Genomic DNA, 144,179 nt, shown 5'->3' with positions numbered 1-144,179 from the left:
CTTAGCCCGCGACCGGGGACCCCTGATTTATGCATAACTTTAGGCTTATGGCATATAAGGCAAATGTGTCCTTCTTCAGTCCCAAATGTGAAGTAACAGGAACTTGCAACAAATTTAATTTCACCCATTTTGCAGCGAAACTTGGCGAAAAATACTAAATACAAGCTATGTTTTTTTTATTATCCCAATATAAATGTACAGTTCCTGGTGAAATGTAATTTATTTGCTTCTTTCTGTCTCTCTCTCTCGCTCTGAAAAGATCCTACCAACATCCTATTTAATAAAAACTTTTAAAAAGAGTACTTGGTAAACTCACATCTTAAACTTTAAATTCTTTGATGCTTTACAAACCTTTTTAGTAAACCATGAAGGATACCCTTTATTTAACTGGAACACATCAAATGGGGTTATTTACTAAGCTCCAAATACCCGAAATTCCCCGAAATCTGAAAAATTTGTGATTTTTTTTTTTATAAAATCTGACTTTTAAAAAAATCACAAATTTTTCAGAATTTATTAAACCCCGAGGGCTTAAAAGCATGAATATAAAAACAGGGCATCTCAAACCTGTAGAGTTTGCATAAAAGTTAATGGGAGCATTCGGGTGAAAACTCCGAAAAATTTGGCGATTTCGGGAGAAATTCACGAAAAAATCGTGAAAATCGGAGCTTTACCCGCAAAGCAAATTTTCCAGAAAATGTAATAATAAATAAGCGTTAAAAACCTGAGTGAGTTAGATCGGAGTTTGTAGCAGCCAATATTGAGATAAATTCGGACCTTGATAAATAACCCCCTAAGTGTAAACTGCTGTAGATTACAGCAAAACAATAATTGTCCAGCCTGCTTATAGACACTGCAGATGTTGCCAATGCTTGGAGCCTTGGATTGCTTATAGATCTGGAGAGGATGACCTTTTGGATGACTTGAACTCTTTTTTTCCTCTCTCTACCTTTCTGGAAGGGTATTCCCCAATTTACAATATTCATTAACTTCACTTTTTTATTTAATTTACTTACTACAATGTAAAATGTATCAATCTGTAACACTGCAGTCGATACATTTGCAAAGCTGGCACAATTTATAAATACTTATTTTGTCAATAAAAAATTGAAACCGAAACATCCTATTTAATAAAAAAAAGAGAGTTAATATTCCAACCACTGATCTGTTGCTGTGCTATCCATCCACAGAAACTGAGGGCTAATTGCTTTCCCTCATATTAACACTCACACACTATAATAGCATGTATTTTGCATACTGAGACTAATTGTAAGTTTTGTTCTCACTGACTATAATAGGGCTTGGCTGCTCAAAGGGGGCATACATTTTTTTAATTGCTTGTGAATTTTATTTCAATGAGTCATTATGAAGCCTCATAAATAGGGTAACTGTTTATGATGAATGGTGTTGTTCTTTAATGCTTCTGATATGCACAAAAATGGACTCATTAGGGAAGTAAAGTGAAATCTCATAAATTACTCTGAAAAAGATGAAAGAGCCTGAAAAACAAGCAATGCAACACAAATATTTGGGGAAAACACTCCTTTTGAACATTTATTTGAATCCTTAATAAATATTTCCCTGATTTCTAGGGCCACAAAGAGCCATGTATTAAAAGGGCTTAATATAGAGTGGTTTCTATCTGAAATATATCTGTGGTTATTGGAAATATTATGTAAGCTGCAAATGAAAACATTTGCATTTCACAATGATATATTCTTCATTAAAAATTTTATTATATTGTAGATCTTAATAGCACATTTTTCATACTCACCATATATTTTTTGTTCAATAATTACTTTTTATAATATGAGTTGTGTGAGTGATATCCATGAGTAATCTAGTCATTGATTTCTGATATGGAATCTATTATCCAGAAATCCATTCTCCAGAAAGTTTTGAAATGCTTCAATAAAATTAACCAAAGATCCTTTTCATCTGTCATAATCAAACCGTACCTTGTACTTGATGGCTGCCATAAATCCACATTGACATCAAAACAATCTTTTGGGGCCGTGTTGAAATGTTGTTATACGCCTTTAGGCCTGGCACTCAATGTTATTGAAAAATCCCTTTTCAAATAAAACCCAGATCCCAGACATCATAATAAATCACAGATCTCATACCTGTACATTGCAAGCCATTCCTAATAAATACTTGATACAAGTCTATTGAAAAAGAAACATAGAAGTATCAGTTCCAATAGTATGGCTAACAGCAAAGCCCTTAAATAAGACATAAGTGTAGAGTATTCCAGCCTGCATCCAAATTGCTTGTGAATTTATATATATATGTGCAGCTGCGTTAAGTAGTAACCCATATGTCGGCATGGTTTTACATTCAAAGACAGTCTTGCAGTTCTAGCAAGTCTTCAACAGATTCCTTGACTTTCATATGTGGTTGTAGCTTCTGCTATTTATTCCTAGAATTTAAAGTGCTAATCTCCTTCCATGTACTGAAATCGCACTAGGATCTCATTAATTCCAGTTCTTTTGGAGGCAGGATTAAAACTTTTATACCACTGCACAGTTTGCAGACTTCTATAACCCCTGCTGCAATGTTGGTAGCAATATTTTAGATGGGTCATGAGTCTTGAAGTGTGTGAGGTTGACCTTCTTTCTCAACCCATGACAGTAAAGTTGGAGTAAAGAGGTCACATAGTACTGTTTATTAAAACTAAAATGGACATTGGAAAATACTAAGGCTTATTTACGACAACGAAAGTGTGGGTGCACTAAAATGGATGCAAGCTTGTGCACATATTGATACTATTCATTGCTGGACAGAAAGCTGGAAATTGAGGTTCAATGCTGATAAATGCAGGGTTATGCACATTGGTAGAAATAAAATAAATAGCCGTGTTTTGGGAATTTCCTTAATTGAGGGGGATTTTTGTAGATTCCGGGTAATGCCATTCTGTGGCTATTAAAGCAAATAAAGTACTGTCTTGTATTATAGGTCCCAGGTAAGGCCTCACCTGGAGTATTGTGCAGTTTTGGACTCCAGTTCTTAAGAGCTGGAGAGCGTATAGAGACGTGCAACAAAACTGGTTAGAGGGATGGAGTTATGAGGGTCAAGCTTTGGGTTGTTTGGCAAAAAATGCGAACGTTCGCGAATAGTTCGCGAACTTCGAACACCCGCTAAAATCGTTCGATTCGAACGATCGAAGGATTTTAATCGTTCGATCGAAGGATTTTCATTTGAATCGAACGATCGAAGCCATTCGATCGAATGCTTTTCATTCGATCGAATGCTTACAATCGTTCGAACGAATGGAAATCGTTCGATTTTTAGCGGTCGAAGGAATTCGAATGGTCGAATGGTCGAATGGTCGAACGCGAACTCAAAATGCGAACGTTCCCAAACGTTCGCGAACATTCGGCGGACGCGAACGGTCGAAGTTCGCGCGAACTAGTTCGCGGGCGAACAGTTCGCTACATCCCTAGTGAGGGGACATGATTATTCGTTACAAGTACATTAGATTACACTTTGCACACTGCACCTATTAAATAAGATATTCAGTGAAATGCATAGGGGAAGCATTGTGGGTTTTTTTCTGGGTAAGGTTGCTACCTGATCCACTGTAATTAATTGAATTACTTTCTGAATGGCTGCACAGGATCCAGTTCTTTCTGTGGCATGCTTTTATTAAACTGCTTGTTAGGCATGCTGCCTGGTGTCTACTCAAAAAAAGTAAGTTGGCAGCTCTATAGTCATGACTATTTGTATTTGACTATATGTATTTAGCTCTATAGTCATAGTAAGGTTTATGTCTGGTCACTTTAGCTAAGAGAAATGTTCTAACAATTCCAGACTCTGTTCTTTGCAAGAAATAGATAGCCTCCAGCTTTCTACAGATAAATAAATCTAATGGGTTAAGGGAGGTTTCCAATCAATCAGCTACAACACTAAGGGACCGATTCATCAAGCTCGAGTGAAGGATTCGAAGTAAAAAAACTTCGAATTTCGAAGTGTTTTTTGGGCTACTTCGACCATCGAATGGGCTACTTCGACCTTCGACTACGACTACGACTTAGAATCGAAGGATTCGAACTAAAAATCGTTCGACTATTCGACCATTCGATAGTCGAAGTACTGCCTCTTTAAAAAAAACTTCGACCCCCTACTTCGGCAGCTAAAAGCCACCGAAGTCAATGTTAGCCTATGGGCAAGGTCCCCATAGGCTTGCCTAAGTTTTTTTGATCGAAGGATATTCCTTCGATCGTTGGATTTAAATCCTTCGAATCGTTCGATCGTAGCATTTGCGCTAAATCCTTCGACTTCGATATTCGAAGTCGAAGGATTTTAGTTCCTAGTCGAATATCGAGGGTTAATTAACCCTCGATATTCGACCCTTGATGAATCGGCCCCTAATTGTTTCCAATCGTTTTAAGAGACTTAAGCAACACAACGATTGAGAACATAATTATGAAATGTGGTTGCAACCAACCATGGATATTTATAAAATGATCTGTATATTAGTTGAACAGATATTCCATCTAAGTCATTAAAACCAAGCAAGCTTTCTACCACAATTGGCTATTCTACAATCTTGTCACTGGATGTCATTGTTTTTTTGGTATCTATAAAAGCATCTGGCTAATACAAAAATGGTACAGTGCAAGTGCAACTGTTCCTCTTCCCTATTGCTAAACACAATTGTGCAGATATAAGCTTTCCCTGGCTGCTTTTAATACTCAGCTTTGGAAACGGATGATTCTAAGGCAGGAGTAGGGATGTCGCGGACTGTTCGCCGGCGAACTTGTTCGCGCGAACATCGGCTGTTCGCGTCCGCCGCAAGTTCGCGAACGTCGCGCGACGTTCGCCAATAGGCGTTCGCGTCAAAATCGTTCGACCATTCGACCATTCAAGCGCTAAAATCGAAGGATTTTCGTTCGAATCGAACGATCGAAGCATTGGATCGAAAGAAATCATTCGATCCAATGGCTTCGATCGTTCGACTCGAACGAAAATCGTTCGATCGAACGATTACAATCCTTCGATCGTTCGAATCGAACGATTTTCGGATGATCGAAGTTCGCGAACAGTTTGCGAACTGTTCGCAAATTTTGCCGGTGTTCGCGAACGGCGTTCGCGAACACATCGGCGGCGGTTCGCTACATCCCTAGGCAGGAGCCGGCTGCAGTGGCTATTTTGCATTTAACACTACAACTAGAGTATACATTTGGCTGCAGAATGTGTGTTTGCATCAGCATTTAATATCTGGCAAAAATAACTAAAATGTAATTGAAATAATGGGATTTCAGAAAAAATATGTTACTTCCGCATTCCTATGATATTTTAAGAACTTTTAAACCAAGTGAAAGTGACTTTCACAATGGTGATTCTTAAAGAAGGATATTACTACACTAAGGACACTATTACTAAGGATATTACTTCGCTATGCTTGCCAAATTAATGCTAGTGTAACTTTGCCAGCGTTCGGCACCCTGGACGCAACTTCGCATGTTAGTGAATTAGTGTTGTCTGAGCGAATTTTCGCCTGGCGAAGTGTTGCACTGCCTGCAAAGCCATCGCTGGCGAATTTTCGACGCTTAGTAAATTTGCCCTCCGGTCTGGAGTGGCAGAGTTGCAACTTATTCTAGTGTATTGCATAAGTGAACAGAAACAAGTCCAACTATTAACAATACTTGTGGGCCTTTAAAAATAGGTTTCCAGTGAAATGTGAACTTTTGTTTACTTAGATGATGCAGATTAAAGTACAACTAAACTTTAGCCCATCCCATATATATTGTGTCCCCTCTTTGCAACATTTATTCTATTCAAAACTTTCTGTGTGTGAACCTACCATAAAGTTGCAACTTTGGGCAGTTGTGAAGATAGGGGAAAATGGTGCCTTTTAACTCCGCTGTGAAATGCTGCTATTTTATAGCAGGGAAACTTGTAAATGGAATATATGTAGAGGGGTACTGAGAAAGGGCTACAGTTTAGTTCTCTTTTCAGACTGGAAGATAGCTTCATGACATAAGTATTAATTAATAATTAATTGTTCACTTTCTTTTAATTAATGTTATGTATTATAGGAATAAGGCTTAGAAGAGAGCAGAACCCATTTCATAAGAGCACATCCCCCAAATTAAAATGTAAGACTAAAATAAAAATCTTTTTTGGTATATTCTACCGAATTGCATTTAAAAATTTCCAAAAAACTTTAAATATGATCCTTTTTAATGTAATTCTTACATGCCAAGGTATTATCTGTTGTATAGCTACCAAATAGTGATGGGTGAATTTCCACACTTCGCCACCTGCAACATTTTTTTTTGACACGTGACAAATGTGAGTATTAGAGTCTATAGTCTATAGTCATTTTCACAGCAAAACTTGGTGAAAAATTTTGCTCATCATTATCCAGGAGTGCCAATTAGAATCCTCCCAAGGCAGAGAGTGGAGGAATTGGCAGATACAAACTGCTGACTCTATAGCTATTCTGGAAAAGAGGGTTCCTTATCATGTTTGGGTCTTAATTCATACATTTAGAATCCATGCTCTGAATAAATGGTTTTATTTTAGAAAAATAATGTATATATGGTATTATCTAGTGCCACCATTCTGTATTTAGTTTATTTCCTTTTATTATTGCTTTTTTCATAGTTTGTTTATTTTATGATCATTTTAATAGCATTTTAACCTATATTATATTAAATATATGTTGGCTTCCCAGAAATCAAGATTTTACGAAACATCTTAAAAGTTTATATTTTGCATTTAGTACTTTCTGGCAATTTTTACTATTACGGGTAGATTTTGTTTCTCGTAATCTTTGGAGTGTTTGGCAGGACACTAATCAACAATTCTTTAAAGAAAGCAATATCCCAAGAGGCTGTAGTTAATATGCTTAGTTTAAATAAAGCTTGACATATTTTTTTATTGCTATAATGGGGTGACAGATAATTACATTTCAACAGGGATATTTGTCTTAAGCTTATAAAAACTTTTTTAGTGTCAAAAGTAATCCTAATTGTAGTTCCTCCATAACAGATGTCCAAAAGGTAGGAAAGAACACTTTAAAAATCTTACATTTTCAGGAAATCTTAACTGAACCTATATCACAGTTTCAGCAAATGTGCAAAAAATATAGAAATACAAATGTCCATAATTGGGTTTTTCACTGTACACACCTTGATGAAATAATGTATATATGTAGTGATGGGCGAATCTGTAGCATTGCAAAATGCATTGAAGTCAACGGGTGTCCGAATAATTTTGACACGCGTAAATTTTTATACATGTGACTGGCTATTTTGATGTGGCGGATTTTTTGCCAGTGAATTGTCAGAGTTTTGCAAATTAATTTGCTTGTGGTGAAATTCGGAAATTTGCCACGAATTTGTGTCTGGCAAATTTATTCCCCCATCACTATATATATGGTATTCTTTAGTGATACTATTCCATATACAGTATATATCCTTTTATTATTTTTTTTTCCAAGTTTGTTTCTGATTCTAGATAAAAAAAAAAAGGACAGGGTCAGATTTATCAAATATTGTTTTGCTGATTTTTTCTGAATATTAAAACCTCTAAAACCCACAAATCTTAAATGTACAATTATTTATTTAAAAACTTGAATAGCCAATGAAGTGAAAAAAAATCATAGTATCATAGTAAAATCAAATTTTGAAAAATTCAAATTGAAAAATAGTTTGGATTTCGCTAATACAGCTCACATTGTCTTCTATGTGAACTTGGCAACTTTCAGACACTGAGGGGGTTATTTACTATAGCCCATATTTTTCTGGTTGGTGTTTTAAAGGAAAAACATTTTTTAAGATTTATTATACCCCAAGGCTGCTAAAAGTCTGAATAAAAAATACTCAATCTCAAACCTGCAGAGGTCATGTAGAAGTCAATGGCAGATGTCCCTTTTATAATTGAAAGATATCATGATCTGCACTAGGTTTTGAATAATAAGATGAAAAAATATGGTTTTTGAGTGATAATCCTGGGTTTTTGGGTGCCAAAAAAAAATCTAATTATTTTATTGATAAATAAGGTAAAATTGTGAGTTTGGTCAAAGTTGATTTAATAAAATAATGAGAAAAAATGGATTTTAGAAAAAAAACCCTGAATGTTCATATTGTCAAGTTTTTGGACTTAAATCTCAAAAAATTGGTTTCAGAAATTTGAATTTGACTTCCCAATTTTAGCAGCAAAAACTTGAATTGTGCTAAAAGTAAAATTTCGGTGTTGATACATCTTCCTCATAGAACAGGGACCCCAACTTTTTTTTAACTATGAGCCACATTCAGATGTAAAAAGAGTTGAGGAGCAACACAAACATAACAATTGTTCCTGGGTGGAGCAATGTACTGTAAGTGCTGTGATTTGCTATTTGATAGATCATACTTTATAATTTGGCTCTATGTGTAGTTACACTGTAATTAACAAAAATGAGTTCTTAAGGGAAAAATAGCTCATGTCTGCTGTTCAAATGCCTTAAGAATCTTTAAAATATACATAGACCAACAAACCAGGATTTTTTTTATCTAAGAAGAATATTCTTTATTCTTTTTAGGTTATTGTAACCTATACTTCACAAAATATTTATGAATTCCTCCAGTAACCTTCAAAAAACACTTTGTACTGCCTACTGTTAAAGTCACATAATGTTGGTCATGACATCTTTATTATAGTGATAACATATTGCTGTGACAGTATCTTGCAAAATAATCAATGTTCTACGTTTTGGTTTATTAGGTCATCTAGTGTTTTTATCATGCTTTGTTGTGAGGCTTCCTTTGAGAATACAGTGCCTAAAACTTTAATGTAGCCTCTAGTTCTGTATTCTAAGTTTTGTTACAGCAGCTATAGCTAGGAAAATATTATAAATTTGTATGCAAGGCTGATTCATCTGTATGCCTATACAATAGAATAATAAATGTAAACTTTGTTGAAGCTCTTGTCTATACGAAAGGAAGATGGCAACTAAAAATAGTACATTTTAAGTACTGCAAAATGTGATATACAATAATATTCTACAAATACAACTGGAAATACTGGTATTTTTTGAAAAAGTGGTTTTGTTTGACCCTTAAAAACTCAAGTCATAACAGGTTATAAAACTTCAAAGTAACTCTTCAAATTTCTCAGGGGTGTCCTGCAAAAAGAAGAAATATACACTGGCAAGACATATATGTTTATTGTAACATATTGTTGGGACAGGATAAGGGTATGTGCACACAGCTGGTAGAAATAAAGACATAATGAAGCTGGAACTGAACATTATCATGGTTCTCTGAATTTGACCATGTGGGGTACTTAAAACAGAGTGAGGAAGAAACATACTTTACATTATACAGCTTTTTACACAGTAGGGCTCTGTTTGTTTTATTTATACTGTTATTTAAAGCTCGGATTGCTCTATTTATACTGTTTGCCGGTTGTCCAAACTTTTTTCATACACAATATGTCCGTTACACTATATGGCCAAAAGTTATGTGGACACATGCCTGGCCAACATATTTTTCCAAAACCAAGGGTATTAATATGAAGTTGGGTCTCTCTTTGCTAAAAAGCCTTTAGTCTTTATTCTCCTAGGAATAGTTTCCACTATATGTTGGATGCATACATAAGATGTTGGGCACTCATTTTGGGCAACCAGGTCTAGCCATATTTGTGTTTCAATTCATACCACTGGTGTTCTGTTAAATTTAAAGGAACAGTAACACCAAAAAATGTAAGTGTTTTAAAGTAATGAAAATATCATGTAGTGTTGCCCTTCACTGGTAAAACTGATGTGTTTGTTTCAGAAACACTACTATAGTTCATATAAACAAGCTGCTGGGGAGCAATGGCGGAAATTGAAAAACGGCTATATGGCACAGGTTAACTGATGGATAACAGATAACACCATTAGACAGACAGAGTTAATCTGCTATCTGATGTGTAACCTGAGCCTTTTCTCCTTTGAATGGCTGCCCCCATTGCTACACAGCAGCTTATTTATATAAACAATAGTAGCGTTTCTGAAGCAAACACAGCAGTTTTACCAGTGCAGGGAAACACTGCATTATATTTTCATTACTTTAAAACACTTTTATTTTTTGATATTACTGTTCCTTTAAGTCAGGGGAAATGCATTTAGATAGCCTTTGCATGTTTCCTTGCAGTGTTACCATTGTTTTGCCTTATTTTACAGAAACTATTTGCTGCACAGTAAACCCAAATCTGTGGCCATAAGGAGCCCCTGCACAAAGTGAATTTCATTTTGGCTACATGTAGTGAATGTGCTGAATGTGCATATATCTATTCATGGATTTGAATTACAGCTTTGCCACTCTCATCTCTGCAAAACAATTCTGTAAGGACCTAACTTAGCACATGAGTTATTATTCTCCAAAATGCTGCCAAAAAAGTAGGAAGCACCGAATTGTCAAAATGTCATTGTCATGGCACCTATGCAGAAATTGTTGTGGCTTAAAGGAGAAGGAAAGCTACGGAGGCATTTTATTGCCAATAGATTAACTGCAATAGTGCAAGCTAGAATGCTATATTTATTCTGTAGAATGTTTTACCATACCTGAGTAAAAAGCTCTAGAAACTCTCTGTTTGTTTGGGATAGGAGCTGCAGTATTAATGTGGTGTGACGTCACTTCCTGCCTAGGTCTCTCCCTGCTCTGGGCTCAGATTACAGTAGAGAAGGGGGGGAGGAGCAAACTGAGCATGCTCTTGCCCAGGGCAATAAAAGTTTAAGCTGGAGGCAGGAAGTCTGATACAGAAGCCCATGTGTACACAATAGAAGGAAAGAAATGCAGTGTTTCTTTTGACAGGGGATTCACAGCAGCACTACTTTGGGGGTTTACTGGTATATTTAGATGGACCTTTCTGATAAGGCTTACTTAGTTTTAACCTTACCTTCTCCTTTAAAGAGCCAATTCCAATTGCACATATAATCAAACATATAAAAACATATTAAACCTTCCAGATATTATTAATTATTAATTTTCAAGATTTTTTTAGATTTTTTCATCAAATTTTCACGAATATCAAGATTTTTTTTTGAATTTTTACCTGAAAACCTGGGGGTATTGCATGAAACCCAGCACACATCAAAAATCATTGGGACTTCTCCCATTGACTCCCAACCTTGACAGGTCTGAGATCCCGGATTTTCATATTCTGACTTTTCCATCCTCAGGGTTTCATAAATTCAGAAAAATTTGTGATTTTTTAAAAGTCTGATTTTAAAAAAAAATCTAAAATTTTCGTGATTTTTGCATTCAGAGTTTAGTAAGTAACCCCCATAGTCTCCAACCATGAGCCTATAAATAACGCAATTATAAAAACATTCTCACATGGTTATGAAACTGTTACAGAAGACAACATTGGCTTCGGAATGAGCAATTTTTAAAGTTAATTTTCTGCAATTTTTCTGTTGTTCTTAAGTAAAAGAATGATTATAAAATTATCATTGTGAAGAAGATTTAAAAAGTATATTTCAAACAATTGCTACCTGGAATTGAAGGACACGTTGAAAAGGTTTGACAGTACTCTATTTTAGAAGGAACAGAACAGTGAAATAATATTATGTTTAAGGTCTGCTCATTCAACAATAGATCTCAATGATAAATTGAATCCATATGAATGTTTAATTAGGTACTTAACATTTATTTGCATACATGCTGGCAAACTGGCAATATGTTTAATAATATGTAACAATCTTGTTAAAGCTTGGATGTATTACTGCATTATTCACATTTCAGAAGATCTAAAATATATAAATCATCATCATTAATATTCCAAAGTGATATATAGATATGTATTAAATGGGATATTCAATCAGCTTTTAGACTGGCATAGACAGTGACATTCTAAAACCAATACGAGTATATTTTTAAGATTAATTTATTATTTGTTTTAATATACTGCTACTTCCTAGTTCCAAAACTGGTTGGTAAGCCTTCACTTACCCAAGTAGCCTAGTCATCATTTTGGCGACACACTGGAAGATGCATATGAAACAAATTGCTATACAATATAACAAGCACCTTCCATGTGATACTTACCTTTTTTAACAAGGGTCCTGGGGTTACCACAGTGCATTGGAGCTGCCTGTTTTGCAGTGAACATCAGCGATATTTGGGGTAAGTACCAGAGGGGGCAGAATGATTGGGATGTTGGAATTTAATGGTAGGGCTGAATACATTTTGGCAAGGTGAGAAAAGTGGTTTCTCAGGGTCAACCCCCCCCCAAAAAAAATTGTTTGGGGTTGTTTTATTACTTATATTTGATATGAGAGGCATATAGGGTATACAAAGCAATTGTGTGGCTGAAATATCACAAGTAGTTTCAATAGAGGGTGTCGGTTCTGCAGTTGTTGCAATGGGGCTGTAAGGAACTGTAATGAATCTAACCCTGGCCTGTGTGATTAAACTCTCCTACGTTTTTCTGGTGAGACACTGTTGGGTTTTAGTACTCGTGTTGGCTAGTTTTCTGAACAGGCTCACAGTAACTCTTCCTGCAACACCTCCTCCTGCTTCATTAATGACATGTTTTGCTGAATCTGCAATTAAGGCCCTATATAAGCGTGTGTTGGAACCTCATGTAGCTTGATCATCAAAGCTCCCAAGCCTGATCTTGCCTGTGATTCTTGTTCCTGTGCCCTTCTGGTTCCGTGTCCCTGCCTGATCCTGCCTGGTTCCCATTTTCCCTGTCTGGTCCCTTGCTCTTGTTCTCCTGTACAGCTTAGCCAGTGGCCAGGGTGCCAGCCAGGGGATTGTGCAGCCATGTCACCTTATACAGTTGAATGGGCAGCATAAAGCAAATTTGAGGGTCTGGAAGTTCTTGGCTACTTTATGTGGATGGGTGAGACTCAATCGAATATATAGTTTGGCTTGTTTGCTGCTGCTCCTGGGCAGTTGGTTTTGAAGATTTTTTCACTTTTGGTTTTGGGTTGTTGGTGCATCTTGACAAAGAATTTGGCATGTCTTGAGATTTTCCCTATCATTGTTGCTGTGGTAGTCTGGGGGTTGGTAGTTTTTCACACTGAAAACATGGCAGTTGTTTCAACAATAAATCGATGCCATCACCGTTCCGGTGATACCCTTGAAGTGCCTGGAATTTAAGATATGTTTTTGTGCTGTGTATGTACCTGGAGTGAGAACTGTCCTAGCAGATATCCTTTTTTTAATCTGGCGAGGTGGATCTTAGCACCTTCCACATACAAAACTTCTAACAGGGTAAGGCAGCAGCAGTTTGACGAGGTAGAGAGATACTGCATGTACAGAGTCCCCTGGAAGAATCAAAAAGGATGATTTGGTTTTTAGTCAACACATGGTTAAATAGACAGGGCTAGTTCAAAACAAAATGTTCAGCTATTTTAGTTGACTTTCTCATTGGTCTTTTACAGGATTTGAGATTTAATCAGTGTTAAATGATGGAAGGAGGCATAAAATTAGAATATAGAATTAGTAGCTTTTAATGGTTCACATGTCCACATCAGAATTTTTAACTCCAAGATTCTATCTTGATCTTGAAAGGGGTTGTAGATATCCTTATCGACACCTGCCTGGTACAATGTTTTCTTGGGTTTTTGGGGGTCTGCAGTTCACAAAGGGCTTCCTTTTTAGCTAGGTTATGACGATGCTTAAGTTCTGTCAAAATGCCAATATGGGGGATTAGAGCTATTGGCAGGGATTTTGCTTTTATTCCTTTAGAACTGGAGCAGCCATGGAGGCATCATACATAGACTGGGAGAGAATAGGGAGATGGAAATCTAGCTGATTCCATTCTTATGTTAGGCCCCATCTCATGTAGAGTGGTTGTTTGGAGAATTAGGTCAGCCAGGTCAATTTTTTCCAAGTTATTTGCCCCTGCACAGTCTGGGTATTTGTACACTCAATTCATTCATTGGGCTGAACAAAGACCATAGTTACAAACTGGGAAGATGTATTTTGGCTTATCCTGAATGGAGATCAATGTTTATTTGTACAACAAAAGAGGTAAGAGTTGGAAACAGGCCATTCACCACTTAAAAATATGAAGAGGGATGTCTTGCAGCTGTGCTGTAGGGCTCCACATACAATTTTGTTCTGGTGCCAATTAATCCCCAAGGCTGATTTGGAGAATACACCAGTCACATAAGGCACTAGACAGGACCAGGAATCACGATGGAATCAAACCCTGGTCTTTGTGTGTGGACAATCCTGCACTATATTGGTGAGCCACTGGGGAATCTTAGTGCTTATACTGGACACTGCCCTGAACAGACTTACTATATTCTTGCAACACGCTTACCTTATCTTGCCTCATTAACAACATGTGTTGTCAGTCAAGCAATCAAGGCCCTTTATAAGCCTGTGCCATCAAACTTCCTGTTGCTTGATCATCTGAGACCATTCTACCTGTGTCATGCTGATTCCTGGTTCCTGTGTTCCCTGCCTTGCTCCGTGTTTACCTTCCTGTTCTCACCTGGTACCCGACTCCTACTACTCTGGATTCCCTTGGTTCTGACCTCCGTCTGCTGCCTGCCTTTTGACCTCAGCCTGCCTTTTGGACTTCGCCTGCCTGCCGCCAGCCCTGACCATTGTGCCTGTTTCTGGACTTGCCTCTCTTCATTGCCAGCCTCATTACAGGCCTGTATTTTTCAACTTCTGTGTTTGATTATTTTCTCATTTTGTTATTAAATATTTACTTTTTGCCTTACTATGGCTTCTACTAATTGTCCATCCATTCAAGGGTATTACTTTGCAAATAGGCTCCAGCCTGGTGGTCATTCACCTGTGGCCAGACATGACACAGGGTGAAAATAAAAATGGCTATGGCCAAGTTCAACAGACATTGGAATGGGGGAAGTATTAGGCATTAGTGATGAGCGAAATTTTTCACCAAGTTTCATCGTGAAAATGATGGACAGGACAGAGATTATAATGGGTTTAAAAAAAATGTGCAACTTGGCGTGCATCAAAAAAAAATTTGGTTGCCCATAGACGTCAATGCATTTCAGTTAATTTTCAACCGTTGTGAACCCTGTCAGATTTCTCACAGTTTTTTTAAATAAGGCGAACAGCCATTAGGTCTATGACACATTGAACTTTTGGCCATTGCCACAGTCTAGCAGAAGTCAAAGTTCAGTCAATTCTATTTGGTGTGCCTGTCACCACTGCTCATGCTATTGAATGTTGACCCCTCTCATAAAGGCACCACTGGTTGGTTGATTTCCATTTTTTAAACCAGAAATCTGGATTTTTTTGTATAGAGCATATCCTCTTCATCAGCATATCTGGGGAGGTAGGTAAGTGGGGGTGGCATGGGGTCTCAGGCAGCAGCAGACCCAGAACCTCCCCATATTATAAACAAGAAATATTTTATAAATCTTTATAGAGCAAATATAATCTTTAATGTTTTCTACTACTGCTGCTGAAATTTATAGCTATAATTCTCACGTATTACTATATAAGAAACAAGTCTGATGCCTCTTACCACTGGATTTTTTATACATAAAAAGAAAGGGTGTCATATATATGGATCAGAGTTAAATGCTGACCTTTAGAGAACACAATTAGATAGGAAAAATACCCTTTTTGCTTGTTTAGGCAAAGTGAAAGAATATGTTTTAAACCAGATGTAATAGAAAATGTCCATGGGATGACAGAGCATTGATTAATATGTCAGTGTCATTTTTACAGGCTGGCAATTTGCATGCAAAATAGAATAGGCAAAAAAGCCAATGCACATTTAAACATAAAGTGATTACATTTTACAATAAAAATGTGAAAGACAATTTAGAGGAAGAGTGTCCTTCCTTTTACATTGTGGTGTATATTTGTTACTATAAAAAAAGAAGCAATTTCCCTGATAGTAACACATTTGTATATTTAAAATGCATAAGTGGCCTCTCATTCGGTAAATGTACCAACTAGTGGAGCTGCTTTGGAATTGACTCTGCCTGCATATAGGAAAGGCCTTTTCTATATCAGTATGTGAATCCACTGGAAATAAGAATGCAAAAACCTTGCTATTTGCATAAAGGGTTTTATCTGATTTACCAATGGTATGGCTGAAGTGCTGAGTGGCACACAGCTGAACCCCATAGCACCCATACAGGGAACATTTAAATCTATAACATTGGAAAGTACACCTGCTCCATATACCTGTAGGCTCAATGTAGACCTGCACTTAACACCTACTAGAAGCAGGCTTTAAGTCAGTGATCCCCAATGAATGGCTCACTAGCAACATGTTGCTCACCAACCCCTTGGTTGTTGCTCCCAGTCACCTCAAAGCAGGTGCTTATTTTTTAACTCTTGGCTTGGAGGCAAGTTTTGGTTGCATAAAAACCCTATGTACTGCCAAACAGAGCCTCCTTTAGGCTGACACACATAGGGGCTGCAAAATAGCAAATCAAAGCTCTTATTTGGCAACCTATGAAAGTTTTTCATGCTTGTGTTACTCTCTAACTCTTTTTATAATTAAATGTTGCACCTGGGTAGGGATGTCGCGGACTGTTCGCCCGCGAACTAATTTGCGCGAACATCGACCGTTCGCGTCCGCCGAATGTTCGCGAACGTCGCGCGACGTTCACCAATTTGGGTTCGCCTTAGCTGGCACTTATTTTTGCCCTCTCACCCCAGAGCAGCAGATACATGGCAGCCAATCAGGAAGCTCTCCCTCCTGGACCACCCCCACACCCCCTGGACCACTCCCCTTCCATATATAAACTGAAGCCCTGCAGCGTTTTTTCATTCTGCCTGTGTGTGCTTGGAAGAGCTAGTGTAGGGAGAGAGCTGTTTAGTGATTTGAGGGACAGTTGATAGTAACTTTGCTGGCTAGTAATCTACTTGATACTGCTCTGTATTGTAGGGACAGAACTCTGCAGGGATTTGAGGGACATTTTAGGTTAGGTAGCTTTGCTGGCTAGTAATCTACCTTCTACTGCAGTGCTCTGTATGTAGCTGCTGTGGGCAGCTGTCCTGCTGCTGATCTCTCATCTGCTGACTGCTGCCTGTAACCCAATAGTCCTTGTAAGGACTGCTTTTATTTTCTTTTTTGTTTTTTTTTACTTTGCTACTGTAAGAGCCCAGTGCTATTAGTCTAGCTGTGTTGGGGAGTGGGACTGGTGTGCTGCTCCTCCTAGTAGTTCACCACTACCAGCACCAACCAGAGTCAAAATTGTTACAAAGTATCTTATTTGCACCTGTTAGCTGTTCTAAGCTCTCTGCCAAAAGCTAATTAAGTTAGAAACTGTTTTTTTTCTGGCTGTTCAGTTCAGAGAAAAGAGGGACTTTCCAGTACAAAAGAGGGACAGGGGGTTGAGTGGTCAAAAGAGGGACAGTTGGGAGGTATGCAAGTGCCACCTAGCTGTGTGAGCTTTTTCACATTCTGTCTAAATAACAATAATAATTCCGTGTCCGTAAACATCACCTGAGTGATGTTTTTACAGCAGCAATAATATATTCCGTACCCACTACTGTATACGTTGCCCTTGCAGGCATTGTTTGCCCAGTCTTTAACCAAGTGCCACCTAGCTGTGTGAGCTTTTTCACATTCCGTGTCCAGAAACATCACCTGAGTGACGTAGTGTGATTTCTGCCCTTTACAGCACAAAACGCAGCGCTGTGTCAACAATGTATTTTTCAGATACATTTTTGCCCTTGATCCCCCTCTGGCATGCCACTGTCCAGGTCGTTGCACCCTTTAAACAACTTTAAAATCATTTTTCTGGCCAGAAATGTCTTTTCTAGCTTTTAAAATTCGCCTTCCCATTGAAGTCTATGGGGTTCGCGACGTTCGCGAACCGTTCACATTTTTGACGCAAGTTCGCGAATATGTTCGCGAACATTTTTTCCGCCGTTCGCTACATCCCTACACCTGGGTAACAAAAGGTTGAGGACCCCTTAAGTACAAGGCTTCTTGTGACTTACATCATTCTGTGTACTCATCGAGTGATTATACAGTTGTGTTTATAATAATAGCAGTGTGTTTCAAAAGTGAATACAGCTCAGAATCCTTATAATAGCTTTTATTTTCATACCTGCAAATGCACTGGGAACACTGCACATTATATTCCAAATCAAAACATGAAGAAACATTGACAAAAGTTGTTCCTTTACAGAAAGAAAAGGGAATATTAGGCTGTTCAATAAAAAAAATAGCAATGTCTGCACAAACTCAAACATTCACTGTATAAACTGAAAAATGTTTCAAGATTTTGCTTTCTTTTGAATCACTAAATTAATATTTAGTTGTATAAACAGTGTTTCTGTGAACTGCTGCACATCTGTGTTACATGGAGTCGACCAACTACTGGCACCTGTTATATTTCACAATTCTTATGCATTTCTTGGTTTTGCCTAAGAAACAGCATTTTTGATGTCACCCCACAAGTTTTCTATTGGATTAAGGTCCAGGGATTGGGCTGGTCACTTCACTACATCAATCTTGTTGGTCTGGAACCAAGATGTTGCTCCTTTACTGGTGTGTTTTGCGACATTGTCTTGTTGAAACACACATTTCAATGGCATTTCCTCTTCGGCAAATGGAAACATGACCTATTCAAGTATTTTGATGTATTGTAACTGATCAATGATCTCTGGTATGCGATGAATAGGCCCAACAACATATTATGAGAACCATCCCCATAGCATGATGCTTGTGCCACCATGCTGCACTGTCTTCACACTGTACTGTGACTTGAATTCAGTGTGACAAACTGCCTGTGACCCTTATACACAAAAAGAACAATATTGCTTTCATCAGTCTACAAAATGTTACACCTTTTCTCTTTCCAGTCGTTGTGTTCTTTGGCAAATTGTAACCTCTTCAGTACATGTGAGGGCTTCTTACTGATAGCTTGGCTTCACATAGGTATCTTCTTTTTTTTTTTTGAAATTCTTTATTTATGAATTATTATAGGGAGGGGTACAGAAAGCAAGAAGGAGGGAGAGGGAGGGGAAGTACGTAATAACAAATTAACAAAATAACTTACAAGAAGCAAGCAGGAAAAACAGTAAGTCTTATCTCAAAGCACATGAGAAAATGTGTCTCAATATACCAATTTATGATTGCAAGTTCCATATCAAATTTCGAAACTCGTCTGTACAACAATAGCAATAGATATCAATGAAAATAGGCCTCATAAAAGATGGTACAAGATATTTAAAGCCCAAAAGGGTCTTATTTGAACACAAACCAAAAGTGAAAGCCTACAGCTGTTATCTATTGGTAGGAACATATACAGTAGGTCTTGCTGTTATTTTATAGACTTCAGGTAATTCAGCCAAGGGCGTCAAATTTTCCAGTAACCTGCACTTTGACTGTGTATTAAATGAGTGATCTCTTCCATTTTTCACATAGTTATCTTCTATGTACTAGTACTGACAGGTAACTTTACACCTTCTTTGATCTTCATGAAGCTGATCATTGACTGAGTTTTTGCCATTTTGGATATTCTTCTATCCATTCATATGGCAGTTTTCCATTTTCTTCCACATCTTTCAAGTTTTGGTTGCCATTTTAAAGCATTTGAGATCATTGTAGCTCATTAAGCAACAATAACCATTATTTACAAACTCTGGTGATCAGCATTTTTACAATAAAATGTAACATACACTATAGAACAGAACAATGAAATAAACAATATAATTTGGACAGAGGAAGAAATTTATCAACTGACATTTAAGTTAACTTTTACTATGTTCAAGAGTGGCCAATTCTAAGCATCTTTTTAATTGGTCTTATTATTTTCTAAAAAAAACTCAAAAACCACAAATCATAAAGGTTTACAGTTAAGGATGCATTTATTATAAAAGGTGTAGAACTAGGAATGGTAGTTTACGTCCTCCCATACTACATTTTCAGGGTATGTAAGAGATCACAATACACAGATATGCAGTGACTTATTTTGCTGTCTCAATTTAAGAAAGCAAAGAACACACTCACATGGCAAAGGTCTAAAAAAACATACACCTTACCTTAAGTCTATTACAACATTTAAATACTAAATATGCACAATAGGGTTGATTTGCCACTAATATTGATTTATGCAGTTTAATTATGATCAAGGTACTGTTTTATTATTACAGATATTTAAAAATATATATTTATTTGTTTAAAATGTACTTGATTGCTTTTCTTTAATTTGGAGCTTTCTGGATATTGGGTATTTTTATTAACGATTCCATACCTGCAGTACCTTCTTAGTGAGAGTACATGTCTTCAGAGTCCCAGTGAACAAGATATTAGATCCCTTAACTATCTGTCTTTTTGAAGTGGTGTTTGTGAATATATAATTATAATCTGGGAGTGGGAAGTTTTAAGATGTGTTGTAATGTTCTAATGCAGATATGACTTCCTCCCTCACTCCCCAGCGTCCTCTTGCAAATGGCAGGCTGCTCCAGTACTTCTCCCAATAATTTACAGCTGCTGTAGAATCGCTTCACAGCAAGCCAAAGAAAATCTGCCTCAATTCTATTCGGAAATGAACTCAAATTGCACTAAAAATCTGTTATGTGGATTATCTGTTATGTGTGTTTTATGGATGGAATTATAGTATGATATTTTAAGATCAAACTGAGATAGTTTAAAACCAGTCTCAGCTGATTAAATCATTCAATAGATTAACTTCATTTTAATATGTGGGAACGTTCATTTTTTTACTTATTTAAAATCCTATTAAAAAATGATTATTAAACAGACAACTTTCTTTGTTCAGTTTTAGAAGCTATGTTTTGAAGTAAAAATAATAATTGTTTTGCTGATACCGATGTCTAAAAAAAACATAAATATGGCATATTCTGCGGTTTATTTGCAACGCCACATTTTCTCACTGTAGTGTTGCCTTAAATAAAAACCACATACCTGCTGTGCCTTGTTGTTTCAATGAGTAAATAATTACTTTTTCATGCTGTGATAATTTCTTTGTCAACACTAAACACACATCATTACTTAGGCAAAATAAGTTTTTTTTTGTTCCCTTTTTTTCTTTTGGCATCAGAACAATAAATTTAGCATTGTATGAGTTTTAACCACCAACCTTATTTACTAGAGGAACACAGTTACATCCAAGGAGTACATAAATTACAAGCAAGCAGAATTGAACTCTCACATTGTTCCGTGTATACCTGTGGGGCTACCCAGCTCAACCCAGCTCATTTATTCTTAAAACTTTCTCACAACCATTGCATGATTCAGAGATAATGATTTCATGCTCAAATTAGCAGCATGTTTGAGGTTGAGAAAAGTCTTATAACTTTACAATTTATCTTATAGATATCTAGAGCCTATAAGGGCAAAACTAATTTGTACAGTTTAGTACAATTGCATTGTGCACAGTTTGGGGAAAACTACATGGTTGCATAATGGCAACAAGTTGACTCAAATTTCCTTGCTGATCAGGCCCAGACTGACAATCTGTGGGTTCTGGCAAATGCCAGAGGGGCTGCTGTACGATACCATAGAAAGTGACTATTAAGTGGGCTGGTGGGGGCTATGTGTACTTGGAATGCCAGGGCCTATTTTGAATTCCAGTCCAGTCCTACTGCTGCTGATGATACTATTATTTTAAAATCTGGTTTGGTCACTGTTTGGCACCAAATGCCTAATATCATATATTATGTAACTGGACCACCCATGGCTACAGGCTCCTGTCACTAGATAAATGTTAAGACAGGCATGTACTGTGACAAGCCCATAGAACACATGGATGCCAAGAACTAAGAACAGTAGGGTTTCCACCTTTTGATTTGGTGAAGTGCAGGCAGGTAAGTGACGTGGGACAGACCAGCGCCTTCAGGGTTGGGGCTATGAGATGAAAATTGTTGATTAGCTGATTGCAATGTCATTCACTGCATCTCCTATCTTAGAACTGCAGACAGTTTTCACCCAAACAGCCTTTTCAACAACAGGGCTGTCTAGGTGACAGCCATTTTTTGTAGAAGTGTTCACAGAGTTGGCAGTGGAACAACTGGCACTTCTTAAATTTCATGTACTTCACACTTATGTTGCCTCTCAAGAAGTTTCCAGTGCCAGCTGCTGTGTGTAAATGCTTCTAAATACACTAGTAGAAAGCCATTAGCCACTGAGAGGGCCTACAAGCCATTGCAACTTCCCCCTGTTCTCAATGTACAGCACTACAAAGCACACCATTTTCGCAGACAGTCTTATTGCAGTACCTGTAGATTCCCACTAACCTACACCTGATCACACCCCAAACAACAACTCCTCATTATGACCACATACTCCCTTTGCTGACTCCCATAGCTGTCTGACTCTTGGGGGTACATTTACTAAGGGTCGAATATCGAGGGTTAATTAATCCTCGATATTTGACCATCGAAGTAAAATCCTTCGACTTCGAATATCGAAGTCGAAGGATTTAACGCAAATACTTTTGGAAGGTAAAATCGTTTGATTAAATCCTTCGAATCGAACGATTCGAAGGATTTTAAATCCATCGATCGAAGGATTTTCCTTCGATCAAAAAAAGCTTAGAAAGCTTATGGGGAATGTCCCCATAGGCTAACATTGATGCTCGGTAGGTTTAAAGTGCCAAAGTAGGTAGTCAAAGTTTTTTTTAAAGAGACAGTAATTCGACTATAGAATGGTCGAATAGTCGAACGATTTTTAGTTCGAATCGTTCGATTTGAAGTTAAAGTCATAGTCGAAGGTCGAAGTAGCCTATTCAATGGTCGAAGTACCCAAAAAGATACTTAGAATTTCGAAGTTTTTTAACTTCGAATCCTTCACTCGAGATTAGTAAATTTGCCCCCAGATGTTTTTATGAAAAAGTCCCTGGCACCTGCACCTCCTTATATGGACTCCAACCTTAACTATTTACATTTAAAACAAATCTATATTTCAACTGCCTACTTACAAAACTGATTTAAAGTATGCTTTTAATTGTAAACCATATCTATATAATATTAGCACAAGCCTTTTGAAATATTTCTCCACCTTTTTGACTGCAGAATCAGAAATGTAACACCTCTCACCCCAGAATCAACACTAGTGCTCCATATCACTAGCATGTATGTGTCATTCCCAACAAAGCTGAAAGTTGATCCTGCTTGTTGAATTTATTTTAATCACACAAGGTACATGCTGTAGCAGTACCTCCCTTATACTGGGCTCTGTACTATAGTAAGAGATAGAGCTAGTGATGGGCGAATTTCCCTCAAAACTTGCTAAACGGCAAAAAATTAGCGAAACACAAATTTTGTCAATTTTGATGCCAGCGTTAAAGTCAATGGGCATCCAAAAAATGTTGCTGCGGGACGGTTTTGCTGCTCACACATTTTTCTGACGCTCATGTAAATTAAAATGACGGCGTTAAATTCAATGGGCTTTCGAATAATGTTTTGACACGAGTGACTTTTCTGACGCGCATCCAAAATTTTTTGATGCCGCCAAATTTTTGGCAGCAAATTATCACTGCAGTTTCTCAAATGTATTTGCCGGCGGCAAAACACGGGAATTTGCTGCGAATTGTGACTGCAGAATTTATTTGCCCATCACTAGATGGTGCCTTTTTAGCAGCACAAAGTTTCTCAGCTCCATATACAGATATTTTTTTATGTCCTTTTTCCCAGCAAACTAGAAAACTGGCTCACAAAGTTCCCCAACTATTAAAAATTCATTCAGTGACCAATTCATTCAATCACTGACCAGCTGTAAGGTTTGGCATAAATATTTACGTTTATACACAGGGATGTAACTTATATTTGTTTGAAAAATAACCCTGGCTTTCCCTTCTCATGATCTGCAAAATTACTGCCTCACAGCTTGCTTGCAAATGGCTCTCTCCTGGAGGAAAGAAAAACAATATTGCAACAGTTACTGGTTCTCTCTGGGTCCTCTCTTCCCTCAGGCCCCTGTGTCTGCGTTATCTGCTTCCCCTATTCGTATATCACTGAAAATGCAGTCATACTAATATGCATCATGGTATGGGTCAAAAGCAGATTAACTATTATGGTGAGGTTCATTAGAAATGAGTTTCCATTTTTTCTTTTGGGCACTACAGTTTGTACAAACAACTATGCCACTTTTTATATCTTATTTTTTTCTTTATATATTACTGATGTTGTAATACTTGAAAGCTTTTCAGTTGCTTTAAATTAAGCACCCTTGGGATCATCAGAGGCAGGATAATGTATATTTAATATTCAGTATTAGAACTGTTACTTGAGTCATTTTGTATATTATTTGTTCATTAACTAATGCATTCAAACCATAGCTGGTAGCACTTTATTTATGAAGTGTAATTACTTAATAGGAAAGTCCCTTCAGAGTTTTTTCTATCCCTTTTAAAGAGATGTTCAGACTTGAAAATGGAACATGCTAATTGTAGTACATTCTCTTCAGTACATGTGACCAGTTTATGTGTAATATAAAGACATAATAAGGAAATCTAAAAACTAATTCGTTAACTAGTGACTTTTTTTAGGCTTTTTAGGATTAGGCAACAAATGAGGTGCAATCTTTTCTAGTAACAAGATTGACAAGATGTGAATATGTTGCTGTATCAGCCATTCTGTGTATATCTAGGGCTACAAATAAGTATTCTCCCCAAATCTTACTTAAAATAACCTTCAAGTTGGGATTGCATATGTATCATCAAAAGCAAATGGAGCATTTAACAATTTACGGGCGAATAAATTAGCTAAACTGCTGTGAAAATTCGCAAATCTGTCACGTGTCAACATTATTTGGATGCCCATTAACGCAGACATCAAAATTGACGCGAGCGTCAAAATTTGTGTTTCAAATTTTTTTTGCCATTTTCCGAATTTCGCGGGGATTTGGCAAATTTTTCATCGAATCACTATTAACCGGATCTTGCTTTTTCTGGCTAATTTCTCTGGTCCTTTTAAGATGGCCAGACCCCACAATTTGTGGTACTGCTACAGTCAGTAATTATTGCTGAAGGACCCTAAATGTGTCTGTAACTAATTTACTAATAAGAATAAGAAAGCCGTAGCACAAAATTTTATTTGCCTGTCAGTCTTATTAGCGCTAATAACAAAAATACCAGTTGGCAAGTCTATCGTTTTTCCAGTTAAATATTTAGTATAACTGCCCCTAGAACTTAAGGTGGCCATACACTGGCTGATAGAAGTTTATTAGCCCATGTATGGGGCCCACAGATGGGCCTGTCCAACCAATATTTGGCCAAAATCTATTCAATAAGATTTACCATCTGATAATTTCCTTGTACAAAAGTTCTGTAGGCCCCTCCATATGATCCAAATGTTGCCCCCTCCCCAGGCCAAATGAATGGATCTTCTAGTAAATGGTCAGCTCTCCATCAAAAACTCAAATTCTGTAAACTAGGGGGCTGATTAACTAAAATTCATATTTTTATTTTTTTCATATTTTTTTTCTCTAGAAATTAGTGCTTTTTATTTCTCTAAAACACTAAAAATTTTGAATTTTTAAGTCTTAAAACCACAAAAAAACTGTAATACAAAACTGGGCTAAGTAAAAGCTGTCAAGATCCCATAAAAGTCAATGGGAGCTGCGCTGATGATATTAGTTAATTTTTAAATCAATTTGGACTTTTAGAGGTTTTCTGATTTTTTTTAGCTATTAATTATTTGAAAAACTCAAATTTTTAGAGGTTTTTAAGGTTTTCTTATCTTTTAGCGCATTTCTTTTCAGTTCGTTCGTTTTAATCTTTAAAACATTTTCATGGCATTCGTGGTTTAAGAAAATTAGTTTTTTGTGGTTTTAAAAACCTTGAAAACTGCTAAAATACAACCACTAATAAATAGGCCTCCATGTTTCCGGTCAGCGTATTTATTAGCATATTCATTTTCCACTCGAATCCCTAGCAAAGAATTTTTTATTTAAAATAACAATTCCACTTGATTCGTTTTTGAATCAAGTTTATAAGTCTTGATAAGTAAATGAAGCAGAGCTGAGGTCAGGGCTAGAGGTGAAACATGGGAGAATCTGTGGGGCATATTTATGAATAGGTTAATTGAAACAATTTTCCCTTTGCTAAATGGGTGAATAGAGAGAGCTGTGAAATACAAACAGTTAATTCCATGCAAAAATGTGTGAATTAACAATTTAGATGGATATTAGTGGTAGTGATTCTCTGCTCAAAGCATCCTTGATAAACATGTTTATTCATTAACACTTTCTTGACTGAATAAAGCTCCAACTGCTAGGAATTCATTGATTCCCCAGTTTAACCATTGATCAATCTTCCCAAATGTTCTAATTTTCAAGAATGTGTGAAGGTATTGTCTATAGCATTTCTCCATTCACAGTAAATGTCACATCCTAATGACTGACTGGTAGTGATGGGCAAATTTATTCACCAGGCGTGAATTCGTGGCTAATTTGCGCGATTCGCCGCCACTGAATAAATTTGCGAAATGGCTGGCGAAAATTCGCCGGGGTCAAATATAAATTGTCGTAAAAAAACAGACGTTTTGCGAATTTTTCGCCGTTTCACGAATTTCGTGGGAAATTTGTGAATTTTTCTGCAAAGCGAAATGGCGCAAATTCGTCCATCACTACTGACTGGAGCTTCTGACTTTTATTTGTCATATGTAGCATTCTTGAAATTGCTGAGGTATGATCATAGTTATTTTACTATAATCAGGAAATGAATATTTCAGTTTTTTTTCATTGCCAGATTCATCCTATAAATCCTTATAAGTTGCATATACAGTAACCTAATTTTGATACAATGATGCACACAGAAAAACACCTCTGTTTCCTTGATTTGACTTTTTTGATACAAGTTCTCGCTGTACAGTGTATATGCTCTCTTCAATAAGAGTTTTAATAAACAAATAACATTTTTGCAGTTTTCTAATTTGGCTTCTCTTTGTTGCATTATATTTAGAGTACCATAGAGTAAAAGCAGGTGAACTTCCCAATTATCATTTTTATGTTCTCTGTAAATAGATAATAATAATAAAATGGACTCAAAAAGCTAGCTGCAGACATACACAGAGGAGAAAAAGCAAATAGTATGGACATTTAATAAAACACATCTCAATAATATTCCTCAACCTAGTAAAACTAAAATAAAAGCAAAACACAAAAACATATTCTATGTAGTGGTAGTAACCACTTCTTTACACTACACTTCCAAATAACATGTTTGTGCCCTGCTCCTGCTGATTAAACAATCCAGAGATCCAGACCCAGTCTTCCACTCTGCTTACTTTCTCTATAAAGATTTCAGCCAAGTCATATATAATACAAACAGATCATACACTGTCTGTCATAACTAGTCTCAGATGTGTGGAACTCATAAAGAAGAAAATTCATTTTTATAAGCACATGGTTGAAAAAAAAGACTGCTAGATCATTATTTAAACTATCTCCATAAAGGGCCAGAATCTGAAAAATAAATGATGTGGTTAAGAGTGTACACAATCCTGAATGGATGTTTTTCCATTTGTCCAATGCTGTTACTGTCAAGGCCGCCGGGAGCGCGAAGAGGCGCTTCTGCTCCTGGCGGCGAATAATCCAAAATGGTGGTGCCTAGTCGGCCCATGTGTGCGCTGGAACGCCAGCGCCGCAATGCCGACGAAGGCGTAAACGCTCATGCGCAGGCATGCCGGCGCAAGCACGCCGGCGTAAGGACGTCAATGACGTCACTTTGGCGCCAAATTTGAATATAAAAGTGCTCCCAGGACACCAGAATGGCACCCAAGAATAGGTTCTGCTTTCCTGAACCTGGGTTCCTGTTTCCAAGCCTTGATTCCTGTTCCTGTATCCTGATACCTGCACCTGCCTTGGTTTTGACCCTTTGCCTGGACTCCTGCTTATTGATTCTGATCTGCCTGCCCTTGAACTCTAGCCTTAACTCTGATTATCCACTTGCCTAACCCTTTGGACACCACGACCTTGATCCCTCAAGAGGGCTTCCTCCTTGATCCAGACTACCTCCCTGGAGGGAGCTCCCGGCTCCCTGACAGTTACAGGTATTCCCTAGCCTATAAAAGGAAGAGGAGACCATAGTTCTTAGTCTTTGAAAAGGATATATTGACTTAAAGGCCTAAGACAGGAGGCCACTGTGAAGCAGGAGCTTGAACCCTGAAGTTGGGCATGTCTCTAATGGAAGTCAAGAAAGGCGATCCTGTAAATGAGAGCTTAAAGTAAATGGCAGGATAACAGCTGCTATAAGACAAAGACAGGGTGAGCTAACAAGAGCAATTGTTTGCTCCATTGTAGAGAAATACTGTAGTGTTGGGTAACTCCCCAGGTGACACGCCCACTCTCTGCTAGTGATGGACGAATCTGTCCCGTTTTCGATTCGCTGTATAATTCTCAATGGCGAAAAAAATTCAATGGGTGTCAAAATAATTTTGATTTTGACAATTTTGACAATTTTTATACGTGCGACTATTTTGTCCAAATGCATTAGTCAATGCAATGGTCAATGGACATCCGAATAATTTTGACGCACAACATTTTTTATGCGCTTGGCAATTTTGATGCTCGACAAATTTTTTTTGTTGTGACTAATTTTTTCGGCTGCTAACTTTTGGCCCGATTTCACAAAAACATACGCGGGAGGCAAAACGTGGAAATTCACCACGAATCCATGGCTGCCAAATAAATTCGCCAATCACTACTATCTGCATAGGACTCAATGCCTATTGTCAATCTGAGAAAGCAGGAAAACCAGTGAACCATCAAGTTCATCCAACAAAAACACCTTAACCCCAATGTAATTTTGGCTTTCCTTTGACTTAAATGCATTTGTACAAAAATGTTGCAATTTATGAGTCTTGCAAATTATTCGGCAAAGCAAAATGGGCAAGTTTGGCTACTCAAGTTAATGCACTAAGACTACACATACACTACTAAGTAGGGATGGGCACATTTTTTTGCCTTGTTTCGCCATGAAAATGACACCCAATTTAATGGGCAACGGCGACATGTTGCAGGCAGAATATTTGACGAAACAAGTCAAATTCACACATCCCTACTAATAAGTAGAGGTCTAGCTCTCCACCAAGAATCACATATCAGGTATAGGATGTCTCATCTTCTACATGATCTTTCTACTACTTTTCTCTGGTGTGCCATATCTCGTGCCTAGCTCTCCTGTTCTTATGCCAGAATAGATTTTAGGTATAGAATTGTAGGTCTGTAAATGGTTACAGAATGTTTGTCTATCACAACAGAAAAAAAGTTAGTGTAATCCATATTTACACACAAGGTCTGGCCTTACACTACCAGTATCTTCCATTTTGGCTGTTGACTCACTGGGGTGATAGGTAATCCAAGCAGGCTGTCACATAGCACAAGCAATAGTAGCGTCTGTATCAATCAATCCACTATGCAGTCACAGGAGAGAACCTCCTTTCTCCCTCTTCTAAATGTACCTTATTCCTATATAAATACACCCTTGAGCTTGTTGTCACAAATATATTTTAAGCTTTCTTAATTAAATATAAACATTTTAACCCAATATCCCTGTAAAATATGAATGTTGCTTTAAGATTCATTGAGCTATAAAGAGAAATGCCTTATCTGAAATGATCTCTGATACACTAATCATTGTTGTAAAGAAGCTGAATCATTTTAAGAAAAGAAAAAAAAAGTTAATAAGTTCTAGAGAGAAAAGTGAAAAAAGGAGGAAATGATTATAAGATTGTGGCAGTTATCAAGTAATTTATACAGACAAGATAAATGCACTTGGAAAGGAAATTGGCTAATGTGATGCTGCAGATTACAATATTTAAAGTTGTAATGTGCATTATTGCTGTGTTTTTCTTTTCTGCTTTTTTGGTGGAAGTATAGATTTACATTTGTATAATATCTTGGAAATACTTACCTGCCATTACAATACAATGATACGTTATCCTTTTACCTCTTCTGTAAGATATAATCTTAATGCAATTTTCCTTCAAAGCATCACTGAATACTGAAAATGGGAGTAAAAAAAAAGAGAGAAAGCGTTCTCTTCCAAATCCCCCCCCCAAAAAATCTTTTTTTGTAAACACAAAAATAGAGCCTATTTATCCCAGTGGTATTAGTAAATGAAGAAAACATGATGAATAAGAAGGTCTAGGCAGGAATAGGAACATGGAGTAACAGACCCACAGTTGCCATTCCAATTATCACTATCAAAAAAATCAACTGGTTGCTTTATTATAATTACAGCTGCAGTAGAAGAGTTGTAGTAGTACCTGGCGGCTGGCTTATGGGTTACTCTATATAGGACAAACCTGCTTTATATGCCTACACATTTGCATAAAAATACTAATGCTACAAATAAGCAAATTTGTCTCTTTGCGACTAGGACTTTCCGATGAGTGTAGTTGAGGGAGGGAAGCTTTGACTGTGTTAGGCAGGCTAGAGGGATTAAGGGGTTAAGGTTCTGTCAGGAGTAGAAAGGAGGAGGACTTACCATGCAGGGAGAAGCTTTGTGAGCCGAAATTCCTTCAGTCTGTGGTGGGAGCAGCATTCCACCCTCCTGCCCTTGTTTCATGGTGGAAGTTGTGGAAGGCTTTGGTCAGTTGATAAGTATGCTGCTCTTGCAGTGGGGCAGGCGGGGGAGCAATGGCGCAGTATTCAGTTGGTGGGGGTTTTTTTCTGCAAATTATATATGCCAATTTGGTTTTTCAATTCATTGAAGCCCTTGGGTATTTTTTGTGCCATCTTTTATCTCACAAAATACATAGGCCTTATGGGCATTTTGTTACAGACACATTTTTCATGCCAACATTTTCCGTCTGTTTAACAAAAATGTTTCTACCTGCTCAGAAGATAAGGAAGTGAACTGCTTCTTCCCCTGACATCACATCCCTCTCTTTCTCCACCCTCAGCCCAGTTTGCCCCTGCCTTATTCCTTCTCACCCAATCACAGATACATCTGATTCTGCCAATCTACAACATAAACCATAGTAATATGGCTGCATACGGATACGGACCCCTTGTCATGCAGCTCCTGCACTTATAGCTCCAGGGCTCTTTGCAAATTCACAGATTAATCAAACAAGAAGTCATAGTAGAGGGGAAGTTCATCTTTAATTAATTTTTAAGTAGATTGCAATTTTTCAAGTGGAATTGTTTTTATAGTTTTGAATTACCTGATTCGTAGCCTATTTTAATTTCAAACCCATTAGTAAAAAAAATGGTTTCTAAGTTTAATATGACTTTTTATTGCTTATCTTTTTACAGAGGCCATTTTCTATACATCTTTAATTCTAACTTTCAAACTATCAGCTGTTTTTTTAGTATTAACTTGCCTTGTGCCATACACATAGAACTGCCTTATTACCACTAGTGAGAGTTTAACTTTCACATGAGGCATTATGAGGGAGACATGCAAATCACTCATTTATGTCCCTATGGCTAACTATGCGTCCAGAACCACTGGTTTTATAGCACAGATACAGCCTAATAGTTCAGAGCCATATATCCAAACTTGCAGACAGTAAATACCTTCTGTTTTCAGAAGGCTTTATGTTGCATGTCTTGCACATAAAGGGCTTTTTGGCTCCTTTTAGCCTGTCTTACCCTAACCAGGCTAGGTTCTCTACTTCACTACTCCACAAGTCCTACCCACTAAGAAACCATGTTGAAATATCTTGCACTGATGAGATCACAACAGGCTGTCTGCAAGTTTGGATTTATGTGGATGCTTAGTTGGCTGACGAAGGGCCCGCTTGCATGGAGTCCTGAGTGCCGGTATTTTTCCTTTTAGTCTATTTAGTCAAGGGGACATAAAGGAGTGATTTGCATGTCTCCACCCATAATGCCTCATGTGAGAGTTAAACTCTTATTTGTGGTATTAAGGCAGTGCTATTTATATCGCACAAGGCAAGCAAATTCCTTCTGTTTTCAAAAAGGCTTTATGTTGCATGTCTTGCAAATGAAGGCATTTTTGGCTGCTTTTAGCACATCTCAACCTAACCAGGCTAGGTTATCTGCTTGGTTTTAAAAAAGACTAGCAACCTAGTCATTAAAATTGCAAACTTGAAGTGCAGAACACAAAATTAAATAATTGAAAAAAACAAAATAAAAAAAGATTAAATGTTAAAAACGTTACAAACTGGAACACCACTAGGTAGATTATCTGTGCACTTCTAATTACATCATGCTGAAACGATGTCCTACAGCCAAACAACAAGGCACACCAGTCTTTTCTTTGCCCCATTCTGACACAAACACGGTCAAAGTGCCAATTTGTAGTTCAGATCAGATGTGAGATCATCTTCAAATAGTAATAATATTTAAATTATATTATAAAATAAATAATATACTTTGGCAAATATTTAAAGGCTATCAATAATCATTTGAGGGTCTGGTGGTGTCTGCTGCAGGCATGTGAAGCCTACACAGATTCATTTATAACATGTGGCAAAGGTGATGCAGGTGGATTCACCTTGTTTATATGTATAATTTCCATGTTTAGAGAATTAATTGGCACAATAAAAGAAAAGCCAGGGTGTGAAGTGATTTTTAATGTCTAAGATGAGATGAATAATGCTTATTAAGAGATGGTTCTTGCCTTTGGCAAGGCACACCTAAGAGCACTGAACAGAGTGTATTTTGAATACTCAAAGAAAGGGATTAATCAATGTTGATGACCTTTGGCAGAAGTCATACTTAATGTGCTACAACATACTTATTTAATAGTCAACATTTGCTGCTATTTTATGCACTTATCATACAAAAGAGAATTACCAGCTGGCCATGTCTCCCAGTATTACTTACCACCTGCTGTGAATGTGTCTAACTTTTAATTTGAACTTCAGAAAGTACGCATGTAGAATGTATCCAGGGGAAAAGAAAGCAAAACTTGAAAGCAGCAATTGCTATGGTTAAATGTTATTAAAAGAATCCACCAGCTGGAGTTTAGATTTTAAGTTGCAATATAATAGATTAGGAAAGAGCAGATGGAAATTGGAGAGGGCAAAATAATTTAGTAGCATAAAGACAGCATGACTTGTTTGTGTTGTGAAAATGGTACACTATCGGTGCATAGACATACAGTATCTCGATTTTCAGTAACTTATCCAGTTCAAAATAGTCTTCCCTCTGGCTATTATTAAATTAGTTCAAAGTCTAAAAAAATATATTTTTCTATATGATTCGTGCAATTTCTTCTATATATATTGTAATGCAATATGCTTGCAAATCCTTTGGTTCATAACATGGTAGATCTTTTAATTGGCGAAATGCACCAAGAATTAAAAAACCTTTCAGAAATGTCAGGTCACAAAACCATAGGCAGTGGGTAGCAGCCCCGGACTGGCAATCTGTGGGTTCTGGCAAATGCCAGAGGGGCTGCTGTAAGATGCCATAGACAGTCACTATTTATTGGGCTGGTGGGGGCTGGTGGGGGGCTGCTTGGGCCTCTTTGTATTTGGAATGCCAGGGCCTATTGTGAATCCCAGTCCGGACCTGGTGGGTAGTAAGGACTTTGGGCCCTGAGCAAACTCCAGTACGAAGCATTCAAAAATCCAAGGTACAGGTCAGGGTAGGCAGCAAACTGGAGTAGTTATAAACAGGCTAAGGGTTACTAACCCAGTATATCAGAATGACATCAGGCAAAATACAGCCTGGAGCAATTGCAAGGTACACTTTCAATCTGAATTTGTCGCTAAAAGAACAGCATCTATCATGACATCAGAATGCTGTGGCAGGAACCATGATGTCAGATGGTAAATCCTAACAATAAACAAATCAAGTGAATATTCTAAGATATAAACATATGCTGACATTGAGAAGAAGGGGGGATAAAAACAAGGGTGTGTGCATAAGGGATACATTATGCAACTTCAAAATAGAAAAGGTGCTGGACCAGGTTGTGAAATCTTTAACCACGCTGGTATCTTGTTCCCGAACTTTATGTCCTCAATAAAGTGGGATTGCTCTGCCAGAGTAGATAGAGGAACAGATAAACTATGCTAATACATTTGATAATGAATGCAGCAGAATTATTTCTTCAGTAGTGTATCTGTTCCTACATCTAATCTGGCATACATTATGCAACTGGCAAATTCTTGAATTATTTGAATCCCTACTTACTGGAGAAAAAGCCTGGGTGCACACTGCAGAAAAGTCATATAGAATATCATGTAAAGCCAGGCACACACAGGACTTGGTGTCAGAGATAAAGTTTATTTATTATTCCAACATTTCGGTCTTCCTTGAGAACTTTCTCACCTTTGGCACTAGTCTGCCCTATCAAAAGGGTTTGGTCCCCCATGACCTCTTATCCTTCCGTTCGCACTAAGCAGGCAGTACAAACACTCTCACAAATATTGCAAGTAACTTATTCACTATAATGTGATGTTCCATCAGCATGCAATGATATTTATGATAATTATCATTGCATGCTATGGTGGCAATAACCTGAAATCTGTCTAAACCCTTACATCAGCTATTTTATTTATTTTATTTGTTTGCTATATTTTGCAGAGTTTATCATGGTGCATGGTTATAAACAAATTTGGATTGGAATGTAATGAGCAGCTAAGGCTGGATTCAATAAAGATGTTTAATATTTAATAATGTTATAAAGGAAGTGCCACATTGTTGATGCCATGAATCAGCAGGATTAATTCACCACTTAAAATAATATGCAAGAAAAGTTAGAAATTCTAAATGTATTGCAATTCTGGGATCTGTGTGAATTGTCAGACTTCTTTGCTTACTGTAACAATACACTCTGTGTGCATTAATGATATAGTAACCCTGCATAAATTATAGGACACAATAGTAAAATGTTATTTTGGATGGTTACCCTGTCCTTATTATTTTCAGATGCTGCACAGCTGCCACAAATGACAAACTACTAAAAATAAAATCTAAAGGGAAAGTGCTAATTGAGCACAGCGCAAACAGAGCAAACAGGTGCCATGTCTAGATTTCCATTCTGTAATCACCATGAGTAATATCAGAAAACAAATTCTATTGCTCGTCTTGAGGAATGAGTAATCATATCTGAGTAAGCTACAGAATACATTTGGCACACTAGTACTAATAATAAAGTGTAATAAAGTGTAGCACAAAATGTGCAATCATTTAAAACTTGCCGATTGTTTGTCATTCTTCAGAATGTGACCAGTAGCTCCTCATGGGTGAGGAAAATATGAAAATATGAGCAGAGACTTATATGAAAGCCAGCATATAGGTAACTCAGTCGCAAGGATGTTTTATTTGGCAAACAACCCACACTATTTATTGTGGTATGGAAAAGAGTGTGGTAAAGATGCTTCAAATGATATACAAAAATTGTACATATGAAATGACCTGACAATACACAATTCTGGACAGGGGTTTTATAGAAGGAGGGGAGTATAAAACATACTTGCTAGAAAATTATAACCTGCTTGGATTGCTTAAACTCCCTGGCAACCAGAGAATAGGCAGGGTGGATGTATGCATGTATAACCCACATATCGTTTCAGTAACACCAAAAGAGAAAATGATCTGCATTTTTGACAGATTAGATTATTCTTCCCTTTATATGTTCAGGAAGAACATTAAAGAATGCCGGGGGAATGAGCCAGGAACTGGGAAAGACAGGGCCATGACAGGGATTGGAATGAGGGAACTGGAAGAGGAGATTAAGGAATATGGGTTGTGGCAACTTTTTTGTCTCTGCGACATCTTTGTCCAAATGCATTAAAGTCAATGGACGTTTTTTCTTACGCCAACTTTTTTGTCGCAGCAAAATTTTTCGTGATGGATGGAAAGTGTAAAGCGGACAAAACCCGGTGGGCCCAGGCCAGGGCTGGACTGAGAGTCAAAATAGGCCCTGGCATTTCAGGTACAAAGAGGCCCAATCAGCCTACACAGAGGCCCAAACAGACCCCGCCAGCCCAATAAATACTGACTTTCTATGGCACTTTATAGCAGCCCCTCTGGCATTTGCCAGAACCCACAGATTGCCAGTCCGGGCCTGGCATAGGCCCTCATGGACCCCTGCCGGCCCAGACCTGCTCCCGAGCTGCCCCAGAAAATAAAAGTTAATGATGCATCTTCTGCGCAAGCACGGCACGTTTGTGGAGGCTGCATGTCTTCTGCACATGCGTGTCTTTTGAGCATTCATGGAGGGGGGCAGGGGACTGGAGTTCAGGGGGGAGCCCCGGGACTTTTAAAGAAACTGTCAAATACATTTTTAGCTTCAACACTGCAATTATGGTTGCAAAAGTAAAGGATTGTTTGCTACATTCTGAAAATCAGAAGACTTCTAAACACCAATGCAAAATGAAGGGTATCACCTGCAATGTGATGATTCTTGAAAATCCCCCTCCCAAATCCCTAAAAAAGTAATGGTGGTTTAACTAATCTATTTTAGCAGATGAGTGAAACTTGAAAGCACATTAGTGTTTAATCTCTTTAAAAGTAAAACACCAGTATTTATCTGTCAACACTACCTACTATAAAGTCAGCAAAATCCAAAACAGACGAACATAAAATAAATGTTGGCCATAACAGTGGGAGTACTTTTCATCCAACACTTCTCCAAATGCCATGGCAATGACATATTATTTTTCAGTGCTTAATGCTGCGTGATGAGACTAAAAAGCTTTCAGAACAAATATTTTTGTTTGAAAATTATCTCTTTTCAATCAAAGCCTATTTATTGGACATGTAATCTCCACTGCAATTTTATCTTTCTCAGTTACTTATTGATAATGCATTAAGTAACTTTTTTCTTTGATGATCAATAAATCGAACTTGAGAGTTTTTTTTAATGATAAGATATAAGATGAATAGGAGAAAAAATTTTAATAGTCTCTTCTCTGAAACTGAGATACAGAAGGAGTGAGCAGAAAACATTAAAAAAAGTTGTAATATAATAACATTATTCAATACAATGGGGAAACGTGCTTGTTGTTGCGCTTTGTTGAGTTAAGGCACTTACAATTTAGCAGAAAATGATTGCTAAATCTGTTCCCAACGCGTTTCGTCGTGTCTTGACTTTCTCAAGGGTGATGGAATGCTGTATTAATTGTTTTAATTAATATTAATTGTGCTTGAAATGCTTGAAGGTGTCTTGTGGGGGAATGTAATATAGGTCGCTAATGGGAAAATTGTTTGCAATGAGAATAAATGTTCTCATTGCAAACAATTTTACCTTTGCGAACATTTTGCAAACCATTTTCTATAGTCCACAGTGTATGTAATAAAAATTCTTACTGAAAAAGTTGTTGCGTTTGCTCCAAAAGTACTGTATACGCCTTCTTCAAGTACGTTAAAAGTTCACAATTTGCAATTATGATTCACTGTGCAATAAAAGCCTAATGAAGAATATTACATTGCGACAAGCATATTTTTATGCCTATTTATGCACAAATTTGTTCTCTTTGCGAATTTTATTACATTTTCCCCAGTACTGTTTTTGAGCAAAAATAACGTTTTCAGTAAGATGTTTTACTTTGCAGTGCACTGGTGCAAATAATAAAATTCACAATATTTCCCCCTTGTTGGAAGTGAATATTTTCCCCTTGTTGGAAGTGATAGCTAAAGAGTTTCTAGGTTTGCAAGAGCCATATTAAATTCACTCAAAGGAAAGATTGTTCACACAGAGGCATACATGTTTGCATTGCGAGTAGTTTTTCTATTACTGACTTTTATTACAATCTCTGACTTTTATTACAATAATATAAAAATGTTTACTTTGCCTATGCACAGAAGTCTGCTATGTTTCATATTTACTACAAACCAAAAAATAAAACTATTTTTTGTGTGACCAAAGTTTCTGAAATGTCCCCTTGTTTTCCGACCCAACAGTCCTCGTTTCTCCTTGAGTAAAAAAGCTTTGGATCGCGGCTATGTTTCATCTGTTATGCTTATTATATTTTACTAGTACTTTTTAGGGCAGATTTATCAAGGCTTGAATTTCAAAGTAAAAAATACTTCGAAATTCGACCATCGAATTTAAATACTTCGAATTTGAATATTGAATTCAAACTTTTTTCATCAAATTTGGGTATTCTGCAGTTGAAGTAAAATCGTTCGATTGAACGATTAAATCCTTCGAATCGTACGATTTTACTTCCACTTCAAAAAACTTAGAAAAATGCTGTAGAAGGTCCCCATAGGCTAACATAGAACTTCGGCAGGTTTAATTTGGCAAAGTATTGAAGCCAAAGTTTTTTTAAAGAGACAGTACTTCGATAATCGAATGGTCGAATATTCGAAGTATTTTATTTTGAATCAAATTCAAAGTTGAAGTCGTAGTATCCTATTAGATGGTCGAAATATTTAAAAAATTACTTTGAATTTCGAAATTTTTAACTGTGAAAATTCCCTCGCATTCACTTCGACCCTTGATAAATCTGCCCCATAAAATTCTGTCATTCTAAATGTTTTTTTCTTACCACTGCTTCACTTTATCTAAAAAAATGTATTTTGAAATCATTTAAACTTTTTTGCATGTTGATAAAATTAAAACTAAGGATTTTCCAGAAATCCCAGGCCCTTTTGTTTATGAAAACCTGAGCAATCTCTCTGCCTATTCCATTAAAAAAATATGTAAGAAGTGATATAATCTTTTTTATATCAACAATTTTTTAGAACACAACTGAGGCCGCTAACTGGGTGTATCTTTGAGTCATGATGCATTTCTGTTATCTGCTAAACATATTCTATAAAATGAATGCGGCTTATCCTGTTGAGTAAAACACATTATTTGCAGCAATTTAAAGGCATCTGATTTATTTTACAGATAAAGAAGGATAATTTAGAAAATGAATCAAGTGATTAATAGATGAAAACAGTAATTCTGAAGATGAAAAGGCCTTTAGGTTTAGCACTATTAACTAAATCTACTTTCTCACAGTTAGGTGCACATGATCATAAGGTAATGAGAGAAACAGAAAATATATAGAGTATGAGTATTGCAGTTTTCTTTTTTTTGTAGAATTTTGTAGACCTTTAATGTGCCCCATGTGCTTTTCCATATCTTTTAAGAAAGGCAGAAGTTAAGCAGAAGGTTTCAAGCTTATACTGTAAACGTTAACCTACTAAAAAGAGCATTGTAGACACAGACTAATTTAAAATAAACATGCTATTACTCTAGCACAGGGCAATGTAATACGATTAAGTGATTTATGGAGAAAATGATTACAAGATGCCATACATAGCATTCCTGCATGTGAGTCAGCAGAATAAAAACACCGGGAGGGATTGATCAGTCAAGCGAATATTATTTACACATAAGATAGTAAATATTTGTGCAATAAAGTATGATGTACTGATGAGTCCTTGGTGTTTCAGTGCAGTCCTGCACAGATCTACATTAATATGATATTCTGAGTCCTAAGTATTATTCTTGACATTAATTCACATTCATAATAAGAGAAAATGTATTTCCTAATCAGGAGGTTGCTGCTGTGGCTTGTCATTTTTGCCACAATTCACAATAGTTACCATCAAGTGCAAGGTACTGTTTTGTTATTACAGGGAAAACGGAAATTGTTTTTAAAAAAGTAATTTTGAACTTTCTGGATAATAGGATCCCATGCCCGAGCTCTGCTGGCACTACACACTACAGAGACATCACATGGGTGGGATGGGACTTCCCTCTGGCAAGCCCAAGACAGGATCAGCCATGATGGTGTGCATCGCACATGGCCCACCAGGTGATGCAAGGATCAGAGGTACCCTGTATGAGAGTAGGCTTTTAAGTACAGGGCTTACATGTGCGTTATGCCTTGCACCATATTTAAATCTTGTCTAAAGCACAGAGTGCAGCTCATACCTGCCATGAGTACAGGAGTATGTCCTCTATGTCTGAGCCCTAAACACTTAAGGATTCTGTTCTTGCATCTCTACCAACTTCTATTTTAGCTGTACACCCCATGTCTTAGTTCAACTCTACTAATGTTTAATAAGAAAAAAAAACAGACAAATGTGACTGTGATATTTGCTTCAGATACTGCTGCCTTTTTACCTGAGCTAATGGTGATGAATGATTATACTGTAAACAGCAAGGTGCATAGGAATATAAGGTACACAAGTTAATTCAAATCTCTTCTACCTATACTGATTTTCAGTGCACCCCCATGCCTTCTTCATGTGCAAGAAGTGGGGATTAATGTTGCCAGTTCACTGGTATTGTAATGAGATTGTGGTCTCAGGCCATTGGGGCTATAGTGAAGAAGTCTGTTACCTTACATGCACAAGCATGAATACAACCAATGGAAGAATTGGACAACAAATAAGGAAGCAATATAGAGGGTCATATAGAGGATCTGGGTGCCCTTCCCTTGTAGCTTGCTGACCTACCCTGGGGATAGACTGAAAGCTTCACAATAGAATATGTAGCTCACTGCATAAGATGAAGCAGGGTCACAGTACTGCACCATAGTTTTACAGCATAAAACTGAATGTTTTTCTAAGTCACTGAATTATATTACAAATGTTTTCACATTGCAAGTGTTTTGTCTCCGGATTGAAAACATTTTTACTTTAGGTCTTAAGGTAAAATTGTGTATTTTTGGGGAACAGGGCACTAATAATTAACAGAACAACTATTAAAACATTTGTGAATGACACGCATCATACTGTGACCATTTAGCTGATGGCAACAACCAAGAATGTTGTGCACGCTGTGTTATATTTCCATGGCCTTACATATAGCTGCAAAAGTCTGGTTTTACAGCCTCTAATTCTGAATCCCTCTGAGCAAACCCCAGGCCCCTCCTGAAAGAATGAGAAAAACATGTTTGCAGGCAGGCCATATAAATAATGGCCATTTCAGCCAGCATCACACAGCAGGGATTCGTTTATATTTTTTATATATGCTGTTATACAATTATAAAATACTCAAGTGCCTATAAGAGTATTATCATGAATGAGAGCAAGTATAGTGCACTGCATGAATAAAACCATTCCACCAATAACTGAGGACATTAAATCCCAGTGTGAATTACTCTACCCAGGAAACTGCATGCCATTCTAATTGTGGATCCATTCAAAGTTATTTTCCATTTCAGGGTACATGTTTCACAGGATGCATTTCTGAGCATGAGGATGAGCTATAGCTAAAGTCTATTTTTATGCTTCTCACGTTCTCAAAATGTACAGTAATACAGAAGAGTTTTCCTTACTAATATGTACTGGAATTATAAAACAATTTTTACTCCATTAAGAATATATTGAAGCAGTTGTCTTTCATTTATGTTTTTTCAGGTTATGAACTTACCGGTTATGAGCAAAAGAAAGTACCATTTACAATTGCAAGTGGAAGTCTGGTGCGCTAAATTGATTGCAAATTTTGTGCTTTTATTGACAACATTCTTTAAAGGAACGTGTGCCTAAACTTCTTCCTTGCACTGGTTTCTCAACCCACCTGCTCAGCCTGCTCTGATGAAAAGCATAACTATTAATGCTACCGCCCTGGATGTGACGATATTTTTAGGATTCCTGCATCAAGTTGAGTTAATAGCTTCTAATACTGTACATGCCAATGCTGTTTGTGGTGCTGCATGCATTAGCCTCTGCAGTTGTGAGGTCTGGTTCTCTTCCCCATCACGATTATGCCACTAGCAGTGGAAGAACCATGGGCAACAAATAAGACTGAACATCTTATTGATTAATGGTTAGCGATTGACAGGAGGTGTCTCAGACATGTACAAACCAGCCCCCATCAAGTCCATGAAAACATGAGAACATCATGTATATCCATGGTTACAAAACTAGCTAGAATAAAGTATACAAAATAAAAAACATACACTATAGGAATCATGTAAAAGAGGACTAAAGCTTAACTAAAAAAGTAAGGTTAGAAATGTTGTACATTAGTTTTGGGCTTCTGTACCAGCCCAAGAACCACAACCCTTTAGCAGTAAAGATCTGTGTCTCCAAAGATGCCCCAGTAGCTCCCCATCTTCTTTTCTCCTGATTCACTGCACATACTCTGTGCTGCTGTCACTTACTGAGCGTAGGGACCCACTCACAATATACAGTACTCAGAGAATTGAAATGCCACAATATTAGGCTGATCAATAATTAATACATATAATTACTACATGGCAGCACAGAAACCAGTGCAACTTTAATTGAATAATCAGCCCTGTAGCATTAGGTTATATTAAAGGCCAATCTCATTTTCTGCTTGATAATTTGCAACGACCCATAAGCTTAGCTTCTCAACAGCTGCTCAGAACCCAATGAGCATGTTTGTGTCACAGACACTTTACAAGTTTGAAGTCCTGGATCATTGCTGCTATTGAGAAGCTGAAACTTTAGGCTGGTGCAATAAGTTCAGTATATAAAATATGGTATTCATTTTTAGGGTTTAGTTCTCCTTTAATCTCACCGCACTTTCCTTTACTTTTACTTCCCATTTTCCTTTATAACATTTGGTGTTTTACTCCCAGTACCTTGTAACCTTTGGCGCTAGTCTTTCAGCACATATGTCTTTTAAAGCTACAGTCACAGAAACCTTCAGATAATGCTCCTTCAATGTGAATTTCAGCTGCTCCTTCCCAGTAAAACAATCTGAGACATCATCTAAAAATAATAATTTATGAAACATGCTTCTAAATAAAGTAAAGAAAATTTATATCTCAGGAGGTTCATCACATTCTCCAAAATATCAGTATTTTGCCTTCCCAGTTTTTATGCATTGTTACTCAGTTAGCACTGAGCTCAGGCTCAGGTCATTATAGTTTTTTTAAGGGGAGTCCATATCAATATCTCCTTTGCTATAGAGCCATTAAGGGAAAGATCATTCTTAGTGGTTACATGGTTCATCCTATCACTTGGAATGTATCAGGATTATCATTTATTTATACAGTGCTTTTCTTTAATTTATAACATATTATTGTACAGTTTCTTCAATATATTGCAAAAATTAAGAAAATGCATTTGCATATCACAATGTAATATTTTTAAACAGCTCATTATGAATTGCGATAGCCCATAGTGGTTATTCTAAAATGTGCATGAAGGTGGCTTATTAGTTGGAGTAAAAATAGATTTTCTGGTAATACCTTTTATATACACTCTGAATACACTATAGAAAAGGACAAACTTCTTTCCACTGGTAGATGAAGCATAAAACTATATTAAATACCGACAAAGTAGAAATGGTTTGCATTGCACATATTTTTATTGCCTTAAAGATAAACAATGTCATCAGTGGCTGGTGCAATGTATTGTATAACAGATAGGAAGTGCGGAATGTGGAGCTGCTTGAGAATTGTCTCATTCTCCATTGCATTATCTTTGTTTCAGGCATATTACAATGTGTAGGAGTCTATTCAGTGGGGAATGCTGGTTTGAGCGTGACTGCTAATTTCAGCATGCCTCTTGTCTGCTGCTTGCTTCATCTGCTTTGCTTATTGAGCTCAGATTCACACATTGACTTGTGCTCACATACTTGTTATATTTGTTCTGCCAGCTCATATGTGGGACTTTTTTCTAGGTTCTGAGCCAGGGATCGTCATGTAAACTGCTGAGATCCCCCATTCACACCCCCTTAACATCTGCTTTATAGCCTGTGCATTGGAAAAGAGGTGGAAATCATCTCAAAGGGTTGCAGATTCAGAAATAAAATAAAATACAACGGGAACGCTTCACTTGAAAACCCACACTTTACTTTCCCAAGTTCATAATGCTTAATTTACACGTAATGCGAGGTAACCTTCCTTTACATTTACAAGGATCTTCTCACATGTGGACATAGAACACCCCTAAACGGCACCCCATCAGCAAGCATATGTCTTAGTTGGCAGGTTAAGAGACAACTGATTTGTGGAATTACTTAAAGCAGAAGAGTTGGTTTACAAACATAGGTGCTAAATTACATGTGTAATGGACGATAACCAGTAAGGTCTTTACTTTCAATTTAAAAATGAAGTGTTTAGAATAAATTACTGATTGTTTTCTGTTTCAAACTTTTGCAGTTTAGCACCTATGTTCATAAACTAACCCCAACAATACCTAAACTTTTTGATTGCTGGTAATTTTGTGCATCATGGATTCATTTCCTGTATAGTTGTATAATGAAGAACTTGGTTCCAAGGTGGAATTATTCTTCTGGGGGTAAAGCAATAAGAAGAGCAAAGTTTGCCACAGGTCTAGTATCCCATAGCAACATATTTGCTCTTTTATACCTGACCAGAAAATATCTGCTGTTTGGTCAATGGCACAACTACCATAAAACCAACCTTTCAGCCACATAGGGGCCTGGGCCACAATGGTTACTGTACTTTGTTCTTTTCAATCCCTACTAAAGTTGAAACTTTGCAGCCCACTCACTCATTTGTGGTGGGTGGTGATCAAGCAAGTAGGTGGGCAAGGGTTGGCCTTTGAGATGCACACGGCTCCCACCCTGCAGATCTTGCAGGAAGACCCAGCCCAAACTTTGTATGTCACTGTGTTTGTTATAGGTTACGACATCTATGGACCTAAAATTTGATTTTATACTTTTGTTATATTTTATTACTTTATCTGCATAATGTTTTTTGCCCATATTATGCTATTAATTTTATGGTGGGCCACCATATGGTGGCTGGCAATTAAACAGTATTAAAAAACACAGCAGTGTGAGTTCAAATTAAAAGGTAGAAATGTAAAAAGCCCTGTTGGATGGACTAGTCAATGGAAAAATGTTCATAATTATTGTCATTTGTTTTGTATGTCGGTTGATGTTTCTGAAATGCCATACATATACCAAGGGAGAAACCAATAAAAGAGATACATATCCCAGGTTTAGTGCAACCTTTACACAGGAGATATCAATAGTCCATTGTAGCAAGATTAGTCTCTGCTATCTTAAAAATCTGTCAGCAGTTTCAAATATTGTTTTCACCTACGTGAGCCAGAGTGACATCCATTGATTCTGTATCAACCAGGGTTTAACATCTGTGTTAAGCGCATTCAATACAGAATGTGGATCTGAACCACTGTGATCGTAATATTTTCTTCAGACCTGCTTATGTATGGTGGTTTCGTTGCTTGAGAACACCTCTCTCCCCCACTCTCTCTCGATCGACCTGTCCATATACTGTATTTTTATATTTCCATCTCAATCCATGTTAAAAAAAAGTCACTTTAATTATATTTTCAAATGGGACTTTTATTCTATTACTATAATTTTTTTAGTAGTTTTAAACACCTTATAAATAAACTAAACTAAAGTAGTAACGATTGTTGCTGATATGTTTGACCCAAATAATGAATCATTACAGGGGAAAAGATACTTTTTTGAAATTTCTACTGAGACATCCAATGACCCTTATTCCCTGGGGGTAGCATTGTTTTCCAATATACTTTAGGACTAAAACCCACTCTCCAACCTTGTAGACCTTGGTTACTAAGGAAAACAAGAACTTAGGACCCTGCTTTTCTCTAGGCACACACGGTAGTTTGACTTTTTAAGCACACTTTAATGAATATGGCTAGAAATTTGGGGTTCTGTGTCCCCAAAAATATGTTGATTTGAAAAACTGCTACTGTATCTCTAGTTACTGTTAAAATTATGTACATCACTTTGTTCTCATTTCACATTGTCTTCCCTGATCCCCTCTATGAAAGCATTTAAGGGCCTCAATATCTGCCCTTGTTTTAGGCTACTGTGAAACTATGGTACTGTGAGACTATGGTAGTTCCAATATGGCGGAGTTGCCATCCCTTTAAAACAGACTCAAACTGAAACCCCATCCTTCTTGATTATTTACCACTTTGAGTAGTTTAAATACTTTCTACAGTATGCAACCATACATCTAATCAGATTGCTAAGTGGTCATGAAAGATTTGAAATGAATATGTTAATGGGTCGAAGGGCTCTAACACGTGGATGTTTTACCTGTGTTCAACACTTGCATGTTTCACAATGAGTACAGTACAATCCAGAAGAATGGGCTACATTTGGTCCTGCATTCCCCTCCTGTGGAACACATCAAAGATCCGCCACAGCAGAACCAAGCTGTAAGATTGCATGAGTCCTAAAGGGTTGATTTGACAGTCTTAGTTAGTTAATATTCTAGAATTTTGTAGTTATAGTGTTAGTGTAGTGTTATAGTAAAAAAAATCAACTTTTCCATGGCATGAGAGGGATTATAGATATAGTAAAAATCGAATTCCTCTCCTCACTAAAAGGTAGCATGACATAAGGTCTTATCGCGAGTGGACGATTATTACCCTCATGATATAGGGTTAGGTGACAGCTGTTAGAAATATATAGTATATTGATCAGCTGTGCAGATTGATCTCCAACACAGAATAGTTCAATCATCAGCATCTGAAACATTTGAAAGGGTAGCAAAAGGGTTAATCATTTACTGTTCCCAATTAGTACTGCAGTAGATTTATAATGCATTTGTCAGTAATGTGATTCCTTTTGTTCCCAATTTAATATGCCACCCCTATTGGTGGGTGGGGGGCAGTATTAAACCTGTAATTTGGTACCACAGGGTCCCATTTAAATAAATTACAGTTACTTTGGTACTTTCACTAAAATGTAACACTGTAGGGATTGGTAATAGAGAGCAACTGCAGCTTTAATGAGCTCTAACAGGGCGTTTAATGAGACATTAAACTCAGTAATTATTATGTTAATGCTAACCCCATATCCACCAAAGGAAATCACATGATAGATGTTCACGTAGGTTAATGTCATGTTTAATGCATATTAGTAGAAATAATTGTTTTAGCAAAAATGCAATACCAGTAATATGTGACTCATAAGAGGGCCATGTTCCAAAATTATGCATGCAATGCTAAATCGTCGGGAAAGCTGCCAGACATAATGCTTTCTCTTACCTGGAAAATAAAAAAATCACAGAAATGAATTCTTTCACTTCAGAAACTACAAATGTGACCTGAGTTAAAATAAAAAAAAACAGCACTAAACACTTGCAACTCAATACAGGCCAGCCAGTACTGCATTTACCAGCTCAATTATCTTGTGAGAGGATTCAGTTACTGTAGCTGACTCGCACTGTGGCAGCTGACTAATCAGATTGGATGAAAACATTTGTGATCACTGATTTTTGAAGTAAGAACTTAAAGCTGGAAGTTGTACCTGGAAAACACAAGTACTATTTATTTAGGAATCCAAATTGCTTCCCCTGCCTCAGCCCCATTTAATATCTGAAAAACAAGGATATTGGATTCAGTGGTTTTGTGGTGCGCACTGCATAATATAGCATACTTTCCATGTTCCTTTTTAAAACAGTAGACTTTTTTCTTAAAAGGAGCTGCTGAAAACTTGCCAAGTCCCCATCAGGTATTTTTCTATGAAGACAGACACAGTTGTGACCCCTCTTGTGGGGCAGCAGGGATTTCACTGTGTGCAGCTGCTTTGTACAAAATGTACATTTTATATGGAATATACGTATGACATTTAACTATAATAAATGTACTCCTGTTCATAATTTTAACATTATTCCCAAGGCATGAAATCTGGATCATTTGGTAAATGAAAGAAATGTCTCACAGTTTTCTCCACACATTAAATCCGAAAAATTATTGCTTTGATTTAATATTTTATAAAGGCCTGTAAAGAGGATTTCAGAACTCTAGAAACCGTACACACTTAAGGTGGCCATAGATGTAACAATTACAATCTTTGTTGGAAAAGATCTTTCCAAGAAAGATCGTTCTTTTCAATACACACGTGTAGAGCTGAATCGTCAGAAATACAGGTAGATATACGGGAAGAAACAATAGAATTCTACCTGTATTTGACGATTCAGCACTAACAATGGGCGATGTTTGGGTCCCTTCAAAGGGACCCGATCAAAATTTTCCTTCCAGCCCGATCAACGAGCCGACCGATATCCAAGTCTTCTGCCGATATCGGTCGGCTCTTTTTCCACCATATACGCAGGGGCGTAACTACAGAGAAAGCAGACCCTGCGGCTGCATGGGGGCCCAGGAGGTATAGGGGCCCCATGAGGACCAAAAAAAGAGCAATTTCAACATATATTGGTAAAACAGAACAATTTCTGAATATGTTGGGGGCCCTAAAACTAATTTGCTGTGGGGCCCAGTAACATCTAGTTACTCCACTGCATATACGCACCGAATATCGGACGAAAATTTGTTTCGTACAATATTATCTGTGCGTCTATTGCCACCTTTACTTATGAGTTCAGCTTGGTGTAGGTTTTACTCCAGATTTGAGTAGTGAAATTTGTTGACTTGCTGCTTAAGCATTCTATTTCACTCAGCCTTTTATTTTACCACTCACATCCTCATTCCTATAAAGTCCTACATCACACAAAAAGCTTCAATTCTAAGGACTTGTACAGACAAGTGGATTTACCTGCACTTCTCTGTATTTGGTTTTAATGTGTTCCACCACAGGGGAGTATGCCACCTGTACTGTACATGCACCTGTGTGTGTACAAACTGCTTAAATAGAATATAATGGGGCAAATTTACTTAAGGGGAGAAGTGGCTGTCACTAGAGAAAATTCACCAGAATTCACCAGAAATACAATCTACAGGGACATCACCAATTCACTACAGGCGTAGAGGACAATTCACTAGTGAAAGAGCTCAACACTAACAAAGTTTGGCGCCATTTCGCCAGGCAAATTTTGCGCTCAGATGAACAGTCGTTACTCTGCAAATTCACTAAAGTGCAAATTTTCCATTATGTTACCCCTTTTGTCAGAATTGGCTTCACCAGGTACATTTGGAAAACGTATACAATTAAGCTACATGCTCCTCAATCTTATTTCAGTGACATCATATCTAGTGATGGGCGAATTTATTCGCCAGGCGCGAATTCGCGGCGAATTCGCGCGTTTCGCCGCGAGCGAATAAATTCGCGAAACGCCCGCGAAAATTCGCGGCAAAAATTCGCCGGCGGCAACATTTTTTTCGAAAAAACGGACGCCGGCGAATTTTTGCCGCGAATTTTCGCGGGCGTTTCGCGAATTTATTCGCTCGCGGCGAAACGCGCAAATTCGCGAAATTCGCAAAACGGCGAAAAATTCGCGAAACGGCGCCGGCGTCCCGTTTTTGGCGCCGGCATCAAAAACGAGACGCCGGCGCCGTTTCGCGAATTTTTTCGCCGTTTCGCGAATTTCGCCCGAAATTCACGATTTTTTCGGCGAAGCGAAACGGCGCAAATTCGCCCATCACTAATCATATCCTGTATACCGAAAGTCATAAAAAAAAAGAAAAAACGCTGGCTTTTTTTTTATATTTTAAAGTGGGATTGTGTTTGTTAAAGTACAGTTAAATATATTTTTTTTTAACCATTTGAGGGTCATGCCACATTTGTTTTAGGGTGGGCTTGTGTCTAGGACAATAGAGGATATATTTTGTCTTTATTTTGCTTCTTTGGGCATTTTTAATAGTAAGTGGCAACTTCAAGTTTTGAAGATCACTTGATAAAGGGTATTGTACCCGAAACATGTTGTGTTTGCCACTATTCTGAATCAAAGTTTGTTTGCAGTAATCTCTGCTGGAATTCCTTTTCCTTCATTTATATTTGGATCGCATGTAGCAGTAGCAGTACAGAGCAACCATTGAGGAATCGGAGATAAGTTGTGAGAATAATTTGTACTGACCACCATCCCCCTTCTCTACTTGAACTTCAAGTATTTTCACCAACATCACTAATAAAGACACTTTTATGACCTATATGTACCTGCCCTATTCCAACTGACCTTAGCATAAGTGTGTTAACAAAGTTTCGATAGACAGAAAGTAATGTTAGAGAAAATTTGCTATGAAATGCTCGCGATGAAAATTTTCGCTGTCTTTGTCAAGACTTAAAGGAGAAGGAAAGGTTAAAACTAAGTAAGCCTTATCAGAAAGGTCCATCTAAATATACCAGTAAACCCCCAAAGTAATGTTGCTCTGAGTCCCCTATCAAAAGAAACACTGCATTTCTTTCCTTCTATTGTGTACACATGGGCTTCTGTATCAGACTTTCTGCCTTCAGTTTAAACCTCATTGCCCTGGGCAAGAGCATGCTCAGTTTGCTCCTCTTCCCCCGCCCCCTCCCTTCTCTGCTCTAATCTGAGCCCAGAGCAGGGAGAGACTCAGGCAGGAAGTGATGTCACACCATGTTAATACTGCAGCTCCTATTCTAAACAAACAGAGAGTTTCTAGAGCTTTTTACTCAGGTATGGTAAAACATTCTACAGAATAAATATTGCATTCTAGCTTGCACTATTGCAGCTAATCTATTGGCAATAAAATGGCTCCGTAGCTTTCCTTCTCCTTTAACTTGGCATTTTGATGAATTAGCATATGAGCTCCAAATTAACATTTGACAATGTGGCGCAAAGTGTGGGGGAGCCTTCCGAGGCAAAAATTTGCCTTTGGGTGGATTTGCCCCAATGTGTTTTGACCTGAACTCCCCTGCAGTGGAACACATTAAAACTGAAAAAAGGGAAGCATATATAATTAATATTAATTATATATAAATAATATTAAATAATACTAATCACATTCATAGACACATGGTTACATAGTTTAATCAAGGTCAACCCCTCCAAATTAAACCCAGCATCCATACACACACCCTTCCATACCCTCACATAAATTATATATACCCATATTTATACTAACTATAGAGTTTAGTATCACAATAGCCTTTGATATTATGTCTGTCCAAGAAATAATCCAAGCCACTCTTAAAGGCATTAACTGAATCAGCCATCACAACATCACCCGGCAGTGCATTCCACAATCTCACTGTCGTCACTGTGAAGAACCCCCTACGTTGCTTCAAATGAAAGTTCTTTTCTTTTAGTCTGAAGGCATGTCCTCTGATGCGATGATCCTATTTATGAGTAAAAAGGTCCCCTGCTACTTGTCTATAATGTCCTCTAATATACTTTTAAAGTGTAATCATGTCCCCTCGCAAGCGCCTTTTTTTCCATTGAAAACAAGCCCAACCTTGACAGTCTACCCTCATTATTTAAGTCTTCCATCCCTCTAACCAGTTTAGTTGCACGTCTCTGCACCCTCTGCTTTAGTGCCCACAGAATGACACTGCCCAGAATTAGACAACCTGTTATCTACAAAAAAACCTAGATCCTTCTCTGTCAAGCAAAATCCCAACAAACTGCCATTTAGTGTATAACTTGCATTTATATTATTTATATTATTTTTGCATAACCTTGCATTTATCAACATTGAACCTCATTTTCCAGTTTGCTGCCCAGTTTTCCAACTTAGTCAAATCACTCTGCAAAGTGGCAACATCCTGCATGGAACCTTTAGTTCTGCACACTTTTGTATCATCAGCAAAAATAGAAAAATACTTTCAATGCCCATCTCCAGGTCATTAATAAAAAAGTTGAAAAGCAAAGGACCAAGTACAGAGCCCTGTGGTACTCCACTAACAACACTGGTCCAATTAGAAAACGTTCCATTTACCACCACTCTTTGTAGTCTATCTTTTAGCCAGTTCTCTATCCAGGTATAACATTCCTTAATTTAACCAGTAACCTTTTGTGTTGCACTGTATCAAATGCTTTAGCAAAGTCTAAGCTGACCCTCTCTGCTATTAAGGGTCCCACCCCTTCCTGCTTAAAGAAGAAGTAAACGTTTTTTTTTTCTATCTATGAATTTACTCTAAGCAGCCATCAGATAAATGTATCTTAGTCCCTGCTGCCAGTCTGCTCTGGTTCCTGTGTTATCAGCAGCTTGTTTCCCCTTCTTCCTGGTGCAGAGTGAAGCCCCGCCCATTAGCTTACTGAGCTCTGCTTATCTCTCTGACTAGTCAGAGAGATCATTTGCATGCTGTGACACAGCAGGGAGGAAGGAAGGGCCAGTGTGTACACAAGCAGCTTTTTTTTTTTTCTCCTCATGTGCCACACCCTGCTTGTTCTGGTTGATTCCAGATCACAGCAGCACTGGGAGGAAGAGCAGGAAGATTTCTCTGATACTGCTAATGCACTGTAGCTAAACTAACAGCCCTTTCTGAATTTATAATACATTTTATAATGCTTATGCTTGTTATGCCTGATCGCCCATCCCTAGAGACCATGTTATGATCACTATTCCCTAAATGCTCACCCACACAAATGTTAGAGATGAGTTCAGCATTATCAGTTATTACAAGATTCAAAAGTGAGTTATTCCTAGTAGGTTCTCGAACGAGCTGGAATAAAAAGTTGTTATTCAGCATATTTACAAACCTACTAGCTTTTTCTGTCTTGGCAACCCCATTACCCCAGTCAATGTCTGGATAATTGAAGTCACCCATAGTAATAAATTGACCTACTTGTGAAGCCACTTCTATTTGTAAAAGTAGCTGGGCTTCATACTCGTCACTTATACGAGGTGGTTTATAGCATGCACCAATAATAATTTTCTTTGTAACTTATTGCTCAGTCAAAATCTCTACCCAGAGTGATTCTACACCATCACCTGTGCCAGCTATGGTTATTTCTTTAGTGTATGGCTTTAATTCAGGCTTTACATACAAACACTCTCCTCCACCCTTTTTAATCCCTCTGTCCCTTCTAAAAAGCATGTAACCATACAGTCCAGTCATATGTTTCATCCCACCAGGTCTCAGTGATACCAAATTAATATATAATTTTTAGAGCATGCTATTAACTCTAGGCCTCTCATTTTGCCTGAAAAACTCTGCACTCTACAATATTGCTTTCCCTTAAAACCCACATTCCCATATGTCCATTACAGTCCTTCCAGCTCAGTTAATAGGATAAATAAGATAAATTATCTGGCAAAAGATTGCACTATTCTCCAGCACCAGATACTTTAGTACTCCCCCGTAGATGTAATCACTTATAATTTTTGTTTGTAATTTATAGTTATATCCCCAAATAAATTGTATGGCACTGAGGAATATGTTTGTGTTATATAAATGAACTGTAATACCACTAAGTTTACTAATAAAATTAATAATTTTAGTTGTTGCTACCCTTGTTGTTGTTGTGGATATCATTATCAGCAACATTTAAAATTTATTTTTGACAGTTTTATTACCACGTTACTTCGGAAACAAAAAACTGTAGCAATGGAACATTTTGCGTTTGTCTGTTTCCTTGGAAACAAGCCTTTTGTTTCCCCGTCTGCTTTTAGGATTTAAGCTGTCAGGGCCTTCTTTCCATTTTTATTAGACTGTATTTCTATCATCTGAGTTCAACTGGGTTCAACATAATTGGGGGGATGTAATTAAAGTCGCAAAGAGCAAAACAATTCGCACTAATAAGAATAAAAATCCACATCTCACAATGTAATATTGTTCCTTAAACTGTTATTGCATTGCGAATTGGAATTGCACACTCTTAAGAAGTGCTTGAAGGTGTAGTAATCTTTTGGAGCAAACATAACGACTTTTTCAGTAAGAAGTTTTATTACATTTACTGCGCATTGGCGCAAACTATAAAATTCGCAAACGGTCTTCCACTGTCGGAAGTGGTCGCTTAACAGTTTCCATGTTCGCAAAAGCTATAGTAAATTTGCGCAAAGCAAAATTTGTTCGCGCAAAGGCATAACTTGTCGCATTGCCAATAGTTTTTCCATTACCAACTTTTATTACATTCCCTCTTATGACTTTTGTCATCTTTTTGCTTTGATTTTTTTTACATCATTCATATGCAGCTGTGCTAATTAGATTAGCTTCCAAAATTTTATGTTTCTCCCCCGCAATACATTTTCGACCACCTCAGGTAGGGGTTTCTGTTCTTGGAGACTGTAATAAGCATATTATGTACATGGTGCAGATTGTCACATAATGTAAAAAGAATCAGCTTTGACTTTTTATGATCTTGTCTTAGAATATATCCTCTTAAAGTCTGTCCAAGTGACCCAGCTCCAATTAGACTATTGCCTACCTCTACCTCTAACTGTCCTCCATGACCAGTGGCGGAAGAACCGGGGGTGAAGGGGGTACGATTGCACTGGGGTCCTCACCCCCTCGGGGCCTTTGGGGTACCAAGTTCTGAATGCCTAATCTCAATGGGGTATGCAGTTGAGGTATCAACTCAGCGTTGGTTAGTGCCCAGGTGTTTGTGCCAGGTATTATGGGATGCCAGATCTCATTGCAGCTATTTGTACAGCTCGGGTGCTGGTTCTCAGTGTATGTGCTGCCAGTGGTGCCAGCTTGATTTGCAGCTTGGGCACCAGGTCTAAGCAGTCTTCTACTCTTATACTGTGTGCGTTGCTTTGGAGAAAGTGCAGTGAGTGTGTGTGTGTGTGATTGTGAGACAGCCCAAGTCGCAGCCGTTGGGTAGAATGGGAGGGACCACTGCTCCCCCTGTTACCCCCCAATTGATTACACACCCTGTCCGTGCCACTGCCTGACTCCTGGGTGGGTTCGACTATTATCCCCCCAGGGCAGTGCAGCTCTCACTATATCTGTGCTCTCAGTTCTCTAGATGCCTGTGTGGGTGTGTCCCTATGTGATGTGCAAGTGCCCTCCTGTGTTTAATTACTAAATATTTCACATGAGATTACTTGCCTGCCAGGCACCTGAAGTCCTGTTTCTCCAGCACGGACAGTGGAAGAGGTGAAGCAGGGCCCCTGCCTATAACTTGGGAGTCTGGGATTCCTATCCCAAGGAGGGGGAAATTCCATACATCAAATATATACTACCCGGTCTATTGGCAGTTAGGGACCTGCAAATTTGTTGGTTAGTTACGATACTGTTCACTCCCTATCCCTGTGCCACCTACCAAGGTAAGAAATTTGTCTGTCTCTCCCGCCAGCGCTTGGGCAGATTTAAATAAGTTACTTGTGCAGATACCCCCACAGTAGAGTGCAGTGAGGAGACAAACTCATCCCCCACTTATTTAACTTGTGCAGCTAGTTAATAGCCCGGTGGTACTGGCTGCAACCCTTCCACTCTGTAGGGGTACAGGCTCCTGTGCTTGATGGGCGGATTAGTGCTAGCTGGGATCTGTCACTTGCAATAAGACTTGTCCCTGGCAATGCCAAGCACCCAAGCCAGCAATGTTTGCAGCGATGGTTCAGCAGCTGGTGCGCATGGGGTTTTCTTTGTATTTAATGTGTGTTTGTGTACAGTATAAATGTGAATATTTGTATGTGTATGTACAGCACACACACCGGCAGTATTCCCGGCCGTGATGCATAGGGGAAGGGCCCAACAGGGGGGCTCAGGGGCCCATTCTGTACCAGGGCCTGTCAGTGAGTAGTTCTCCCTTTCAGCCTTCTGCTACAATCCTACTGCTTCCAGAAAGAGCATATTTCTCTGTTGTTAAAATGTCATTATGGCTCCCTGTTAAGGAAACAGTAACAACAAAAAATGAGAGTGTTTTAAAGGAAAGAAAATATAATGTACTGGTGCCTTGCACTGGCAAAACTGGAGTGTATGCTTCAGAAAAACAACTATAGCTTCAATAAGTAAGCTGCTGTGTAGCCACAGGCCAGCCATTCAAGTGGGACAAGAAGAAGAGACAGCCATGGTCCATGAAGGTTTTGCAGGTATGTGGGAGATATGATTGCATTGCGAGCAGCTAAAAAAATTATTTGCAATTTGAAAAATCCTTCTATTCACTCCCCAAAGCCGAAGGGGAATTAAACATTTTGACCATACATCCCCTTTAAGAAGCATTAGTTGTAGTGGAATTGTTGACTAACATAAAGCCCCCTATGTGTAACCTCAATATATGAAGAAGTAAAAACACAAATCTTGTTCCTACACATATATTATTTTTATTAAAAAGAAAAAGGACCGTAGGCCATCACAGGCTTGTATATTTCATTTCAATTTTAAATCTAAACTGACAGACCCTTCCTTTTCTAATCTAAATCAAGACTAGAATCACAGCACTGCTGGACAACCAATAAAATAACTCAGTGAGCAGAGACTTGTCACTTAGAAATTTGAAGGTGCTGTACCTCTAGTCTCTTCAGCCTAGACTTAGAAATATGTTAAATGTTAATAGGGTTTCCAAAAAAGAAAGATAAATAAATACAAAAGAATGTGCTTTTCTTTTAAAAATAAGGACACTGAAACATACCAGGAATAGACAAGCCTGATATTGAGAATGTTATCCTTTCTTTTAAAAAATATTGCTGTCAGTAGACTTTTCCTTCACTTCAAAACTGATCACTGCCTTTAGATATATTCCTATAGGCAATATTTCCAAAGGAGCCCTCTCCTTTAGTGCCTTGTGACAGTGCTGTGCTGGCAGCTGACTTTTATTGTCAGCACCTTTTACAATATGATACTTTTGATTGTCACTTCATAAATCCTTTTAGTGTCCTGTCCCAAAACAGCAACAAGGCTGCAAGCTTGCTATGTGCATTCCTTGTAAATCATCTTATGGCATCAATATTGGTTTAGGTTTTGTGTTCATATTTTAATGCAACATGGATAAACCTTAAGTGACTACCAACATGTTTATAGCAACTAATCATAATATGGTAATTTTTTAAAGGGTAAAGCTATTAATTAGAGACCTCCGCAGCTTCCCTTCTTACTGCTATAATCATTAAATTGATTTTTCCAGTCCATCATGTAATTGTTCCAGCGATGGAATTCGGCTTTCCACTGCCGCTCTACTTCATCAATATTTCCTGAAAAACATTATAAGGGCTAAATTAATCTAAATTTGAATCTTTGCATTTACATTGATTGAAAACAAAGCAGTCCTAATGACAGTTCATAAAGGTGAACCAATATATATATATATTTTTTTTTTTTGAAAAGTGCCTTGGTGAACCTTATCAGATGCAAGAGTCTATCTTTTGGACATGCAATCTCATGTAAATGAACATTAAAAATAAAATAATATTGCAACACAACCAGTGGTATTCAGATGTGAATTGTTTCTGGTCCTGACTTTTCCCAGTGATAGAATGTCTAGGAAGAAGTACATTTAAACAGGGCAATATACATTTGTTAACATAAATAAGGACTGTAGTTTCCTATCTATAAAAAATATATATTTGAATTTTTTTGCACTAGACAGTGAAACTGGAAAGTGAAAGCCTTTTCATTTTGTACTATATGCCTAGGTTCATTAGAGCGATTGTGGGAGGAGAATGTGATATCCACCCAAAAATAGTTTGTTGCATTATAAAATACACAATATACAGTTACATAATGGGGCAGATTCACTAACCTCTGAAAATTCGCCAGCGACAGCTTTACTCACATCGCAACACTTTGCCAGGCTTAGATTTGCCAGGACAACGCTAATTTACTAAAATCCTAAATTGCGTCCAGGGTGCCGAATGCTGGCGAAATAGCGCTAGTGTTGCTGCAGCAAGTGAAGCATAGTCGCACTAGCATTGCCTAATTTGCATATGGCGGGAAGTTAAAGTTGAATGGACGCATATGTTGCAGCCATTACATTACACTACACAAACCCGGGAAACCTTAATAAAATAAAATAGATTTGTTATATTGCCCTACACATGTGTATAGTTTATGTGCCATATGTTAGGAAATGTAGGGGGGAAGCCAGGTACCCCTTTTGCAGCCTATAATCCTGGAAAATGAAAAGTCACCAGCGCTTCTTGGGAAAAAGTCCTATCTAATTTATTGCACTTCGCCTGGTCTGAGGTGGTGAAGGCAAGTCCGGTGCAAGAGGTAATATTCAGTAAAATCCGCATCTTAGTGAATTTGCATAATTACATCCATTCGCCAGAGTGCAACTTTGCCAGGCGTAAGGGAACTAATTACCGCTAAAATCTATCTCCTTCGATAGCGAAGTTATGCCTGCGCCCATGAGTAAATTGGCAAAGTAACAAAATGACGTCACGCTGGCGAATTTTCGTTAACTTTAGTCACTTCACCCTTTAGTAACTCTGCCCCATAGAGAGTTATATATAAATGTTACATTGTTAAGTTGGGTTAAAAAAAGACCATAAATCCATCAAGTTGAACCCCTCCAAATGAAACCAAGTGTCCATACAAATATACACTTACAACGACCTTCCATACACTCATATAAACTGCACATACCAATGTGTACACTAATTGTAGATTTTAGTATCACAATATCCTATGATATTATGTTTGTCCAAGAAATCATCCAATACACTCTTGAAAATACTTACAGAATCAGCTACCACAACATCATCCGGCAGTGTATTCCATAACCTCACTGCCCTCACTGTGAAGAACCACCTACGTGATTTTTCGCCATTGATTTTTCTGAGTTTCCCGATTTTTTGGTGAAGCGAAACAGGACAGATTCACCCATCACTAAACCTGAGATGAATACCATCCAGTTCTGGACCTTTGTTTATCTTTACATGTCGATTCTCATTTCCTCTTGTGTGAACCATGCATCTGTTGTATTAGTAGAATTGAGTCTATTAAGAAGGAAACCTTCATTTACTGGTTCCTCATTTGTGTTCCTTCATTTGCTGGTTCCTCATTGTATAATAAATAGACTGAGTATTATATTATAACTGAGCATGCCTTTTGTTACTATAGTAGTGTCCCATAAACATGGCAGCCATATCACTTAAATTTTTACACCTAGTCTTTAGGAGTAAATCATCTACATACCGTAAGCTTTAGAGAATCATGTAAGAAGAATGACATAAAAATGAATTAGCATTGGCAAATCATTATGCTAAATGTTTGCATGGAATATATTAGAATATAAATTAAAGAAGACATATAGGATACATTAAAAAAAAAGACCTAATCTTCTAGGCAGTAATAAAATATAAATGGTGCTGGTTTTACTTTGAGCTAAAGAACCTATATAACTTCTATGGTCCCTGTCTGTGTTTCCAATGAGGGCTGGGTGTGTTTTATGGTCCCTGCCAGAAGCACAGTAGGAGGTGAGTAGCCGATGAGAGCCCTGCAGTCACACAAGCAAAGACACACTTTGGTTCCCTATCAGGTCAGCCTAACTGCTGATTGGTTCCTTTCCTTCAATGCAGTTTGCTGAGTGCCACCAGCTCACCTGCACAGGAGGCAGCAGAAATGTTTAATACATCAATTCACACATTCCTTTTGTATTTAATAGAGTATAATGCTGTGGCACATTATTGTTTTTATACAATATGTCTTCTATAAAAGATTACATAATGGTTCTACTGCACTTAGCAAGAAGTTATGTGTGTATCTGGACAGGAATTAGCCATGGGTCCACAGAGCAGTGTGCCTTTTCAATAGTGGTATGAAAGCATCAGCATTTGGTGTTTTATCAAATCTTTGATCAAATCTGTTAGTGGCCTAAATTGCTACAGATATTTTGGAATATTGAGTTGCACATAACTTAATTCATTTCTGCATTCTTTCATGTAGAGGGACGGACTCTGTGTCTTATGAATGTACCTGCTACTCTCTGGACACATTTGAAAGCTTTGCAAATTGAATTGGTGGTTACATTAAGACCACTGCTTAGCACAAAGCAATTGCGAATCATATAGTCAAAATATTTATCTTTGTTTAGCAGACCTTCCTAGTAATTCTTTTTCCCAGAGATGGCTTTGTTCTGATCATGCCTAGGATGGCTTCATAAAAATACTAAACTTCTATTTTGCAATATCAACAGATATCAATGTTTTTAAGCCAACTTTGTAGTCAAAACAATTCCAATGTAAAAATGCACATACTGGAACAAGCACAGGGGTTCATCAGGTATAGTAATATAAGAAATGTGTTATATTTCTGTGTCATTCTAGCGTCGTTTCACACTGATAATATTAGTTTAGCTGTCGCCCCTCTTCTCATTACTAATTGCCCTACTAATTATCCTAAATGCCTCCAACGCTTTTCACACTGATAACTACCCTCTCCTCCTCTGCTCCCTTCATTCTCTTGGCTGTGGTAATGGCCTGTGTCAGTTTTCCTCTTACCTCACAATGGAGTATTATCTTCTCCTTTAGTCTCTCTCTTGGGTTCCTCAAGGCTTTGTCCAAACCCCTTATTATCTATTAATATACTAACCAGTCTAAAATATATCCCGCTTCTACTGTTCTCAATCAAGAACTCTTAACTTAGCTTCTTAGGCATTTATACCAATGCTACACTAAATTAAACCTCTCTAGGACAAAAATAGTTGTCTTTTCCCCATCCAACACCAATAACATTAGAGTAGTATCTACCACAGTTTACAACTCCATTATCACTACATCTCCCACTGCCAGATGCCTTATCTTTATTCTGCCCTGCCCTTCATTCATGTCCAGCCACTTAGTAAATCATTTGACTTTTACCTAAGACATATTTCCAAAATAAACAATTTTCAGCCAAGATGCCATCAGAATTTTGCTTTACTCTTTCATTATATTATACATTGATTATTGTAACTCTTTAGTAGTTGACCTTCTGTTTACCTCTCTAGTCCATAATATATACTGCTGCTAGGCTCATACACCATAGTAACTGCTCTTTCTCTGCCATGTCACTCTGCCAGTCTCTGTAATGGCTTCCACTACATTTATGCTCCTCAACTGTCCTATTCTCACCTCCTTACATACTCATAGTGAGACTTTGCAAGGGCCTTTCTCCTACATTTTTCTATACTTTCTCGCAATCTTTCTGCCTTCAAACAATCTCTTAAAATACATTTCATTAAAGACATTTACAATCATCTATCTTAGCATAGCTTTAATGTGCACTGTATGCTACTAAATTAATGCCCAATGCCAACTCCTGATGTTGCCTGTCCTCTCATCCTCTCAAAGATTTTGGGCAGGGCCCCTCTTTACCTGTTGTATCAGTTATTTGGTTGTCTTTGTATGTCATCTTGCATGTTTTTTATTTATAATTTATAATAATTTCTAAACTAATGTCTTCAGAATGTTTATTTTGCTTTTTTCCTTTTCATTAGTTGCTATTATTATATAAATGATATATTATGTTCACAGTACAAGAGAAAAAGTACCTATGGATGTTACACAGGTGAGTAGGTTAGTGGGTCATTTTCCATCAGGGCTTAAAATCAATAATATATTATATGGCCACTGACTGCTAGCTTCAGTGTGTTTATATAGCTTTGTGTTTTATTTGCTTAAAGGATGTTTCTCATATTGGATGTTCTATTTTTTATGATATAGCTTGTTCTATATCCTTTTTGATGTTTCAGATGACCCAGCATATGCTGTGGTTTATTGGTAATAAACATTGCAAATTGGTTTTCTTTGTAGGGGAGTGATAAATGCTAGTACTTAGAAAAATTGAACACTGTACATTGTAAGCCCTAGAAACATCCACTATTTGTCAAGGGTGAAAAGTTTCTTCATGGCTTAAATTAACCTAATGTAGATCATTTAAATGGGTAGATTGACAGGAACCTTCACATAAAATCCAACAGCAACAAAAAACAAAAGCACCGCAAAGAACTGAAAACAATGCTACATAAAATTAATTTAATTGCATGTGCATGGTAGGTCATTATTGGCCGTATTATTATTATTGCGTTAACAGAAAATTTTAACTTTGTCATATGATCCCAGTGGAGTTATGGTCTGGCTCAGCTCATACTCTACTGTCATATTTCTGATCTACAGCAGAGGTCCCCAATCTTTTTTATCTGTGAACAATATGTAAAATTAAGTTGGGGAACAACTCAAGCATGAAAAAAGTTCTTGGGGTGCCAAAGAATAAAGAATTTGATTGCCTATTTGGTAGCCCAATGTGGATTTACAACCTACAGGTGGCTCTGTTTAGCAATAAATCTGATTTTTAGGCAACTGAAACTTGCCTCCAAGCCAGGAATAAAAAAATAAGCACCTGCTTTGAGAGCACTGGAAGCAACATCCAAGTGGGTTGGTGAGCATTATTTTAAGCAATTTTGAGTTGTTTGCAGCCTTCATGATACTGGAATTTTTTGGAGAACAAAAACTTGAATTGAGTTATTTTTAATTAAAATTGAATTTGATTAGAGTTTTTGGGTCGATTCTATTCACCCGAATTTGAAAAATTTGATTTTACTTATAAATTTAGATAGGTCAAATTTAAAAAAAACTCACATGATTCCCTTGTTAAATATATCTTCCCGGTGTTGCAGATGCAATAATGTTTGCTTCAGCTATCATTAACCATAATAAAAAGTAATTCTCCTCCTAGAAGCTTTTCGCTAATTGCATAAGTAAAGTGCAAGTAATATTTTTACTTACTGAGAATGTACTGTATACTGCTATAAATTCAGATGTGTATTCTTTAGATCCATGACATTTACTGTTGGTGAGATATATTGTGCAGGGTTGCCTTACATTTTGCATTTTCAGTATCTGTGAAAGGTGCAATTTATCATAGAGGCAAAAGCCAAGAATTTCCTGTGATATAAAGAATATTCTCAGAACATCCAATCCATTTCCTCTGGAATGTGCATAACGGAATTAATACACACTTTCAAATGGTGGAATAGGAGCAATGAACTCTTGCAATTAAATAATATTGCCAGTTTCTGTTTATTCTAAAACATATCTTGCTTGCTCATTGTCTCTGTGCAGCTCTTTCCATTACCCATATGATAACAATTTTCTCCAGTTGAGCTCAGTTATTTCTATATATGAAAAGTATTCTATTGTTTAACAAAAATATTTCATAGATCTTATATTTATATTATAATTGAACATTAGGGATAATCTAGATTGTACCATTTAACAGCCTGTTGCATCTAATAACAGCCTTATTTACCCCAAACCTCACCTATATTCCACTAAGAATGCCAAATCGTTTCTGCTCCACAAAAGACTATTATGCTTAATTCGGGAAAACTGAGGGGTATGTAATGTCAATTTAAAACATGTGACTATATACTGTACATTTGAGAATAACAGAGTAAAATACAGAGTGTTAGGGCAAAGACAATTTAGGAAGGTGCAGGTTTTCTATTTCTATTGGGAAAAAAAGTCACTTGATTTAAAGGAACAGTAACACCAAAAAACAAAAGTGTTTTAAAGTAATGAAACTGTAATGTACTGTTGTGCTGCACTTGTAAAACTGGTGTGTTTTCTTCAGAAACTCTACTATATTTTATATAAATAAGCTGATGTGGAGCCATGAGGGCAGCCATTCAAAGCTGTAAAAGGAGTAGGTACGGGACACACAGCAGATAACAGATACATTCTGTAGTATACAATATGATTCTACAGAATATATCTGTTATCTAATGTGTTTCCTGTGCTTGAATGGCTGGCCCCCATGGTCACACAGAAAACACATCAGTTTTACCAGTGCAGGAAAGCAGTACATTATATTGTAATTTGTTGCCATTCTGCTTAAGAGATGGGATAACCAGTAGCTCAATCTGTATGAGAGCACACCCATTAATACATATCTTAACATCATTCCTCTAAAACACTGTCATCTTTTGGTGTTACTGTTCCTTTAATTTTTATTTGGGAAGGTCAATGCAGGTGTTTTCACATTTATTATAGCTAAATGCAGGATTCTCCCTTAGACAACGAATGCCTTTGCCTCACCTTCACCACTGCTTTACTAGGAAAACAGCATGGAAGGCAAACACACCAACTGCTGTGTGTATATTTCTGGATGCATGTATGTATGCATGAGTGTGTGAATGTCTGGAAGTAGGATAGGAAATGCTTGCAAACCAAAGGACATACAGGTCTGCAAGCTATGGAAAGGACTGTAACTCCTGAGTCAGCCATTTTATGAAGCAGGCTCCATAATGAGTTGCACAACTTCTGCCTGCTCTGAATTGCAGTAGTGGCTATTTTCGATGTATTTTTCCATCCGTAATGAATGCAGCCCTGGGAGAGGATGAAAATATTGCTGAAAATAAGATGGCTGAGAAAGCTGTTGAGGTCAAAACTTGTATGTGTGTTTTGATTGGGTCTACAAATTAATTTAGGGGCTTTATTGTACTCCCTGTATATTAAATAAAACAACCATTCATAAAAATAAATGCAGGTGACAAAAATCTCATCTCCAGACATATGTTTCTATTAGGGTTGCCACCTGGCCGGTATTTTACCGGCCTGGCATTTACCGACCTGGCCGGTAAAAATTATGCTTGAAGCCAATGTTATTAATTGGAAAAAATGGCAAGAATATAGAAAGGCCGGTATTTTTTTCCAGAAAAGGTGGCTACCCTAGTTTGTATACATATATTGACAGCATTAATTGTTCTACAGTGATTCTGTTCCATACAGCACTGCAATTCCACAGGGGCAAAATATGAAAGACACTGAAAGGACTGTCTGACACATTGTGGCTGCATGTTTACTTTTTTAGTGATAAGGTCACAAATCAAATCGCAAGTCATGCATCTTATTAGCACTGACCTCATCAATCTGTGTGAAATGACTACCCTGGACAGAAATGAGCCTATTGCTAATAAAGCAGGATTAGTGTGTTCTGTTCTAGCCATAATTAAAATAAACTGCCTTGCCAAGACATAATGCAAAACTTCATGTATTAAAGTTTTGGGTTTGGGAATACTGTGTCCTTGAGCTTTTGATTTTTTTGTAACATCTAGACCAAATTATATTGACATCCATTTTTAGAGATGTCTTTGAATCATTGTAAAATATTACAAGAGAAAGTGGCTGACTTAAAAAATATAAAATATATTGTTGTTGTAAATAATGTACACAATGTGGCAAATGTATAATAACAGGAATACTTTACTACAGTACTTCCCTATCTGTATGATTTATGTTTTCAGTACTTTTCTTTTGTTGCTCTAGTGAATAAACAAAATATTTCTATAGTTTAACCTTGTGTTGTGCTCTCACTACAAGTTGCATAGGTTCATACTGATCGCATTTCATGCTGCTATTTCATATCTCATCAGGTTAGCTACTATTTCTATTTTAAGATCATTATAACCAAGCACAGAAGTGAATCGTTTTCTCACTCTGAACCATTACTAGTCTTAGTAGTTTGTACAATTCATTCATTACATTTTTTTATATTTTTTAACATATATTTCTCATATAAATACTGGGCCAAATATAGGTATAGCCAAACAGTGTAGCAATACATGAAAGGCCAAATGTGGGGTGTGAAATTCTGGAATTTGTGCACCATATTGTTTATTCAGTTTGTCCATTTTTATGTTTTTAGCAAAATAGGTTGGAGGTTTTTTTCTTTTGATTTACTAGAAGTTAATTTATAAAGATAAATATATTGTGGGTCTGCAAACATACAGATGATCAAATAGTTTGGTCATAAATTGACTGAATAATATGCAAACATGTTCATTAACTGATTCGTGCACTGCCCTGGCCCTGTCCATTATATGAATCTTCTGCCTTTGACCACAGTCTGTTACTGTTTATGAGTTTGCCCCATGACTCTATGGTTGTGTCACGTATGGTATCCCAAACCTAGAACAAACCCCAAGGTCCTGACCTCAGCTCACACTTCTGCCTATAGCTGTCACCTTTGGCTTCAGGTGGAGCCCTCCGCTACTCAGATGCCATCAAGTCTTAAAGTGAAAGAAAGTTCTGGGCAGTCAAGGAAACCGTAATGTATACAGGAGGAACAGTGTGAAGTCGTGGAACAGGCTGTGACAGTACCAACCAGAAAGTGCAGTACAGAATTAGGAGCTAGGAGTGTAGTCAGGATAAACAACCCAGAACAGTACCAGTCAGACAGTGCAGTACAGAATCAGGAGCCAGGAGCATAGTCAGGATTAGGGATGTAGCGAACCGCCGATAATGTGTTCGCGAACGGCGTTCGCGAACACCGGCAAAAAATGCGAACAGTTCGCGAACAGTTCGCGAACTTCGAACATCCGAAAATCGTTCGATTCGAACGATCGAAGGATTTTAATCGTTCGATCGAACGATTTTCGTTCGAATCGAACGAAAATCGTACGATTTTAGCGACCGAATGGTCGAATGGTCGAACGATTTTGACGCGAACGCCTATTGGCGAACGTCGCGCGACGTTCGCGAACTTGCGGCGGACGCGAACAGCCGATGTTCGCGCGAACAAGTTCGCCGCAGAACAGTCCGCGACATCCCTAGTCAGGATAAACTGGTCAATCAGTAACACAGTACAAAGTCAGGATCCAGAAGATTAGTTAAACAGGCAAGAGATGCTTCAGGCAGCAATACAGCAAGGTCAAGAACAGAAAATCAGACGAGAAACACACTCAGGAAGATCAGGCAATAGGCCTATGTTGGGCAATGAGTCAGAGCAGAGTAGGGGGTTTTATAGCCAGACTAATGACTTACACATATCACCTGTAGCCAGATTGGCAACAGGTGAAACAAGCCACGCCTACTTGCAGTTACAAAGCATAGAGATAGGAGTGAACCAGAGCCTTAGCTGTCTTCTCACATAAAGAGTAGTAATGCAGACAGCACAAAAACACCAGGTCCCTGGTTCAACTTCAGGCAGGTTGTTACAGGTTGTTTATCCTGTCCCATATCCAACAGTAATCTATTTTTACCGGTTCCTTTTTTGAGCGCTATGCAATGAGAGGATCCTTCAGATTTGAATTGTGGGACTCTGGGCCATCTGTAGTATTTCTTGCTGCAGTACTCCAAAGGTAATTAGAGATATTATAACTTGTTATCATTTATCTGATTTAATTTAACAAATTTCAAAGGCTGATTGTGATACATTTTGATATTCATGTACATTAGAGCAGTACTATATTGCATACTGTAAGTCCCACATAAAGACATTAAATACTGAACTCAATTAACCAATATCCATATCATTTCCACTTAACCTAGGGCACAAAACTTCTGTATTTGACTAATTTTGCACAAACCAACTTTTGTGGCCAGATCTTAACCACCCCATTTATAAATTTCTTACATTTTCTTTTATATCCGCTGGTGTTAAAAAAATTCTATATAACATCCCGTTCTCAGCCTCAAAACTTCAGGCCAGTTAGTCTGACATCAGTGGTAGGAAAGCTTTTCGAAGGGTTAATAAAGGATAAGATGCTGGACTTCATAGCAAATCATAATACTATGAGTTTGTGCCAGCATGGTTTTATGCGTAATAGATCTTGCCAGACTAACTTAATTTCTTTTTATGAGAATGTAAGTAGAGACCTCGATTCTGGGATGGCAGTGGATGTGATTTACTTAGACTTTGCTAAAGCATTTGATACAGTGCCACACAAAAGGTTACTGGTTAAATTAAGGAATGTTGGCCTGAAACATAGTATTTGTACCTGGATAGAGAACTGGCTAAAAGATAGACTACAAAGAGTGGTGGTAAATGGAACATTTTCTAATTGGACCAGTGTTGTTAGTGGAGTACCGCAGGGCTCTGTACTCGGTCCCTTGCTTTTCAACTTGTTTATTAATGACCTGGAGGTGGGCATTGAAAGTACGGTTTCTATTTTTGCAGATGATACTAAATTGTGCAGAACTATAGGTTCCATGCAGGATGCTGCCACTTTGCACAGTGATTTGTCTAAACTGGAAAACTGGGCAGCAAACTGGAAAATGAGGTTCAATGTTGATAAATGCAAGGTTATGCACTTTGGCAAAAATAATATAAATGCAAGTTATACACTAAATGTCAGTGTGTTGGGAGTTTCCTTAAATGAGAAGGATCTAGGGGTCTTTGTAGATAACACGTTGTCTAATTCTGGGCAGTGTCATTCTGTGGCTACTAAAGCAAATAAAGTTCTGTCTTGCATAAAAAAGGGCATTAACTCAAGGGATGAAAACATAATTATGCCTCTTTATAGGTCCCTGGTAAGGCCTCATCTGGAGTATGCAGTGCAGTTTTGGACTCCAGTCCTTAGGGATATAAATGAGCTGGAGAGAGTGCAGAGACGTGCAACTAAATTGGTTAGAGGGACGGAAGACTTAAATTATGAGGGTAGACTGTCAAGGTTGGGGTTGTTTTCTCTGGAAAAAAGGTGCTTGCGTGGGGACATGATTACACTTTACAAGTACATTAGAGGACATTATAGACAAATGGCAGGGGACCTTTTTACCCATAAAGTGGATCACCGTACCAGAGGCCACCCCTTTAGACTAGAAGAAAAGAACTTTCATTTGAAGCAACGTAGGGGGTTCTTCACGGTCAGAACAGTGAGGTTGTGGAATGCACTGCCAGGTGATGTTGTGATGGCTGATTCAGTTAATGCCTTTAAGAATGGCTTGGATGATTTTTTGGACATACATAATATCAAAGGCTATTGTGATACTAAGCTCTATAGTTAGTATAGGTATGGGTATATAGAATTTAATTAAAAGTAGAGAGGGGTGTATGTATGGATGCTGGGTTTTCATTTGGAGGGGTTGAACTTGATGGACTTTGTCTTTTTTCAACCCAATTTAACTATGTAACTAACTATGTAACATGAAACCACAAGTTTTGTATTATGTAGTATGAGAAGTGGCAATACAAATTCCTTCTGTATAACAACAAAAAAATATATTATCTTTCTAAAAGCTATTACTGAAACTTTTAACCTTTTAAATGCCACAGATCGTAGAATCTACGTTCTGTGGCAAAGGTACTTGAAATGCCACAGAACGTAGATTCTACGTTCTGCAGCATTTCCTGGTTCAGGAGCGGAGGAGCGGCTGTTAGAGCCGTTCGCTCCGTTCCTGCTCGATCCCCTGCCCCTAGGCAACGAGCAGAGCAGGGGATCGAGTGGCCCCTGGGGCGCGATCGCCCAGGGGCCCAAAAACAGCAGCAGGCACGTGTTACTTACGTGTCCTGCTGCTGCAGCCTGCACCGGATCGACGATCTCCGCCCCCACAGCACACAGACAGGAACCACGAGGCAGATGTCTTCCAGAGGCTCTTCCTGATCGCCTGCAACAGTCTCCAGCGACTTTTTCAGGTTAGTGCAACAATTACACACACAAACACACCAACACACACTTATTACAGTAATACACACTTAGATTCACACTTACACACACTTACACATACATTTTTGGGGATTGGGGGGGTCACTTACACTCACTGCACTTACACACATGTGCACACGCACACACGCGCACATAACGTAATTTACCATTTGTACACACGCACACGCACATACATGGCATTGTGGCTTTTTTTTTTTTTTCTTATCGCATCGTTTCTTTTTTTGGCTGAAAAAAATGTTTTATTGCCATTACGCATAGCGTATTCGCTAACCGTACTGTGCAATACCTTTTGTATGTTATTTCGGTGATTATATTGCAATTTTGGGTATTTTGGTGCATTTTTAGCCATTTTATTGAATTTTTAGCCATTTTATTGCATTTTCAGCTCTGCATATGTTGTGTTCACTTGTTTCTAGCCGTAGAACCTGTTTGGCCCATCTAAAATATTCAAACTGTGATTCTGACGGCCGATAACACTAGTCTGGAAAAAAAACATTGATTTTTGTGGTTTTATTGGATTTTTTTGCATTTCACCCTTTACTGCCTTATTTTGTTTTGCCTTGTAAATTTTATCTACTATATATCCATTTGGGGGTCTCTGTGCGCCACATAGTTTGGTATATCTATGCATATTGGGCATCAAAGTGTTCAGTAGACCTCTGGCGTTCATATTTAGGATGTTTTATGCTGATACGTTACGAAATGTGGGGCATATAATGGGGTAAAATTCAAGCTTTCTGACAATTTTCAGAAATTTGATAAAAAACCGTTATGTTCAGCATTGCTTTGCAGTTTGGCAGTTTGCAGTAGAAACACTTATTTACCCATATTGGATTCGTCAGAATGTGTACTTTCTGAAAATATATGGTTTTCTGGGGTCTCTGTACTGTTAGGGGGGTCTAATGTCGCATAATACACACACCAGGTGCTTATATTGCAGCAGCCAGCGCGTCAGCTGTGAAAATGTATATACACTATTGTCATTTGGGGGTCTCTGTGCGCCACATAGTTTGGTATATCTATGCATATTGGGCATCAAAGTGTTCAGTAGACCTCTGGCGTTCATATTTAGGATGTTTTATGCTGATACGTTACGAAATGTGGGGCATATAATGGGGTCAAATTCAATCTTTCTGACAATTTCCAGAAATTTGATAAAAACCGTTATGTTCAGCATTGCTTTGCAGTTTGGCAGTTTGCAGTAGAAACACATATTTACCCATATTGGATTCGTCAGAATGTGTACTTTCTGAAAATATATGGCTTTCTGGGGTCTCTGTACTGTTAGGTGGTCTAATGTCGCATATTACACACACCAGGTGCTTATATTGCAGCAGCCAGCGCGTCAGCCGTGAAAATGTATATACACTATTGTCATTTGGTGGTCTCTGTGCGCCGCATAGTTTGGTATATCTATGCATATTGGGCATCAAAGTGTTCAGTAGACCCCTGGCGTTCATATTTAGGATGTTTTATGCTGAAACGTTACGAAATGTGGGGCATATAATGGGGTAAAATTCAATCTTTCTGACGATTTTCAAAAATTTGATAAAAACCGTTATGTTCAGCATTGCTTTGCAGTTTGGCAGTTTGCAGTAGAAACACACATTTACCCATATTGGATTCGTCAGAATGTGTACTTTCTGAAAATATATGGTTTTCTGGGGTCTCTGTACTGTTAGGGGGGTCTAATGTCGCATAATACACACACCAGGTGCTTATATTGCAGCAGCCAGCGCGTCAGCCGTGAAAATGTATATACACTATTGTCATTTGGGGGTCTCTGTGCGCCACATAGTTTGGTATATCTATGCATATTGGGCATCAAAGTGTTCAGTAGACCCCTGGCGTTCATATTTAGGATGTTTTATGCTGATAAGTTACGAAATGTGGGGCATATAATGGGGTAAAATTCAAGCTTTGTGACGATTTTCAGAAATTTGATAAAAACGGTTACGTTCAGCATTGATTTGCAGTCTGGCAGTTTGCAGTAGAAACACTTATTTAACCATATTGGATTCGTCAGAATGTGTACTTTCTGAAAATATATGGTTTTCTGGGGTCTCTGTACTTTTAGGGGGGTCTAATGTCGCATAATACACACACCAGGTGCTTATATTGCAGCAGCCAGCGCGTCAGCCGTGAAAATGTATATACACTATTGTCATTTGGGGGTCTCTGTGCGCCACATAGTTTAGTATATCTATGCATATTGGGCATCAAAGTGTTCAGTAGACCCCTGGCGTTCATATATAGGATGTTTTATGCTGATACGTTACGAAATGTGTGGCATATAATGGAGTAAAATTCAAGCTTTCTGACAATTTTCAGAAATTTGATAAAAACCGTTATGTTCAGCATTGCTTTGCAGTTTGGCAGTTTGCAGTAGAAACACTTATTTACCCATATTGGATTCGTCAGAGTGTGTACTTTCTGAAAATATATGGTTTTCTGGGGTCTCTGTACTGTTAGGGGGGTCTAATGTTGCATAATACACACACCAGGTGCTTATATTGCAGCTGCCAGTGCGTCAGCCGTGAAAATGTATATACACTATTGTCATTTGGGGGTCTCTGTGCGCCACATAGTTTGGTATATCTATGCATATTGGGCATCAAAGTGTTCAGTAGACCCCTGGCGTTCATATTTAGGATGTTTTATGCTGATAAGTTACGAAATGTGGGGCATATAATGGGGTAAAATTCAAGCTTTGTGACGATTTTCAGAAATTTGATAAAAACGGTTACGTTCAGCATTGATTTGCAGTCTGGCAGTTTGCAGTAGAAACACTTATTTAACCATATTGGATTCGTCAGAATGTGTACTTTCTGAAAATATATGGTTTTCTGGGGTCTCTGTACTTTTAGGGGGGTCTAATGTCGCATAATACACACACCAGGTGCTTATATTGCAGCAGCCAGCGCGTCAGCCGTGAAAATGTATATACACTATTGTCATTTGGGGGTCTCTGTGCGCCACATAGTTTAGTATATCTATGCATATTGGGCATCAAAGTGTTCAGTAGACCCCTGGCGTTCATATATAGGATGTTTTATGCTGATACGTTACGAAATGTGTGGCATATAATGGAGTAAAATTCAAGCTTTCTGACAATTTTCAGAAATTTGATAAAAACCGTTATGTTCAGCATTGCTTTGCAGTTTGGCAGTTTGCAGTAGAAACACTTATTTACCCATATTGGATTCGTCAGAGTGTGTACTTTCTGAAAATATATGGTTTTCTGGGGTCTCTGTACTGTTAGGGGGGTCTAATGTTGCATAATACACACACCAGGTGCTTATATTGCAGCTGCCAGTGCGTCAGCCGTGAAAATGTATATACACTATTGTCATTTGGGGGTCTCTGTGCGCCACATAGTTTGGTATATCTATGCATACTGGGCATCAAAGTGTTCAGTAGACCCCTGGCGTTCATATTTAGGATGTTTTATGCTGATAAGTTACGAAATGTGGGGCATATAATGGGGTAAAATTCAAGCTTTGTGACGATTTTCAGAAATTTGATAAAAACCGTTACGTTCAGCATTGCTTTGCAGTTTGGCAGTTTGCAGTAGGAACACATATTTACCCATATTGGATTCGTCAGAATGTGTACTTTCTGAAAATATATGGTTTTCTGGGGTCTCTGTACTGTTAGGGGGGTCTAATGTCGCATAATACACACACCAGGTGCTCATATTGCAGCAGCCAGCGCGCGTCAGCCGTGAAAATGTATATACACTATTGTCATTTGGGGGTCTCTGTGCGCCACATAGTTTGGTTTATCTATGCATATTGGGCATCAAAGTGTTTAGTAGACCCCTGGCGTTCATATTTAGGATGTTTTATGCTGATAAGTTACGAAATGTGGGGCATATAATGGGGTAAAATTCAAGCTTTGTGACAATTTTCAGAAATTTGATAAAAACCTTTATGTTCAGCATTGCTTTGCAGTTTGGCAGTTTGCAGTAGAAACACTTATTTACCCATATTGGATTCGTCAGAATGTGTACTTTCTGAAAATATATGGTTTTCTGGGGTCTCTGTACTGTTAGGTGGTCTAATGTCGCATAATACACACACCGAGTGGTTATATTGCAGCAGCCAGCGCGTCAGCCGTGAAAATGTCTATACATATTGTCATTTGGGGGTCTCTGTGCGCCACATAGTTTGGTATATCTATGCATATTGGGCATCAAACTGTTTAGTAGACCCCTATGTTTATATTTAGGATGCTTTATGCTGGTAATGATACATGGACAATACGATGCTGGAAAGTTGAAGCTTTGAGGCAATTTCCAGATATTTCACCAAAACCGCCAAATTTGGCAAAGCCTTGCGACTCAGTAGTTTGGAGCAGAAAGGCATGGGTACCCATTTTAGATTCCGTAGAATGTGTACTTTCCAAAAATATATGGGTTTGGGGGGTAAACATATATTTCTGTGTTTTTACCCCACAAAAATGCAGTCAATGTGTTGATTTTTCATTAGCTGAAGTTACCCACGGGACTGTTTGTATGCGCTAACTTCATTTTAGGGCCTCTAAATGCCAGATACTTTGGTAAACTTATGAACAATGGCCACCAAAATGTTCAGAGGAACCCTGGCAATCATATTTAGGGTGCTTTTTCTTAGTACGTAATGACACATGGGTGATATGGTGCTGGGAAGTTGAAGCTTTGAGGCAATTTTCAGATATTTCAGCAAAACCGGCAACTTTGGGAAAGCCTTGCGACTCGGTAGTTTGGAGCAATAAGGCATGGGTACCCATTTTAGATTCTGTAGAATGTGTACTTTCCAAAAATGTATGGGTTTGGGGGGTAAACATATATTTCTGTGTTTTTACCCCACAAAAATGCAGTCAATGTGTTGATCTTTCATTAGCTGAAGTTACCCACAGGACTATTTGTATGCGCTAACTTCATTTTGGGGCCTCTAAATGCCAGATACTTTGGTAAACCTATGAACAATGGCCACCAAACTGTTCGGAGGAACCCTGGCAATCATATTTAGGGTGCTTTTTCTTGGTGGCATAACGATACATGGGTGATATGGTGCTGAGAAGTTGAAGCTTTGAGGCAATTTTCAGATATTTCACCAAAACCGACAATTGTGGGAAAGCCTTGCGACTCAGTAGTTTGGAGCAGAAAGGCATGGGTACCCATTTTAGATTCTGTAGAATGTGTACTTTCCAAAAGTATATGGGTTTTGGGGGGTAAACATATATTTCTGTGTTTTTACCCCACAAAAATGCAGTCAATGTGTTGATTTTTCATTAGCTGAAGTTACCCACGGGACTGTTTGTATGCGCTAACTTCATTTTGGGGCCTCTAAATGCCAGACACTTTGGTAAACTTATGAACAATGGCCACCAAAATGTTCAGAGGAACCCTGGCAATCATATTTAGGGTGCTTTTTCTTAGTACGTAATGACACATGGGTGATATGGTGCTGGGAAGTTGAAGCTTTGAGGCAATTTTCAGATATTTCACCAAACCGACAACTTTGGGAAAGCCTTGCGACTCAGTAGTTTGGAGCACAAAGGCATGGGTACCCATTTTAGATTCAGTAGAATGTGTACTTTCCAAAAATATATGGGTTTGGGGGGTAAACATATATTTCTGTGTTTTTACCCCACAAAAATGCAGTCAATGTGTTGATTTTTCATTAGATGAAGTTACCCACAGGACTATTTGTATGCGCTAACTTCATTTTGAGGCCTCTAAATGCCAGATACTTTGGTAAACCTATGAACAATGGCCACCAAATTGTTTGGAGGAACCCTGGCAATCATATTTAGGGTGCTTTTTTTTGGTGCGTAACGATACATGGGTGATATGGTGCTGGGAAGTTGAAGCTTTGAGGCAATTTTCAGATATTTCACCAAAACCGACAATTTTGGGAAAGCCTTGCGACTCAGTAGTTTGGAGCAGAAAGGCATGGGTACCATTTTAGATTCGGTAGAATGTGTACTTTCCAAAAATATATGGGTTTTGGAGGGTAAACATATATTTCTGTGTTTTTACCCCACAAAATGCAGTCAATGTGTTGATCTTTCATTAGCTGAAGTTACCCACGGGACTGTTTGTATGCGCTAACTTCATTTTGGGGCCTCTAAATGCCAGATACTTTGGTAAACTTATGAACAATGACCACCAAAATGTTCAGAGGAACCCTGGCAATCATATTTAGGGTGCTTTTTCTTAGTACGTAATGACACATGGGTGATATGGTGCTGGGAAGTTGAAGCTTTGAGGCAATTTTCAGATATTTCACCAAAACCGACAACTTTGGGAAAGCCTTGCGACTCAGTAGTTTGGAGCAGAAAGGCATGGGTACCCATTTTAGATTCAGTAGAATGTGTACTTTCCAAAAATATATGGGTTTGGGGGGTAAACATATATTTCTGTGTTTTTACCCCACAAAAATGCAGTCAATGTGTTGATTTTTCATTAGATGAAGTTACCCACAGGACTATTTGTATGCGCTAACTTCATTTTGAGGCCTCTAAATGCCAGATACTTTGGTAAACCTATGAACAATGGCCACCAAATTGTTTGGAGGAACCCTGGCAATCATATTTAGGGTGCTTTTTTTTGGTGCGTAACGATACATGGGTGATATGGTGCTGGGAAGTTGAAGCTTTGAGGCAATTTTCAGATATTTCACCAAAACCGACAATTTTGGGAAAGCCTTGCGACTCAGTAGTTTGGAGCAGAAAGGCATGGGTACCCATTTTAGATTCGGTAGAATGTGTACTTTCCAAAAATATATGGGTTTTGGGGGGTAAACATATATTTCTGTGTTTTTACCCCACAAAAATGCAGTCAATGTGTTGATCTTTCATTAGCTGATATATTATTCAAATTGCAGGTGAGTGATTGCTCACCAAAGTTAATCACATCTCAAAGGAGATAATTAACTGATTAAAATACAACTGTCACTTAAATTAAAGTGCACTTAAATATGGAGTGTGAGAATTGTCTGAACAGAAACCAGGTCTGGGGATACTGAGCAAAGTACCCCATCTATTGCCCACTGGTCAGCAAATTCTTTCAACCGACCAGTAAACACTGCTTGGGTGTACTCTGCTCGGATGCGGGAACGCACCAGCACTCGGAACAAGACCTCTGCTGGCAGAGGATTCCCACCTTCCAAACATTGCTTTCTAGATTTATGGATGACTAATTTAGCTAAAGCCAGGAGCAAGTTGGAGAGAAGGTCTTTCTCTTTATTGTCCCGGGATACTGGGCGTCCAAAAATATAAACATGAGGGGAAAAGTGTAACCAGAACTGCAGGTAAAGCTTCCTCAAAAGAGCCAATAGAGGTTGCAGTCTGGCACACGTAAAATAAGCATGAAACACAGACTCTCCTTTGCCACAGAATGGACAAGCAGCTGGGGAGTCTGTAAAACGAGCTAAATACTCTCCTGTGCTCAATGCACCATGCAGCACTTTCCAACTCAAGTCTCCGGTTGGTCTAGGCACCAAACTGGAATAAAGAGCTTGCCACTGAGGTCTTTCACCCTCATTAAGCACACGTCTCCAGATGGTATCATATCGGGAGATGAGGGCAAGGAAGTGTACAGTGTGAAGCATTAGAGAGTACAACAGCTTTCTTGTTATATCATGAAAGCGTGTCAATGGAAAATTCTCCAACTGGCTCAAGTTGGGGGAAGGAGGTGCTTGGGGGATTGACGGGTTTTTAGGTGCTATTATTATGTCTGGAGGTGAGGAGTTCCAAGGTGGACGTGGCTCTCCAGAATGTAAAACCCCATCAATGAAGGTGTGAGAATCAGGAGAGATTGTGTCCTTGATTTCCTTGAGAAGACGGTGTGGAACCCTAGTGGTGAGGAATCCCATGCGTTGCATAACTGCTTGAGAGTCCACCCAATCTGATTTCTCAAAATCCAGGAAATCTCCAACTCTGGTTAACCGAGCCTGGCAAAGGCGACGTCGGATGCTGATGGATTCTAACATCCTAGTCTTAAAAGATGGATTGTAAAGTAGGGGCTCATTTAGAATGTCTTCCCCTTCAATGGCTCCTTGCCTTAACACGGATACCATGCTCCAGGTTTTTAGCGTGTCTTGGTAGTAATCCGGCAGGGTTGAAAGGTTTCTTAGGAAACCCTCAGGTTCAATTATAAACAATTTGCCGGTTCATATCCCATATTTCGTACCTGGCGATAAAAACTCGATGCTAGAGTACACCACTGTGGAGAAGGATCTGCATACAAGTATCTCTGATATTTGCTGGAGACGGAAGGTGTGCACTTGAGAACGTATACACACGACTCCCTGCCCTCCCTCTTTCAACGGGAGGCTTGAGACACCTGCAGAAACCCAATGCTTTCCTATCCAGAGAAAAGTCCAGTAACCTTCTCTGGATCTTAGCAATGAATTCTGGGTTGGGCTAAGACATATCAGCCGGTACCAGATCTGAAGGGCCAACCAGCTGATTAATCACCAAAGCTCTCCCCCTCATAGAAAGTACTTTAAGCAAAAACCCTTCCACTTTCCAAGGCGCGTTTAGAACACATTCCTCCAGTTCAATGAAATTCTGTGAGACAGGATACTCCTCAGCTGATAGGTAGACGCCTAAATATTTAATGATTTTACTCTCCCACGAGATGTCACGAAAAGCAGGAGGCAGGAAATCCACCTTTAGAGAACCCTCCAGAAGGCCTGAGCTCTTGGACCAGTTGATCCGGGCAGATGAGGCAGCAGCGTAGACTTCTTGACACTCTTGTGCCCGCTCAAGATCAACTAGGTCCTGGGCCACAAGAATTACATCATCAGCGTAGGCTGAGAGAACCACCCTCATGTCAGGTTCTTTGAGCACCAGTCCCGTGAGCCTTTTCCTTAAGAGACACAGGAAGGGCTCAATGGCCAGCGAGTACAGTTGTCCCGACAAGGGGCATCCTTGCCGAACTCCTCGTCCAAAGGCCAGAGGTGCAGTCAGAGACCAGTTGATTTTAACTAAACACTCTGCAGAGGCATACATTGTTTTCAGGTAGCCCACAAACTGTGGGCCAAAGCTATAGGCTTGCAGAGTGCCTATAAGATATTGGTGATCCACCCTGTCAAATGCCTTCTCTTGATCCAGAGAGAGAAAAGCAAGAGATAGACCAGTCCTTCTCGCAAAATGTAGTAAGTCTCGGATTAAAAAGACATTATCAAAAATTGTCCGACCGGGGACTGTATAGGACTGGTCAGGATGAATCACCTCTGCCAGCACAGATTTGAGCCTAAGTGAGATAGCTCTGGCCACGATCTTATAGTCTGTGCTAAGCAGTGAGACTGGTCTCCAGTTCTTAATAAGACGGAGATCCCCCTTCTTAGGAAGTAGTGATAACACTGCTCGACGACACGAAAGTGGCAACTCACCTTTCTTGAAGGCCTCAGTTAGGACCCTATGGAAATCAGGGCCCAGAGTATCCCAAAAGAACTGGAAGAACTCTATGGTCAGTCCGTCAAGCCCAGGAGATTTATTGTGGGGCATTAAACGGAGTGCTTGAGAGAGTTCCTCTAGAGTGATTGGTGTTTCCAACCTCTCTTTTCTCCTCTCACTGACCACTGGAAGCCCATCCCATAGCTCCTCACAGGCATCTGGAGAGATGGGATCTGGAGAAAAAAGGTTTTGATAGAAGGACCGGGCTCTGTCCCGGATAGCCTCCAGATCCTCAAGGGGGTTCCATCCTCCGCAAAAAGGCATGTGATTTGTTTTCGGTTCCCCTTCTTCTTCTCCAGAGCATAGAAGAATCGGGAACCACGATCCATATCACAAAGTAACTGCATCCGGCTTCGCACAAAGGCACCACGAGCCTGTCGTTGTTCCATGTTACGCAGCGCTTCTTTCCTTTCTAGATATTCACACTGAAGGGCTTGGTCTTCAGAGCCTGATAGCCTTTGCTCAAGATCAAGCACCTCCCCATTCAGTGCCTCAATCTCTGCATTGCGCTGCCCGCTCACACTTTTGGTATACTCTTGACACAAGAGCTTTAGGTGAACCTTGCCTACATCCCACCACTGGTTCAATGTGGCAAATTCATCCTGAAAGGCCCTCCAGCCTCTCCATGTATCCCGGACTGACTTTGCAAAACCCTCATCTTCTAATAAACTGTTGTTAAAGTGCCAGTAAGCAGCTTTTGGCAGAGATGGTGCGATTGACATTCTCAGGGATACACAATTGTGGTCTGAGAATGGTGCCAATCTAATGGTGCTCGACTGGGCTCGTGACATGAGATGGCTCGATATATATATCCTATCAATCCGGGATTGAGAAACATGACCATCTCTCACCCTGACATAGGTAAAAGCAACCGTCTCTGGGTTCTGTTCTCTCCAGACATCAACCAAGGAGAAATGAGCAATTAGTTCTCGCAAAACAGACTCAGACGAGTCTCTTTTCTTGGGTACATTGCGATCTCGAGCATCAAGGGTGTAATTAAAATCACCCCCTATAATCAAGGCTTCATCAGAGTCAATTGTCTCCATGTAGGCTGACAAACTTTCAAAGAACCGTGCCCTCTCTGGTCCGGTAGTAGGAGCATACACATTCATTAGATTATATGTTCTACCTGACTCCCGGACCCGAAGATGCAATAGACGGCCAGGGATGACAGAGGTAGCATTCAGGACCTCTGGCTGGAAGGAATCTGAGAAAAGGGTCACCACCCCGCATGATGTCCAAGTGAGGTGATTAAAAAAGACCCTTCCCTTCCACTCCAGATTCCAGCTTGCTTCAAGCTTCTGGAGTGGTGTGGGGTCTCTTGGAGGAAACTCACAGAGTACCCTCCTTGACGAAGAAAGAGAGTACCTGAAACATTCGAAAGGATTCCGACAGCCATTAGTATTAAGGTGCTTATACTCAAGGCCATTACTGAGTCTTAGGAAGTGCTTTAACCTTCATCAAAGGTCTGATGAGACAAACATTTTTTTGTGAAACTTCATTATACGGAGATATTCCGCTGTTCCATAGTTCTTGGCCTCTTTTATGACCTTAATGTATTGTCTCACAGAATTGATAACTAAAGGCAAATCATGCCACTTCTCCAGAGCCATGTGCATCTTCTTCTCTAATTTAACACCAAGGGTGCTCTCAAGAAACTTTTTGAGTTCCTCAGCAGGGATGATTGGGGTAGAAGGATTTGCCACTCCTATGTCAACCTCCTCTTCGATGTTCCCCTCATCCATGAGCTCTTCCTGGCTAAGGGATTGATAATCTCCCCTCTCCACTAGAGCTTTGAGAATCTCTCCACAAGTTGTTACAGGAAAAGTATCAGAATCACTTTTCTGGAGACCCTGCAATGGCTCAGGTGTTCCCTCAACTTCACTTGAAACACATTTGGAAGTGTTTGACACAGGAGCAACAGAACTAATTAGCTCCCCAGCAACCGGTAGAGCTTTGGAGGCTCGATGGTTAGCCTCTGCCCTCTCTACTACCTCCTGTGCTTCCTGGATGGCAATAACATTTGGGTCAGTTGAAGACAAGGGAGGAGAGATTTTAGCATGAACAGTAGAGGTTGTCTGGCTACCCTCCACCGTATTTACAACTCCACCCTCACTATCCTTCCCAGCAGTTTTATCTGCAGGGTCCTGTATGGGGGTTAGCCCAATATTCTCCCCCTCCTGGAGTGAAATACCCTGAGGCACTAAAAACTGAGGCTGGTTGCATTTGCCAAATATCAGCACCTCAGGAACACTGACTGCCCACTCTGCAGGAGTCTCATTAGGTATCTCTTTACACTCCAAGGGAAGATCTTCCAAATGATTTTGAGGCAGATACTGCACCCCTGACTCTGTGGGGAAACCAACACTGCCATGTTCAAGGCCATGCAGACCATTAACCTCATTATTCCCCACCTGGTCTGGAGGCAAGAGTGCATGGTCTGACACAGGTTGATCGTTACATAGTTAGTTAAATTGGGCTGAAAAAAGACAAAGTCCATCAAGTTCAACCCCTCCAAATGAAAACCCATCATCCATACACACACCCCTCCCTACTTTTAATTAAAATTCTATATACCCATACCTATACTAACTATAGAGTTTAGTATCACAATAGCCTTGGATATTATGTCTGTCCAAAAAATCATCCAAGCCATTCTTAAAGGCATTAACTGAATCAGCCATCACAACATCACCCGGCAGTGCATTCCACAACCTCACTGTCCTGACTGTGAAGAACCCTCTACGTTGCTTCAAATGAAAGTTCTTTTCTTCTAGTCTAAAGGGGTGGCCTCTGGTACGGTGATCCACTTTATGGGTAAAAAGGTCCCCTGCCATTTGTCTATAATGTCCTCTAATGTACTTGTAAAGTGTAATCATGTCCCCTCGCAAGCGCCTTTTTTCCAGAGAAAACAACCCCAACCTTGACAGTCTACCCTCATAATTTAAGTCTTCCGTCCCTCTAACCAATTTAGTTGCACGTCTCTGCACTCTCTCCAGCTCATTTATATCCCTCTTAAGGACTGGAGTCCAAAACTGAACTGCATACTCCAGATGAGGCCTCACCAAGGACCTATAAAGAGGCATAATTATGTTTTCATCCCTTGAGTTAATGCCCTTTTTTATGCAAGACAGAACTTTATTTGCTTTAGTAGCCACAGAATGACACTGCCCAGAATTAGACAACGTGTTATCTACAAAGACCCCTAGATCCTTTTCATTTAAGGAAACTCCCAACACACTGCCATTTAGTGTATAACTTGCATTTATATTATTTTTGCCAAAGTGCATAACCTTGCATTTATCAACGTTGAACCTCATTTTCCAGTTTGCTGCCCAGTTTTCCAGTTTAGACAGATCACTTTGCAAAGTGGCAGCATCCTGCATGGAACCTATAGTTCTGCACAATTTAGTATCATCTGCAAAAATAGAAACAGTACTTTCAATGCCCACCTCCAGGTCATTAATAAACAAGTTGAAAAGCAAGGGACCTAGTACAGAGCCCTGCGGTACTCCACTAACAACACTGGTCCAATTAGAAAATGTTCCATTTACCACCACTCTTTGTAGTCTATCTTTTAGCCAGTTCTCTATCCAGGTACAAATACTATGTTCCAGGCCAACATTCCTTAATTTAACCAGTAACCTTTTGTGTGGCACTGTATCAAATGCTTTAGCAAAGTCTAAGTAAATCACATCCACTGCCATCCCAGAATCGAGGTCTCTACTTACATTCTCGTAAAAAGAAATTAAGTTAGTCTGGCAAGATCTATTACGCATAAAACCATGCTGGCACAAACTCATAGTATTATGATTTTCTATGAAGTCCAGTATCTTATCCTTTAATAACCCTTCGAAAAGCTTTCCTAATACTGACGTCAGACTAACTGGCCTATAGTTTTGAGGCTGAGAACGGGATCCTTTTTTGAATAGAGGCACCACATTAGCAATTCGCCAGTCTATCGGCACAATGCCAGATCTCAATGAATCCTGAAAAATTAAGTAAAGAGGTTTGGCAATCACAGAGCTAAGCTCGCTAATTACCCTGGGATGAATACCATCTGGCCCTGGACCTTTGTTAATCTTAACATGTTCAAGTCTCTTTTGAATTTCTTCATGTGTGAACCATGCATCATTAGTTGTATTACTAGAATTGGGAGTGTTAAGAAGGAAACCTTCACTTACTGGTTCTTCATTTGTGTAGACAGATGAAAAATACGAGTTCAGAATCTGCGCTTTTATTTTGTTTTCATCAACCAGCTGACCCCCCTCTGATAGTAAGGGTCCCACCCCTTCCTGCTTCATTTTTTTACTATTGACATATTTAAAAAATAATTTTGGATTTTTTTTACTGCTTGCTGCAATATCCTTTTCTATAGCAATTTTAGCTTGCCTTATAGCTTCTTTGCATGATTTATTGGCCTCCTTGTACCTTATAAATGTTTCGGCTGTACCAGCTAACTTGAAAGCCTTAAAAGCACGTCTTTTCTTACCCACCTCAACACCAACGCTTCTATTGAACCAAAAAGGTTTTGCTTTGCAACGACGTTCCTTGCTTACAAGCGGAATATACTGACAAGTATATTTATTAAGCAGCATTTTTAAAGACTTCCCATTTTTGTTCTGTGTTTAACCCTGTGAAAAGCATTTCCCACTTAATATGTTGCAGAGATGCCCTTATACTGTCAAAGTTTGCACGTCTGAAATTTAGTGTTTTAGTTACTCCCTTATAGAATTGCTTCTGCAACAGAATCTCAAAGGAGACCATGTTATGATCACTATTCCCTAAATGCTCACCCACACAAATGTTAGAGATGAGTTCAGTATTGTTAGTTATTACAAGGTCCAAAAGAGAGTTATTCCTAGTAGGTTCTTGAACGAGCTGGAATAAAAAGTTGTCATTCAGCATATTTACAAACCTACTAGCTTTTTCTGTCTTAGCAACCCCATTACCCCAGTCAATGTCTGGATAATTGAAGTCACCCATAGCAACAACTTGACCCAGCTGTGAAGCCGCTTGTATCTGCAAGAGTAGCTCGGCTTCATACTCGACACTTATACGAGGTGGTTTATAGCATACACCAATGATAATTCTTTTTGATACCTTTTGCCCAGTCGAAATCTCTACCCAGAGTGATTCTACACCCTCACCAGTGCCAGCTATTTTTATTTCTTTAGCGCATGGCTTTAATTCAGGCTTTACATACAAACACACTCCTCCACCCTTTTTAATCCCTCTATCCCTCCTAAAAAGGGTGTAACCATTTAAATTCACAATCCAGTCACATGTTTCATCCCACCAGGTCTCAGTGATACCAATTATATCATAATGTTTAGAGCATGCAATTAATTCTAGGTCTCCTATTTTACCTGACAAACTCCGTGCATTTGCCAGCATACAGCGGAGGTTATTACTTTTACTTTTGAAATGTGCATTACTTGGTAAAGAATTATACGTTAAGTTAGTATTATTCTGTTTTCCTTGTAACAGAGGGACCTCCTTAGCTGGTAAACTGTATGCCCCCCTCACTCCTCCCCCATGACCCCTTACTAACCCCACTGCCCCGTCTACACTAGCTTCCCATAATCCTTTCTCTCACCCACCCCCCCCTTGCCTAGTTTAAACACTCCTCCAACCTCTTAGCCATTCTTTCCCCTAGCACCGCGGACCCCCTTCCATTGAGGTGCAAACCGTCACGGCTGTATAAGTTGTACCCCAACGAAAAGTCAGCCCAGTGCTCTAGGAACCCAAACCCTTCCTTCCTGCACCAAGACTTTAGCCACGCATTAAGCTCCCTAAGCTCCCGCTGTTTTCCTAAACTTGCACGTGGCACAGGCAAAATTTCAGAAAAGATTACATTGGAAGACCTTTCCTTGATCTTAGAGCCTAGATCCCTGAAATCATTCTTTAAGGTCTTCCATCTACCATTTATTTTGTCATTAGTACCGATATGCACTAAGACAGCTGGGTCGTGCCCAGCCCCACCCAATAATTTGTCTATCCGATCAACCACATGCCGAACCCTGGCACCAGGTAGACAGCAAACTGTTCGGTTGTAGCGATCCGGACGACAAATTACCCTATCCACTTTCCTAATAATTGAGTCCCCTACAACCACAATCTGCTTAGGCCTGACTCTACTCTCCCCCCCACCACTACTAGAGAAACTGGTCTCCCGGCTGTTAGAGAGATCAGCCCCATCTAGAATTGCCAATCCAGAGTTCATACTCCCATCATCTTCACACAATCTGGCAAATTTGTTGCGATGTATAATCTCCGGATCAGCCTCCATTTTCCTTTTGCCCACCTTAGATTTTCTAACTGTCACCCAGCTAGCTGCCTCAACATCCTGCTGCTGTTCTGTTCCCCCCAAACTATCTGACCCCGCTAGGTCCTGCTCAGTGAGCAAAAGACTCCTTTCAAGATTGTCAATCGACCGCAGTGTTGCAATTTGTTGCTCTAGTGCTCTAACTTGAGCCTCCAAAGTGGCAATTTGCTCACAACCACCACAGAGGTAAGCATTTTGGATCTCTTGTTCCAAATCTGCATACATATGGCAGACTGTGCACTGAGTCAGACCTTCAATCTTGCTAGCACTCATTATCCCAGTTACAGATCAAAACAGGAAAAATTTAAATATATAAAATAAAAATGAGGGTTTAGAACAAAACTTTTGACCTAGTTTGAACCTCCTTTAGTTTGAACCTCCTTTAGTTTGAAACTCCGGTGTTTGTAACTCCACTTACAGAACCCCCACTTAACGAGCAAACACTTAAGAGAAGCTAACACTAGAGCAAGCTCCACTGGAGTCCCAGGGGTTCTATTTATACAGTCTGTTCAGGTGCAACTAATCAAACCCCACCCCCTCAAACGGAGGGAAAACTGCAAAGTAAAGCAGGTTGTGACAAACTTGCTGTAAGCACACTAGCACACCAAACTTTGCTGTTTAGCACCCAAGACAGAAAAAAAAACCTTTTAAAAAAAAATTAAACCACAGTAGTTAAATATAAACCTTAATATAAAAAAGCAGTTAAGAAATACTTATCCTTTTCAGATGATTTGTTTGCTTTAAGTTGCTTTAAACCTGTCAGCAGTTGGGCCAGACAATGTCACCACATGAGGAGCAGAAGTTTTGCTGCCCTTTTTACCCTTGGATGGGGGTGCTCCATCATTAACCACTGATGCCCATTCCTCAGGTACCAGCCAGTTTGATTTAAATTTCCTCTTTTTCTTGGCATCTGAAGAGGAAAGGCCACTATCTGCCCCAACCCCACCAGGTGTTGCAATCATGGGTACCCCCACACCTTCAGGGGTGCCCATAACAGGGGTACACTTTTTTGTGGTAGGAACAACTGTGACCCTGGGGGAAGCTTTGACATGTTTTCCCCCCTTCTCTTTTGCCGCAATTGTAAGACATGCTGCAGCCTTAGATGTCTTCAGTGAAGAAGGAGGAGGTTTGGATGTTGTAGAGGTGGGTTGTGTAACAGCCACCTCCTTTAGTGAAGGAGATATCCCCTTTGAGGACCCTGCTGAAATAGTCCCAGCAGGATAAGATGTTTTATTTGAGGCACTGGGAGCAGGAACAGGGGCTGTGGTCTTAATTTGCCCTTTGGGGCAACTCTGGCGAGTGTGCCCCAGGTTCTTGCAAAGGAAGCACCTCACTTCCTCTGTGCTGTAAAAAATTTTATACAGCACCCCTTCAAATGGAACCCCGAAAGACCCCTCAATAGTGTCTTGCCCCCGAGGTAAAAGTAGTTGCACCTGCCTTTTAAAGGAAAGGACGTGCCTCAGTCTGCTCTCCTTACATCCCAGGGGAATTCTAGACATATTTGATTTTAACTCCCCAAGGGCTTGCAGGTGGGGGTACAATAAGTGGTCTTGCAGGAAGGGGGGCACATTAGATAAAACCACCCTTGTGCCCAATCCTTCTAGGGGTTCTACAGGGACATAACTCCCTCCCACTGTGATACCCCTCTGTACCAGAGTATGCACTGCAGTTAGAGTACGGGCAAAGATTATGGCTTTCCCATACATTTTACTTGCTGCCACTACTGCAGAGTGGCCCACCACTTCAGCTGCAGCCTTTATATAAGCCTCTATGCCATGAGTGCTTGACATTAGGCATCTGACCCCATGCTTCCTTGTAAGCTTCTCTACCCCAGCAGTGACTTGGCTAGGGTTGCTGCCAGTAGCTACCGCGTGTGCAAATGTTTTAGCAGGGGTCACATTGGCAGCAGCAGCAGAAGTAGAGGCAATGGGGCTTTTTGACATGGGCTCTGCCTGGTGTTTCCTTGCAGAGCTACAGCTGGGTTTTTCAGGTCCTTTTGCTTTAGAACCAAGAGATGTTTTTTTATAACTTTCCTTTTTATTCCCTCCCATTATTTTACACAACACCACACAAAAAGAAAGCTTTATACTATTGATTAACAAAAAAGTAAGTTTTAAGTTGAGAAGCTGTGGCAGGGAGAGGGTTAATGTGAGCAGGTGCCTGGGAGCTGCACTGCTGCTGCTGGAAAAGATTTTATATTTATACTTATATTAAATCCTTCTCCCTTTAGCTTTCTCTCCTCACAGAACTGAGTGCAAAATCAAAATATCCACTCAATCTGTACAAAAATTAAACAATTTGTGCTGAAACAAGAGAAAAATGCAAATGAAACTGACACCCAGGTGCGGGGGAGGGGTAGGGGATCTAACAGTGAGTTTGTAGCCCAGAGCAAGTGAAGGGAACTGGGCTAAGAATCACTCACCTTCAGGGTCAAAAGAAAAATCGATTTTTAGTAAAGAAAATCAACTCAAAACTTCCCAAATTTCACCCACCAAGTGGACAACACATTCACACACCAAGTGATAACAAAAAATCCTGTCTCAAACAGGAATTTCAATGCTTAATTCAGCACTAAACAGAGAGCTTTCTCCTGTGTGTTGATTTTTCATTAGCTGAAGTTACCCACGGGACTGTTTGTATGCGCTAACTTCATTTTGGGGCCTCTAAATGCCAGATACTTTGGTAAACTTATGAACAATGACCACCAAAATGTTCAGAGGAACCCTGGCAATCATATTTAGGGTGCTTTTTCTTAGTACGTAATGATACATGGGCGATATAGTGCTGGGAAGTTGAAGGTTTGAGGCAATTTTCAGATATTTCACCAAAACCGACAATTTTGGGAAAGCCTTGCGACTCAGTAGTTTGGAGCAGAAAGGCATGGGTACCCATTTTAGATTCAGTAGAATGTGTACTTTCCAAAAATATATGGGTTTGGGGGGTAAACATATATTTCTGTGTTTTTACCCCACAAAAAATGCAGTCAATGTGTTGATTTCTCAGTAGCTGAAGTAAAGTCCTGATCAATTTGGATGTGCTAACTTCATATTGGTGTCTCTAAATGCCAGATACTTTGGTAAACCTATGCATAATGGGTATCAAACTGTTCAGTGGACCCCTGGCAATCATATTTCAGGTGCTTTTTCTTGGTACCTAATATAGTTTGGGATATGCGGAGCAGCAAAATAAAACCTTTGAAATGATTTTTCAGAATTTTGAATTTTTTTTTGAAAAAACCGCTATTTTCAGACAAGCTTTTATGTTTGGTAGTTGGGAGTAGAGAGACATAGTTACCCATTTTGTAATCGGCAGAATGTGTACTTTTCAAAAATGTATGGTTTTCTGGGGTAAACCTACGGTTTCAGGATTTTTTGCCTTGGAATCTAAAGCATGCTGTTTTCTGCCTTAGTGCTTTCAAAATTCGGTAATATACTGCCGGGAGTTTTTGCTGTACAGAAATCCTAAATCTCCCTAAAACTATACATATCTGGTATTGGCACGTTCGAGAGACATAAGGCTTTCCAAATCAGTTGGATTTTCATCCCTAAAATGAAATATTTTTCTGGTATAAATTGATATACGATGAAAAATGGTAATTTTTCTTTTTTTTTTGGTATTTAGCACTATAAATTTTTTTGCACAGGTGGAAATACATGAAAACTCAGGCAGATTTAGAAAGCTCAGTTTCTACCGAAAAAAACAATGTATAGTTTTCCTAGGTAAACTATAGGTTTCCCCTCAGAAAATGCCCCTAAAGTGAGAGAGCACAAAATGTTTCAAAAACGGCTGGCATTTCGCGTAACCAAAATGTGAAATTCTGCTGGCACTTAAAGGGTTAATTACTCAGGACTGTTCTGTTTTGAAAGTTTACCTGTGATTTGCAGGACTTTGGGATAGAATTTGTTCCAGAATCTGCACTGTTTGGCACGCATTTTTCGATTTGTGTTTGAGTCTTCTGTGCCTAACATAAGGTAATGCTGCTCATCGAGCGTGAAGACAGGCCATCTGTTTTCCAAAGGCTGTGCCCCGTTTGGATTTCTAGAAAACACAGATATTTCAGCATAACGACTGTTATTTAATATTCTGCTTGTAGTTTGTATTATGCTGTTTATATCAGTAGCCTTTTGGTTACTCATTATTATTCAAAATGCTTGTAATATTACCTACAATCTCAAAGTATGTTTTATTGTGAGCTTTATCAGTACTCTGTGCAGACTGCACTGTGAATTTCCCCCCTATTTGTCAAGCATAGAAATGCAGATAAACAAAAGTGTGCTGTTTTAGTCTGAAAACAAAATAATCAATTTTAAAGATGGCAATAGAGAAATAGCTGCCCCCCACAAAAAATTAAGAACATCACATACATTTCACTGCTAATTTGTACATTATTTTAATGTGCATATTTATGTGTGTAGATTATGTGTGTAGATATAGAAAGATAAAATATAACATTTTATATTGTCTGGACACCTATTAAAACAATCATGAGGGTCCTGTTGTGTATTTTATTATGCTGATTATTATTGGCAGTATTGAACACTAACTTTTCAGTTACAACCAGACCCATCTCCTATCGAGCTAACAATCGATTTGTTGGTCTGTATGTCAAAGGAAGTTTAAGTGACTTTTCTGAAGGCCGTAGTTGACAAAAGCATCTGGAATGAATTCCAAGTATGTTTAAGCTAGAATTCCAAGAGTGAACCACTGCATTCAGCATTAAAAGTAATTTCCTTACTGAAGGTATGTTTGTTAAGTCATAATAAGTGATTTGCAGAAGATGCTTCTTACTGTACTGTCACAAATGATTGGGATTTGAGATGGGCATGCTTACTAGGTTATGGAATTTTCAAAACCAAAAAATGATCCCATAACTCTATCTAATATTCAAAATATGGGCATACAGACCACATGGTATTCCGACTATTTCTATGGCATTTGTGAAAGAGTATTTATCAATGAGTGGAAGTGAAAGTTCACCCTTTGATAAATACTCATTTAAAATACCGTAGAAATCAATGGAGAGAGGTGGTATAGCGGACTGTAGCGGTCTCTAACTTCACTCTTTGATAAATATACCCCTATGTTTAACACTATCCTGCACTATTTATTGATGCATTTTTTGTAAATGCAAGTCTTGAATTGTCTCCTTGGCTCAATTTGAATCATTTAAACACTCCTGTATTCCAGGATACTGAATGGATTAGGGATTTGGGTACATTACCTTACAATTACCAAATATCTTCCTCTTCTGGCAGTTCTCATAAGTATCTGAGAAGGCACTTGTCTACCAGTTGTTCTACATCAATGTGAGAGCCATGGCTCCTTAGGAGATGTCCCAGAATTGGTAAAGTATACTTGCAGGTAATATGTAGACCCATAAATATTAAAAGAGGTGCATATTCCTTTCTAATGATGGGTGAATCCAACCCGTTTCACCCACAAATTTGCAAAATGCGAAAATTCACCAAAATGCATTGTAGTCTATTGGCATCAATTTTTTTAGTTGCATGATGCAGCGCATCAAATTATTTTTGTGGCACAATTTTTTTCACTCACTGAAGTCTATGGGCATAATTTTTGCTGCGAAAAATTCACTAATCATTATTTCTTTATATTGTTCCCTGACTTTCCAGTAAACCCTCCCCTTAGCTAATACCATTGATCTCTTTTTTAATTTCTTATATACAATTTGAAAAATGATGCGAAAGGTAAATGTAATCTAATTACTGTAATTTAATGTGCCAACACGTTGCCAACAATGGCTTTCTTTCTTAGGAATTATTCATAGTTGAATTCACTGTGAACAATAATATTGTTCAAAATATCTGGATAATTTATTGTAATTTTTGCGACTGCCTTCATTATCACAATGATGTCTAGAATATATGCATTTTTTACTTAAACTTCAAAATGTACAGAATTGTGATTACTTGCTTGATCGTCAGCATTCTTTGTTCTCATACTACTTTATAATTCACAGCTGATTTTCAGAAGATGATGTATATTTTTTTGGTGATAAGTTATTAACAAATACGTGTGATCTACAGTTTCTGCAAACCACAGATGTGTTATATTTCACTCATTATGACCCAATTAAATAAAACCAGCTAATTGTGTTTGTTATAATGTCATTTGTTATCAAATGATACTCTTCAGTACGCAGTTAATTACATTTTGGCCTTCCTATTGTTTTTTGATCCAAAACATTAGAAACAAACATTTTTAATAACAAACAAAATGTATTCCATCTCTTTGGGAACACACACACACACACTCGTGTGTGTGTGTGTGTGTGTGTGTGTGTGTATGTATGTATATATATATATGTGTGTGTGTGTATATATATATATATATATATATATATATATATATATATATATATATATATATATATATATATATATATATATATATATATATATATATATATATAAAATACTGTTATGGCATATCATAGTATCAAATTATAAAATCTTCTCTAGTGTGTTCAAGAGGGATTATATTCCCTCCCCATCTACCAGGGAACTATGGAGGAAAAGATTCAAGCTCAAGACAAAGACTGAAAACCAAGAGGCCACAAAAGTCCACTGTTGAAAGTGCTAGTACCAGTTATGTCTAGTGTAATTACTTCTATGGGCACTACAGGGAGAAAGACACAGACTGGAGGTAGTGATTTGAACCCTGCTAAGATGTCTGAAAACCAAGAGGCCACCAAACCCACTGTGCTAGTGATCTCTATTGTAAGTACTTAGGTAGGCACCTCAGTGAGAAAGCCATCACTGGGAAGGTAGCTCTCGCAGGACCCGGCCACTTCCGTCCGGTATGCCAAGCAAATAAAGTTGAAGTTTTACTTTAATAATGGAGGTGTGGCCTGCCTCCTGTTACCCTTGCAAAGCTATTAAGGAATTTAGGGCTTTCATGGATGATAGCTCTTGGGGGGGGGGGGTCTTTTCTGCATCAACTGCACACTATCTTTAAATTGCCTGCTAAGAGATTCTAAATTGATGTTTTCTTTAAATGTAAAGTGCTTGCTTTTTCACTCAATGTTAGTAGGTTTTGTATGCCTCATATTTAAAAGGCAATTTATAAAAAAATATGTAATTAGGAAATATCAATATTTTTGTTATATTTTGTACTAAACAAAAAGAAGAAACCACTTTAATTTTCTAACTAACAGTTAGAGAATATACAACTTCCTAATCTTGTCAAGCAGAGGAGAAATTGATAAAACTATTTTCCAGTCAACAGAGAGATTATATAATTTATATTGTGTACCATTTTAAAAGAGCCTGTACTAAAAACTACATCAGAGCTTGTATGTAGACAATAGCTTTCCTTAACTTTACCGGTTTTACTAGCATGCTCCTGCCCTAAACTTGAAGTCAGCATATGAGCTTTGTAGTAGACTCTTAGCAGAGTCTGTCCTCCAGATGTTTTTTTAACACTTGGGGAAGGTACCCACATGTAAATTTACACTGCAGATGATGCTGATGATTATTAAAGTTCCTTCAATACAAACCTGTCTACCGGTTTAGAGTAGGTTAGAGCACCCCAAGTCATTCAGGGTGTTTAGAAACTGTAGTAGAACTAAGAAACATTTTGTTTCATTCTGGGTAAAATAGTTATAAATGTTAGGGGAGTAAGATCCACTTTTTATTACAGCACCATGCTTAATGAACATACAGTATACCAATCATTAATATTTGCCTTACTGACTTTACATGTTCTAACTGCTAGTGCATATTTGTCAAAGCTAAAGTCACAGCTAAAAAATTTTAATTCCGTAGAATTTATGTGTAGTAGTAGAGGTCACATTTGGCCATATGTTCTTGGCACCAGAATATATTTGGATTACATTGGATCATGTTGTTACTGGATAATAACTCATGAGAGACCCAGCAGTTCTGCTGTTTGTCAGAATAATAAATCTGTGGGAAAAGGATCAAATAATAACTTATTGGCAGATGATTATGTTGTCGTAGAACAAATTTGAGAACTAATTTCCAAATTTTCCGATTGCAGGCACCATATAAATTATATATACAAATCATGCATATGAGTGTGTGTGTGTTTATGTACTAATGATGAAGAACAGGAAGTTTTCCTTTAGATTAAATTTCCTTTCCATATTTACAAATGGAGAAAAGTGTCATAAGCTGCCAACGAGATCAGTTACAAGATGAAGAAATACAGCCAAATCATCAGCAACATACCAGGCTAGGGGCAAGTTATAGGTCTCTAATAAAAGATACTGAGTAAAACAGCTCATGTGTAAAACCCTGCTTCATGTAAATGAACCATTATCATGATAATATACTTTTAATCATAAATAGAAAATTGCCATTTTAAAAAATAAGGGCTGCCCCCTGAGATCGTAAGATTCACTGGGGCTCATTTATCAACACTGGGCAAATTTGCCCATAGGCAGTTACCTATAGCAACCGATCAGTGATTAGCTTTTTAAAGCCAACTGTAAGAAGAACAATTAATGCAGCGATTTGATTGGTTGCCATGGGTTCCTGCCCATGGGCAAATTTGCCCACTGTTGATAAATGACCCTCACTGTGTACACATACAAACCACATGTAAGGTCACATGAGCCAATTAACAGACAGAGTTCTGCCTTTTGCTTCCTCACTTCTTCCTGTTACAGTTAGTGTTGTAGTATTTCTGGTCAGGTGATCTCTGAGGCAGCACAGATAGAGTCACGAAATGGTGGTTCAAGGCAACAGATGTAAAAGGGCAATATTTATGTAAATATATATTCCAGTTTGGTAAGATTCTTTAATATGTCATTCAATTTGATATAAACTATCTGTTGCTTACGTATTCATTTTGGGGGTATAGTTTTCCTTTAAGTTAAGTTTAAGTTAACACTGAGCTCCCCATTGGCATAAATACCTTATATAAAAGCCTGAGTGCACTATTTATAAAAGTGCTTATCAAAATCCATTAAGGGCTAGTCCACACGGGGAGATAGCGACGCGTTTGCGGTCGCGGCGACAAAGCGCCGCGACAGTCGCCGCGACCGGCGCAGGCGACAGTTTTGTATGGGCGCCTATGTAAAAACGCCTGTGCTAACCACACGAGGCGATGCGCTTTTCAACAGTCGCCTGAAAAAGCCTGGCGAGGCATTTTCAGGCGACTGTTGAAAAGCGCATCGCCTCGTGTGGTTAGCACAGGCGTTTTTACATAGGCGCCCATACAAAACTGTCGCCTGCGCCGGTCGCGGCGACTGTCGCGGCGCTTTGTCGCCGCGACCGCAAACGCGTCGCTATCTCCCCGTGTGGAATAGCCCTAAAGTGCATGGGAACAAAGCCACATTAGTCTATTAAACTTAGAAAGAAAATGATGTATCTAGAGTAAGTATTAATGATGCCAGATTATTAGATTTGTGACTTCACAGCTGAATTTTAGATTTATAATTTCACCTGGAGCAGAAACATGTATTTCTGTCTTGGTTTCTACTCAACTATAAATGTAACAGTTTCATGTGCTATCATGTATTTCAAAGGAAACAATTCTATTGTTAGCTTATTATCCACAAAAATGACAATACCGTTGAGTGTATAACTCACATTTGTGTTATTTCTACCAAATTTTCCCTTTATACCTTGCACTTATCAACACTGAACTTCGTCCACATATGATTATACCTTTTGTTTGATGGTACGTTAGCTAGCATAAATCAATGTTTAAATGTTTTAAGGGCCTTAAGGAGTGCTCTTCAAATTATTGTACAGGAAAAAACTTTTTTCTGGAAAGTCCCAGGTCTCAAGAATTCTGGATAATGGATTCCATATCAATAATAGATAATAGCAGACACTCACATATCACACAGACATGTGTTTGCCGTTCACCTGCTGAATTTACTAACATTTGCCAGCCTGTTTGTTCTCATTGAAAAATGGACAATTTTCTGCTAAAGTAAACGAATTCTGCTTTCTTGGACTTTTTGTTGCTAAACACAAGCTCTGTTGCTATTTTGTTGCTGCTGGAAAGGGCTTTTGGTTAAAAAAAAACGGACTGTTTTTCCTTTTCTCTGGAGTGGCCTGCATTTATGGTGCAAATCAAAAACATAACTTACAAAACTTAGTAACAAGAAGAAGCACACATGCACAATGCAAATGTGCCAGCATGCCTGGATTACATTTGAAACAAAATTTACAGGAATGCAGCACCACACTCAACAGGAACTGGTAGTGATTTATTTCAAACAAAAATTTCCAGAGTTTTGATCACAAACTCTGATCCTGAGGACTTTGTACAGTCCTTGTTGAGTGCAGTTCTGTATTCTGTATTTATATACACACAACTTACGGGCAGCACTCTGCTGTATTACTTACCTTGGTACACGGCAAATGATCCAGATACTTCAAATGAAGTCCAGCAACATTTGGGGGCCCATTTACTTAGCTCGAGTGAAGGAATAGAGGAAAAATAGTTTGAATTTCGAATGGTCGAATATGGCTACTTCAACCATCGAATGGGCTACTTTGACCTTCGACTTCGAATCGAACGTTTCGAACTAAAAATTGTTCGACTAATCGACCATTCGATAGTCGAAGTACTGTCTCTTTAAAAAATTCTTCAACCCCCTAGTTCGCCACCTAAAACCTACTGAGGCCAATGTTAGCCTACGGGGAAGGTCCCCATAGGCTTCCTAACAATTTTCTGATCAAAGGAATATCCTTCGATCGATGGATTAAAATCCTTCGAAACGTTCGATTCGAAGGATTTAATCATGCGATCGAATGATTATTCCTTCGATCGTAGGAATAGCGGTAAATCCTTCGACTTCGATATTCGAAGTCGAAGGATTTTACTTTGAGGGTCGAATATCGAGGGTTAATTAGCCCTCGATATTCAACCCTAGGTAAATGTGCCCCCAAGATGATTTTCAAAAAATTGTATTAAAAACCGCATGAACAGTTTTTATATATTTTTTGTTTTTAATTAAATTTTTTTTTTCTAATTTAATTTGTGACCTCAAATCATCTCATAAACAACAGGGTAATGACAGCTAATGTATGAGCTAAACCTACATTGCTCTGCTTTGCTTTGCAAAGCTAGACCTCACTGACACTAATAGCTACTAGATTGGTTGTTAATATGTATGACCAAAATGGTAAAAGCCAACACGCTGTGTTACTCAAGTTTCCATCCTACTGTCAACATTCTGCTTTCCTTCAGTTGATTAGTGTCTTGGCAACACTGTACAAGGAAAAATATAATTTTTTTTTTTTCAGACAGGGTGTCTGGTGTAGGTTACTTTGTGGTTTGTTGGAATTAAATCCATTTGGGTCCTGGCCATGTTTTCTTTTTCTGAATTTATTTCAATCTTGTTCTTTCTTCCATACCTTATTAAGTAAGATTGATACTATAGTTAAAACAAAATCTCTTGTAATATAAAAGCAACTACAATCAAACATTTAGCACTCACAGGATAACAGTCCCTTTAGCAGTTTTACATTTGCACTCCGAATAACAATGCAATATTAAGTCTGGTCACCTTAACTATATGCAATATTAAGCATGTGAACATGTTTCTTCTTCTTAATATAGTATATAATTATTTTAATAAGTAATTACACCTGTTTAAAAAAATCTGTTACACAAAACTGTTTAGACACTGTGTTCCACTGCTGCTACACATAAAACTCGCTGATTGATGCATGACTCTTTGAAGCATGGGTACAATCATTTCTATTGGTAACCAAAGAGCTTCCCATAAATGTTTTACTGGGTGGTCAACATACTGCTATGACCTGTATATCTTTTTTTTAACTAAAGTGCATAGCCCTAAAGAGATTTTATATTATACATACACGTATACAGTAATATACTTAGATATTAGAGATATTTCAAGATGTGCATAATACATTAAATAAATTCAAATGTTCTTTTAAGACTAATGAGCAATGAATTTAAATGTAGGATGCAGATTGCGCTGGCTTTTTTACAGCCATGCAATATGCATACCAATTTGCCAAACATATGTTTAATTGTGGAAGAACTGCACAAATGGACACAACATTTCCAACTTTAGCAATGGCAGGGTTCAGCAAAATCCCAACCCTGCCATTGTGTAGATTTATTCACATTCTGCATGGTGCATTTTTAATACTTTTTCAGTGTTCCTTTTAGGCACTGTTACATAAATGTAAACTTGCTACCTCGTACATATGCATTATATGGAATCCACACACTATATATGGACATTTGCATAATTCTCAATACATGATTATGGTATGCTATAGTTAATTGATCAAATATGGAACTGGGGAATCTTAAATAGGTCTGTATGTGACAGCCTGGTTTTTGTAAGATCTGTCCATGTCCAACGGCCTCATTTCGAAATCTGGAAAGGACTCTCACTGAATGCTGCTGCAATTAGCCAGTCGGTGATTGTGATGTCACAGCCCTGCTGCCTTGTCTTATTGGCATGCCCACCCTATATCACCCTGCCCCCAACATCACCTGCCCCACCACATGACATCATCTACCCACCCCTGCAAGACTTTAATCATAGCATAGGATATTTTTCTCAATACTGGTAAGGGATCTCCTTTCTTATGGGAAGAACTTTTGCCATAGGCTCCTTTTAAAGCAAGTAGATTTTATTTAAAAAAATAATTAATTGCCTTTTTCTTTGTAATAATAAAACAGTAGCTTGTACTTGAATCCATACAACCTATTGGTTTTATTTAATGTATAATTACTTTTAGCAGACATAAGTTATGGTAATTCCAATTATGAAAAGACCCCTTATCCAGAAAACCCGGATTATGCTTGGAACTATGAGCACTGTATTATAGCCTATGGATAGATAATGAACAGATAGATATGCAGATGACATACTGCAATTTTTAAAATACAGAAACTTTATTTTCACAGCCTGTTGAACTGTTTTTAAGTTGTATAAAAGTCTTATCTATTGTAATTTTTAAATAGAAAACACTGAAAGTAAATTAATTGCATTTCTAAGGGACATACAGGGGATATTATAATTTTAAACTTGTAGTACAATGTTTTAAATGAACAAATAATAATTGTTCCTACAGGTATGATAACAATATCTTGTTTTGGAGGAGGGAAAGCCCGTGCACAGTAAGTTATAGATACACTGAACACATTATTTTCTGTTGTAATATAACATTCGTAGGTTCCTCTTACTAATTCTTAGATTTTAATTTATTTTTATCATTGGTAGGTGGTAATTACTAATTATGAACTTAAAAATAATTAGTGCTTTCCATCTGTACTTATATTGATGTGTAAATCATAACTCATTATTTTAGTAATGAAATGTGAAAATATTAATTTAAAAATCTACAGTAGAAAATGTCAGCAGAAAAAGAAGCATAGACATCGTTCATCCTTTGCATAACTTTGCCAATTAAACCCACAATTTACTGATTTCTCTACACTGAGTCCTCATTCTTCCTAACAAGAAATATAAAATCCTTTGTATTCCTGTTGTACCTTGTAACTAATACAGGTATGGGAGCTGTTATCCAGAATGCTCCGGACCTTGTGTTTTCTGGATAACAGTTCCTTTGGTAACTTGGATCTTTATACCTTAAGTCTACTAGAAAATCATGTAAACATGAAATAAACCCAATAGGCTGTGTTTTTTTCTCAAATAAGGATGGATTATATCTTAGTTTGGATCAAGTACAAGGTGTTGTTTTATATTTACAGGGAAAAAGGAAATCATTTTTGAAAATTTGGATTATATGATTATGTCTACGTGAGACAGCCTTTCCATAATTGGGAGCTTTCTGAATAATGGGTTTTCGGATAATGGATCCCATACCTGTATTTGTAATATTTTTCTTAAATATTTCTTATGGTACTCTTCTATTATAGGTATAGGATCCCTTATCCGGAAACTCGATATCCAGAAAGCTCAGAATTACAGAATGGCTATCTCCCATAGACTCCATTTTATCCAAATAATCCAAATTTTTTAAAAATTATTTTCTTTTTCTCTGTAATAATAAAACAGTAGCTTGTACATGATCATACTACCTACTTGCTCTTTCATTATCATATTATTATATTTATGTATTATTATTATTGTGCAAAGGTCCTTCAGTCACTGATCCATGTGCATAAATTAGTTCTCTTTCCATTTAATAATAATATAAGCAATGACAGAAATATGGGGCATTTTGACCATAGCCACTTACTGTTGGATAAGTACTTAAGCCTGGAATACCCAGATTCCAAAAATGTCCCTTGCATTTCCAATTATCCCTGCCAGTGCTTTATCATATTACACATAACTGACATTTTGGCACATTATACAGTCAGCTGCAATATTTTATTTTAAATTATACGTAGAGCCCAAATACTCCTTACAGGAATATTATAATCAAGCAAGGTAATCACGTAATTTAGACTCCCTGTCACATAAAGCTTGCAATACTGTGTGCATTTTCAATAACTGCACAGTAAAATCCTGGTTTGTCTGTACTATAAAAGTGAATAATAAGGAAATTCATTATTTTACACACTAGTAAAGATGAGTAAATCAGTCTGTATGAGTCAAAGACAAATTAGACAAATTTTAATAAAAAAAGAATGTAGCATTTTTAATTCCTGTAAGACAAGGAGTGGCTGAAAATACATATTTAACTAAATGGTTCACATCCATTGTGGCAAAAACACTACTAACTGACTGTCGAGGTTGCATATAAGTCAATGGGAGAAGTCCCAATGATTTTTTGATGTGCGCTGGGTTACGGGTGAAAATTCTGAAAAAATCGTGAAATTTGTGATCGATAAATCTGCAACGATTTGTTGATGTTTTTATAGGAGATGGAAATGTAAAGAAAGCTGCCTAACATTCACTTAAGTTTTATGAAGTGGATGCTGAAACATGCATATGGTCAACAGGCTTACCAGAAAAAATCTTTAATGAGGGTCAATTAAAAAAAATGCCTAGTGGGTGGATCCATAGATATCAGTACAACCCTACCCAAAGACGTTTAAATATGAATCCCTAATTCAAAGCTGGTAGTGGCCAGAAGAAAAAGTGTAGGATATTAAAAGTCTTAAAGGATGCATATGATTAAATATTCATTCTTATGCTATAAATGAAGTGATAGATAAAAAACATAACAACTTACCCTGATTTTGCAAAATTTGCCCAGTATCTCATTAAAGTGCGACTCAGAGCTTCCTCTGCCTTGGTATAATTAAGTCTTCTGTGCATTGGTATTCCAAATACAAATTCAATTTCATAGCCATGCATAACACCCATCCACCCAGGCCAGGTTAGTTTTGAAGATCTGTGATGAAAGTAGTATAAATAAGCCGTGTTACCAAGTTCAGAATTCCATTTGGCAAATTCCAGCAATGGGCATATAAAATTGTAATCTCCAACAATATCATCCATAGCATCCCGATTATGAGATGGATTCTGTTCATCTTCCCAGTTTGTATAATGAAAAAGGACCGAATCTACTGCAAGCTCTGTTGCTTCTGGAAAGGACAGTCTGACACTTTCTTGAAATTGTGTTCTGTTTATAAAACTCTCATGATCTTTACTAAATCCGGGCAGTCCATATACTAAGAAATATGAACCCTCATCTCTGTTAACACCAGTTAAGATTTGTGTGTTCTTTTTTAATTGACCAATTTGCATTAATATTTCTGGCATTTCTATAAGAAAATCTCCATCAACAGTAGGAGGAAAATTAACTTCTATTACTGATTTGTGAGGAAGAACTGAAACAGCTTTTTCAAATATTTCTTCCGGACTCTTAGTTTGAAGGCAAGTAATGATTTCTGTTTCGTTCCTATAAAAACAATTCAGAAGATTGGCTAATGTCAAAGCTCTACTGTGGGCTTCAGCTTTGGTTATAACAGCCCAAGGAGCATTCGCTGTTGCACTTTGCATAATAGCTCTTGTGAAAAATCCATGACTTTTTGGAGAAAGCATATGATAACTGACAGAGGCCCCCCCAGCACTTTCTCCAAAAATGGTTATGCTTTTGGGATTCCCACCAAATGCTGCAATGTTCTCATAAACCCACTGAAGAGCTAATCTCTGATCAAACAGACCAACATTTCCTGGAGCTTCACCATTTCCTGGAAAAGCTAAAAATCCCAGTGTACCTAATCTGTAGTTCATGGACACTACAATCACACGTTCAGTCCTGGCCAGAAACTTCCCATCATATAAATCAAGAGATGATGTCCCAGTTTCAAATGCACCACCATAAATCCAAACCATAACACTTGCATTTCTTGGCTTTGGAGTTGGGATCCATATATTAAGGTACAGGCAATCTTCACTGAGTTGAGTGTTTGGATTCCACATTTCAGCTCCAGAAAAACCAGCAAATATTTGATCAACAGTTTGATAGCATGAGTTTCCATACTGTGAGGCATTCCATATGTCTGACCATGGTTTGTGTGGCTCTGGCTTTTTAAATCTTAAATTACCAATTGGTGGCTCTGCATATGGTATTCCAAGGAAAGCTGTGATTATCCCAGAGAACACTGAAACCTGCACCCCTTTTACTTTTCCATATTTGGTATCGACAATATCAGTATCACCATTGCAGTTCATGACAAATACACAAACTACTGTGAAGCAAATTGTAAAAATTGTCTTTAGAGAGGTCAGTTTGTACAACATCCCTGTCAAATGAAAAGCACAAATTAGTTGTACAGCAGTATAATATTTATAGATATTAAAAAAAAATACTATTTCATTCTTTTCTGATTCTTTTCTGAACCATAAAGGAATTCATTTTCTGGAAGGACTAAGGCTCAATAATGCAGTCAGCTACCTATAAGATAATGCAATTCTGTAAGGTGATGCCATTATAAGTGGCCAAAAAAGTCCTTCTGGACAGAATCTGCAGCTTATTAGCCTTTATATGAGGGTTCTGCCAATTACCTGTGCATACAGTATCAGGCTGATGTATGTTAGTAAGGTTTATTCAGTACTATAGTCCAATTAGGTCCAGAATGTGGGTGTCAAAATCTTTACATTTGGTTAATGATTATTTTGGCATGTTTTATTTTATGTTTAATGTGTATATATCCATCTTTTGTACAATGCAGCTGAAGATTTTGGTATTTTAGAAATACAGGTATACTACTACTAATATTAATAATAATACATTATTAATATTGTTATTTTTAGTGTTAGACTTAATTTAATACTCCTGAATAGTGCAATTTATTGTGTGAATTAGAGATTACCAATCCAGATTTCTGGATCAGTTCCTACCAAACGAAAACATATTAAACACAGATGCCAGCCAAATTTTTATCTTAGATAGCAAGATACAGAATAATTAACAGTCCTTTAGATTACTGTTTAAGCAAGACACTAAAGCATTCTCACAAGGCATAGGGTATTCATAGTTTTGCATGGATATCTTTTGCACTTGCTATAGAATATAGTGAATTGCTTAGTCTTTTTAAATTATTTCACATATTGATAATCACATATTTTATTCGTACCAAGTGTCACACACATTCCAAAAGTAAGTATTGCTATCATTCTTATTACACATTTTCTATTACATTTAGATAGGCGCTATTATTTTTATTTGTACAGGTATGGGACCTGTTATCCAGAATGCTCGGGACCTGGAGTTTTCCGGATAACGGATCTTTCCGTAATCTGGGTCTTCAGGCCTTAAGTCTACTAGAAATTAATTTAAACATTAAATAAACCCAATAGGCTGGTTTTGCTTCCAATAAGGATGGATTATAGCTTAGTTTGGATCAAGTACAAGCTACTGTTTTATTATTACAGAAAAAAAGGAAATCATTTTTAAAAATTTGGATTATTTGGATAAAATGGAGTCTATGGGATTCAGCCATTCTGTAATTCGGAGCTTTCTGGATATCGGGTTTCCGGATAAGGGATTCTATACCTGTAGTTAGAATAGCTACAATCAATATTGAAATATCCATTGCCAATTAATGCAAGGATCTAAACTACTTTACATGGCTTTTCCTTTTGCCTTTAGATTTTCCTGATTCTCCTATTCTGTTTTTTCACACCCTGTCATCCTGCTTTATCTAGTGAACTAAAAAGGTGAAAGGGCTGGAAAAAGAAACATCAGTAGTTGCAACAGTGTATTGACTTTCTGGTAGCTAGCAAACCTAAACCATAGGGTTGCAGCTGCTGAAATTATGATATTAACAGTGTAAAATTGCCAATGTCATCAAAACTAACACAAATACATGATGAATGGTAATTGTATTATTATTATTATTTTTGGTGGGTTTAGTTCCCCTTCATGTACATAACTAAAAGGTGAGTTTGAAAGGAGAGCAGCTAAAGGTACAGATTTTTATTGTATAAAGCAGGGATCCCCAACCTTTTGAACCCGTGAGCAACATTCAGAAGTAAAAGGAGTTGGGGAGCAACACCAGCATGAAAAATGTTCCTGGGGTGCCAAATAATTGCTGTGATTGGCCATTTAGTAGCCCCTATGTGGATTGTCAACCTACATGTATAAAGCTTGTTTGGAGAGCAGTTAGATTTCTGGGGTGAAGATCAGATGCACATAATATATGGAAAAAATCGAATCCCATTTATCTACAGCAGTATTTGCTTTCATTATTCTAATATCACTAGACATATCCCTGCTAATGTGTGGGTTACTTTGCAAAAAGGAAAATTCCCTGGTGCAATCTTTTTAGCTCCCTCTCACTGCTGCACACAAAAATTATCTTGTTAATTAACTGTTCAGACTTTCACTTGTAGTGATACGTGTTACTGCTCCATTTTTCAGAGGTATAAAAATATCTGTCATAGATAAGCAAAGTGTAAAAATGATACGCCTTCATGTCTAACACTTGTGTGTCATTATCTTAATACAATCTTTGATCACTAAAACATTTCTTTTAATTTTTGATACCCTTATTGAATCATCTGAATAAATAACTGTATACAAAAAATATATTTATCTTCATATTCCTTTTGATATTATATATATTTGACTTCTGTAAGTTAAAAATAAGATAACTGAAAAAAAACCCTGTTCTTCTGATGCAGAGTGACTAGTGATCTTTTGTTAGCATATGGGTGCTTGTTACTCAAAAAGTGAAGGCAGTGGTGTTTGTTCCATATTTGTTTGACTTACATATTTAATTCTCTAGAAGTTATCACATTTTAGTATTTATATTGGCACCATTTTAACATTGAGGGGCAAATTCATCAAGGGTCGAATATCGAGGGTTAATTAACCCTCGATATTCGACTGGGAATGAAAATCCTTCGACTTCGAATATCGAACTCGTAGGATTTTGCGCAAATACTGAGATCGAACGATCGAAGGATAATTCCTTCGAATCGAACGATTCGAAGGATTTTAATCCAACGATTGAAGGATTATCCTTCGGCCAAAAAAACTTAGCCAAGCCTATGGGGACCTTCCCCATAAGCTAACATTGGGTTCGGTAGCTTTTAGGTGGCGAACTAGAGGGTCGAAGTTTTTTCTTAAAGAGAACGATTTTTAGTTCGAATCCTTCGATTCGAAGTCGTAGTCGAAGGTCAAAGTAGCCAAAAAAAAACACTTCGAAATTTGAAGTATTTTTTCTTCTATTCCTTCACTCGAAGTTAATGAATTGGCCCCTTATAAATTTTAACAAAATGCAAAAACACCTTCCCTAAATATAAATTTTAACAAAATTTAAACAGATTGCTCCAAATGTAAATTTTGATAAATAAAATAAACAAAAACAAATAAATTCCCCTTTTTTGATTAAACTTTCATTAAAGTTTGCTGAACAATAAAAATTTCTTGATGAAATTCTACCGTGTCATGGTCAAAATAAATGCACACTTTTGTGTACAAGTTATAATAAGGGAGTAATATATGTAATGCTATGTATATGATTGATCTAGTTGTATGATTATAATATAGTTATATCAATTATCTTCTGATACGATATGTTCTGTATAAGTTGAAATGACTGGACCACAATTATTTATTATGCTATTAAACAAAGAAAAAAAAATGCAACATTTTTTAACTTAACGATGAAGCATTAAAATAAATAATGGATCCTTATTAACAAGCAAAAAAGATGAATCTGGTATTTAAAAAAATATATAATGATTACTTTTCAAAAATGCTAAATACAAAGAGAAATAAGAGGGAATTTTGTATTGAAAAAGAGTACAAGAGGACAAAATGTCATGCAATAAAGTGTACTGTTTCAGTTTCATTGGGGGTTTATTAAATATAATGGTATATTAAAGTTATCCCTGCAAACTGATGTCTGTGTAACCTGTATTTGTACACATTTCACAATTATATAGTATTTTAAAATGATATATAAGTGTTTACAAATAGTTTAGATTGCACCCAAAACTGAACTACACTTTCTACATTTTACTTCAAAAGGTGATTTTGTGTTAAAAAGTACACATACAAATCCATGTAGTTGCAAACCCAAAATAGCATATAGCAGCATGTTATCATCCGCAAATTAGTGGCTTGTGGCAACAGCTGACTATCAGTTAAAAGCAGTACAATAAGACATGTAGTTTGGATTCAGTTCTTGCCCCATGTCTTTCTAAGGAAAGCCCAAATTAGCAGAGAGAAAAAAACTGAGTTACAAAAGCAGAACGAGATTAACACTTACCCGTGTCAATGTTAAAAACTTTTGGACAGCAAGGATCTTGAGTAGTTCAGTGACTGCTGCACAACTGCTGCTTTAGTTCAGTAAATTGGATAGTACTGACATAGAAACTGCCTCTGAATTAAAGCTCGCGAGACTTGGCAGCAGCAACTGGAAGCAGGCGATCTTTAGCATCTGACATCTGCTCTGGGCATAAAACTTCACTTTAACGTTGTCGATAGAGATTCTTCAAACTTCCAAAGGCTGGTTTTTATGTATTTAGCTGGTTTGGGATGTCACCCATTGTTTTAGGTCACAGAAGGGAACATTAGATATATTTCAATGTAACCCTATTTTATGCTAATGTGATATTGTCACTGAAGGAAAAGAAAACACTGTTGCACAATAAACAAGGGGCTCTGTTAGAATTAGGTAGCGCTAACTGGTGACAATAATGCTCTGTGGGGAAAAGGGACTGAGACTCTTTATTTGCCAAAAGAGGAGTGCGGGACTTTGCCTGGCAGGGAGGTGCCAGGATGTGACTGCAACAGGGTCCCCAGGGTAGTGGGTCATTTTTTTTATTGTGAATGCATATATTTAACTGCAATGTTTTACTTTGCCTTTAAACCTTATATAAAGTTATATTTGTTATACAGCACTGTGTTTGTTTAAATGTTATCCTAATTGTGTATTCCCCGATTCCATTAGGTGGAGGCACTCGCATGAGAGGTAATTCCCAGTACCCTTTCACCTTGCAAAGGGGACTCAGGACCCATATCTGGTAAGAATGTACAACCTTGGCATCAGGGGGTCACCAAGAGGGTTTTACAGCACTGCCCCCAAAAGTTTTACACAGTCTGGGGTCCATAACTGGAAGCGTGTCCTAAATCAAACCTACCTACCACTCTTCTGTGGCCTACCAAGGAAACAAGCTAGGTATATTTCACCAATTTCACTGATTATCGCCCCCCCTGTATTTCCATGTCCTTCTCACCATGATAGATAAAACATGCATCAATTGTGTAATTCCACTATAATGTGATCTGTATACATTAATATGACTAAAACTGGCTATAGACGTAAAGATAAAGTCATACAAATCAAAGTGCCCTGACATTTTTGAACCGTGTGTGAATCATCCCGACTTTTTTCATACCATGGCAATTGGTCATTTATTAATTTAGAGCAGATTAAAATATTTATTTCCGCTAATGATAAGTTTTCTGCGTGTATACGATATCAATGGGTGACTGTTACTGCTATTTATCGGACATAACTTCCGTATGATTGCTTTCATGGGCAGAACATCGTCTGATGTGTTCTTTTACTACTTTATTTCATCTGAATGGTTAGTGGCAGGTAGGAAGTTTGCAACGTCCAATCGTTCATTGGATACAAAGGTAAAATCTGCACGTCTATGGCCAGCTTGTACTTGTAACAATTAATGTTTTGTTTGTTTGTTTTGTTTTGTTGGTACAAAATGTATAAATAAAACCTTTGAGAAAAAAAAACACAGAAACCTCTGATTTAGCTGGCATTTCAAAGTTGTAGTTCAATACAAAAAAGTCTTTGAGGCAACAGTTTTCCTATTAGTTGCAGTCAGTTGTATTGGCTATTCCTGTACTGTATTCTCCTGAATGCTGAAGCTGGTTCTCTGATTATTTTATTCTGGTTGGAAATGAAATATTAGGTGCACAGTCATATGGCTTCTTAGGAATAAGAAATTATATTAGCATAACATATCTACAGCTATAGCATGCCAAATCTCATATATTAGTTATTTAATATTGATACGGGTGTTTACTGTAGGGGGGATCAATTTAAAATCCCAAATACTATATAAATATTATAAACAGAACAGGGAACTCCTTTTCAATAAATAAAATGCTTAATTATTACATAAATTACAGAAAGGTCCTGTTGTTATGTTTATATCTTGTTTCTATATGAAGTCTTTGGGTAGCATCATTTAGTATACATATGTTATTATTTATATACAGCACAGTGGAAATATTTAATCTAAGTTAACAAATATTTTAATATATTAAAATATTAGCCTATTATAATCATAATTATCTCCTACTATTTTTTCCATTTTGCTTTATGGCCATAAAGAGCCATGACAATAGATTTTGTAAATGATCCTAAATAATTTAAGGGGTAATAAAAGCATAAACTTCCTGGAGTTCTATTTAGACAGTCACAAAGATTTTCCAGTTGCTGGCAGAATGCTCCTTAAGGAAAACTGATTGCTATAAATGTAAGGGAGAATTTGGATATATTGTCACCGAGGTCAATACTTGTGACCTGTTCTGTGTAGAGGACTCCTCTCAGCTTTCTTCAATCTGTCTCTTCTCACTGATCTCCCACACATCTTCTCAGACACTATGGGGCAGATTTACTAAGGGTCGAATATCGAGGGTTAATTAACCCTCGATATTCGACCAGGAACTAAAATCATTCGACTTCGAATATCGGAGTCGAACGATTTAGCGCAAATCCTGCGATTGAACGATTAAATCCTTCGAATCGAACGATTCGAAGGATTTTATACAACGATCGAAGGAATATCCTTCGATCAAAAAAACGCAGGCAAGCCTATGGGGACCTTCCCCATAGGCTAACATTGAGTTCGGTAGCTTTTAGCTGCCGAACTAGGGGGTCGAAGTTTTTCTTAAAGAGACAGTACTTCGATTATCGAATGGTCGAATAGTCGAACGATTTTTAGTTCGAATCGTTCAATTCGAAGTCAAAGTAGTAGTCGAAGGTCGAAGTAGCCCATTCGATGGTCGAAGTAGCCCATTCGATGGTCGAAGTAGCCAAAAAAACACTTCGAAATTCGAAGTTTTTTTAATTCGAATCCTCGAGCTTTGTAAATGTACCCCTCAGAGTTCTGCCTGACATGGAGCAACATTATACACATACAGCATGTAGGACAGAGGTGACTGGCAAGTAGAAATAATGGTGAAAAGAAAAGAAAACTCCATCCTCAAAAAGTGTATATATATATATATATATATATATAGATATATATATATAGTATGTTAGTCCATTACTGGTGCACTATGAAAAATAACTGCACTCTCGGGTCTTGTTTAATTGGTGAAAAAAAAATATTTATTCAATGTTTCAGACCATACAATTGGGCCATCTTCAGGATGTGAAACTCATACAAATAAAGACCACATTTAAAAAGACAGAATGGTGCCAAAAAAACCCTTTGCTGAAATGTATAGTGGGAGTGTGTAACCCCTGTGACGTATTGGCGGTCATTTATAAAATTCGGTTTTTCGCGCAGCGCATATTTTTTGCAAATGGTTGTATTGCGCATGTTTTTTCCTGAACGCAAATATATTGCACTGTTCTGCCCGTCTTTCCGGTTTTTGCTAATTCGCATTATGAATAAATTTTCACAAATGGAGCGCAAATGAGATGGGAGTTTGCGTGAGCGCACCCAATGTGCGAGGTTGTTGTGCGCGAAAATAGCATTGACAGTAACTTAAATTCACAGTTTGCGAAACTGTTTTGTGGATATTTTATCCACCACCAAAGTTGTGGCGTAATTGAGTCTCAGAGTGTGCGCAAAAATATTCGCAATTTGCGAATTGTGACATATTTAGAAAGCTCCTATAGACATTCGCATTGTCAAAAAAAATTCACAATTCTGTTTGCACCCTCTTATTCACCTTTATAAATGTAACCATGCGCAGGGCAATTATATTCACTTTGCAAACCAATCTGCCCAACGCAAAGCTTATAAATGACCCCCACTATCTATTGCGCCCCTGTATCCCTTTTCATCCAGGGTTGGATCCATGTATAGGCTGATGTATGATACTGGAGCCTTAACTGGACTTAAAAGAGAAGGAAACCCCCTGAGCGCAAAAATCTCTCCCCCTCCCCTGTGTTGCCCTCCCTCCCTCCTCCCCCCTGGCCTACCTGTCCCCCCGGGCAAATGCCCCTAACTTGTTACTCACCTCTCTGCGCAGGTCCTGTCCACGGAGTTCACTGGCGCCATCTTCTCCCAAGCGGTCTTCTTCCTACTTTGACCAGCATTTTTGGCGCATGCGCAGTAGGAGCATTTATCTGGTACGGATCTACTGTGCATGCGCCAAATGTCACGAAGTGAAATCGGAAAACTTCGCGACTTTTGGCGCATGCACAGTAGATCTGTACCGGATAAATGCTCCTACTGCGCATGCGCCAAAAACGCTAGTCAAAGTAGGAAGAAGACCGCTTGGGAGAAGATGGCGCCTGTGAACTCCGTGGACAGGACCTGCGCAGAGGGGTGAGTAAAAAGTTAGGGGCATTTGCCCGGGGGGGGAAAGGTAGGCCAGGGGGGAGGAGGGAGGCAGGCAACACAGGGGCAGGGGGAGGGTTTTTGCGCCCAGGGAATTTCCTTCTCCTTTAAGTACAGAGCTTATGCAAGCTCTGTCTACATTGTGTGGTTACCATGGCACTGAGACGAATGCCCTTGCACCTCTCACAGACTTTCTATGCGGACCTTATCGGTTAGCGGTCGCAGTCTGTGGCTGTTTCTCACATGTACCCTCTGTGTTATCGATCAGTAACATACCTGCCATACAGTTGCAACTTTTTAACTGGTCCAGTGGAGTGCACCTTTCGATGCTTGTTCTTAGCAGTGCATATTGTACCATGGGCTCTTTAACCTACCTAGTCTGGTGTCGCTACCTTTAGTCCGGGTATATACAGAATTCCTGAAAAGGAAAGGTTCTCCTCCCACACCCCCCATCACTGCCGCAAATATGAAGAATGCGGTGTGTGTGTGGGGGGGGGGTTAAGTGTATGGTGGTGGTGAGTTTTGAAACTTGGATGGGGCCCCCTGTGACAGCACTGGACACACAAGTCTGATATTGACCCATTTCAAATGATTTTCTCCACCACTCCGCCTCTTCTCCTGGCTGCCATTTTGTAGAAGAGTGGAAAACTAAAGATTAAAAGTGGCTGGGGATAAGGACTACCATGCAGCAGATTCTGTGGTCCAGGCCCCCTCATGGTCACATGGTCTGCTGTAATTATATCACTGGAAATCTGAACAGACTCTTAGTTGAATTGCTAAGACAAGTAGCATAACTACCATACAGTAGACCCTACAACCATGGGGACTAGACCATTATGAGGCCTGCTATTATGGTACCTTCTCACCAGTTCCTTCTATTTCTTTAAATTATTGCCCATCGCATATAAACTTGGCTGTAGCAAACAATGCCAGTCAGCAGCTACAACAGCAAATATGGTTTTGAACTGTATTAAAAGGGGCATTCTTCTAAACTGAGTTATTCTTCCACTTTAAATATTGTTGGTAATGTTCCACCTAGAATATGCATTGAAGAACATGTACAGTTTGGTCTACAAGCCCTCAAACAGGGAATTATTTTGCATAAGAGCTGACATTAAGCAACTTAGCAGCTGTGGGTTTTTATTTGCCATCCACTTCTTGTTAAGAATTTTGTTTGGGCCACATTTTTTAAGTCAACTTCCAAATAAATATTATTGTGCCATAAACTGTTTGTTTACATAGTGCCATAGTAACACTGATAACAATGCAATATTATGTATACTTACAAAGACCGAAACAAAAAAGGTACATATCTTTAAATGACTTATGCTTAAGATAGGCCAATTGACATCATTTTTATATTTCTTCACCTTGGAGCAGCTGGAAGATTGATTCATAATGTCAGGAAGTGAATATCTGATGCATCTGTAAGCATTAGCTAACCATAAAGAGAGATATTTTGCATCTGAGGCTGATATTTTAAAACAAATCTCTGCTAAATGATTCATTTTGTACACTAATAATACCACCACCCAGTGTGTGAAATTTAAGTGGGATATTTAGAAAGATACATCATGTCAGAGACAGTAAAGTCTATGCACACCCTCAATGGAAGTGCAAGAAATCTCATCACAAGTACTAAATTAAAATATCATATTACTGTACATCAGAAAAAAATTCTATGTTATTTATAACTCCTCAAGCAGAATTATATGTTCAGTTAAAAAGAATATAGTACAGAAGAAAGACAACAGTACCTTTATGTTGCTTACCCAACCTTCCAGCTGTGCAAAATGCATGGGAAATGCTGATCTTCACACTGTGTTGTGGTCATTATCTCGCACAAAGGGCTCTTTGAAACATTTCTGGAAATAGCAGTTTTAAAAACCTAAAATGCATGTACTGTAAAGCAACACCCCATAGAAGATTGCAATTTTGAAATACAGTACAGTAAAACTGTATGTTGATGGAAGACATTACTGAACCCCACTATTAAGTCCCAGACACAGATTTTTCCCCTAAAAGCTGTTATTTTAGTTCTTTGACATAAGATGTAAAATTGTAGTTCTATGACCTAAATGCAAATGCATGACTTGAATTTAAATAGTTCAGTAAAGGGATCAGGAGATCATTTTTATGCAATTCAGTTAAAATAATGTCAAGTGTCAGATGATTGCCCCACTACCTGGAAAAACCTGAACATCAATGTCTAGTGACAACAAATGGTTAACAAATGTATATTGCGTTGTAAGATTAGAGCCTCATCAAATAAACAGGACTTATTAGATTTATAACAAACAGTACTCCACCCATTTATTAATGGAAATAAATAGATTGAGAAGTGTTACATCTGTATTAATTGTATATGTACAATCTTACAAACATTATGGGGCCAATTCATTAACTTCGAGAGAAGGGTTCGAAGTAAGTGTAAGTGTTTTTTGGGCTACTTCGACATCGAATGGGCTACTTCGACCTTCGACTACGACTTCGACTTCGAATCAAAGGATTCGAACTAAAAATCGTTCGACTATTTGACCATTCGATAGTCGAAGTACTGTCTCTTTAAGAAAAAACTTTGACCCCCTAGTTCGCCACCTAAAAGCTACCGAACCCAATGTTAGCCTATGGGGAAGATCCCCATAGGCTTGGCTAAGTTTTTTTGGTCGAAGGATAATTCTTCGATCGTTGGATTAAATCCTTCGAATCGTTCGATTCGAAGGATTTAATCGTTCGATCGAAGGATTATTCCTTTGATCGTTCGATCGCAGTTTTTGCACAAAATCCTTCGACTTCGATATTCGAAGTCGAAGGATTTTCATTCCCAGTCGAATATCGAGGGTTAATTAACCCTCGATATTCGACCCTTGATGCATCTACCCCTATGTATTTTTTATAGTTTCCATCATACATCTGTTGCACCAAATGTAAAAAGGAAAAAAATATATAAGCAAAGTATTTTCCTGAAATATACTAATTAGTCAAATCACGGTGAAGTCACAACATAATTCTGGTATGAATCAAAACAATACAATGCCCAAAATGCACGGTATTCCTGAAAATGTTACATCACCTGCCACAGTATTCATCTATTTTTATACACTGCAAGAATGCTTATAATTTAAAACATATGTAGGCATGACAGGTAGGAAGAGAAGAAATAGTGTTAATGAGTATGCCGGCCTGAAATAGCAATAAACTATTTTGATCTTAGAAAAAAACATTATGTTTGAAGCATTTTCAGAAATACCATTTATTGATTTATGAGACTTATGGAAAAATGAGGAATTATTGCAAAGGAGCCTGGGCACCTCCTTGGGTGGTATCTCAGTTGTTAGGTATTCTTTCTTGATATATTGGGGTCCTACATTTAAAAAATGTTACACAGATACATACAGGCACCTGCTAAAATTCACCACAGGGTTTATTTTTTAGAAGATACTGACAATGCCATTAGTAGGGCCTTGTGCCTGCAAGGTAGGGGGTGGTTCCAAAACTGTAGGGCTCATTCCCATGGAGGGAGAGAGCTGTGATCAGTGGTGGTAGGGCTTTGCATGAACATCAGCCAACAGGAGATCTGAGAATACCTGTTTGCTGTCCTAGATACACCTGAGCTCATCTTGATCAACAAATAGAATGAGTAGGTCTTTCCAGCTGACACCGGGTCACCAATTCTGATTAAAAGAAAGGAGGTTCCATTTAAATATTCGGAAGGGTTTTTTTATGGTGTGTGAAAATGAATCAGTTGTACTGGCTAATACATTAGATAGCTTTAGTAAGGGGTTGGATGACTTTTTAGCAAGGGAGAACATACAGGGTTAAGAAAGAAAGAGAGTAGTACAAGTTGATCCAGGGACTAGTCCAACTGCCATCTTGGAATCAGGAAGAATTTTTGCCCCCTGAGGCAAATTAGAGAGGCCGCAAATGGGGTGTTTTGCTTTCCTCTGTATTAACTAGCAGTAGGCAGGTTATATATAGACTTAACAGTTTAAACTTGATGGACGTGTGGATTATCTTTACTTTAAGCATATGATCAAATAGCATTGGTCATGATCAAGTTCTTGATCAAAGGTCGAGGTGAATTTTCGAATGAAAAAAATTAGAATTTCAAGCTATTTTTTGTGTAGTTCGACTAGGGAATAGTCCAAATTCAATTCAATTTGAAAAAAATTTAAAAAATTTGAATTTTTGAAATGTATAATGTACTGTCTCTTTAAAAATTTGACTTCAACCATTCGCCATCTAAAACCTGCCGACTTGCTGTTTTAGCCTATGGGGGACCTATTTGGAGTCAATTGGTGGACTTTGAAAAATCTAAAGGTTTTTTGGAAAAAACTTTGAATCGAATTCGATCTAATGCGCTATTTCTTCGATTTGCACAATTTGAATTCGGCTAAATAAGCACATATTTGATCAAAAACTGACCTATTCGACCCAAAAAAAAACTTTGACTTAATTTCGGTTGGTCTTATTGAATTCGAATTTCGACGTTTTTTTCAAATCAATATTTGACCCTTGATAAATATGCCCCTCAAGGAAGAAAAAATGGCACCAAATCTGTTTATAGAAAATTAGTGAATGTAAAATGAATTTAAGATGTGTGCATTAATTAAGATAAATGCTTCCTTGCACCCATTCCATTATAAGTGGCAAAAAATGGTGCTTTAGATTCTGTTCTTCACCAAAACCCTAGCCTGTCACTCTATGTATTGAAATGAAAATCCAATAAATGTTTCTATAGCTCTGAGCACTTATTTTATGATAGCATGGGAGTGAAAGAAGGAGGCACTATAAATTGTATGTGCAACATTAATCATTAATTAACCTCCTTCTGTCTGGTAGTAAATAAAAGAATGTGAACATTATCATTTATGTGCATCTCAGGATGATCAGCAGTGTCGGATAAAATATGTCTTGTATAACTTGATTAAATGGCCTCATACATTAACTATTTTCATGTTGAAGCCCCCTTTTTTGGTCCATTATTTGTTCCGTGTACCTTAAAATAAAGTTATGGCCAAATCATAATATTGTTATACTATCTAATATTCCAGGAACATCTAGGACATCAAGCAATCATTCATTCCAATCATTCAGACTGACCAACACTGCTTTGTTCCCTGCTTTTTGAGGCATCTCTATATGACTTCTGCAATTGGTCACTTGGCTGGATAAATACAAAAAATCCACAAATTAGTTCAAATGAATCAACCTGTTTCTGTGAATTTTTTTTAAAGGATTGATCAGAAGCAATGTATATCACAACAGAGCACTGTTTATCTGGGAATCCAAGCAAAGTGCTTCTTTTCTGGTGCATTTTATACTGTTGTTGGCTAGGCCAAATCTTGCTTATCTTTTTTTACTGTGGTACCCTTGCAGTGCAAATTAAGACTTCATCCAAGCGGAGATTAACTAATCATCTCTCATCTCAGAGTGTATGTCAATAAAAGGAATGCCAACAGACACAAACACAGAAAAATATTTAAACTTTTAAAACTAAAACCAACTTGCTCCTTTAAATAATGGATCCATAACAAATATACAGTACAGACACATAAATAACTATGTAGTACAGGTATGGGACCTGTTATCCAGAATGCTCAGGACCTGGGGTTTTCTGGATAAAGGATCTTTCTGTAATTCAGGTCTTCATGCCTTAAGTCTACCAGAAATTCATTTAAACATTAAATAAACCCAATAGGCTGGTTTTGCTTCCAATAAGGATTAATTATATCTTAGTTGGGATCAAGTACAAGCTACTGTTTTATTATTACAGAGAAAAAGGAAATCATTTTTAAAAATTTGGATTATTTGGATAAAATGGAGTCTATGGGAGCCATTCTGTAATTCGGAGCTTTCTGGATATCGGGTTTCTGGATAAGGGATCCTATACCTGTACTGAGAATCAATATGTGAGAATATAGCTTTTATTTGAAAATCCATAATGAAACAATTTCCAGTAAAAAATACTGTATGTCATTTTTGGTTCTATTTTTCTTAATTATATGGAGCTATATTGGTCGGATCATGGCATACCAATTTCAGCTTTTTACATTTTAATTAACCTAGTAGTGTTCTAAAAACCCTCTTCATTCCACAATTGGGAAAGTGCTATACAGCAGGCCATTTGCTTGTTGTAGTGCTGAGTGCAAGTGAAACCTCACTGCCAAGGGTGAATCACATATCTACAATAAAGCAGTGGTAAAAATTTTGGTTTATTGTGTTAAAGGGACACTGTAATTTTTTCAGTTAATAGTGCTGCTCCAGCAGACTTCTGCACTGAAATATACAAGTAAAAAAAAAACACTTAGGGGCAGATTTATCAAGGGTCGAATTTCGAAGTGGAAAATAATTAGAAATTCGACCATCGAATAGAATCCTCCGACATTCGAATTCGAAGTTGGAGGATTTTCGAAGTTGGAGGATTTTATTCATACTCCGATCGTACTTCGAATCGTACGATTCAAACGATTTTACCGTACGATTGTATGATTTTCCTTCGATACTCAAAAACTAAGAAAATTGCTCTGGCAGGTCCCCATAGGCTAACATAGCACTTCGGCAGGTTTAAGTTGGCAAAGTATTGAAGTCAAAGTTTTTTAAAGAGACAGCACTTTGACTATCGAATGGTCGAATATTCAAAGATTCTTACTTCGAATCGAAGTCGAATTTAATTTGAAGTCGTAGTATCCTATTCGATGGTCGAAGTACCCAAAAAATTACTTCGAAATTCGAACTTTCTTAACTTTGAAAATTCACTCGAGCTTAGTAAATCTGCCCCTTATTGTGCTAGGAATTACATTTTACATAGAGTGAATTATTAGTATTTGCAGTGTAAACAGTGTAATTTAGAAATAAAATGTAAACCATAAAAACAGAATCCCTTTAAAGACTGGCAGCATATTTGGCTTTACATCACATTGATAACGTTGATAACATTTATGTTGCTTTTCCAGCTACAATTCATAATTTAATTTCAAAACTTCTATACAACTGCAGTGATTTTATTAAAAGTCTGTGATTTTATTACAATTTGCAATGCAATAACAGGGTAATGAAGAATATTACATTGTGGGATGCAAATTATATTCTTATTTTTATTTCTATTTGCAAATTTTATAACTTTTCCCTCATAGACAACTGTAGGTATGTGAACCAATGTTGAAATATCAGATGAAAACTGAAAATGAAACATTACTAATTATACTTTATTAAAATAAAAACTCTTTTTGTAACTGTGTATATCCACTTACATGGATAATGAAGTCAAATTGCCTACTGTTACAGAGAGAGATTATAATTGGAATAATTGCCAATATAGTAAATCATCATTACTGTTTTTATAGAGTGCTATCAACCACAAGAAGTTGTAATGAATTTAGTATAATCCATTAGTTTTAAATAGTTACTCTTTCTAGATTAGGCTTCTAGCTGGAAAAAAATCCCAGAAAAACGAAACATACATTTTAGGTACAATAACCACAGTATGGAAGCATTTATCTATGTAAACATAAAGGGGGTTATTTACTAAACTCTGAATGCAAAAATCACGAAAAATTCATGATTCTTTTTTATAAAATTGGACTTTTAAAAAAATTAAAATTTTTAAGGAATTTATTTAAGCCCAGAGAATGGAAAAGTCTGAATATAAAAATTCGTCATCTCAGACCTGTCGAGGTTGCATATACGTCAATGGGAGAAGTCCCAATGATTTTTTGTGCACTGGGTTTCGTGCAATACTCCGAAGTTTTCTGAGTTTTCGGGTGAAAATTCCGAATAAATCTTGAAATTTGAGAAAATCTGATTTTTTTTCCTGCAAAGCTAATTTTCGGTAAAATTTAATAAATAAGTGTAAAAAAACCCGAGCGGATTTGATCGGAGTTTGTAGCAGAAAATATTGAGATAAATTTGGACTTTAATAAATAACCCCCTAAGTGAAGACGTCTTAAAATTATGCGTCTATGCTCTACAGATTTTAATTTATCAGTCATGTGTTCTGAACCATTAGTAACTTTTGTGAAAGAAATTTAGTTAAAAGGGAACCATGACTTGGCTTGCCGTTTTCTACAAGCCAGAACCCTTTAGTAAAATGTATACAGCTGGCCATATGCAGGCTAATAAAAGCTGCAGACTTGGAATCTCCAGACTCCAGAGTTGCCAGTTTATTGGCGTATGTATGGGGCATTCAACACTGCCTTACTGACTGATATCTGGCAGAAAATTGACCAAATATCTATCTAAATTTAAATGTTTTACGGGCGGCAATTCAGACTAAATTTACTGAATCACAGAAAGGGCAACAAAATGTCTCATTGGCCATAGCATTTAAAGCAGTCAGATTGTGAACTAGCAGTATTTGAAAAGTAAGTTTTTAGGCATTTTATATACGTTAGAGCAGGGTTCCCCGACCTTTAGAACCCGTGAGCAACGTTCAGAAGTAAAAGGAGTTGGGGAGCAACACTAGCATGAAAAATGTTCCTGGGGTGCCAAATGAGGGCTGTGATTGGTCATTTAGTAGCCCCTATGTGGACTGTCAACCTACATTGAGGCTCTGTTTGGCAGTACATCTGGTTTTTATAAAACCAAAACTTGCTCTAAGCCTAGAATTCAAAAATAAGCACCTGCTTTGAGACCACTGGGAGCAACATCCAAGGTGTTGGAGAGCAACATGTTGCTCACGAGCTACTGGTTGGGGATCACTGCGTTAGAGGAACATGGATCACTGTCATTGTGTGTTTCTGTTTGCAGACATGCAGCGCCCTGCTCTGCATTTATTGTCGATCCGTCTTTGTGCTAAAAAATAAAGGCACACAGAGTTAAAAAACATAATTATATTTGTTCTGAAGAAATTTTGTATCACTGTTAGTGATGGGTGAATAAATTCGCCTGGCATGAATTTGCAGCGAATTTCTGCGTTTCGCTGCTGGCAAATAAATTCGCGAATCTCCTGCGAAAATTCGCTGGTGAAAATTCGCCGGCGTCAATTTCCGGTTTTCACGTTTTTTTTTCCGAAAATGTCAGATTTTCAAGATGTTTTTAGTGAAAACCTTACAATTTCACAATTTTTTAGTTAAAACATCCAAATTTAATTTTTTCGTGAAAACTTTGAATTTCATGATTTTTTCATGAACTTTCCGATTTCACAATTTGTAGAATTTTTCGTCAAAGAGAAACGGGAGAAATTTGCCAATCACTAATCACTGTGTAAATACCTCTAATCAATTCATGTTATTACATGCACCCCAAAGAACCTCTAACACTATGGGGGTCATTTACTAGCATGCATCAAATTTCTAATTTTCTTCCACTAATCTCTAAAAATGATTTCTATATTTCTAAAAAACAAAACAAATTTTAGATTTATTAAGTGAAAAAAACATGTAAACCTTTATTGCAAAACTTTGGCAAGTAAATGTTATCGAGGTGCTATAAAAGTCAATGAGAGCTGTGCTGATCCTATCGGACCACTTTATATCAATTCGGATTTTTTCTCCTTGTAAGAAGAACTCAAATTTTTCAAGGATGTCAAGATTGTCATAGATTTTAGCTCATCTTTCAGCACTTTTTTCATTTATTCAGATTTTTTAATAAATCTGACAACATTAGCAGTTTTAGGGGCATATTTACGAAAACTTTTTTCACTTTATTAAAAAACAAACTTCCAAACCCGAATGCCCTTAATTCACCAATAATTATTCTCGATAAAATCTGTGTGAGGAAAAGTCACAATAAAATCAAGCATCAATTTAAACCATGCAGATTTTTCAAGTAGTCGCTCAGAAAACTCTAATTTACAGTATCAAGCTGTTCCCCGAAATTTGTCGGATTATGAAACAAAAACCAGAGCAAACAGTAATAAACTATCAGGAATCCTGAAGCAGGGCCGTAACTAGGGGTAGGCAGAGTAGGCAGCTGCCTAGGGCGCCATCCTCGAGGGGTGCACCTTTAAGAGAAAAGTTGTTTTTTTTTAAAAATTTCTTGTCTTTTAACAACAGCCCTCTCGTTGCGTTATTTGAATACTGTGGGCGGACCCTCCCCTGCAACCTCCCTCACCTCCCTCTTGCCAGCGAGTAGTTATCACCTTAGACGCCTCTATTTAACATACTCCTGTGCGGCGGTGCGCGCGCACGGCGATGACGTCACTGACACGGCTGGGCGGCAGAGAGCCGCAGAGAGCTGGCGCGTTGGTGTGGCTCGCTGCTCGCACCAAAGACATTCAAAAAGAAATAAAGAAAAACCCACCTGGGCTTGTATTCTGACACTTCCTGCTGACACAGGTACATTGATACTTGGGGGCAATATAATCTGATTTTTGGTAAAGATTGGCAATAATATGCCTGCTGGGCTTGCTGGCACAGGTACAGGGGGCAGTATGGCTGCTGGCACAGGGGGGTAATATGGCTGCTAGCACATGGGGTAGTATGGCTGCTGGCACAGGGGTCAGTGGGATGGATGGCTGCTGGGCTTGCTGTTACAGGTACAGGGGGGCAGTATGATGGCTGCTGGTACAGTATGGCAATATGATGGCTTCTGACACAGGTACATTGGAGCAATATGATGACTGTTGGGCTTGCTGGTACAGCTATGGTGTGGCAATGTGATAAAATTATCCTTCTGAAAAACCTAACCATAATGGTAAGGGGCTAAATGGTAAGGCTTAACGGGTTGGGGGGGCGCTGATTGAAGCCCTTGCCTAGGGTGCCAAAATACCTTGGCCCGGCCCTGTCCTGAAGTTAAAAAAGCATGTTCCAGTTGTTAAAGGGACCATCTGCTATTGACTTCTATATGATTTCGACAAATTTTAGCTGGAGTATTTTTGGATTTTGAATTTTTAGCAGCTTTGGAGCATAATAAATCTCCAAAAATTGAGTTTTTTCCCTTCTAAAAATTCTGAATTTATGCCTTTTAAAATGCGACCACAAAAATTTGAGACTTGATTAAAACCCCCCTTAGAGTATGTGAGTTTAGTCAAGGTTTCAAAAACCTTTTAAAAACAAAAAATCAACCTTTCATAAATAAGCCACCTCCTGTGTGTAGAAAGTCCCAAGTAGATACTGTGCATATTTGGTTTTATTGTTTATTCTTCCCTCTTAACAGCAACTTGTATAAACACAAGTTTAAGTTTAGTGATTCAAACGATTGCATAAAATATAATGTGACTGATTTGGCTTGGATAGTAATGTACTGAGTTCAGCATGGTCACATGGTAATTATACTACTGTAGCAGCAATATAAATGTGTGAGCATTTAGTGATAATATTCACATACAAAAGAGAAGAGAAATACAGGCAAATTTGTATTCCATTTGTCCTAACCTTTTTTACACAAAATGTCATTTGATATTTTTTACCATTCACCCACAGATTCATTTAAATGTATCCTCTGACCCCTGAATACATAACAGCAATGTTTGGTTCTGGGAAGCACAACTTTAGACACTTTCTTTCCTATAATTATGGATAAATACTGGTTCCATTAAATGATTCAAATGCATTAGGCACAGTTCAGGCACACAATCTGTAAGTTTAAAAATATATCTTTGAAACAACAATATCATTCTTTATCATTCTCTGCAAATACAGAGAAAAACTATATCTAATTAAATTTGCTGTCAAATAAGAAGAGTCAAGGGGCGTGGCCTGAATGCGTACTGAGTAAGACATGGGGTAGTATGGCTGCTGGCACAGGGGTCAGTGGGATGGATGGCTGCTGGGCTTGCTGTTACAGGTACAGGGGGGGCAGTATGATGGCTGCTGGTACAGTATGGCAATATGATGGCTTCTGACACAGGTACATTGGAGCAATATGATGACTGTTGGGCTTGCTGGTACAGCTATGGTGTGGCAATGTGATAAAATTATCCTTCTGAAAAACCTAACCATAATGGTAAGGGGCTAAATGGTAAGGCTTAACGGGTTGGGGGGGCGCTGATTGAAGCCCTTGCCTAGGGTGCCAAAATACCTTGGCCCGGCCCTGTCCTGAAGTTAAAAAAGCATGTTCCAGTTGTTAAAGGGACCATCTGCTATTGACTTCTATATGATTTCGACAAATTTTAGCTGGAGTATTTTTGGATTTTGAATTTTTAGCAGCTTTGGAGCATAATAAATCTCCAAAAATTGAGTTTTTTCCCTTCTAAAAATTCTGAATTTATGCCTTTTAAAATGCGACCACAAAAATTTGAGACTTGATTAAAACCCCCCTTAGAGTATGTGAGTTTAGTCAAGGTTTCAAAAACCTTTTAAAAACAAAAAATCAACCTTTCATAAATAAGCCACCTCCTGTGTGTAGAAAGTCCCAAGTAGATACTGTGCATATTTGGTTTTATTGTTTATTCTTCCCTCTTAACAGCAACTTGTATAAACACAAGTTTAAGTTTAGTGATTCAAACGATTGCATAAAATATAATGTGACTGATTTGGCTTGGATAGTAATGTACTGAGTTCAGCATGGTCACATGGTAATTATACTACTGTAGCAGCAATATAAATGTGTGAGCATTTAGTGATAATATTCACATACAAAAGAGAAGAGAAATACAGGCAAATTTGTATTCCATTTGTCCTAACCTTTTTTACACAAAATGTCATTTGATATTTTTTACCATTCACCCACAGATTCATTTAAATGTATCCTCTGACCCCTGAATACATAACAGCAATGTTTGGTTCTGGGAAGCACAACTTTAGACACTTTCTTTCCTATAATTATGGATAAATACTGGTTCCATTAAATGATTCAAATGCATTAGGCACAGTTCAGGCACACAATCTGTAAGTTTAAAAATATATCTTTGAAACAACAATATCATTCTTTATCATTCTCTGCAAATACAGAGAAAAACTATATCTAATTAAATTTGCTGTCAAATAAGAAGAGTCAAGGGGTGTGGCCTGAATGCGTACTGAGTAAGACGTGTTGGTAAGAGCTCCGCACATTACCCTGATATTAACACCGGTTTGAACGGAATCCAGAGCTTGGACATCCCCGTCGTCACCCACATTAACCAGCACACGCAGTGCTCAGTCCGTTGGGGCTACATACGAGCAGTTTCACATGGGGAAAAACGGTACTAGCCAGCCACAAGGTAGGTCTACAGATGCAACGCCAGGTACCGCACAAAATGACGCAGAAACACCAAGGCCTGACCGAGACTCCTCACCGGAGACGGATGATGGGCACTCGGTAAGTGCTACAATACAGCAAAGATAAAGCCAATTTGCCAGGATCTCGGCAACACATGCAGCTGGCGATCCCCAGGCATTGGACATGCTGGACTCAGAGCCAAACGATATGGCTGCTGAACCATCCGTGCCAGACCATACCCTACGTGAAATTGCAGCTACTGGGTCAGAATCATAATACTGTACCCAATAAACTAGATGAGTTAAAGATTGATTTTAACCTGGTAAAACAGGACGTACAGAATATCAGAGACCGCACCACAGAGATGGAGAAGAGGATATCAGATCTGGATGATTTGGTGCACACCCTGCCTGCCAGACTGTAGAACACAAACCGAGGCACGGCCGGAGGCAGCGGCTTTGGAGGTACGGCCGGAGGACTTAGAGAAACAACATTCACCTAATTGGCCTGCCAGAAAATCTGATTTTAATCTTAAATCTGATTTTATTTTATTCCATTCTACACCAGCTGGATCCACTGGTTAAAGTACCACTCCACATAGGGTTCTTATAACGTTTGCACTTGCTCCCACCATCGTCATGGCTACGATTAACATAATCTCCTGGAACGTCAGAGGGCTGGGAAGTTCAATTCAAAGAGGGTTGGTGTTTGAGGTGCTTAAGACTGCCAAACCACACATAATTTTCTTACAGGAAACATACCTGGATAGCTCCAAGTGGCTCTCCCTGAAAAGACCATGGATAGCTTCTACATATCACTCCGTATATTCTAGCTATGCAAGAGGAGTGTCTATATTGGTATCAAAGTCTTGTATTTTTCCTATGCATAAGTTGATAACTGACAGAGAAGCTAGATATCTTGTTATGCATTGCTCTTTATTCTACAAATCATACCTAATAATTAATATTTATGTACATCCGCCATTCAAGGAGGAATTGATGTCTCACATTATGGAAAAGGTGGCTACCTTTCCACTCCTGCCACTATTAATTAGGGGCGATTTTAATACAGTGATGTCAGAGGTACAGTATAAGTAACGCCCCCAAGGTAATAGGACCACTCCCTTAACTGCATGGGCCTCTACTTTTCAGTTAAGGGACCTATGGAGGCTTAAACATGAAAAATCCTTTACATGCTATTCATTAGGTTCACCTGAGATAGTTAAAGACCTCGGCATCAATACTGTCTAGAGGCATCTCAGACCATTCCCCAGTATTAATATCCCTCTCAACAACCAATAATTCATCGGACTCTAGTTGGCGTCTTAGCAGTTTCTGGGTTAACTTTGACTCCATAGCAGAATCTATAGAGCTGCAATTAGATTCTCACATCAAAATTAATACCGACTCTGCCTCTCCCCAGATAGAATGGGATACTCTTAAGGCTTATTCCAGAGGGCTATATATTTCTCACATTAAGTGCTTTAAAAAACAAGCCCAAAGCGAAATCTCTAGCCTTGAAGACAAAGTGCTGGAAACTGAGTCAGATTATGTTAGGTCTCATACAGATTCTGCCAAACAGGAATGATTAAATGCCCAGGCTGCACTTCAACTAGCACAAACAAAACTTGTAAATAGACAAATAATATATCAGAAAGCAAACATATTTGCTCATGGAGATAAAAAGTAACTCCTGCCCACTGGGCACTACCTTCACATGTTTGTTAAGTTCCCTCACTACACTGGGCCCCTTGTGGACTTCCAGCAAAACCAGATAAATTGGGGTCCCCCCTGTACTCACAGTACTCCTTTGAGAGATTGTTAAATTATGTATTCCCAAGTAAATAGTACACAAGTAGGGGCAACAAATGCTAAACATGTTAGAAGGGCTTAAAGGATAAGTCAAACTTAAAAATAAGTGAATGTAGAATTGATGAGTGTGCTATTCTAAGCATTTTTAAAATGTACGTTCATTATTTATTTATTTTTAATTCCAATATATTAAAGGAAACATGTACTGTTAAAATCAATGAATTTTGTTACAACAGTGCCACCTGATGGTTTGAGCCTCAGGGTACTCTTTGCTCTTCTACTCTTTAATTTATTGGCTGTACTTTTGTATAATATCTGTATGTTCAGCATATAAACCTATTTATTGTACAGCAAGTTGAAGAGATCCAAACACTGCAAAGAAAACATACAGTACAATATAACAATATAAAAGAAAACATTACTAAATTATATATACAAAAAAATGAGTCTATGCTAATTTAAAAAAAATATATAAAATTTAATTTTTGTCCATAGAATTTCATTATAGCTAATCCTTAGTGGATAGTTTTATCTTTTAAAAATAAACATACTGTAAGTATAATCCAACTTGTGAAATCCTAATAAGAATGCAATTATGGACCAAACTGTAGTTTTCTGAGACACAAAAAAGAAATATTTCAGAATTTCAAAATAAGACTGGTGGAAATGCATGCTTCTCCTGTAGTGATGGGCGAATTTTTTTGCCAGGCATGGATTTGCAGGGAATTTCCACACTTCACCAACTGTGAATGTTTTCACAAAACTACCACGAAAATTGGCAGTGGAAAAGTTAGCTGTGTCAAAAAAATATTGTCGCTGGCCAAAATTATTCAGACGCTCATTGACTTTAATGCATTTGGACAAAAGATTTGCGCCTATAAAAATTGTCAAAGTCATGTCAAAATTGTTGCACGTCAAAATAATTTTGACGCCCATTGACTTCCATGAGTTTTGTGAATTTTTTCAAAGTTTTGCTAATTTTGAATAATGCATTTGGACAAAAGAGTCACGCATGTAAAAATTGCAGTGCTTATAAAATTGTCGCACGTCAAAATTATTCAGATGCCCATTGACTTTAATGCATTTGGACACAAGATTTGTGCGCATAAAAATTGTCAGTCATGTCAAAATTGTTGCACGTCAAAATAATTTTGACGCCCATTGACTTCAAGGAGTTTTGTGAATTTTTTCAGTTTTGCTAATTTTTCCGCGAATCAAAATGGTACAGATTCGCTCATAACTATTCTCCTGCCAAGGCATTGCGTCTTATTCATGTTTCCAAAGTTGTCTCTAACATTCTACACAGCTTAAGCACAAAGAATAATAGAAAGAAATGGAATACATGTAATTTATGGATTCATTCATATTTCGAGCGATGTTTTGTGGATGTGACATTTAAACAAAAAAAATCAATATCTACTTTTACACCATGCCTAGGGGCTCAATTACTAGAATATGTGGTCAGACTAGGGATTTAAAATAAAGGTAGTGAATTAAAAAAATGCATGATTTACCATTTTTTTCTTCAATTTTCCTGATTTAACATGATTTTAACAAGATTTTTAGAAAGATATTAAATTATAGTTGTTGCATTAGAAGTCAGTAGGAAATGTATTGTTATCATTTTGGAGAGTTTACTTTTGACGAATTTATGAATTCAGTGAGAAAAAGCTATCTTATGGTTTATCACACAAAAACTCATGGACGAGATTCATTTTAGTTCCAGTTTTAACCCATAGACTTCAATAGAGTTTTCACATGTTAGACTGTAAGGTATGTTTTTCTGAATTGAATTGCATCTCAAATTGAATATGGTCCAAGTGATTTTTCACGTGATAAACCTTTTTCACTAAACTGAATCTGGCCCTGAGTGAAAACTTTTTTTTCTGCAATTTTACATGATCACAAGTAACCCAAATATGATCAGGATTAATATTGATGATCAATTTTCCTTCCTAGTTGTGTGCTCATGCAAGTGCACACAAATTTTGAGGCACACAAAAATATTGTGTTTTTATATCATTTCTAACTTTTTGTCATGATTTGTCATAAATATGACCACATTGTGGAAAATCTTGGGAAGCTGCAAAAGTCACAGTTACAATTCATTTATTGATTAATTGTGTACTTTTTTCATGGGATTTATTTAGATTTCCCCTATTTTATTTACATTAATGCGTAAGCCACATACAGTATATAAAGGAAATATAATTACAGGTATCTTTATGAAGTACTATCTTTAAATCTGTCCTTCGCCTTCTGAATTTTCTTTATACCAATTCAACTAATAAAAACATCTAAAACAAAATGTACCTGCATTCAACAGTGTCGTATTCATGAAGGCAGGCATTTAGGTGCCCCCCTACTGCCCCATAACTTGCATTATTCACAGACTAATCTTCTCTGGTAGTCTTGAACTTCCATATGGTCTTCTTAGATGACCCCTATAATCTTGAAAATGTATCCTCTTTCTATTGTTTTTGGTTATGTACTCCCCATATTTGCAGTTATTTTCCTGTTACATTCACAGTAGCTGTTATTATTTTATAGAGATCTAGGTTTCTTAGTTGGTTCCTTATTAATCCTATAATGAGTATACCTGAGTTATCAAGATGTCACAGTAATACTCTATGGGCAGTTGACTGGAAATAGTTCATTACATTGACAGTTTTTTCCATTATGGGCATTCATTTATCCGATGTCGGATTTTATCAAAATCCAAAATTTTCTGTCAGAAAGGCAAGGGTCAATACCAATAGAATCGTCAGGCAGGTGTCAGGATTAGCAGAGTTCAGGGTAGTCAGGCAGGCAAGGGTCAATATTGGCAGAGTTCAGAGTAATCAGACAGGCAGGAGTCAAAACCAGGAATCAAACACAATATGACACACCCAGGATACTAAAAAGTAGAACCTAACAACGGGCAATGAGTTTGAGTAAGCAGCCCCTTTAAATATTTGAAGCTCGCATCACTTGGCGGGATGACATAACGTGGCCAACGCATAAACCCAGAAGAGATCGGCCCCGCGCTCCACAGCAACTTCGGCACTTGAGGAGAGAGAACTAGGACTGCGTCCCGAGATGAAGTACTTTTTTTAACACCATAAATCATGAAAAGTTTTAGATTTTTCTACAAAAAAATGGTGTTTTACCCATTAAAGTTCCAACCAGAAAAATTAGACTTTAATAAATAACCCCCTTAGTGTTTGTATTTTTTGTTTCTCAACATGCCATATTTAAAATGCTGTGTACCATCTGAATATGGGACTAGTTGCAGTATGAAGGTAGGGACTGATATTCAATGCTCAGTAAGTTTACGGAATGCTAATCATAGTTACTAATTAGTTCTAAGATTCTAAAATAGCATGTTCAAATTATTATGGTGTTAATTTGGCTAGAATATAGTTCTTTCAGTTAAACAAGCTAAGATAGGATGCTGTCATTTTTAAGGTTAAAATCTCAAAATGCAGTGTCTAGAAAATATTTCAGCAAACACAATAACCTTTCAGCTTTTCTTTGACAAAAATATTGTCTAATGAGTCTACTGGGTGACTGTCCCATAAACAAAATCCCTAGGCAATATTTTAAGGTCTGACTGCAATCTAAGAAAGACAGGAACTGTGATTAGAATGCAAATCTAGTACCTGAGGGAGAACAATCTCCTGTAATATTAATCAGAAGGGGTAATAGTAGACAGATGGATACATGATCAGAAGATGCATGCATTGTATTTTCTGAATTGTGCTCATTATGGAGCATTATCCTTATAAATATCAAGTAGGTCATTATTATGGCTTTGGGCTGAATCTCTAAATATCTCAACATAGCAACAGTGCAGGATAATTGTCGATGCAAAATTAGTTATCATGGGATGCCTTTCTCAAGTTGCATTAAATATGCATAGAACTTGCCATTGTTTTAGTTCATCTGAAACGTTCCTCTAAATGCAAACCATAGAAATGGACATACATGAAATTATATGGATAATAGATGCTATTATTATTATAGTGTAGCGACAAATTCATTTGAATGCAAAGCACAGAAATGTACATGTACATGCAATTCTATGTCAAAATTTGTTTTTCCCAACCAGATTGCAACCTATGGCTATAATTATGGCAAAACTAATTTATAGAACTCTGCCATGGATTACATAGAAAGTACAGGTACTGGATCTGTTATCTGGAAACCTGTTATCCAGAAAGCTCTGAATTAAGGAAAGGCTGTCTCTCATAGACTCCATTTTATCTAAATAATCCAATTTTTGAAATTTTTTGAAAAAAAAAAATCGAATTTTGAGCTATTTTTTGTGTACTTCAACTAGGGAATAGTCCAAATTCGATTAAAATTTGAAAAAAATTCGAAAATTCGAATGTCGAAATCTATCATGTACTGTCTCTTTAAAAATTCGACTTCGACCATTCGCCATCTAAAACCTGCCAAATTGCTGTTTTATCCTATATGGGACCTCCTAGAACCTATTTGGAGTCAATTGGTGGACTTTGAAAAATCTTGAAACGAATTTGATCGAATACGCTATTCCTTCAATTCGTACGATTTGCATTTGGGCGAATACGGACCTATTCGACCCCCAAAAAAAAAACTTGAAATTCGACCCTTGATAAATATGCCCCCAAATATTATTTGGAAGTCCTTCAGACATTATTACTAATATTGGTATAAAATCTAAACTAAACTGAACATAACCCTAGGGAAAAAAAGAGAATTAGAAGATGAGGTGGAATATGGCTAATCCAAATGATATAGTTAATATTATTAACTGCATAGTTGAAAGATAAGTGCACACTTTACATCTTGGTTTGCAAGGTGCACCATGAAGTACAACCTTTAGTGAAATTAGGTGTAGCACAAAGGGTGCTACTTCATTCAGAGTAGGCAGATGCTGGGCAGCACATGAGTACACACTGGAACACCCCTTAGCTTGCCTGTTACTCAGATGTGCCTGTTAGTTGTAAGTGATGGATAGTAAATAATAGGGCCATTAAATTCAAGAGATACATATATTTATTGTCCTTTTATTGTCTATGACTATGTGTTCTGCAAGGACTGGCACAGAGTGTAGATCACTATAAGCATAGACCATATGGGTGCAAGGGCTTGGTGCATAGGCGTTAAGGCCAAGGTGTGCAATTGTACTTCTCAGTGCTCTAGCACCAAGTATAGCAACAGATAATTGTCACTGGAAATTTAATTATCATGGGATGCCACTGCGTGTAAATGTTTACAGTATGGATAAAACCTTTTATTATTTTAGTTCATCATCTGACATAATCCTCTAATAGTGTAGCAAACCATGAGTATACATAATATTATATGGGTAAAGGTTGGTGTACTGGGGCTCATTTATAAACACTGGGCAAATTTGCACCTGGGCAGTAACCCATAGCAACCAATCAGTGATTAGATTTTTCCAGCCAGCTACAAGGAGAACAATGAAAGCAAACATCTGATTGGTTGCTGTGGGAAACTGCCCAGGTGCAAATTTGCCCAGTGTTTATAAATGAACCTCACTAATGCAAACCACAGAAATGTAAGTACATATACTGTACTTATTATGAATACTGCCATTTTAATTTGGTGCATAAATATTTCAACTTTGTGACAAAAAGGAAGATATATAATATTTCCCAACTAAAAGATATTCAACCGCCAAAAAGCTAGGGCCACATTAAAAACTCACATAAAAACACATTAAGATTTAAAAGAAAACATGCTACTTTTGACTATAGTTTAGTGTTTAATTTGATATAGATTCTGGCATGGATTATATAGGTAGAAATAATAAAGTCCGGAGAAAAGTGATAAAAACTGAGGCAAAGCACTTTGTTTTTAATACTTTGTACCCTGATTTTCAGGTTGTGCCCTGAGGCACAACTAGGGTGAAATACATTGAATGAAATACATTGAATGAAATGCTGCATTTTCTAAAGGTGGACGGAACATGAGAGCCCACTGGAATGCCCATAGCATGCCTGCCAGACAAGTGCAGAAGAGACATACTGTATACTGACTATGGCAGGTGCTAAGTAGAAGCCTGCCTTGCCTCACTATGCAAATAAAGTCGCAAAGTTCAGAGAAGAGCAACCTACACAGAACATTGTTGGGGGTGCAAATGCTCTGTACATTATGCATCCAGGGTAGTGATGAGCAGATTTTTTTGCCAGGCATGGATTTGTGGCAAATTCTACAATTCACAAAGGGAATCATTTATCAAAATTCAAAAAGTTCTCACTATTTTCTGAAAACTACTCTGACCAAATCCACTCAGACCCCCCTCTCCTATTTATCAATAATTTTCCCAAAAACTTCTTGTGTGGGAAAAAAACTCAATAAAATCTTTAAAAGTCTGAATCGTACAACCTATTCATATCTGTCTTCCAAAACTTGGACTTTTTCGGATTTGATGCCCGAAACCTCCGACTTTTTTGGATTTGACTCCCGGAAATCATGAAGACTTCATATTATTGAACGAAACCCAGCGCAGATCAGGGGGACATCTGCCATTGACTTCTATATGAACTCTGCAGTCCTGATTTGGAATACATTTTCATTCGAACTTTGAACACCATCAGAGTATAAATCTCGAAAAATATTTACTATGAAAAAATATAAAAGGCTTGGGTCCGCTGAACAGTATTATATATAATTTGTATAGGTTTACCTAAGTATGTGACATATAGGGACCCCAAAATTAGACACCCCATTCAAGCTTTCAGTTCTCTATTTCCAGATACTGCAAATTCAACACATTTACAGCATTTGGGGAGGGGGGGGGGCAAAGGAAGAAATATATGCTCACCTCAGAAAACAATATATCTCCCACATACTATTAGGTACCAAGATAAAACACCCAAATATCAATGCTTGGGGTCCACTGAACATTTTTATATCCAATGTGTATAGGTTTACCTAAGCATGTGGCATGTAGGGTACCCAAATGAAGACACGCCCATATGGTCTGTTATTTCAGGTACTGCGAAATCACATTTAAAGCATTTTTTTAGGGGCAAAGATAGAAAAAAGTACATTCACCACAGAAAATCATATATTTTTGAAAAGTACACATTCTCACGAATAAAGACAGTTTTTTTATGATATTTCTGAAAATCGCCTAAAATATTGCAATTGGTTGCATTTATCTCACACAATTTCTTACATACAATTGGAAAACACCCTTAATATTGATGCCAAGGGTTTACTGAACAGTTTGATGCCCAATATGCATAGATATACTAAAGCAGGTGGCCATGTGTGAACCCCAACTGAAAATAAGGCATTTGAATTTTCTCATCTGTCTTCTCACCTTCTGTGAACAAAGTCCCCTGGTTGCATACTATGTGCTACAAGACTCAACTAACTAGTAATGGGCAATTTGCTTCTCTGAAAAATTTGCAAAACTCTGAAAAAAACACGAAACAGCGGAAAATTTCTGAAACACATTGAAATTAATGGAGTGCGAAGCATTAAGGTCAATGGGCATCAAAATATTTTTTTTTTTTTCGGCAAACTTTTGCAGCAGTTTCACAAAAAAATTTGCAGGTGGTGAAATGCAGTCATTCACTGCTAATCCATGCCTGGCAAATAAATTCACCTATCAGTACTCCTAACAGCACAAAGACCCCCCATAACAATATATTTTTGTAAAGTACACATTCTAAAAATGTGTTTCTACTTCAAATGATCAAAGTGCAAATGATGCTTAAAAAAATATAAGGAACAATAATGCAAGCATAAAATTGCAATAAAATCACAAAAATCAAATACAATTAGCCAAATCAATAACAAAAAAATTGAAATAAAATTATTGATCCAACAGCATGGTTAGTGGTCAGAATGCTTGATCCAATAGTCACGCTGTGAAATCAACAGTTTTTAGGGGAATAACAAGAGGTAAACTGATGAAATGAATAACTAAAAAAATTCAAAAAAACCTATATGTATGCATGTGTGTACAGCTCTGAAAAGGATATAAATGTGTGTGCATGTGTATGTGGCTGTATAAATATGTGCAAAATTGTGCAAAAGAAAAAAAGCCAGAAAAGCAAAAGAATGTATGTGTAAGTTCATGTATGTATGTGCAAATGTGTGAATATGTGTAAATAATGGCAGTTACTGTTTCTAGGTGAAGGGGGGATTCTTAGCAGTGTTGGAAGGTCCAGGAGTGCAGAGCACAGAAAATGTCATAGTGAAAAAAAAAAACTTTTTTTATTTTGCCAAAAAAAAATTGCATACATAAATACATAAAGGACATTTTACGAAGTTGTTATTGGTGCTTTCACCTTTTATATTCTGCATCCACAAACACTTAACACAACAAAAGGTTTTTTTAACCCTTTAACTGCCAGTTATGTTGCATCACTGACACCAATTCTGCATTTCCGGGCAAATCTAGTGGATTAATTTTGCCATCGCAGTCAGCAGTAAATTGGTTAAACAGGTGAAAAATCTCTGCTAACAATAACTATTGACTTGGATGGTTATTTATTAAAATCCAAAAATTTCTCATTACTTTCTAAAAACCACTTTGACCAAACTCCCATCCACATTGTTACTGTATTTATCAATAATTTAAACAATCTGGTGCGGGAATAGACTTTGATGCAGAAAAAAACTAATTATTTGGATTATTGTATGAAACCTAATTCAGATCATGATACTGTATCTTCCATTTGTATTTCCATCTGCATTGTCTTCTACGTGACCTCAGCAGGTTTGGGATGGAGTACTTTTTTATTCAGACATTTAGCAGCCTCGGGGGTTTAATAAATCAAGAAAAATTCTAGGGTCCAATTCTCTCAGAAAAATGGTCATTTCCATTTTAAACTTCGACCAGAAAAAATCGGACTTTAATAAATAACCCCCTAACCCTATATAAATAATTTCCATTCCAACTGTATAAAAGTCCTCCTTAACAGATTTCCATATCTTCTAGTAACAAATTTCAATTCACTATAACCACTAATATATTTCATGGTTAAGGGACGATCGCATAAATAAAAGCTTTATTAATTTTGTGCAATAAATGCATTTTCCCTTATGAAACACTGATAATTATTTGTGTTGAAGGAATAAATCAGTAACATAAAATTACATTAAGGATCCCTTTCCCTCAAGAGCTTTTTCCTTGCTATAATCATTGTGACAAGTGTGGTGTTAATTTAGCTCAACAAAGACCATTAAAAGTAACCAACCTTAAAATCTGTTTTCTAATTTAACTAACCAAAATAACACAGAGTTGTATTTGGTATCAAGCGATATAATTATATTAAATTACAATGCTGGGCTTATTTCAGGTACTGATTCATTCTATGGATTGGCTAGTAATAATAAAAAAATATTTTTAGTACTAAAAGTAGTAGTAGTAAGCTGCCTGTCTCAACTTCAGCATGCTCTGACCCTGGCCTGTTTCTGGATTCCATTTCCCCTCTTGCTTCTCCTCAACTGCACTCAACACTGTTTCAAGATGCGGCTGTGTTCATGGTGAAGTGCATGGGATACTCTTTGCCACCTACTCATTTACGACAGCAAGGTACAACAGATCACTGTCCTTACAGCTTCATACGGAAGGCAGTATGTAAAGAGCTGCTTTGCAACTATCATTGCTGCACTTTACAACTTGAAGAGCACTGCAATGTCCAGGACCTAGAAATCCAGAATAGACAAGATAGTTGAGCAAGAACATAGAGCAATGATTCATATTTGGCATTCGTGTTCTGAAAAGTGACATAATAAAAAGACTTTTCAAGTCAGACGGGTATCCCAGTGGAAACTCTGCAAAAACATTAGTCTGAGCTGCTCTTTCCCTATCTCTATCACAACTTTTAAAGTAGACTTTTTACTGTTTTATCTTTCTTCATTCATTAGTAGTGGTGGACGAAATTCGTGAAACTGCGAAAAATTCGCGAAACTGCGCCGACATCTAGTTTTTGACGTCGGCGTCCGTTTTTTGACACCTGCGATTTTTCACAGCGGTTTCGCAAATTTTTTCGCCACTGGCGAATCGTGGGAATTTGCCGCGAATTTGTGTGTGGTGAATAAATTTCATTAGCTTATTATCTATCAAATAAACCGACAGAAAGTTTAAGCTCTTGCAAACCATTACCGTATATACTCGTGTATAAGCCGACCCGTGTATAAGCCGAGGTACCTAATTTACCTAAGAAAACTGGAAAAATGTATTGACTCGTGTATAAGCCTAGGGGCCCCATGTCAGATTTCAAAATGTGAATATCGAGACATAAAAGTCAGCTCATTTTTACATTTAAAAGAAATGATTTAACAATTTTGAGAAAAAGGAGTAACAAAAACTATGGAACAGAAAACTATGGAATCAGAGGCTGCACACTACCTCCCCACCACCCGCACGGCCGCTACCCACGTGGCGGCCATGGGCGCCGCCATTTTGGGAGCGAACGCCGGCAGGGAAGGACGCACCGCCCGGAGCTCCTGGACCTGCTCCGGGCGGCGATCGTGACAGTCAGTCACAGACAGTCCTGCTGGGGCCGCGGAAGGAGCGTATCTACGGTATGACCCGCGTATAAGCCGAGGTTGAGTTTTTCAGCACATTTTGGGTGCTGAAAAACTCGGCTTATACGCGAGTATATACGGTATTATATCTGCCTTCCTTTTGCACAAAAAATGAAGCGATAAGGTTATATGATTTAAAATTAATGATATGATTTTTCAATGTGGATGATTGTAAAGAAATTAATTGCCGAATATATTTGTGGTGATGTATCCTCTTACTCTCTGTTTTCTCTTTTTTATTTAATACACAATAGTCTAGTTGATCTGAAGTCTAAAGTGCAATTACTTCAGATAAATAACAATGCAAATATCAAGCAAAGTAAACGAAAAAGATAAATTCTGAGGTCTTTGATTTGCAGTTTTCCCAGCACCCACCTTAAAAAAGGAGGTTGAGTATAATTATTAGCAATTGGCCATTCAGTGGGAAGCCATAACATGCTTTTCTGTATTAGCATTAGTAAATTCCATATTATATACAGTATACTGTATATGGAAAGTAAAAAAAGAGAACAGTGCAGGATGTTAAAGTATATACATTAATCACACAACTACTGTATCTAAGAAGTACATATATGTGTATATATATATATATATATATATATATATATATATATATATATATATATATATATACACACACATACATACACAGCACTCATATTAAAATGCAATTAAACGTATTATAGGAAAAACTCACATAGGCCATTGAAATCAATGCATGGTTGCTACGGTAATTTGGACCCTAGGAACCAGATAGCTGAAATTGCAAACTGTGCTGCTGAATAAAAAGCAAAATGAAACCCAATTGCAAATTGTCACTTTTGGTTCATTCTAAATGTGAAAACTGAACAACACCTGCAGAATGGTATCAGATATTGCAATTGTTTGAATGCCTATACTATACCATGTAATCAAAAATAATGCCTTTAATGTGGGATCAGTTTGGCCAGTAGTTTAGTGACAAAGCCAGTAATAATCCCACCTTGACAAATAAGAAGCTTTACACAACAAAAGTGTACAGCCTTTTCTTTATAAAGATACTGAAGGACACTCATCACAGTTTATGAAATTGCAGCGTGCAGTGGCTTATAAAACAAATATTCAGAATAAAAATAATAACCTTTCATTTATGCAATCTATTAAACATGCCAATACATTTACTATTTGTTTCACATTTACAGCACTTTAATGATGAGACGGAGACAGATGGTAAAATGGCCTGTATAGAGAGAAGTAAGAATTCATGGATAGATGGTTTTCTATCTTGGAGGAGAGCTCATTAAAGCTGATGAAACTAATTACCAGGCAACACAAAACTGAATTAAGTAAAATTAATGATAGGATCAATGATGGAGGATTACTGACTTTTTACGGAAAAAAACTCAACAGGAGTGAGGAACTGTTTAACAATAGATCGTAAAATTTAAATAATTATATCAACTAGTGATGGGCGAATTTATTCGGCAGGCGCGAATTTGCGGCGAATTTGCGAGATTCGCCGACAGCGAAAATTCGCGGCAAAAATTCGCCGGCGTCAAAAAAATTTTGGGTGCCGGCGTCAAAAGACGGGCGCAAATTCGCCCATCACTAATATTAACTAAAAAACAAATGTGTATTAGTAGGATAGAGTTGTAGTATGCTTTGTAGACACTGTTAGAAAGAAATATTTTGTGGGCAAGAAAACAATGTCCTTTTGTAGATTAAAACAACTAGCTGAGAATTTATTTTTTTAATTTCTGTATGCGTTCCTAGCCACCACACTGACATATGGTAATATGGTTCTAATTTAAGAGTCTGGAAACTGTAAAAAAAGGGGAGTCCCAGGTATGCCTCTATATGGCTAAATGTTGTGCTTTTGTTGTTGTTGTTACAGGTATTGGATCTGTTATCCAAATTGTTTAGGACCAGTTAGCAGTTAAGGAGTCTCATTATAATTTGGATCTCCATATCTGAAGTCTGTTAAAAACATTTAAACAATCAATTAAATTCAATTACTAATGTTTTGGCACCAATATGGTTTAATGCGGCTTAATTCCCATCAAGTACGAGGTAATGTTTAATTATTTTAAAGAAAGTATATTTAAAGAAAATGTCATTATTTGCTTAAAATGGTCTCCATGAGACATGAGCATTCTGTAATTCTGAGCTTTCTGGACTAGATCCCATGCACTAAAAACATAGCTTTGACATAAGGCTAAAGCTATATAGGTAAGAAGAAGCTATGAGTTTTGTGCTGCAAGTCCAGGGTTTAGACCTAGAATATATGTGTTATGGGAAGACATGCATTTTTGTAATGTTCGGAGGTGGTGAGTTTCAGGATTCTTTTTATTACAATGCTTTTTACTTGTCTTTTAGTAGTCTGAAAGACAACACATTTTTAGAAACTCCCATAAACTCGAAATTCGACCCTTGATAAATATACCCCTTAATGTGTGTGTCTGGGGAACTGGAGGGGGTGGTTAATTTTTAGCTTTTTCTTTTCTTAAGTTTTTATTCAGTCTTTTTATGCAGCAAGTATGACCAGTATTAGTCAATGTAAGTATCACCAGGAGAGTTCTATAGCTCATAGGCTGCATAAGGGTTATCCCAATCATGATTGCCTTGACTTGTGTACATCCAGTACAAATTACTGCTCTTTCAAAAACAAGGAAGAGCTTTAATTTATTATGCTTTTTGAATGTGCTAATAATCAAGTGTCAGATGTTGGAAATGGGTTGTCATGAATAGAGAAACATGCAGGATACGGTCTGTATTCTGTCTGTACATGCCAAATCATAGTCTTGATTCTGATGAAATCTGTATTCTGAAAAAAGACTCCACATCCACATTTTAGAACAATGTGTTTCTGAAACAGTAGAACAATATGTGATAATATTAATGGTTTAAGAGGTTTAAGGGGAAACCAGTAGCATCATCTATCATCCAATAGGAACCCATCAAAAGCAATGGCGGCAGGGGGAACCATCAATACAGAAGCATACATTTTAATTATGATCCATAAAACAGTGTTGCCAGCACAGGGGTTTTGCCTAAAACATACACAACTTTTAGGAGGTTATCTATCAAAGGTTGAATTTTGAAGTTATTTGAATAATAATAAATTTGAATAATACATTTGATAAATAATAAATACATTTACATGTACTCACAACTCTCATCGGAGGTTATTATAAGAAAAAAACTCGAACATCTAACATTTGATTGAATAGGAACAACCCTGAAAATCTGAATCGAATCGAATTTGAATTGAGTTTTCCTCTGAAAAATAATTTCATTGTCAGGAAGGCTATTAACATCTTCAAATGGTTGAATGGACCACTGCCATTGACTTTTACATGAATGTGGAAGGTTTTAGGTGGCAAAATATAGAATTTGAACTCTTTCCGGGGTGGAGGTGTAAATCTCATAATCAAATTTAAGTTGGCGATTTTTAATTCAAAATTGTGAGTTTTGACCATTCAAACCTTAATAAAACTGCCCCTTACTCTAATGGGATCAACAATTACAAGAACTGACCTAATTAGCCTTATAGGCAGTAAAGAAAGTGGCAGACCAGAAGTCTAATCTAGCTTGGTGTATATGTACTTAATACTTAGCGGCAGATTTATCAAAGGTCGAGGTGAATTTTTGAATGAAAAAAATTTGAATTTCAAGCTATTTTTTGTGTACTTCCACAAGGGAATAGTCCAAATTTGATTCAAATTTGGAAAAGATGCAAAAATTTGAATATGAAAATTTATCATGTACTGTCTCTTTAAAAATTCCACTTCGACCATTCACCATCTAAAACCTGCTGAATTGTTGTTTTAGCCTATGGGAGACCTCATATGACCTATCTGGAGTCAATTGGTGGACTTTGAAAAATCAAAGTTTTTTTTGGGAAAAACTTTGAATCGAATTTGATCAAATGCGCTATTCCTTCGTTTCGTACAATTCGAATTCAGTCGACTATGGACCTACTTGATCAAAAATGGACTAATTTGACCGAAAAAAAACTTAGACTTCATTTTTGTTGGTCTTTTTGAATTCAGAATTTCAAATTTTTTTCAATTCGAAATTCGACCCTTGATAAATATGCCCCTTTGTAATATATATATATTTTTTTGTTTATAAAAGTACTTTACATTGCAAAAAATACAATTGTCTAATTTCAATAAGGGAATAATTTAGTAATATAATTATACTGGAAGGATGTATGTTTGATGTGGGGCCTTAGCAAAGTGAACTATCCATTCATAGTCTTAAATCTCAAACAGATATTATAGTAGCTTCTAATTAGGCTTCACTTTTTTATCTGTCTGTTACTATAACGGAAAGCCCTGGAGCTATAATGGTGATGACACATGAGAAAAATCATCACTGCGAATTTTAAAAACCTAAGATTTCAGTGACTGATAGTGATGGTCGAATATATGCGGCAGGCACGAATTCACAGCAAATTTGCCCATTTCGCCGCCGGCGAATAAATTTGTGAATTTGCAGTAAAAATTTGCTGGCATCGAATTGTCACAGGCTTCAAAATTGCAGTTTCACAAAACTAGAACGACTTAGTGGCCGCAGGTTAATGCACAAGTCTCCGCAATGAATTGTGGGATGGTAGTGGTATGGCAATCAGTTGCTGCAATTCATTTTAAAATGTGTCTTCGCCTTATGATGGCTGAGCTGGGGGTGGAGAAAGATGTAAGTTCACTTACTTATCTTCTGAGCAGGTAGAAACATCCCCCCACAGTCCCCCTTTTTGCATATTTTGCAAACATGTCAGGAGTTTTCTTCTTTACGTTCTCATATTATCTATTAATAACTGAATGTAGATGCTTTCATGAATGCACTATTACATTGTGGTTTATGTATCTTAATACAGTAAAAATGTGAGTAACAGCATTGTATTAATTCTTGTTAAATGAATGTCAAATGCTTGGTCCAGGGAATGTTTTGATTGCCATTGAATCTTTTTTCCTCTTGAGGCATAATGGGCACTGACTGGCTGGGTTTTTTGCCTTCCTCTGCATCAAAACAGTGGATATATATGATAATGTATTTTAAGTTTTATTTGTTACAGCAGCTGTAGGACCTTGTCAGAGTACTGCTCAGGAGAAAGGAGGTTCTCTCCTGTGACTGCACGGTAGGTTGATTGATACAGACACTGCTGCTGCTTGTGCTGGGTGACAGCCTGCTTGGATTTCCAATCATCGAAGCATTGCAGACTCAGGACTGGCAGCAGAGCTGCTGAACTTCTCTCATGGTGGAAGATGCAGCTGCTGCTGGTAGCGGATTTGGGGGCCAAACTCTCTGCAGGTAGAAGCAACCTAATACTCAGTGGTGGATAAAATGACATAGTACTGATCTCAAATAGCAACTATGGAAGTGAAACTCAAGTCTTCAGGTAGAGCATAACAGTGATCTATTATGGAATTTTGGCGTTTGAATATGCCTTAGGTTAGGCTGGCATGGTCCTATATATTTGATAAAATGTGAATAGAGACTGTGGCCATTTTAGGCTCCTGGTGTTTCATTAAGGTATGTAACAATGAGGTTCAGTGGGATGGCACAAGGGGAAAGGACAATTAATTAATGTATATGGTATGGATAGTATAGTGAAAAATAGCAGGCTTTTACAGAGTACATCAACAGCATCTCTCTTTTCTAGGATCATATAGCATATACTCCTCTGGACTCACAGTAACACTTTTAAGATCTTATCAAAATCACATATAAGAATTCACTGTCATTTACCAACCTGAGCCTTCCCCATTCATGAATGTGCAATTGGTACAATTTGCACTTCTGTCTCACGTCTATATTGATTTGTAGACATTTAACTCTATATATTCAGAGATACCAAATTTAGACTCAATTGAAAGAGACTTTACAAATAATTGCAAACATGATTAGATATGATATGATATTTTGCTAAATTGAATGATTTTCAAATGCTTGGGGAAATTAATAAAATGTGATAGTCTTGGATTATGTGGATGAATATAGCATAATCTAAGATGAATGTATTAGTTATAATAAGGGCAGATTTGATTGCATGACTCAGAAAACACTAAGCTGGGTTTCATAACCAACATATTTAGCAAAAAGTACTGAAAGAATTAGGATTCAGCAATGCTGACCTATTTAAACTAAGCTAGTATTCAGAACAGCAGCTGTGTATTTATCATTGTGTATTTGTACTTAGCCTGATTTATTCCTCTGATTGCTTTTAGATATCGTTTGCATTCTCTTCCATAAATGTATACATAATCTCCACATTTGAAGCTGAACTGCAGTTTACTAAACACATATGTAAAGCAGAATACAGTACAATGATAATTAAACTATGCATTTAACTCAAAAACAAACACTATTATAATGTTTGAATTAGGATTCTATGCCATGATTGGATTTCATGTTCCCACAAGCATATATTTGATTAAAGGAGAAGGAAAGCTACGGAGGCATTTTATTGCCAATAGATTAGCCACAATAGTGCAATCTAGAATGCTATATTTATTCTGTAGAATGCGTTACCATACCTGAGTAAAAAGCTCTGTTTGTTTAGGATAGCAGCTGCCATATTTTCTTGGTGTAACATCACTTCCTGCCTGAGTCTCTCCCTGCTCACTCAGGGCTCAGATTACAGCAGGGAGGGGAGGAGGAAGGGGGAGAATAGCAAACTGAGCATGCTCAAGCCCTGCCCTGGAGGTTTAAGCTGAAAACAGGAAGTCTGATACAGAAGCCCATTTGTACACAATAGAAGGAAATAAATGCTGTGTTTCTTTTGACAGAGGACTCAGAGCAGCATTACTTTGAGGGTTTACTGGTATATTTAGGTGGACCTTTCTGATAAAGCTTGCTTAGTTTTAACCTTTCCTTCTCCTTTAAGGAACAACAGATACACTGAATATTGTCTTTACTCTCAAATGAAACATATGTTTGTGGCTGTAACAGCCCATAGCAATTTAGATATATCATGTGTCGAAACTTTGAGGTCAGAGTATAATTTTATGGTAATTGTTTACGATTACCTGCATAAGATACCAATGTCAGTGCCTTAGAAAAGGTACACAGCAGAGAGACAACCCAAGTAGCAGGTACACACAGAATCTCCCAAAGATTGTCCATGCATGGTCCAACCACACATAAAATAGCATTCTTTGATCTTATTTTTCCTCCAGGTATTACAAATCTAATTAAGTGGATGTTCCATTAGAGTCATTAGCAGAAATGATGGGAGTTATGTTGAACTGTGAGTCTGTCTCTCCTAGTCAATCATTGCTCCTTTAGGAGCCATTTTGCTTAGCAGTGCTCTGTATCAGCAGACTGGACCCATGTCCTTTTGGCCCTCAAGGCTTGTTTTCTAGGTTTCCAACAGGATCAATAATAGCAAGACCCTGGCACTCATCAAACTGGCACATTATTTGAGGTGCAACACAGCCAAATGTATTCTTCAGCAACAGCAAATCCAAAAATAATACAATAGAGCCTTTTCTTTAAGCTACAAAGCATCATACTAGCGCAATTCACTTCCCAACATGATAATACAATATAATAATAACTATACATGTGGATACTATGTTCTCAGGTATTCAATTATTCACCTTTAATATTATATCAATTATTATATTCAATTATTCACCTTTAATATTATATCACTTTTTTCTAAGCACTGTTCTGCTCTGTGCATATAGCAAAATATGGTTGTGCGGGATTTTGTCAACTTTCATGTGTAATGAATAGTTTTAGACCAAAGGATAGTTCCCAGTATCCACACCAACCAGAAATGCATATCGGACTTGCTGTTATAACACAATGCCTTCAGGCATGCATCAGGAAAACATAACTATTGCCAATCATGACCCAGCAAGCATGCCAATGTCCAATGTTATAGTTGAAGGTAAAATGAAACAAGCTTTTTTGTAGGCTTGTTGGTTGTACTGTTTTCATTAAGCTACACCAAAATGTGTCAAATAATGATAGCTTCAGGGGGATATTTACATCAATAACAATTTCCAGTATTATAAATACAAACAATATAAATTCCTGGAAAATATATTTCTTTTAATTTTTTTAAAATATGTATTTAGTAACAAGCAAAGATAGACACTGTTACAATAAAAAATAATAAAAGAATATACAGGAGACTAGGGGGCAAATTTACTAAAGGGCGAAGTGACTAACCCTGGCGAAAATTCGCTAGCGAAGGAGATAGACAGTAGCACTACCTCTCACTCTAACGCCAGGCGAATTTTCGCTCTGGCAAATGGACTAAGCGGATTTTAATGAATGCCAGACTTGCCTTCACCACCTCAGACCAGGCGAAGTGCAATAGAGTAGATTGGACTTCCTCAAAAAAAATTAGAAAATTTCTAAGTCCCAAAAAACACTGGCGACCAGTTTTTCAGGGTGATAGGCTGCAAAAGATCGTAATTTTTTTTCTGGGGTACCCGGCTTCCCCCCTACATTTCCTAACATAACTCACATAAACTATACATTGGGCTCATGTGTGGGGCAATATAACAACTCTACTTTATTTTACTAAGGTTCCCTGGGCTTGTGTAGTATAATGTATTTGCTGCAACAAATACGTCCATTCAACTTTAACTTCCCACCGTAGGCAAATTTGCCAACATCTAGCGCAGCTTCGCTTTGCATGTTTGGAGAGTTTTCAGAGATTTGCTTGCATTGCCGAAGTAATGCTAGCGAAAATTCACCAGCATTCGGTGCTATGGGCGCAACTTCGCATTTTAGTAAATTAGCGATGTCTGAGCGAATTTTCGCCTCCCGAAGTGTTGCGGTGGCTGTGAAGCCGCAGCTGGCGAATTTTCACTGTTTTGTAAATTTACCCCTAGGGATGAAAGTTAATGGATTTGCTAATCTTTCCAAGAGAAAATGGCTTATGCAAATTTAGCATAAGACAATATAATAGCTACTTGCATTGTCTGAAAGCATGGATTCATCTGACTTTGTACTAATCTACTGTAAAACCTGCACAGACACCAAGAGAATTAAAATAGTGAAAACATTACAGTAGTTATTAGGATTTCTAACAAACTTCATCAATTATTAACTCCTCTAATGGCTGAAATGAAATTCCATTACTGACAGCACTAGTACCTTAGATTGACTCTATTGTAAGTGAACCTTAAATACATAGTGCCTATTTAATGTGCAGTTCATTGCTCTAACTGTAATATTGTATGCTGTTTTGCAGTTTTTGGTGTGGTAGTAATGTGACATAAGTAGAATGAATAGTGACATGGAAAAAAGTTTATATTTCACATTAGTATTTACTGTGTCAAATGTTAAACATTAAAATTATTGCTTCCAACCCCGAGGGTGGAAAAGTCCAAATCAGAAAATCCGGCACCTCAGACCTGCCGAGATTGCATATAACTCAATGAGAGAAGTCCCAATGATTTTTTGATGTGCGCTGGGTTTTGTAGATATCCCCAAGTTTTCTGAGTTTTCGGGCAAAGATCCTAATAAGTTTT

At 37.7% G+C, this 144,179-nt stretch overlaps 1 protein-coding gene across 2 annotated transcripts; it reads right to left on the bottom strand.

The window, feature by feature from the left end:
* Positions 1–42,676: 42,676 nt before the first annotated feature.
* On the bottom strand, positions 42,677–105,091 carry bche.S (butyrylcholinesterase S homeolog). 2 transcript variants are annotated; one of them, XM_041564903.1, is made up of 4 exons: positions 104,986–105,091; positions 99,489–101,007; positions 88,223–88,389; positions 42,677–45,857 (listed from the first exon to the last, which is right to left on the bottom strand). In XM_041564903.1, exons 2-4 carry the CDS (start codon positions 101,003–101,005, stop codon positions 45,775–45,777), a joined length of 1,767 nt encoding a protein of 588 aa, XP_041420837.1. In that variant the 5' UTR covers positions 101,006–101,007; positions 104,986–105,091; the 3' UTR covers positions 42,677–45,774. The 2 variants fall into 2 exon arrangements, with proteins under 2 accessions (XP_041420837.1, XP_041420836.1); XM_041564902.1 differs by lacking the exon at positions 42,677–45,857 and adding an exon at positions 55,520–56,400.
* Positions 105,092–144,179: the final 39,088 nt, after the last annotated feature.

Source organism: Xenopus laevis, chromosome 5S, assembly GCF_017654675.1.
Source record: "Xenopus laevis strain J_2021 chromosome 5S, Xenopus_laevis_v10.1, whole genome shotgun sequence".
NCBI lineage: Eukaryota > Metazoa > Chordata > Amphibia > Anura > Pipidae > Xenopus > Xenopus laevis.
This window is presented reverse-complemented; position numbering and strand designations above follow the sequence as displayed.

What these genes read in the sequence shown, in the direction of transcription:
- bche.S (XM_041564902.1), bottom strand. Translation starts at nt 101,005, where the DNA reads ATGTTGTACAAACTGACCTCTCTAAAGACAATTTTTACAATTTGCTTC. An exon ending in GCAAATTTTGCAAAATCAGG is followed by an intron (nt 88,390 to 99,488) that starts GTAAGTTGTTAT and finishes TGTGTTTTCTAG; the next exon opens with AAATCCAAACGGGGCACAGC. An exon ending in CAAAGTCCTGCAAATCACAG is followed by an intron (nt 56,401 to 88,222) that starts GTAAACTTTCAA and finishes AATGTTTTTCAG; the next exon opens with GAAATATTGATGAAGTAGAG.